This window comes from Cibotium barometz, chromosome 32 (genome assembly GCF_041138505.1).
Source record: "Cibotium barometz isolate CiBa-2024 chromosome 32, ASM4113850v1, whole genome shotgun sequence".
Lineage (NCBI taxonomy): Eukaryota > Viridiplantae > Streptophyta > Polypodiopsida > Cyatheales > Cibotiaceae > Cibotium > Cibotium barometz.
Genome location: NC_141077.1, coordinates 52,931,972 through 53,076,150, shown reverse-complemented (window position 1 = coordinate 53,076,150; position 144,179 = coordinate 52,931,972). Strand labels below are relative to the sequence as shown.

General features: G+C 38.5%; 9 protein-coding genes and 4 pseudogenes across 12 annotated transcripts; 6 read left to right on the top strand and 7 right to left on the bottom strand.

The window, feature by feature from the left end:
- Positions 1 to 27,073: 27,073 nt before the first annotated feature.
- Positions 27,074 to 30,312, top strand: LOC147620345 (putative alkaline/neutral invertase F). Its single transcript, XM_086772549.1, has 4 exons — positions 27,074 to 28,108; positions 28,223 to 28,657; positions 28,750 to 29,308; positions 29,748 to 30,312. The coding sequence occupies exons 1-4, from the start codon at positions 27,698 to 27,700 to the stop codon at positions 30,041 to 30,043; spliced, it is 1,701 nt and encodes a 566-aa protein (XP_086628675.1). The 5' UTR covers positions 27,074 to 27,697; the 3' UTR covers positions 30,044 to 30,312.
- Positions 30,313 to 42,957: 12,645 nt separating this feature from the next.
- LOC147620344 (7-deoxyloganetin glucosyltransferase-like) lies at positions 42,958 to 44,768 on the bottom strand. The gene is made up of 2 exons (XM_086772548.1): positions 44,181 to 44,768; positions 42,958 to 43,974 (listed from the first exon to the last, which is right to left on the bottom strand). The coding sequence occupies exons 1-2, from the start codon at positions 44,662 to 44,664 to the stop codon at positions 43,073 to 43,075; spliced, it is 1,386 nt and encodes a 461-aa protein (XP_086628674.1). The 5' UTR covers positions 44,665 to 44,768; the 3' UTR covers positions 42,958 to 43,072.
- A 1,548-nt stretch (positions 44,769 to 46,316) lies between these two features.
- On the top strand, positions 46,317 to 48,565 carry LOC147620343 (uncharacterized). The gene is made up of 2 exons (XM_086772747.1): positions 46,317 to 47,467; positions 48,122 to 48,565. The coding sequence occupies exons 1-2, from the start codon at positions 47,051 to 47,053 to the stop codon at positions 48,353 to 48,355; spliced, it is 651 nt and encodes a 216-aa protein (XP_086628873.1). The 5' UTR covers positions 46,317 to 47,050; the 3' UTR covers positions 48,356 to 48,565.
- Positions 48,566 to 63,120: 14,555 nt separating this feature from the next.
- LOC147620342 (short-chain type dehydrogenase/reductase-like) lies at positions 63,121 to 64,270 on the bottom strand (annotated as a pseudogene).
- On the bottom strand, positions 63,121 to 67,127 carry LOC147620341 (7-deoxyloganetin glucosyltransferase-like). 2 transcript variants are annotated; one of them, XM_086772546.1, is made up of 3 exons: positions 66,174 to 67,127; positions 63,997 to 65,967; positions 63,121 to 63,806 (listed from the first exon to the last, which is right to left on the bottom strand). In XM_086772546.1, the coding sequence occupies exons 1-2, from the start codon at positions 66,751 to 66,753 to the stop codon at positions 65,066 to 65,068; spliced, it is 1,482 nt and encodes a 493-aa protein (XP_086628672.1). In that variant the 5' UTR covers positions 66,754 to 67,127; the 3' UTR covers positions 63,121 to 63,806; positions 63,997 to 65,065. The 2 variants fall into 2 exon arrangements, with proteins under 2 accessions (XP_086628672.1, XP_086628673.1); XM_086772547.1 differs by having other exon boundaries at positions 64,035 to 65,967.
- Positions 67,128 to 68,661: 1,534 nt separating this feature from the next.
- Positions 68,662 to 70,915, top strand: LOC147620340 (uncharacterized). The gene is made up of 2 exons (XM_086772746.1): positions 68,662 to 69,833; positions 70,478 to 70,915. The coding sequence occupies exons 1-2, from the start codon at positions 69,417 to 69,419 to the stop codon at positions 70,709 to 70,711; spliced, it is 651 nt and encodes a 216-aa protein (XP_086628872.1). The 5' UTR covers positions 68,662 to 69,416; the 3' UTR covers positions 70,712 to 70,915.
- A 13,878-nt stretch (positions 70,916 to 84,793) lies between these two features.
- On the bottom strand, positions 84,794 to 86,126 carry LOC147620339 (short-chain type dehydrogenase/reductase-like; annotated as a pseudogene).
- Positions 86,127 to 87,959: 1,833 nt separating this feature from the next.
- Positions 87,960 to 90,182, top strand: LOC147620338 (uncharacterized). The gene is made up of 2 exons (XM_086772745.1): positions 87,960 to 89,084; positions 89,739 to 90,182. Exons 1-2 carry the CDS (start codon positions 88,668 to 88,670, stop codon positions 89,970 to 89,972), a joined length of 651 nt encoding a protein of 216 aa, XP_086628871.1. The 5' UTR covers positions 87,960 to 88,667; the 3' UTR covers positions 89,973 to 90,182.
- Positions 90,183 to 104,060: 13,878 nt separating this feature from the next.
- LOC147620337 (short-chain type dehydrogenase/reductase-like) lies at positions 104,061 to 105,393 on the bottom strand (annotated as a pseudogene).
- A 1,833-nt stretch (positions 105,394 to 107,226) lies between these two features.
- LOC147620336 (uncharacterized) lies at positions 107,227 to 109,453 on the top strand. Its single transcript, XM_086772744.1, has 2 exons — positions 107,227 to 108,351; positions 109,010 to 109,453. The coding sequence occupies exons 1-2, from the start codon at positions 107,935 to 107,937 to the stop codon at positions 109,241 to 109,243; spliced, it is 651 nt and encodes a 216-aa protein (XP_086628870.1). The 5' UTR covers positions 107,227 to 107,934; the 3' UTR covers positions 109,244 to 109,453.
- Positions 109,454 to 123,635: 14,182 nt separating this feature from the next.
- On the bottom strand, positions 123,636 to 127,648 carry LOC147620334 (7-deoxyloganetin glucosyltransferase-like). Of its 2 annotated transcripts, none has more exons than XM_086772545.1 (3): positions 127,061 to 127,648; positions 124,922 to 126,854; positions 123,636 to 124,693 (listed from the first exon to the last, which is right to left on the bottom strand). In XM_086772545.1, exons 1-2 carry the CDS (start codon positions 127,542 to 127,544, stop codon positions 125,953 to 125,955), a joined length of 1,386 nt encoding a protein of 461 aa, XP_086628671.1. In that variant the 5' UTR covers positions 127,545 to 127,648; the 3' UTR covers positions 123,636 to 124,693; positions 124,922 to 125,952. The 2 variants fall into 2 exon arrangements, with proteins under 2 accessions (XP_086628671.1, XP_086628670.1); XM_086772544.1 differs by having other exon boundaries at positions 124,008 to 124,693; positions 124,884 to 126,854.
- Positions 124,008 to 125,157, bottom strand: LOC147620335 (short-chain type dehydrogenase/reductase-like; annotated as a pseudogene). Its single transcript, XR_015261785.1, has 2 exons — positions 125,153 to 125,157; positions 124,008 to 124,894 (listed from the first exon to the last, which is right to left on the bottom strand). The product of XR_015261785.1 is annotated as a short-chain type dehydrogenase/reductase-like (transcript).
- Positions 127,649 to 129,563: 1,915 nt separating the features above from the next.
- Positions 129,564 to 131,451, top strand: LOC147620333 (uncharacterized). Its single transcript, XM_086772743.1, has 2 exons — positions 129,564 to 130,347; positions 131,008 to 131,451. The coding sequence occupies exons 1-2, from the start codon at positions 129,931 to 129,933 to the stop codon at positions 131,239 to 131,241; spliced, it is 651 nt and encodes a 216-aa protein (XP_086628869.1). The 5' UTR covers positions 129,564 to 129,930; the 3' UTR covers positions 131,242 to 131,451.
- The last annotated feature ends 12,728 nt before the right edge of the window (positions 131,452 to 144,179 follow it).

Here is a 144,179-nt window from a genome sequence, read left to right as displayed (position 1 = left end):
TGGTAGTGTTGCCATTCTCCCTTACCTTCTAGGAAGAATGGCAGTGGTGCCATTCTCAAGGCCTCCCGTCACTCACCTTTAAGGGAGAATGGCACCATTGCCATTCTTTATTGCATGCAAGGAAGAATGGCAGTGTTACTATTCTCAAGGCCTCCCATCACTCAACTTGAAGGGGAGAATAGCACCACTGCCATTCTTCCTTGAATGGAAGAAGGAATGGCAGTGGTGTAGTTCTCAATGCCTCACATCCCATCATCTTGAGGGGTAGAATGGCACCACTGGAATTCTTCCTTAAATGGAAGGAAAAATAGTAGAGTGGTGCCATTCTTAAGGCCTCACATCCCCCCGTCAGCTTTTGATGAAGGGGAGAATGGCACAACTTCCGTTCTCCCTTGCATTCAAGAAAGAATGGCAATGGTGCCATTGTCCCTTACATTCTAGGAAGAAAAGGAATAGTGCCAGTCTCAAGGCCTCTTTCACTTCATGGGGAGAATGGCACGAGTGCCATCCTCCCTTAGATTCAAGGAATGGTAGTCTCAAGGCCTCTTTCACTTTCAGTGAATAATGGCAGTGGCTTCTATTCTCAAGTCCTCCCATCACCTTGAAGGGGAGAATAGCAAGACATGCCATTCTCCCTTACATTCAAGGAAGGATGGAAATTGTGCTATTCTCCCTTACATTCTAGGAAGAATGGCAGTGGTGCCATTCTCAAGGCCTCCCATCACTTACCTTTAAGGGAGAATGGCACCATTGCTACTCTTCCTTGAATGCGACGAGGAAGAATGGCAGTGGTGCCTATCACTTCATGGGGAGAATGGCACCAGTGACATTCTCCCTGACATTCAAGGAATGGCAGTGGTGGTGCCATTCTCAAGGCCTCCTATCACCTTTCATTTATCAAGGAATGGCAATGGTGCCATTCCCCCTTACATTCTAGGAAGAATCGCAGTGGTGCCATTCTTAAGGCCTCCTATCACTTCATGGGGAGGAGAATGGCACCACTGCCATTCTCCCCTTTCATTCAAAGAAGAATGGCACTAGTGCCATTCTCAAGGCATCCCATCACCTTGAAGGGGGAAATGGAAGCACTACTATTCCCCCTTACATTCAAGGCTATTCGGTAGAGGTGACATTCCCCCTTATATTCAAGGAAGAATGGGAGTGATGCCATCCTCAAATCCTCCCATCAACTTGATTTGAGGAGATAATGGCACGACTGCCATTCTCAAGGCGGCCTTCCATTACATAAAAGGGGAGAATGTCACCATTGCCCCGATCCACATCACATCACATCACATCCATTCACGTCACATCTTATCCATTCACCTCTATATTCCGATTCACATCACATCAGATTACATCCATCCACATCACATCTTATCTATTCACATCTGTCCCGATTCACATCACATCTCATCACATCCATTCTCATCACATCTCATCTATGCACATCTATCTTAACTCACATCACATCACATCACATCTATTCACATCACATCTCATCCATTCACATCTATCTCGATTCACGTCACATCACATCCATTCACATCGCATCTCATCCATTCACATCTATCCCGATTCACATCGCATCTCATCCATTCACATCGCATCTCATCCATTCACATCTATCCCGATTCACATCACATCACATCCATTCACATCTATTTACATCACGTCACATTCACATCCATTCATATCTCATTGCATCTATTCACATCCATCACATCCATCACATTCCCATCCCATCACATACATTCTATCCACATTACACCACATCCATATCCATCCATACATTCACATTCACATCCATTCACATCCCATCACATACATTCTATCCACATTACACCACATCTATATCCATCCATACATTCACATTCACATCCACATATATTCACATCACATCACATCTCATCACATTCACATCCACATCCCTTTACATCACATCTCATTTCATCCACATCTCATCACATTCACATCCACATCCCTTTACATCACATCACATCCTTTGACATTCACATCCACATCCATTTAAATCACATTACATCCATTTACATCACATTACATCCATTCACATCACATCTCATCCTATCACATCCACATCCACATTCATTTACATTACATCACATCTTATCACATCCACATCCACATTCATTTACATCCCATCACATCTTATCACATCCACCTCCATTTACATCACATCACATCTTTTCACATATCCTAAAAGAATTCATGGGATTTACAAAAATCAATTCTACCCATATTTCTCAATAATGCTCAAAATTCTTCTTTTAATAAATACTCGTAATTTGAATTATTCTAAAAATTTCTCTTTTTCCATTTAATTTCTTGGATCTCAATTATCATGGGAATTCCTCTTTTTGTATTTAAATGATTACATTCAAATTTCATGAGAACTCCTCTTTTATCATAAAATAAATTTATCTAAAATTTCTCTTTTCTTTAATAAAATATCCATTATTCAAATATGCCAAGAATTCCACTTTTTCCATTTAAATGATTGAATTTCAATTTTCATGGGAATTCTTCTTTTATCATTTAACTTTTCTCATGCATAAAATAAATTTATCTAAAATTCTTCTTTGAATTTTAATAAAAATATCCATTAATTCAATTATGCTAAGAATTCCACTTTTACCATTTAAATGATTGAATTCCAAATATCATGGAAATTCCTCTTTTATCATTTTAAAAAAATACCAAAATTTTCTCTTTTCTTAATTATTTAAGTATGTATAAACCTTAAAAATTACTTTACCATGAATTTGATGAAAATCATTCTTTTAGCCTAGGACATTCAATCCTAGAATATGGTAGGAAGACCTCTTTTCATATTATGCATAGAAATGAGTTATGTATCAATTTCTTAAAAATTTTACCATAGCTTCGTTGCTATTACTGATAATTTTTAATACTGTTGAAAAGAATAAGACTTTGTGGTACCATTATGATAGAATAACTATCATTAGACCTAAATCCAATTTATGGATTTAAATCATAAGTTTACTATAATTTTATTAACATATAAGCATTAAAAAGCCATTTCTTTGACCTCTAGCTTATCTAGCATAGAGTTTGATTTTTGAATTGAGAATTTATCAATGAGAAGCATCATTTGAATAGAGAATTGGTCATAGGAATGACCATTCTTTTGGGGAGAGAGAGATATACATAAAAAACATCCTGAATTAAGTATAAAGATAAACTTTTCTTAATTATTTATTACAACTCTTAAGTAAAGCTTGATTTGCATTATAAACACTTAATTAGAAACTTCTCAAGCTTGAGAGGGGTTGAGAAGTGAAAACATTGAGAATATTAGAGAAAAACCATAAAATTACATCTTACCTCTTGATTTTACTTGCTTCTCTATCTTAGAAGAATCCCCCAACTAATCAATTGGTTAGTGTGTTGAGAGGAAAGCTCCAAGGATGGTTCAAGAGAGAGAGAAGCTCCACTCTCTCCAAAAGTAGAGGATTTTTAAGGGATAATAGAAAATATGAGTATTTTAATGTAATACAGGCATGGTATAACTCAAAGATGAGAATACAAAAGAATGAGGGTCTATTTATAGGTGAGGAAGGCCACTAACTGAGTCCAACTAAGTTCTAGAATTTTCCAACTTCAGTTTGGCTGAATTTGGACAAGATTTGGATCAGTTTGGCTCCCTTTTTGATTTGGTTTGATCCAGGAGAGAGGAGAGATAAAAATATCACAATTTTTTTGAATTAAAAACTCATCAACATGTGTGAAATAGGCACCTACCTCAAAGTCTCCCCCCTCCTTACCAAGGTGTCAAAAATGTATCCTTATTTCAAAATATCTCATTTTTTTAGTAATATCTCATAGTTTTTAATAACTAATAAGCCTTGTACTCAATCAACTCTTCATCTTATGTGAGCATTTACTCATTTTTGGGTATTTTCTTTTATTCTTTGGATTTATCTCATCCCAACACTGGGATTAATCTTATTGGTCCATAGGAACCTTAATTGGACCATAATCTAGAAATTTGTGAAAATTTTGACCCTTAAGCTAAGGTCCGTTATACATATTTTCAATTAATTCCAAATGCACATTGAAAAGTTCTTTTTGAATTTCTGTTTCAAGGGAAACCATTTTAGACACTAGGAGAATTTTTATATCAAAAAATATCTCAATTTTGGATTACCTCTCTCTAGACATTTTCTCTCTCTAGGCCAAACAGGGTAAAACAAGATCTTTCTTTTACTTCAGAGAGGGGAATAATTACAAGAATAGAAGAGGAGGTTCTTACATCTTTACACCTCAAAAGCTGGAGGGAGGAATCTTACATCCTACCCCACTTAAAAAACGTGAGATGTCCTCATCTCGCAGGTGGAGTATAATCTCTTTCATCTTCTTCTTCTTCAATTACTTCCAACGTTAATGCCTTGGAAGTGGATGACCGATTTACGAACATCTCTCTTTGACTTACCGTGTTCTGAGGCACAAGTCTCGCATTACATTGGATTGATACTGAGGGTTGGTTAGAGGGTCTACCTCTGGGATTTCCCTGATTTTGGCGGAAAGAAACCTGATTACTCTAGAAGGAAGGAACTAGAGTTTGGAATCTTGGTCCCTGATTTCCCCGCCCGGAAAACCTTGATCTAAAAGGAGTTGGGAAATCCATACTGCGATGTCTAAATCCTTGACAGCTATAGCATTTCACTTCCTTGTTCAAGGGTGGAACTTCTGAAGTTGAATTCCAGGGGATTGAGTTCCAGGAAAAGGACCTTTCTTCCATTCTAGAACTTTCCATATTCTGAGCTTGACCTTTTTATCTCTTATTAAGAGACTAAGCTCTTGTAAAAGGGGAGAAGAAGGGTGTGTGTGTGAATGGACTTATGGTCCACTAGCTCACCTATTTAAAGGGGAGAAGAAGGGTGTGTGAATGGACTTATGTTCCACTAGCTCACCTATTTAAAGGTGGAGCTAGAAGGCATTGTATTGAGCAAGAAGCCTAGTTGTATTTTGAGCAACTTAATAAGCAAGATATTTTCTTGTATTTTGTGAGTCTCTCTCCTCCACATCTTTGATCTAGCATGAGCACCATGAAATTCTAACATGGTATCTACAGCTTGGAAAGATTAGGTCATGTTTTGTGGTGTAGAATTTTATTCCTTTTTCTTTTGTGGAGCTAAACCTCCTGCCAGTGGAGCAGCTCCAGCAACTCGTGGAGGCGCAAGAACTTGTGGAGCTTTCAACTAGGAAAGTGAAAAAGATCTCTAGGCGCTTGAGCTCGTACAACCAATCGACAGACTCCTCTTCTCTTGGCCACGGCATTGCCGTCTAAGCAGACCGGCGCATGAAAACTGCGTAGCTGATGCCATAGAGAGCTTAGGGATTTTGAAGCCCAAGGTCCCAAGATCCTCTAGCTCAAATCTTAGCCCTAATGGCGGGCTGAATCAACTGTGAGAGTGAAAAAACCAGGCGCCTATTGGTTCTCTTCTCCATGAAAGCTTGCTCAAGCTTGTTAATAGTGTTCATAAACACTAATAGTGTTGATCAACACTAATGAGGCTACTAATCCAACAGAGGGGAGCCATTCCAAAGTGTTTCTAAACACTAAGAGTGTTCCTAAACACTAATGGTGAATCTAATCACCAATGCAAGTGTCATTAGATGCTAGAAATGTGCTCTTAAGCACTAATCGTGTTTCTAAATACTAATGGTGATCTTAATCACCAAAGAAAGTGTTCTTTGATACTAATGAAGCTCTCCCTATCAAAATTAGTGGTTGGGCACAAACCCTAAGTGCTAAACCATAAGCTTCACCATCTTAATCTCCTTTTTTATGCAACATCCTTGCCTTGATTAAGGGTTGTTGCACTCTCATAAGCCTTTCTCTTTCTACTTAGGCCAAAACATCACAAATTTCTAGTTTTTTTCTTCTTCATACATCAGCCCATTACTCTCTAGTAATCTCCTTCAATACCCAATGTCAAAGGACAACACCCCCACCCAAATTAAGAAGTTCTCATGAGAGGGCTTCCACACTTGGCAAGTCTTTGTCAAGTACAAGATGATGTCCAAAGGTTTTTGGCCATTCAGCTCCGGCACTAAGGTTATTGATCAAACTAAGGCTGAAGATATTGAAGATAATGAGAGGGCACAAGCCATCATCATGCTTCATCTTGATGAGGCTCTCATTCACCATATGGACCAACTTCCGACTGCAAAGGAGAAATGGGATGAGCTTGATAAGCTCTATGGAGCTCATGGTAAGAATTCCAAGATCTCACTCAAAATTGAATTTTTCAGCTTGGAACTCAAAGAGGGAGACGGAATTGGAGCCTTCATCTCTCACTTGAAGGGCCTTATGGCTCAACTTGCATCAGTGAATGCGAGAATGGATGAAGATGATGCACTGGCTGTTTTGCTAAAAGCAGTTAGTCAAGAAGGTGTACCCCACCTTAGTCACCACCCTGAAGAACATACCTAATCCCACCCTTGAAGGAGTCATTTAATCTTGTCTTGATGAAGAAAAGAGGCCAAAGGTGAAAAGATGCAGGGGAGAAGAGAGCTTGAGCTCTTGCAAGTACACACACACTTACAAAACGCTAATAGAGAACACACAAGGTGAGAGGCTGAAAATCTTCTTATTCTTCACTCAACACTCAACACACCATATACAAAGATAAGAGTACACACATATGAAGGGTACTCATCACGGGGTGATTGAAAACTATAAGTGCTTCGTGAGTCAATCAACACTTGAAATACGTCATTCGTAATCTTGATATGAATCTTAATAATTGAAGCTTGGTTTTTGCCTTACCTACTTGAATAGTGGTATTGACATGTGCATATTCTTCAATCTCCTCAACCATAATTTGTAGCAACTTTTTCTCTTTCTCCACGAGCATTGTCATTACTTGAAAATCCAGGTACATTCCCTTGCGTACTCTACCTTGGTTTTTGATTTCATGTGTTAATTCCTCACGCACCTCCCGTGATGTTGGCTTGTTTTTGCACTCATTAGTTTTATGAACCTTTTCTAAACGACAGAAACATAGATCTTTATGCCACACCTTTTCTACCACCTCTAGGGAGAAATATATGAAAGACTGGCTACCATTCTCCTTCTCACCCATCTGGATTCTCTTATTTTACAAGCAAAATTCCCTTCTCGTTGACCCTGTCTATCATCTAAATTTAGAGAATTTTGCATCTCTTCATCTTCTCGGCCACCCCCTTCTTCTTCATTCAAATCCATGCAAGCTTGAATGCACATGGTTCGCATTCTTTCCTCTAGATCTTGAATGCACATGGTTCGCATTCTTTCCTCTAGATCTTGATTCCTATCAATAAGTCTTATAACTTTCTCTAGAGTTACACCCACACACAATAATCCCTGTAAAAGGACCTCTTCTTTCTCTAGGTTGACTGTTAAATTTGTTTGATGTCTAGCCATCTTGTGACTGTACAACAAAATTACAAAAGATTTTAAAAAGAAAATAATATTCTCCTTGTATCACAGAAATAAAAAATAATATGAGTTACCCAAGACCTACAACATCCGCAAATAACTGTGCGGACTACCCAACCTATGCTGCTCTCACCAGCTGTGACGTAGTGAATCTAACTATATCTTAATCATACAACTTAATCAAAGAATACATTAAACTCACATAATCCTACTATTTCTACATTGCAATACAAACAAATCAACCTTCTCAAATAGCAAACAAGCATGCATGCGATATACAAGGTTCTTATCACATAAGCAAAGAATCATGTAATCTCAAATAAACATTCACATGATATAAATCTCTATCAATTACAGCACAGCATCTCAAGCGATCACAATGTATGTGTCTATCGATTCTATCATCATCACCATGCTCGACAACATGGTTAGTCATAATGACCAAAATCCAGCCAGGGCTTTCTCGGGTGCCCGTCCACCCAATCTTGTCCTCTTTGGGTTTTACCACATGGCTCCCAGAGGGCATAAATCTCGTTCTCTGTCCGGCATTCCTTGTCTAAGGATGGCGGGCTCGAATCTCAAAATCTCCTGTTGAGCCTTATCATACACATGCAATATTAATCAGTCATACGGGTGTATATCAATCATTCATCTCAAAACAAAGCAATCATAACTCATTGATATACAGGTGTATATCAATCATTCATCTCAAAACAAAGCAATCATACATATCATTTCACACTCATCTCTAGTCCATAATCTTTCAAGGCATGCATATTCAAATCAATCACAATCGATTTCAAGTATAAAAAAAGATTTTAATTTAAATAGTATTTAACTTCTCTTTATCTTTTAAGTCACATGGGAATCCTTGTTTTTAACATAATCAATTATCATGTTCTAACGAGCGAGGTCATCTCTAGTCACTATAGCTAAGTCTTAACTGTGCTTATGCGTTAGTCGATCTAGTATATATAGATAAGATAGTCAATCTTGATAGCAATTTCTAAGGCAAAGCCTAATAAATGGTCTCTTTGGGTGAGTAATACCTTTCAATTTATTTGGAATTAGAGAAAAGTCAAAACTACAGAGTTTTAGGACTTCTAATGCTCTATAAAGCACGTCTAAGTGATGGTTCTCTAAAAATGAGTTCTAAGGTGTCTTTGAGAGCATTCAAAACATCCAAAGTTGTGTTTTCAGCATGAAACTATAAAAAATAGCCAAGTGCCCCACTTTGCACTCAAATAACTCAAAAACGAAAGGAATTTTTGTTTTCTAGAGTGTCATACACTCTTATAGAGTTTCTTGCCATCTAAAACTTTTACATCAAAATCTGATTCTAAATGGTGGGAAAGATAAACTCTTTGCAAAGTAGCCCCTCATGAAGGTTTTACCTAGAATCTAGTCATAAACTAGTCAAATATTCTATTTTCTAATTCTTTTATCTCCAAAATTGTTTATTCTATGAGTCTTTAGACTTAGGTGATCATTTTTAATTAATAAATTCAATCGTTAAGTGTTCCATACCTCAACTTAGATTCTCTCATATACATGCTTATTGATTTATTTATTTAATCTCAAAAGAATTTAAAGCAAAATAATAAAAAGAGTGTTTGTGTACTTCCCCGATATATTTTCTGATGTCTTGATTGATTTGGGAATCCATGTCTACTCTCTAGAAGTTGTGGAAGAGCAAGTCTCTCAGATCTATTGTCAGGGATGTAATCTGCAACAAGTAGAACTTCGCGCATAGTTATCAGATTCTAGTCGTGTGGGTACTTAAAATTACTAGAACGCATGCAGTCTACAATCCAGTACGGGTGGAATTCCAATATCTCTTGTATCTAAAAGTCGACTCCAAAAATAGGTCATGTTTTACTTTTTTATTAAATTTCAATTTGCATGTCCATCTACACACTTAAAGGCTTCCTTTGAGTAGACTAACTAATTAAAAACTCAATCTTGAATTTTCACTTAATTTTAACACTTAAAATCTTTACTGCTGAAAAACCACTGAAAACCTACTGGAATTTATTTACTGAAATCTGTAGCATCCAAAAATTTGGATTATCTATAATCATAACTTGGTTAATCTCGGAGGTATGTTACATTCTCTCCCCATTAAGAAACCAGAATCTCCTCGATGTTAAAAATATCTAATCCTCAATCATAAGACCTTAAGAAAATGTTTTTCTTACTCAACTATTATACTTGATATAGTAATTGAGAAGCCATATGCTTCACTTTTAAGAAAAATATAAATATCTGTGTCTTCGTCTTTAGATTTCTTCAAGTAGCCTTAGAAAGAACGACTTGACGACTTGCTTGTCTAAGATCTTAACTTGATTCCTCATTTCTTACCTATCTCTTGGATAAAATCAACATACTCCGTAATTATTGTATCTATTAGAATATCAATACTGTAGCATTCTTTTCTCTAAGTATTGTGCTCTCTTCCATTCATATCTCCGATAGATCCTATCTTGGATAAATGATTTTATATGTTAATTTAGTTATTTATACTAGTTAAACTCTAGCATAAGAGCTTCTAGTCTTAATTCTATTAAATTTAACTCCAAATAAGAAACTAGATAGATCTTGAGGTATTACACAAGGTATCTTGATCTTGTAAATCTGTCAATATCCAAATCATAAACAAGCCTTCTTGGAATCATAACTTAATAAACAATAATAAATCTGATGAAAAACATTATCGTGGTATTGTCTTAAACTTCAATGTAATCAATCGATTTGCAAAATCTTATTTTCACTTTGCTTGCAGCTTTAGACTTAGTCAAATTTCTTCAACAGGAGAGCGATCCTCTATCCAATTAAGGAGCTTCTTTCATCATTTAAATTTATCTATACAAAAAGATAAATTTAACTAAATTTTCTCTTAAAATTTAAATAAAAATCTCCATTAATTCCTTTACACTAGGAATTACACTTTCCTCATTTAAATATTTGAATTCCAATATGGTGAGAATTCCTCTTTCATCATTTAAATTTATCTATACAATAAGATAAATTTAACTAAAATCTTTCTTCAATTTTAAATAAAATATATATTATTTTAGCATCACAATTTTTCTCTTACTTCATTGAAACACATGGATTTCCATTGTCATGGGCATTACTCTTTTAACATAAAAATGGATTACTAGAAATTTCTCTTTTTCCTACTTAACTATTTATGCATAAACATAAAAAATAATTTTTCATGATTATAATGATAATCATTCAATTAATCTAGGATAATTAATCCTAGAATATGGTAGGAAGTCCTCTTTTCATAATATAAATGAAAATGATTTATGTGTTTATTTTTCAGAAATTTTGCTATAGCTCCGCGCTCTACTATTACTGATAATTCTCAATAAATTTGAAAGAATAAATTTTAGTATTATTCATGTGATTAGAATAACCACTAATTGGATGATTATCCAATTATGGATTGATTCTTAATTTTACCATAAGTTAAATAGCATAAAAGTATTAAAAAGCCATTATTTTGGCCTCCAATTAGACAAGCATAGAAATTACTTTTAGATTAGAGAAATGATTCATGAGAAGCTTCATTTGAATTGAGAATAGGTCATAGGAATGACCATTCTTTGGGGGAGAGAGATAAATGCTAAAAAACCATTATAAATTAAGCATAAATGAAAATTTATGTGTTTCTTCATTACAATACATTAAAGAACTTCAATAGTATTCAAAAGCCATTCAAATTAATGCTTCTCAAGCTTGAGAAGGGTTGAGAAGAGAAACATTTTTAAATTTAAGAAAAAGAAGACAATAATCCACACTTTACTCCCTAAATTACTTGATTCTTTGATCACAGTAGACGCCCCCAACCAATCAATTGGTTTGGTATGTTGTTGGAGTCTCCAAGGAAGATTGGCTCCCCCTCTCTCTCTCTCTCTCTCTCTCTCTCTCTCTCTCTCTCTCTCTCTCTCTCACACACACACACACACACACACAGCAATTAGGCTCAATCTGAAACACTGAAACGTAAGTCTCTCTCTCTCTCTCTCTCTCTCTCACATACACACAAAGCAATTATGCCTAATCTTTGTCTTTCACTCTCTCTTCATCTTTCACACACATGCACATAAAGAAATTATGCCTAATCTCTGTATCTGCCTGATCTTATTTGAGGACCAATTGTTCTCTCTCTCTCTCTCTCTCTCTCTCTCTCTCTCTCATATGGAGAGTGTTGAAGTAATAAGGCTGGAGTAGATTGAAGTAGAACCGGTTTTAGATTTACAAATGCAAGGACAACCACACTCTCAATGGATTTTCACGTCTCCAAAAAGAAGAGCATAATTAGATCCTGGAAGGATTTTCAAAGAAGAGAGCAAAGAGCCACGACGACCAAACATAAGACCAAAGCGATAATGGTATCAGATGAAGATCGAAGGAACGTAGCAAAAGAAAGAATTTTTGTTAGCTTGGTTAAGAAATTGTCATCTTTTGGGAAGAAGATGGGCTCCAAAGTTATATGGATGAGGTCTTATAGGATGCACGTAAGGCAAAATACGTGAGGGGCATGCCAACTCAGATATGGTTCGTGCATTCAAAGAGTCAAGGTGATGAACTTCTCGTAAAGCGAGGTGCATTGACTTGTTTAACAAGTGCAATAAATTGTTATGAAGATATTACCATTACACGCGCTACAAAGCTACTAGATATACATCCTAGAAATTTATTTGAAGCCCAAAAGAGGCTTGGTGAAAGTTCATTACGACTAGATTTGTGTAAGCGCCAACGCCCTTAAAGCAAATTTGATGAGGTCAAAGATTTGGTTCGTGCCTTTTGGACCAAGAACACCCATGTTTCTCTAAACAAGAAGGATATCTGTCGTCGCCACAACGGATTAGAAGATGCACCTATGAAAAACATCCAATCCACTTTCTTGATGAGACACAGGTAAGTTGCCTATGCAAACTATATAGATGCAGAAATGTTTGTTTTTTAGTATCAATTTTTTCTTATGTGAATATTTTCAGCATTTGCATGAGTTATACTTCAATAGACCTGAAAATTTAGCATGACTTTGTGCTTATGCTGCTCTTGAAAGCATAGAAGTATGCTTATGTAAAGCAATGCACATTCAATTTGAAAGTGTTGTTAAACCACTACATAGGTGCTTTGAAGCATTGCACATGAGCTTGACTCAATCTGCATGGTGCTTTTGCAGTACTGTATATATGCTTGATTCAATGTGTGGTGCTTTGAAGCATAACATAGGAGATGAATGTTGTGCTTGACTCAATCTACAGGGTGCATTGCAACATTGCACATATGGTTGATTCATTCTGAATGGTGCTTTGAAGCACTGCTTATATGCTTTAAAGGACTACACATATGCTTCATTCATTCTGAATGGTGCTTTGAAGCACTGCACATGTTCTTGATTCATTCTGAATGGTGCTTTGAAGCTTTGCATGTGTGGTTGGTTCATTCTGAATGTGCATACATATTTCTTGCTTTTTTTATTATGATGCATTTCATAAAAGTAATAAATTTTCTACTTCTTATGTATGCAAACAAATTTTGTTTTTGACATTCAAAGCTGCAAACCCACAATTGGTTATTGGTCAGTGTAGTTTTCAAAAGTTCAAGCCATTCTTTGTGTGCACAAGCTAAAAGACAGAAACACTTGTTGTTGCATCAAGCATATGCAGATGATATATCTCAAGGAGGTAGCCAATCGCATTCGGACATCCTCGTATGGACACCATGGACCATTGTGGATGCAATTGTAGAATTTGCTTTAAAGTTGACATGGTTGGGAAGTTGTTGCCAATGAGCATGTGTTTAGTGGGGTCACACAGATTTGGGAATCTTCTGTGTGTCCCAAACCCTCTGATTTTGCATTTCACAAGCTAGGATGCCTAATGGGCGAGTGCAAATTGTGTGGACCAGAAAGGAAGCTAGATATTTGTCCAACCGAGCAAGAAAGTTCCATGAAAGTATGCAATGTAAAAATCTTTGAGGACATTATTGTGGGTGCTGACAATGAGGGTAAAGCAAAAGTAAGAAAGGTCCTCTCTCAAAAGGACATGCTTGTTGATAATGTATGGAAGATGTTGTAAGGTCACACTACACAATTCATTGCACACAATTTTGTGTACAGGTGGCAAGGTGAGCAATTTCGACAGTGCATAAAGAACTTTCCACAAGACGTAATTTTGTCAGCTGTGGATTTTGTAGAGAATTACTCGTTTAAGGAGAAAAATGAGATACAGTCCATGCATTGGCACATCGATCAAGTCACGCTATCTGTACACATAACCTATCATCGACAAGGTTGAAGATGACACAGTGATCAAAGAGGTGCACTTTTATGTCTTAGATGATAAAGCTCATGATACACTCTTTGTGCAACATTCCTTCTTGATGCATTCATAGTGGTTACAGAAAGAAGGCTTGGAATTTAAGAAGCATTGGGTATGGTCTGACGGATGTGCTGCTCAATTCAAGGCTAAACGTCCATTTTATTTTGTGAGCAGGTACTATGCCATTACCAATATGGAGATGACATGGAACGTTTTTTAGTCTAGCCATGGTAAAGGTTAGCAAGATGGAGCATGTGCAGTAGTCAAAAAGGCACTTACTCTCATAAGCAACTCAAGACAGATGGTGCGGATTTGAAGTGTGTGGCTGATGTGGTGGCATTCTTAAAAGACACCATGAGCACTGCAGCAAGTACTAGCTATATTAAGGAGAGTCTTGTGATGTGGATTCTCCTCTCCCTCTACCTATTTTTCATCATTCACTTCTCAACCCCTCTCAAGCTTGAGAAGTTTCTATCTAGTTATTTTTAATGCAAATCAAGCTTTCTCTAAGAGTTTTAATAATTAATCACAAAAAAGTTAATCTTTATGCTTAATTAGGATGCTTTTTATGTATATCTCTCTCTCCCAAAAGAATAGTTATTCCTATGACTAATTCTTTAGCAAATGAACGCTTCTCATTGATAAATTCTTAATTCAAAATCAATCTCTAAGCTTGTTAAGCTAGAGGTTAAGAAAATAGCTTTTTATGCTTTTATGCTAATAACATTATGGTAAACTTATGATTTAATTCCATAAATTGGATTTAAGTCTAAGGATAATATTCTATCATAATTGTATTACAAAGTCTTATTCTTTTTAGAAATATTAAAAATTATCAGTAATAGCCAGCGAAGCTATGGCAAAATTTTCAGAAATTAATACATAGCTCATTTTTATGCATATTGTGAAAAGAGGACCTCCTACCATATTCTAGGATTGAATATCATATGCAAAAAGAATGATTTTCATCATATTCATGGAAAACTAGTTTTTAGTGTTTATGCATAAATAATTAATTAAAGAAAAGAGGATTTTTAGATAAATTGATTTTATGTATGAGAAAATTTAAATGATAAAAGAGGAATTTCCATGACATTTGGAATTCAATCATTTAAATTGTAAAAGTGGAATTATTGGCATATTTGAATTAATGGATATTTTTATTTGAATTTAAAGAGAAATTTTAGATAAATTTATTTTATGCATGAGAAATTTTTAAATGATAAAAGAGGAATTCCCATGACATTTGGAATTCAAGACCATGAAAAAATCATTTGATACAATTGCCAACACTCCATGAAAAACTCCAAGGCAACATTAAAGGACATCAGTGCTAATACAAATCAAGAAACTCGTTATGTGGCATGGCTACAAAATGTGCTTGTATGCCATGGGAAACAACAAGACAGTGCACCATAAGTGGCATCCACAAACTATCATGGATGAGGATGGAAATAGCTCCCATAGACCTGAATATATTACTGGGAATCAACCTTAAAAGGATTAAGGGAAAAAAGTTAAATTTGCACAAGAGTAGCAAACAAATGGAGATGTGCAAATAGAGGAGAAAGAGGAGGGAGTGCAAAGAGTATGGGAATCAGACATTCATGATACAATGTGGGTAATTTGTCATACAAAAATTAACAACAAAGTCACTTGTCAAGCATGGGTAGGTGGCCAAGCAAGGAAATGTAGAAAACAAATCAAGCAAGTCAGGAAGAGGGGTCTCGATGCCAAGTTAGCATGAGAGGGAGAGGGACAAACTGAGGTGGAGACAGCATGAGGGTGCATGTTGAAGGACAAAGAGAAATGGAGAGAGAGGTAGAGAGAGAGTGTGTGTAGTGGGAGAGAGTGTGTGTAGAGGGAGAGTGAGAGAGGGAGAGAGGGAAGGAGGGCCTAGAGAGAGAGAGAGGGAAAGGGCTAGACAGGGGGAGAGAGCGTACGGTGGTAATGAGAGAGAGAGAGAGAGAGAGAGAGAGAGAGAGAGAGAGGGGGGGGGAGGGAGAGGGAGAGGGAGAGGGATAGACAGAGGTGGAGAGAGCATGAGGGTGCATGTTGAGGATGAAGAGAAAGAGAGGGAGAGAGACAGAGTGTGTAAAGGGAGAAAGAGAGAGAGGGATAGGGATAGATAGAGGTGGAGAGAGCATGAGGGTGCATGTTGAAGGAGGATGCGAAAGAGAGAGAGAGATTACGTAGAGGGAGAAAGAGAGGGAGGGAGGGAGGGCATGTAAAGAGAGAGGGGGAGAGGGCTAGAAAGGGGGAGAAAGCGTACAGTGGCAATGAAAGAGAGAGGAAGAGGGATAGATAGAGGTGGAGAGAGCATGAGGGCACATGTTGAAGGAGAAAGAGAAAGAGAGGGAGAGCGATAGAGCGTGTTGGTTTTAATGGATTGGAGGGGGAGAGAGAGCATGAGGGTGCATGTTGAAGGAGGAAGAGAAAGAGAGGGCGAGAGATAGAGATAGAGATAGAGATAGAGTGTGTAGATGTAATGAGGGGGATTAGAATTAGACTCAAAGAGAGCCCATGGGCATAGGTATGGCCAGGCAAGTATGGAGGCCCAACATTAATGAGTGTGAAATGGTGGGCAAGTATATAAGTGAATATTGTAACTATGGTCATAACATAATTTTACCAACATACTTTTATCAATGAAATCATACTTCTTGGAGCTTCATGCTTCTTGGCTATGGTGGTACTCCCTTGAGTGCATGTGGTACTCCATCTTGAGTGCATGTGGTACTCCATTATGAGTGCAATCTTCTCTCTTTCTTTTCCCCATCATTACATTTGTAATGAAGGGGGCTTGGAATTAGACTCAAAGAGAGCCCATGGGCATAGGTATGGCCGGGCAAGTATGGAGGCCCAACATTAATGAGTGTGAAATGGTGGGCAGAAGTGAATATTGTAACTATGGTCATAACATAATTTTACCAACATACTTTTATCAATGAAATCATACTTCTTGGAGCTTCATGCTTCTTGGCTATGGTGGTACTCCCTTGAGTGCATGTGGTACTCCATTTTAAGTGCATGTGGTACTCCATTATGAGTGCAATCTTCTCTCTTTCTTTTTCCCATCATTACAGTGGTATCAGAGCCTTGTCTTTGATCCAAGATTTCTTAAAATTTTAAAAATTTCTTGATTTTCTTAGAGTTTCTTGGGAATTTTCTTGATTTTGATTGAATTCTTGATCAAGAAATGGGGCGGCATGGGGTGTGTGGAATGCTGGGATTATCTTGAATTTTTTATTTGGGTAAAGTTTTGGGGTCATGGGTTGGCTAAGGATAAATTTCTGAGGCAGCCGCTCCAAAATTTGAAAAAAGGGAAAATCAAAATTGGGGGAAATTAGTTGCTAATCTTGATTAAATTTGTTTTTTATTTCCCTTCATCTCTACATGCTCGATTTCTGAGGGTAATAAGGCTTCCTTTGTTTGCCATTGATCAACATGTTTCTAGGGTTTTGACGAAGCCTTTCAAGAGCTTTCAAATGAGCCTAGTAATGTGTGATTGGATCGTAGAGATTTATGGACTAAATCATGCAGTTTCAAGCGGCTATTTTGCTGCGATTTTACTTCCACTTAGCTTGGCTAATCTTAGCCTAATCTTAGCTTAGTATCAAAACTTACAAGGAGGCAAGATGAGCCACAAATTTTTAGCGCAACATGAAGCGAAGAACGTTGGCTACTGCAGTTTTCTACAACCATCGTGGGGGTGATTCCGTGGATCTAATGCCTATCAAGATTTTCCACTGATGTCTTGCAAATATTGGAGTCTTTTGGAGGTGCATGAAGGTTATGGAGCATGGAGAAAAAGGTGCATGAAGGGTATGGAGCATGGAGAAGAAGGTGGAAAAAAATCCGTAAATTGATCTTTAACAATGTGGGCAAAACTTGAAGATTTTCTACCATTGGTGAGTGGCTATTACCATTAATGCAAGAATTGATGCATTTCTTGAAGGTTTGGGGTAAGAATTAGGGTTTATTACTTGGAAACCCTAATCAGTTATCATTGGCTAATCCCTCATGAAATTAGTATTGCTTAATCATCATTAGAATCATTAATGATGCTATTATGCAAACTAATGATCCATATAAGCCATTGAGAAAACCCTAACTTTCAATTGAGGAAATTTGGCCAAGTTTCAAGCAATGTTGATTACCATGGCTTCTCATAGGCTATTGGAAGGCCTACATGCTTGAAGATCATTTGCATTAGAGCCATATTGATGGTTGACTACTTTTGGGATGCTATGGGAATATGTGACATTCTATTGATGTGATTCAAGATTGCAATTAGCATTGTTATCATCACTTGGTGTTTTTGGATGTTGCCTTATGTTGATTGGATCATATGGGATGTGAAGAAGAACATAAAGCATGAGTACATGCTATTGTAATGATCATATGATAAGCATGAGTCATGCTTAAAAATAGTTATCATCCTTACATTTTGAATTGTACACCACTCTCACACACATTGTATTCACTTTGATTCATAGAATCTAGCATGTGTGTGAGGGTATCCTTTGTTGAAATATACAAGTGAATAGGGTGTGTGCGGGAACAAGCCCTTGGCAAGAGGCTGTAAAAGAGAATCTATAAATGTGAGAGAACCTGTGAAAAGGTGAGAAGAATCTACTGGGAGAGAATAAACGGTAGCATGAGAAGATTTAGGAAGTGTGGAGATATTCTGGGAAAAGTGAAGAGGTGGAGAGAATCAAGCAAAAGAGGTGGAGTGAATCAAGGAGAAATCAATGAGATTAGATGCTTGGATGTAAACACTATAAATTGAGGCATTGGCCTAATGAGAATTTGCTGGCTTTTTATTATCCATGCCTACATTAAGTTATTTGTTAATTACTCACTAATCACGTCTTAATTATTTGCTAATCACTTTGTTAATGATATTGATTCTAGCATTTGATCCACCATAGCTCATCACATTGCTATAATTTCAACATGGTATCAGAGCCGTGCCTAGAATCCATTAAGTTTATAAGCCCATTATCTAGTTAATTAAGATTAGTAGATAATTAGAAATTAATCAAATTTTTAGTTATTTTTCAACTCACCTCTATACCCCTAGCTGGTGGAGGAGCTCTAGCTCCTTGGACACTCAACATTAGGCCAAACCCTTCTAGCCACAAACAACCAACATCCTTGTGCTCCAGCTAGTCGAAATAACCCAGCAAACCGCCGCTGGGACGAAGGAGAAATCGCGATTTTAGCCAACGCAGTTTTTTCTGAGGAAATTGCAGATCTTGTCTTCATCCAATCAAATTGCTCTAATTCCTTATAGCTCCAGGGGTTTTCAAGCATGCTCTACAAGCTGGTGAAGTCAGAATTGAATTTGATCAAGTCTACAGTGAGATCCAAGCTCTTCATCAATCTAGACTCCCCGCATACTCTGTTTTCTGCACACAAAACAGTGGATTAATTTGCTAATCAGTGATTAATCAGTGCTAATCACTATTTTTGGTGCAATTGAGGGTTCAAATTAACCATTAGGTATCTGATACAGATCCCTATAACTTCAGATTGCAATTCAGAGTTGGTTTGATACTCCAACCATTCCGTACAAATTGGTTACCCTTGATTTAATATAATTTCTGGTAAAATTGTGCTGATAAAATTGTGGTAATCATCATTTTGCATTTAACCCTTGGTTAATGCCTGTAAATCTCACTCAAATTCAAGATTATTCACAGCCAGAGTTGCATTTGGGAATGTGCATAAGAATGAATGCTATATGCATTATGTATTGGGCACATTGCAAAAGTGTAAAAATGGGATCAGACACTACCCTTGTCCAGAATAAGGCAAGAGGTAAGACCTCCCGCATAGATTTGGGTTTGCATTGCATAATGACACAAGATAAACATCAAAAGCCCAAAAGAATTGTCAGCAAAACATTTAAACATGTTGCTCACATGGAGCAAGAAGACCTGACGGACAAGCTCATGGCCCCAGCCATGAAAGAAGAAGAACATCTCTTTCCAAGAAGAAGATCCACACCAAGAAGATCTAAAGGAAGCATTGAAGGAAGACATGGACACGAGAAGAGAAGCTGCCACAAGAAGACTGAAGGAAAAGGAAGACACGGACGCGTGAAGAGAAGCTACCCCGACAAAAAGACTGAAGACAAGAGAAGATGTGAGGCTCCAAAGAGTGAGGAGCCATGTGAAAATCTCTGAGAGAGAGAGAGAGAGAAACCCCACAACCCAATGTAACCTGCCCCAACAAAGTAAAACCACCTTTGAGCCACCGATGATGTAGGCCACGTGGGAGATGTATGTGTGAGCACTTTAGTCAAGGTCACGGGCACTTGTAGTAAGCCTTGGACACATAGAGAGAGAGTGTGTCAAGGACTATGAGTTTAGGGACTTGAGGCACTGGTCGCGGGCTATCAAGTAAGAGAGAAACTTGGTACAGGGTCCAGGTGTGCTAAGTTAACTTGAGGGGAGGTGTGCTAGACACTGGTCGCGGACTATCAAGTAAGAGGGAAACTTGGTATAGGGTCCAGGTGTGCTAGGAAGTATTCACTTGCTTGAGGGGAGGTGTTGAAATATACAAGTGAATAGGGTGTGGGCGGGAACAAGCCCTTGGTAAGAAGCTGTAAAAGAGAATCTGTAAATGTGAGAGAACCTGTGAAAAGGTGAGAAGAATCTACTGGGAACTCCAAATTTTTCGGAGATCATAGATTTAGATTCTATTCTTCAAGATCTTTCCAATGATATGTCACATGGGGGGGTTTTGACAAACTTTTGAGAACAAGTTCACCATGATCCCATTTTTCAAATGGGAATGAAAAATTTCCCAAATTATCTAATATGGTATTATAAGTGGATATTGGGCAATTGCTTTTACATTTTGATTGAGATTTGGGCCAAATTGTAGGGAAACTATGGCAAAAATTTTATGATTTTCTGCACTCTAGAGTGGGCAAAGAAGTGCAATTCAGTCCCAACTCGCTCAAGATCTCTCAAGGGCCTTTGCAAGTCTTAAAAGATTGTCTTAAGGCGGTCCTAACTAGCTATCAAGTGGTTGATTCGGACACCATCTCAGGGTACAAAGTGGACAGTTCTGTCAGGCTCTGAAAACCCTAATTCAATCAAAAATGGTGCGGACTGAATTGAAGGTGTTTACATAGCTTGAGAACACTACTAAAGAGCTTCCCAAAGAGCCAATAAGTTTCCAATTCCATGACCGTTTTGATGGTCAACCCCTCATAGTTGACTTTTAGCTAAAAGTCAAAACAGAGAGGTATAGGGGTGTCTGAAGCGGGGATCGAGGCTAAAAGTGTTGTTCTCATCGAGACGGACGTGGCAAGTCTTTGATCTTTCAATTCTGACATCGGTAGCACCAAAAAACCTCATTTGGTACTATGGGTGACCGTGAACAAGAGGGAGTGCCTTTACATAACATGAGTGATCACATGGTGAATGAGTGAAGTGCACAAGTTTTCTTTGAAGCACATTACGTTGGATATGCTAAAGGTTACTATCACCAAAGCTATGAAGGATGCACAAAGGGATATTTGCTTCCAAAACAGTGAGCTTTTGAGGCAAAATAGTGAGCATATGCGGCAAAGAAATGTTCTCATGGAGCAAATGTCCAATGCTATGAATGAGGGCTTCAAGAAGCTTGGAGGTGGGATAAATGAAGTGCAAAGGTGTGTGGAAAAGATTGACACTTCCCTTGATAGGGCAAGAGGCTGGTCACAACCACAAAGGTCATTTCCAAATCCATCATTATCTTGTGGGCTTAATCGGCATGGAAAGGTTGAAATTGAGGTGGAAACTTTTAGAGGGTACAATCAAAGTATGAAGACAACACTTCAAGAGAACACAAAAGATGTTTCTCATGTTGATTCACCATTGTCAAAGCCAAAGCTCTATGGAAAGGAAGAAAAGCATAGGCAAGATTTGATGGAGTCAAAACAAAAGGAAATAGCCATAATTTCCAATGAAGATAACAAAGATAGGTATGCACGGTCATATGATGAGGTCATACATTCCAAGTTACCAAAGTCCTTGACAAAGAATGAATTTGTGGATCATATGATTTCTACTTCTATTGAAAGCTTATGGTTCAAGCATGGTGAATCATTTGTAGAAGCTTTGCTCTCTTTTGTGATGGAGAAGGAGTCACTTGTATCCAGTTCAAGGAATTGATTAAGATTCCTCCCTCCAGCTTTTGAGGTGTAAAGGTGTAAGAACCTCCCCTTCTGTTCTTGTAATCATCTCCTCTCTAAAATAGAAGAAAGATCTTGTTTTACGTTGTTTTGGTCTAGAGAGAGAAAATGTCTAGAGAGAGGTAATTTAAAATTGAGATATCTTTGGATACAAAAATTCTCCTAGTGTCTAAAATGGATTCCCCTGAAACAGAAGTTCAAAATAAACTTTCCAATGTGCATTAGGAATTAATTGAAAATGGTATAAGGGACCCTAACCTAAGGGTCTACATTTTCAGAAATTTTTAGATTATGGTCCAATTAAGGTTCCAATGGACCAATTGGATTAATCCAAGTGTTGGAATGAGATAAATCCAAAGAATAAAAGAAAATATCCAAAAATGAGTAAATGCTCACATAAGATGAAGAGTTGACTAAGTACAAGGTTTATTAGTTAAAAATTAAGAGATATTACTAAAAAAAAGAGATATTTTGGAGTAATGATGCATTTTTGACACCTTGGTAAGGAAAGGGGGACCTTTGAGGTAGGGAAGGGTTTTTTAATTCAAAAAAATGTGATATTTTTATCTCTCCTCTCTCCTAGAACAAACTAGATAAAAAAGGGAGCCAAACTGGTCCAAATCTTGTCCAAATTGAGTCAAATTGAAGCTGAAAATTTCTAGAAACTAGTTGGACTTGGTTAGTGACCTCCCTCACCTATAAATAGACCCTCATTCCTTTGTATTTTCATATTGGAGCTATATCATGCTAGTATTATCTTAAAATAATCATATTTCTAATATCACTTAAATTTTCCTTTCTCTTGGGAGTTTGGAGATTCTCTCTCTCTCCAACAACTCTTGAAGTTGCTCTTCTCCTCTTGGTGGACCAATTGATTGGTTGGGGGTTTCACTGCTAATAAATAATCAAGCCAAACTTGGAGGTAAAATTGATTTATATGGTTTTTTTAAATTATCTCAATGACTTTCTTCTTCTCAACCCCTCTCAAGCTTGAGAAGCTTTCAAAGCAATAGGTTTTCTTCAAATCAAGCTTTCCCAAAGTCTCTTGATGTCTATTTAGATTAATGTTGAATTTTATGCTTAATTTTAATATTTTTCTTTAAGAAAATCTCTCTTGAAAAGATTAGTCATTCCTATGGCTAGATCTTAAGAAAAGGATGATTCTATTTCATAATCTCTTTATCTTAAGCTAATCTCTAAGCTTGTCAAGCTAGAGAAAGAGATTAGTTATTTTTCACGATTTTTAATCTAGAAAAAAGAAGGATTAATTCTCTTAATCTTGTTTATGGTAGGAAAAGTCCTATAAATTCATCCTAAATGGATAGGAGGTTATGTTGAAAGTTTCAAAAATAAGGAATGATTATTTTGGATTAATCTAGATAATTAATCATAATTATATATTAATTATGGTGATAATTATGCTATGAATGCATAAATCTAATTTCAAGTTTAAAAGAGAAGTTTCTATCATATTTTCATTACATGCTTTTATTCTTTTAGAAAAATTGAGAATTATCAGTCATAGTAGCGAAGCTATGGTAAATTTTTCAGAAAACAATACATATCTTATTTTTATGCATAATGCTAAAAGAGGACTTCCTACCATATTCTAGGATTAGACATCTTACGCAAAAAGAATGATTTTCATCATATTCATGGAAAATATTTTTTTTTGTATTTATGCATAAATATTTAATTAAGAGAAAAGATAAATTTTTGGTAATTTTATTTTTATGCAAAAAGAGGAATTCCCATGATATTCGAGATCCAAACAATTAAATGTTAAAAGATGAATTTTAGGAATAATTCAAATTATGAGTATTTATCAAAAGTGAAATTTTGAGTATTAGTTATTTTTCATGATTTTTAATCTAGAAAAAAGAAGGATTAATTCTCTTAATCTTGTTTATGGTATGAAAAATCCTATAAATTCATCCTAAATGGATAGGAGGTTATGCTGAAAGTTTTAAAAATGAGGAACGATTATTTTGGGTTAATCTAGATAATTAATCATAATTACGTATTAATTATGGTGATAATTATGCTATGAATGCATAAATCTAATTTCAAGTTTAAAAGAGAAGTTTCTATCATATTTTCATTACAAGCTTTTATTGTTTTAGAAAAATTAAAAATTATCAGTCATAGCAACGAAGCTATAGTAAATTTTTCAAAAAACAATACATATCTTATTTTTATGCATAATGCTAAAAGAGGACTTTCTAGCATATTCTAGGATTAGACATCCTATGCAAAAAGAATGATTTTCATCATATTCATGGGAAATATTTTTTTTGTATTTATGCATAAATATTTAATTAAGAGAAAAGATAAGTTTTTGGTAAATTTATTTTTATGCAAAAAGAGGAATTCCCATGATATTCGAGATCCAAACAATTAAATGTTAAAAGATGAATTTTTATGCAAAAAGAGGAATTCCCATGATATTCGAGATCCAAACAATTAAATGTTAAAAGATGAATTTTAGGCATAATTCAAATTATGAGTATTTATCAAAAGTGAAATTTTGAGTATTTTTATTTTTATTGAAAAATATGGGTAGAATTGATTTTTGTAAATCCTATGAATCTTTTATTCAAAAAGAAGAATATTGAATATATCTTAATTGAGAAATTTGAGAAAGAATGTGAAAATATCCACCGAGAAAACTTGGATAATTCTTATATGAGAGCCTCCAAATCACCCTTTCTTCTCTACTGAGAGGATCGAGGATCCAATGAGTAAACGGAAGTTTAGAATTAGTTCACATTAATGAAGCTTAAGGAATGAAAATACAATACATAAATACTCTTTCTGAGTTTTTACTATTCAATTCTGATAAGGTTTATTTTTCCTTTTTAAACCTTCAACAACACTCTGATACGTAGATTCAATGGGATCGAGAAAAAGTACCTTTATCTAGGCTAAGCAATTGGCAAAAACTTAGAAAAGTCCTATGAGTATCGAACGTAGAAAACGGTACTCAAAGTGGATGTGATAAGATGTGATGTGGATCTGAATGAATGTAAATGAATGTGATGGGATGTAAATGGATGTGATTAGATGAGATGTGAATGTGATAAGAGGAGATATAAATGTGATATGATAAGATGTGAATGTGATGTGATGTGATGAGATGTGGTGTGATGTAAATCGATGTAGATGTGAATGTGAGGAGATGTGGACGAGATGTGATAAGATGAGGTGTGGATCTGAATGAATGTAAATGAATGTGATGGGATGTAAATGGATGTGATTAGATGAGATGTGAATGTGATAAGAGAAGATGTGAATGTGATAAGAGGAGATGTAAATGTGATATGATAAGATGTAAATGGATGTGATTAGATGAGATGTGAATGTGATAAGAGGAGATGTAAATGTGATATGATAAGATGTAAATGAATGTGATGGGATGTAAATGGATGTGATTAGATGAGATGTGAATGTGATAAGAGGAGATATAAATGTGATATGATAAGATGTGAATGTGATGTGATGAGATGTGGTGTGATGTAAATCGATGTAGATGTGAATGTGATGTGGACGAGATGTGATAAGATGAGGATGGATGTGACGAGATGTGAATGAATATGGGATGTGAATGGGTGTGATGGGTGTGAATGGATGTGGTGGATGTGGTGAGATGTGAGTGGATGTGAGTGGATGTGGTGAGATGTGAGTGGATGTGGTGAGATGTGAATGTGATGATGTAATGAGATGTGAATGGATGTGATGTGATGTGGATCTAGTTAGATATAAATGGATGAGATATGATGTGGATAGATGAGATGTGATGTGATGTGGACTTGGGTAGATGTGAAGTGATGTAAATAGATGTGAACATGATGTGATGATATGTGGGTGTGATGTGGATCTGAATGAATGTAGATGGATGTGATGTGATATGAATGGATGAGATGTGATGTGGATTGTTGTGACGTGGATAGATGTGATGTAATGTGATGTGGACCTGGATAGATGTGAATGGATGAGATGTGATGTGGATGGATGTGACGTAATGTGATGAGGATAGATGTGGGCAGTAACCCGCAATTGCCCTGGCCTGAGGAGTGCTCTATTTGTGCAGATGAAGATGATCTTAAAAGTGGACAAAATTGTCTGCCGAGCCTAGAAGTCAAGGATAAATGTTGAAGAGGTACTTGCAGTCAATGAAACGCGGGAAGAATGTGAAGAAAAAATCAATGCTATCAAAGCTAATCGGGCTATCCAGGATAAGAGTGGAATGAAGCAGGCCACTAGTTCACTGCCGAGGAAGAAGAGTTAGCACAAGCAATTTTGGCTCTAACTGACGTAAAAAACTCTATACATGATCTGAGCTAAGCTTCTCTAAAAAGCTTGATGTTTAAGGCCTGATGGTTTTTGTTTTTTTCTCTCTGAATAATACTATAACCTCCATTCTCATTTTAAAAAAAATGAGGTTGTGGAATCACGTTTACACATATGAGAGGGAATTTTTCCCCCTAGAAAAACATGCGCGTCCAGTGTCCGGTCTATGAAGGCCGTAAATTTACGTAAATCCAAGGTATTTTCTAGGCAGTGTACAATACTACCTAGCTAAATTTGAGCGGATTCTGAAGAATCAAATCTTGCAGACCTTCGGCTGAGCTGGCTCAAAGCTGTTGACTTGGATCTTTGCTTGCACAATGATATTTATATTTTTGAGTTAAGACTCGCCAGCTAGGCTTGCTTTGCTGTGGCCGCAGCAGTAATGTGGTGACAGGTAGAGCGGGAGTCGTTGTTGGAGTGCGTTGGTGCCACGTCGGACATGCTCTCACGAGAATTTCAACACTGCTATTGTTGGTATGACAGCTTTTGAATAGTTAGAACTTAGAGGTAATATAAATAATTATTATTGATTCAACAAAAAGAATTTGAACATTGATAAAAAGATAGAAAGGGCGGCGGTGGCCCAAAGTCAAAGCATTTGTGCAAAATTTGGATTTTGCACATGCATTTTGCGCTTGAAAATCATAAGGCGTTCTTTGAGAATTTAAAAAAAAAACGAAACTTGATTAATTAAGGCCTTTGCTCTTCTTATCATCTTATATAAACTGGTCTCCCTCCCGACTCGTTAATACCTGTTTCGTCAATTCTCTCCGGCCATTGTTCTCGTTGTTTCGTCAATTCTCTCCGGCCATTGTTCTCGTCATTTTGTCCGGCAGCTGTCTGTTGCGTATCATCGTCTGCTCGCCGCCATATCCAGAACCTGGAAGATTTTGCCCTAGCCTATCCTACTGGTCTTGATTCTTCACACACTTTCGACTTTATCTTCTTCTTTTGCTCTTCTGCGCCAAAGTCTCATCACTTTTTGCGGCAATCAAAGTGGTCGATTTTGAGCCTAACTCTGTGCGTCTGTCCGCCATAGCCAGACCTGAAGCTTTAGACATACAGTCAGTCACATACTTTCAGGACCTCTAGTTACAGGATCTCGCCATATCCTAAAGCTTCACGTTCTGCATTTGGCCATAGCTGCGATGCCTTCACACCGCTGCCCTTCCTCGCCATAACCAAAAACTCCACGTTCTGCATTTTTCCATAGCTGCAAATTCTTCACTGATTTCTTCTGCAATCAGGCAAAGGGAAGAAATCGTTTGCGGCAGCGGGCGAAAGGTGCATTTTGCCATTAATAATCACTTTAGTTTAGGCATCACAAGCTGCAGACGATCAATGCCGCCTGCAAGTATGTTCACAGTGGCACCACTGTCGTTGGATTTGGTGAAGATGGAGGGGAAAGCAGAGGGCAAAGACAGGGCGGGTAGGGCGAGGTCAGCAAACACTGGAAGTGAAGAGCAGCAGCGAGGCGCAGTAGGCAGTGAGCAGCAGGCGCGGATGCAGCACAGCAGGACAGTGAGCTCGGATTGTCTGGAGGGCTTGCTCAACTCGCCGAGTATAAGATCTCTAGCTTCGATGACGGCCGATACTCCGCGCTCTGATATATCGATGCTACCTTTCGAGCCCCAACCGACCTTTGTGGACGCGTGGGATTGCCTTCGCAAGTCCATTGTGTACTTCCGAGGCAACCCCGTTGGCACCATAGCTGCCGTGGACCCCTCGGAAGAAGCCCTCAACTACAACCAGGTACTACGCCTTCCTTCCCTCCCCTCTCCTCCCGTGCACGCACGCACTCTCGCTCTCATTGTGATCACAGACTTCCCTCAGCTTTTTCCCTCTTCTTTTTTGGGCGCGTGACAGGTTTTTGTTCGAGATTTCGTGCCCAGTGCCCTGGCCTTTCTCATGAACAATGAGCCAGATATTGTCAAGAATTTCTTGCTGAAAGCCCTCCGCCTTCAGTCAAACTGGGAGAAAAGGATCGACAATTTTACCCTGGGTAAAGGGGCCATGCCAGCCAGTTTCAAGGTGCAGTACGATCCTGTGCGCAACAATGACACAATAATGGCCGACTTTGGGGAGAGTGCCATTGGGAGAGTTGCTCCTGTGGACTCAGGCTTCTGGTGGATAATCCTTCTTCGCGCTTACTCCAAGTCGACGGGTGACCATACCCTTGCGGAAAGGCCCGATTGCCAGCGCGGTATGGGGCTCATCTTGAACCTGTGCTTGTCAGAAGGCTTCGATACATTTCCAACCCTCTTATGTGCCGATGGTTGCTGCATGGTGGACCGAAGAATGGTGAGTATGATGTTGAGAATCTCTTTGCATTCAAACATCCATGTACACCTTGGTTGTTTACATCTCCAACACGCCAAAAACCGTCTCTGCAGGGTATCTATGGCTATCCCATCGAAATCCAAGCTCTTTTCTACATGGCACTTAGATGTGCAAGGATGATGCTTAAGCCAGATGGTGCTGGCAAGGAACTCATCGAGAGAATCGATAAACGCCTGCAAGCATTAAGCTTTCACATTCGATCATACTTCTGGCTTGATTTTGAGCAGCTGAACAATGTGTACCGTTACAAAACAGAAGAATACTCGCACACAGCTGTAAACAAGTTCAATGTCATTCCTGACTCCATTCCAGACTGGCTGTTTGACTTCATGCCTATGAATGGTGGCTATTTTATTGGGAATGTGAGCCCTGCAAGAATGGATTTCAGATGGTTTTGCTTAGGAAACTGTGTTGCAATTTTGTCATCTCTGGCCACTCCGGAGCAAGAGGCGGGGATCATGGATTTGTTTGAAGAGAGGTGGCAGGATCTCATAGGGGAGATGCCTCTGAAGGTATCATTTCCTGCATTGGAAAATCATGAATGGAGAATTGTAACTGGTTGTGACCCCAAGAACACTAGATGGAGTTATCATAATGGGGGCTCTTGGCCAGGTATGATGAACTTCAATTTCCTACTCAGTCAGCCCCTTGCTTTGTATAGATTGATGATTCCATGTCCTCATTTGTCTTGTTTAGATTAGCGGCTGGGTTCAAAAACACACCCATCTGGTTGTAGATGGGCTATGTATTGGTAGTACCATGGTTTTGTCTATATGGTTGTATGTGTAGACTTAAAATCCCTTACAAATACACCCGCATGCCATCTGATGATGGCAGGCAGAGCGGCGGGCTGCTCATGGACAGGCATAATTGCCTTTCCATAGCCTGCCGACCCGTGTGTTCGTAGAGATTGTATGATCTTTTAATGGTGTATCCAGTCGATCATCATGTACAGGCATTGTAGAGATTGATGTGTTCACGTTCTCGCTCTTATCAAATTTACTAGTTTCATGTTGCTGCTTTTTCTAAGTAGTTCTTTGTTCTTGTGCAGTGCTCATATGGTTATTTACAGCTGCTTGCATCAAAGCAGGAAGGCCTCACATAGCTGGGAGAGCCATTGAACTTTTGGAGGCTAGGCTTTCCCAGGATCATTGGCCTGAGTATTATGATGGGAAGTTGGGGCGGTACATTGGGAAGCAGGCTCGGAAATTTCAGACTTGGTCGATAGCCGGATACTTGGTAGCCAAGATGATGTTGGAAGACCCTTCTCATCTGGGCATGATTTCTCTTGAGGATGACAAGAAGATGAAGCCTTCCATGCTTAGATCAGCCTCTTGGACAGTCTGAGAGTACACACAGACCATTGACACACCCTTAGGGTCCCTTAACTTAGTTTTTACTTGCTTAATAATATTCCCCATTGAAAACATTTCGTTATGGCCTTTTAACTATTTGTTTTATGTTTTTTCTTTTTTAATCAAACTTATGCCATGTTACAAATATTTTGCATCAAAATTATAACTTGTATGGTGGAAAATCCAGAGGACACGCTTTGATATATGATCAAAAGAAGTTGGAAAGCAACGTTTGTAAAGAAGAGCAAAAAGTTGATGTTATCTTTCTTGTACTGCAGGAGATGGTACTCTGAATGTGTGTTTTTTTTTTTTTTTTGGGGTTGTATAGTTCACAGTCAGACCTTCAGATGAGTCATATTTGAGTCCTTGACATTTTGTGCGGAAGTGTGGGCGACACGCCTCACCCACTCCCCCCCCTTGGAAGCACTGTTGTGCGCCCATGCACTCTCCTGTTGCTGAGATGGGCTGTCTGAGGTCTCGTCTGTAGATAGTTTTAAAGTAATTGTTGCCAAACGTCTCTTCTTATCGTTGGGGGGGTGTCAAGTTTCAACACTTATCTGTACCGTACAGTTGACGATCTGGCGAAATTCGCCGAAGCCACATCAATGATCAACCAACGTGCTAAGGATCTTGCAACACTGAAGGGAATAATGGCACACAGTGGATAAGATGTTCTGACTCGTCTTTAAAATAAAAATAAAAATTTAAAGGCTTTATATTAAGAAGTTAAGGGAGATCACATTACGTGAAAGCCCATCTATCTAAAGCGACGTTCCATCGAGCGCCATGGATGATGGTAGGTACTATACTACTAGTTAACAAAAAGTTATTGCATTCGATATGTGGGCCCCTACATGCCTATTTAATGGTTTTGGAATTCTGCGTCTCCGGCTTAGGTGAAACTTCATATATCAATCAAGGGTGTTTAAGACTACCAGCCTTCCACTAAAAAGGTTGAGAGTTGTAGGTACCTTTGTGATAAACAATTGTTGGGCGACAATACCCTTTACAAATCGCGGGCATGCTCACGGAAAAGGTACCCCACAACTAAGAGCTGTGGGCAGGCTATTCCGCTCGAAACTGGAACGGTGGTTATTGGGCTCTAGTCAGCAAACACATCAGTGCTGAGAGTGCATGGGTGTGGTCATAATCTGCAAAGAGATGTCAGACGGGTGGGTCGTTGTGGTGATCTGATTGGTTGGGTAAAACTTTTTGGTGTGCTTCCACCCAAAGTGTGTAAACACCCTAATTAATCGAGTGCACTGGCCTAGTTATATATTTGGCGGGCACAAAAAAGGGGGGAGGAAATATTTGGCTCTAGGCTAAGGTTCATAAAAAGCTTTATAAGAAAAGAAACGTTTGACTATGGCACATGTCTTGCCAACTTGTCCCTTGTCGTATGCATCTTTCTCTCTGCGCAAGGTCACCCCCTCCCTCCCCCCGCTTGGAGCTGCCCCCCCCCCCCCCCCCCCCCCCGAGCTGTGACCTCCCTACCCATAGCCATGTTGTGAACCCCCCTCGCCGTTCCCTTCCTCTCTGTCAGGCCACAAAATTCCCTAGGCTCCTCTCTTTTATTCAAAGGCACTTCTCTACCAAGCAATCACAGTTGTTGCACTAGCTTTTAGGAGGAGGAGAGGGTATGAACGAGGAGGGATGAGAGGTGACATGGATGGAGAGGGGCGCTTTCTTTTCCAAATTCAAACTCAAGTTTGGAACTCCTTAGATTTAAACCCAAGGGCTCTGGCCCATGGATGCAAGGTGAGTAGCATGTTTGGAAGCCAATGTCTTATAAGAAATTGTTGCTTCTATCATACCAAACCCTTGGTGCTTGTTTCAATCCACAGAAATATTTTCTCAACTTTTACACGCTATTTGTCAACTCAAGATGTATGTATATACTTCCTTCACCATTTAAGAATTCATTCTGTACATCTAATGATGCAAACTTTAGTCTTTGTATGCAACCAAGGCGATAACTCTCGTGAGAATTTTCATCTTTGTAGTTGGATTGAAGGTCTCCTCATAATCTACGCCTCATTGTTCTGCGTACCCGTTGGCCACCAATGTGGCATTATGTATATGTTGATTGGTCCATTTGCAATTTATTACATGTTTATTATTTGGCCAATCAACCAAGGTCCATGTCAAGACACGGGTAGGACTAGGGGGAGCCCGGTGGTTCACGGAAGTCCGGACTAGTGTGGACGTCTAGGGCTATAGTTAGCTGGCTAGGGTCCCTATATTCGGCAGTTGGGTGGAGAGTTGCCCTATTCTCCTAACAGTCTATGTGTGGTTATCATCCAATGCACTCATTTTCCATCCATTACTAGATCCCATTCTTCATGGCATGCTTCTTGTTCAAATGTATTTGGCTCATGACAAAAAATCACTTTTGCTATGTAGGAACGATGCATTGCAATGAGTCCATCATAGGTCAACCCCAGTGTATGGGATATCTTATTCTACTAGACCCCTTCTAGGAAATGTATAAAAAAACTATCTACTATTTCAACCATTCTAGAGGTTTTCACGTTTCCAGAAATCCTTTAAAGGTTGTTCTCAAATGAATACACATGTAGAGCACTCATGCCATAATCAAAAACCATGTTTGGATCATCCCAGACACTATTGCTCCCACTTGTACCACCTCTTTTGGGGAGCCTAGACATCACATTTTGGGTTAAATTTTGACTTGCACGTTGTCCAACATGTGTATGAATTATTAATGTCATCACATTTCTAAAACAAAATTCTAGCTATCTTTCTAACCTCCTAAAGTTGGGGTTTTGTTCACTATAGACATGCCTTATATTTTATTTACTGCCAATTGTCCAACCTATTTCCATAGGTTGCACCTATTGATGCTTATGGTTTAGAAGTTTAACCTCAATCTTCTTGACTATGGTAAGGTGTCATCTAATATCATGCACCAGTTCTCCAGCTCCCAAATTGGTGTTATTTCTTGCATCTGCACTATAAGTCCAATGAGGTTTATTTCATTTTCTTGTCTAGTTTTTGCTCCATCATTAGGATAGACCCCATGTGATCCATATGAATGTTGCTGACTTCATCAATACAACATATGTTTTGGTATAAAATTCATGTTGGTTGGGTTATAGCATATGTATGCAACATTGCTTTAGACATATAGTATTCAATGAAGATGCACTTGTCTACTTTCTGTTACAATTTGGTCCTAGCACATGAACATAGAATATACATCCAAAAAATTTCAAACGAAATATGTTAGGCTTTACTCTAGTAAACGCCTCCTCTAGTGTCATATCATGCATAATTGTTGTTGTGGGGGGTCTTATTCATCAACTAGATTATTGTGGCTACCCTATAGTAAAGAGCATTCCCTTCTCGTTTCAACATGGCTCTACATATTTCAGCAGTACATCTACTCTTCCTTTCTACCACTCCATTTCTAGTATAGAATATATATATATATATATATGTAACTTGTTTGATAATGCCATGATTCTTGAGGTATACATCAAATTTTGATGAGAAGTACTCACCTCCACCATCACTTCTCAGAGTCTTCACATGCATCCTAGTTTGTTTGTCTCCCATAGCTTTGAAGTATGTAAGCTTTTCAAATACATCAAATTTTTCCTTCAGAACATATATCCATCATTTGTTTCTCTTTGATAGCTTCGAAGTCCTTTAGAACGTGTACCCATAGTTTGATTCTCTCCCATGGCTTTGAAGTCCTTCAACTTTTCAAATACATCAAATTTTGCCTTTGGAAAATATATCCATACCTTCTTGCTATAGTCATCTATGAATGTGACATAATAGTGGTTTGCCACCGCATGCTTGGTGGGACCCACACATCTTTGTGAACTAGCTCCAAAATTATCATGTGCCTATTATACGAACACAATGAGGCTAGCATTGAGGTCAACTAGACACAATTCATCATAGTGTGACTGAGTGGGTGAAATAAAAGTTGGGTTGGTGGCTCATTTATTATTAGAGTTTACGTGATTAGGCTTGACACCTTGGGATTGGGGCATCCCAAGGATGGATAGCCCAATATATTGTCACATAGTGAGGACCAAGACAACTGTGATGGCATTGTACAGGATGTGTACATTGTATGGATCCTGACGATGCCAGGTTCTATGTGACCTCTAGCTTGGAGAGGTGGCTTCTCACTATGTTTGGATTGGAGCCTATGATTGCATGACAAGTTCTAGGCTACCATTTTCATTGTCCTCTTCAATTTTTTGATGGTACTTGTATGACTATGGATTGCACGTATTCTGATTGCCTTGGTTATGTGAATCAGTCTTGGGCAAACACACAAGTGTAAGGGGTGTTACATTTGGTATCAGATCTTGTTTCATGTGTTAAAATTGGAGATTTATACCAAGCTTAATGACTTAAGTAATGTTGAAAGAGACTAGAGAGTTTTTGGCTATTATTTGGAGTACTTTTGTGCACCGAAGTTACATGGACATCCTTGGCTAAATCACCATTTGAGAGTCTTTTTATGTGGAGCTTATGTGGGAAATATAAGCCTTGATAGGTGTAGTTTTCATTGAGTCCAAGGTTTTGTAAGCCATAGTGTCATCAAGAGAGAAATCGATTGGGAAATGTTGATTATTTAATAAAAACAAAAGAAAATACCTTTCTTTAAAATAAAAAAAATCTATTCCCAGTTTGTGTGGTCACTCAAGATGTAATATTTCTACTGTGAGAGTCAAAATAATATGTGTTAACTACATTTGGTTTAACATTACTTCTGACGCACGATCGCCACTTCTATACCACATCATTTGTAACTGTGTCATGATGATTGACTATGGGATCTAGAATAGGCTACGCCATGTGTATTGATGGCCAAGATGGAATTTGTACCTAGGTATAAGCTTAACTAGATTTTAGGCCCCCGTACATATAATAATGAGAGGATTATCCCATTAATCCATAATTTGTTGAGAAATGTGGTGCCAAAGAGCACAAGGAAGAGATAGGGAGTGAGTTGAGTAAACCCAACAAGAGCAAAGTCTAGCATGAAAGCCACATGAGCAAAGGGAATTATCCCACATTGATGTATAAGCCCAAGGGGGTACCCCCTCATATAAAAGGTCCATTTCCAAGAAATGAATCATATCACTTACACTTATCTCAAGTCTCTTTATGTATCCAAGCTAATTCATCTTGGTGTCTAATTGTACTTAAGTGCATTAGCACACACTCACACGATGAGTTTTCTCATTTTTATCCACCTTAGATTAGTATTGTCATTAGTGTAGAATTATTTTATGATTAGGTAAATGTCTTATTGGGAGAGCTTGATCCATGATTCTTAACATGGTATTAGAGCTAGGGTGAGGCTCTCCATTAGCTTAGTTTTCATCTCAATATAGCAAGGTGATTTGAGTTACCTTCTTGAGTTCCTTAGTTTTTTTTCCTCCACATTTAGGGTTTGTTAGTGTGAGATAAAGAGAGAGAAGGACCACATAACACAATAGTTTTTAGTGCAAGTTTCATTTAGCATATTCCTTGTTCAACAACTCCATTGGTATGGTCTCCATAGATCTATAAGGGGTGCAAAGAAAGTAAAGACAGAAGATGTAGTCAAGAATAGTGTTCCTAGTAGAGCCTAGCAAAGGTAACTAAGGTTATTTGAAGCAAGGCAAACTGCCTACACCATTCAATAGGGTGAGCGTAGGGCATGAAATGCTTGTAAACAATAAAAAACACAGCAACCTTCTAACTCTACGTAACTCGAGGCCAACATAAAGCAACAGTAGCTATATAGGAGGCCCATCAAAGCTATGTGCAACAACAAAATAGTCGAGAGAGCAGTAGCACCGCCCATGAGCCTACATAGTTATGATAACAAATGATCACAAATAAAGAGAGAGAGAGAGAGAGCAGGCCATTGAACATGCAGGAGATCTGGAGACGCAATGTGCGGAGGTACTGTCAGTGGATCACGAAAGAACATGGTCATCAAAAGACATTGTGTGGATCACGGTCTTCGACATCGACACATGGGCACTAGCACCATCAGCATGTGTGTTAGCACAAGCATCAATAATGTAGCCTTCATCGAAAAAAATTGTTCATAAAAAATTTGTAACCCTTGTGTAAAAGCGGCCAAATGAGCACTCTAGCATGTGTTTGTGTAAAAATGAAGTGTACAACCTTTTGTAAAAATGCTACAACCAAATGAGTATGTGAGCATATATAAGCAACACTTCATCAAGCAAAATTAAGGATATCTCAAGCCAGCAAAGCAGTACCACTAAGTAACATCGAGCTACTAACGAAAATCATATGTTGTAAAAGCCACCAAATGAGTAGGAAAATTGATATGCAAATGTAAAACACTTGACCGCCAGAGAGTAGCCAAAGTAGCACCATGGGAGGTGAAAATCAACCTGACCATCTCTAAAAGTAACCTCTGAGCTAGAGTGTAACCCAGCCAAAGAGCTCTGAGTTACCTAGCCAAGTTAGAAATGAGGGGGACGGGGGGTGAAAATATAATATAAGACTCACAACTAACCAACCTTGAGTAGCCCAAAGATTTGGCACCAAGGGAGGGTGTTGAGAAATGTGGTGCTAAAGAGCACAAGGAAGAGATAGAGAGTGAGTTGAGTAAGCCAAAAAAGAGCAAAGTCTAGCATGAAACCACATGAGAAAAGGAAATTATCCCACTTTGATGTAATAGCCCAAGGGTGTACCTCCTCATATGAAAGGGAGCCATTTCATATCATTGCTAGAGAAGCCTGCTTTTATATAGAATTATAACCTAGCAACTTGGATGGTCCATAACCGACTAGTGCTACTTCGCTTTTTCCTCGCTAGAGAAGTCCGCTTTCGAGATATTGATAAGAAACTTCATCAATCACTCTGTTTTTTCTCTAAGCAACCTAATTTTTTCCAAAAACATGATGGCATATCCTTCTTATTTGATATAGCTCTAGCCACTTCACCAATCACTCTGTTCTTTCTCTTAGGAACTCCATTTTGGTGAGGGGCATGCTTGCATGTAAGCTACCTTCTAATACCATGTTCTCTCAGGACCTCTCATCAAATGCATAGCTGAGGTGTGTGCTAACCTCCACCATCTATCCTTAAGCAGTGTTAGCATAGCCTTGCTAATATGGGAAAAAACACATGCTCCTACACACATAGCCATGGTGTACATATGTACACATGAGCATGGTGTAAGAGTCACGGATCAAGAACAAGATAAAAGAAACAAGATAAAGATACAAGCAAAATATCATAGTGTATTCCATATCCATCATCTTGTGTATCCAATTTGCATACAAGAGGGGCTTTATGTAGCCATCCAACCATGTGACTCTTGGGATACCCATGTAACTATGGGCTACCATAGCCTCCATAAGATCCTAACTCCCCACTATACCTCTTGTAAACCACTTCTTGATAAACCACTTCTTGATATGACATCTTTTAATGACCAAATACCACAACTCATTAGCCTAAGCTAATGCTAGTAATGCTAGGGGGTGTTCACACCTAAGCTAATGCCAAAATGCTAGGAGGTGTTCACATCCGTTAGCCTCTCTTCCCCTTTGTTTGATTGGGAGTGTAGTATCTCCTATCAATGCCAAGTACATCATGAGAATATGTGAATAAGTGGCTGCTAGAAGGTATAATGCAATTCAAGTCATACAATATATCATGTAAAAGTAAATAAAACTGATGGTAGACCAAGGAGATGGTGGGAAGATGATTTCCACCAATCTAATGAAGAGTCCACAAGTATATGCTTATGAAGAATCTTATCTATGGATGCTCAAGTGTTCTGGGAAGTCAACTTTATCACCACAGCAAGTAACTATACTCTAGAAATCATTATATCATTTTCCTCTATAATTTTATTATGCTTTTAACATTTTCCTTTTAGTTTATATTCTATTTTTTCCTTTTCCTATAGGTAACTTGATAAGGACTTCAGTGAGTTTTTCCTCTGGACCTCATGCCTTCTCACTCGGTTTTAGAGCGTCTTGGGTAGGTATCTCACTGAGCTTTCTTCTCTGACATTTATGCCTCTTTATCCGAGACTTATAGGTGACCCAATAGGAATCTTCAAGTGGGCTTCCTCCGAACCTCATGCCTTCTCACTCGATCTTACAAACGTCTCAGTAATATCCTCTGTGAGACTCTTCCTTTGGCCCTCATGCCTCATTTCTTGACTTACAAGTGACGCGATTAGGACTTCGCATGAGCTTCCTCCAAACCTCATGCCTCCTCACTTGGTCTTATAAGCGTCTCAATAGTATCCTCAACAAGCATCTTCTCCGACCCTCTTATGCCTCATTCTTTCAATATTAATGTTGTTTTTACATTGACACTGTATTTTAAGATAATACTTCAATAATTAATATATTTGAATTAGCCAACTACTTACCATCTATGTTTATTAGATTGTCCACCCCAAGTTTTCCACGAAGGTAAAGGATACTTTTCATATATTCCATGCAATAGACAAAGATGAGTTGGATTATCAAAGCCAACATGTGACTTACCATATGTGTGCTTTAATGTGCTCATCAAATACTTTGAATTTTAAATTATTATCTTTATTATGTGATTTAGATTAATGCAAGGCATGCAAGATTCTAGTGAACTCATTCTTCAGCGATAGTGCTTACACAAATAGAATTAAAAAAATTTAGCATGGTCATTCTTGTCGTAATACAACTCACACTTTCTTTCCATTTTTAGTGTTTGATTTGATCAAAGCCTCGCAACTAATACACCACACTAACGCAAGACCAAGTGTTCTCCCAACAAGTAAAGCTTAGTGCAATATCAAGATTCTTGTTGTTCACACAAGGCTGCTTGATCTTAACTTCTAGTGTATTTAAAAAAAAACTCCGACACAATGGTAAATTTCTAAAGAGTGACCATGTTTCAGCATTGCAAATCTGCAAGGAATCTATCAATGTCAATTCAACTTTGACAAATTGAAATATGATATGATCTCAACCTTCAACGAATTACGCTTGATTGCTTCTCTTTTTTTAAAAATCAATGCTTTTTATAGAGCTATTCTGGATAAGGAGAGTGCACCTACTTAGTCAGCTAAGATGGACTATACACTTCAAATAATCACATTAAGAATTACAGCTCCTCTAGATGAGGAATGACAAGTAGAATGAGGCAAAAAAGATGAACCAAGGTTTGTGAACCAAGGTTTGACTGAAGAAAAAACCCCCCACCCATGAAAAGAGAAGACCTCACCCTCCCATCCTGGTTCCTTTGAATTTTGAGCAGCTTTAAGAGAGGATATTCTCATTTTGAGAAGCTTTGAGAAAAGGGTATGGAGAATACCTAATAAATTCAAATTCCAAAACATGTGCTTTGTGGACTCACATAAAGACATTAAGTGAAATATGAATTGCTTTAAGAAAAGGGTATGGAGAAGCAATTGTTGTGTGATTGAAACAATATCATGATTTCTCACATTAGGTGAAATATGGACTCATTTTTGTTCCTTAAGGATTTCCACACCTCCTCTCTCTAGAAAATTAAGCTTATGGTGAAATTCTTGCAACTTTTGAGTAGAGTTTGGACATTTAGAATCTACTCTTCGAGACCTTTCCAATGATATATAGCATGATAAGTAATTTTGAATATTCAAGAAATCTTCAAATTAGTGATGACGTAGCATGTTACAACTCAAAAGTGAGTGGAGCTTGAATATTTGGAATCTACTCTTCGAGACCTTTCTAATAATAAATAACATGATAAGCAAGTAGATTTCAAATATCCAAACTCCGCTCTCTCTTGAGTTGTAACATACTACATCATCACCAATTTGGAGATTTCTTGAATATTCAAAATTACTTATCATGCTATATATCATTGGAAAGGTCTCGAAGAATAGATTCTAAATGTCCAAACTCTACTCAAAAGTTGCAAAAAATTTCACCATGAGCTTAATTTTCTAGAGAGAGGAGGTGTGGAAATCCTTAAGGAACAAAAATGAGTCCATATTTCACCTAATGTGAGAAATCATGATATTGTTTCAATCACACTAATCCAAATTCATGTAAACAAGCATCCATACAATCAATCAAAACAGTAGTCAAATTCTTCTTACCCAACTTGAACACCAGAAAGATAGCATGCACACATAGACTTCAATGGACTTCACTATCATTAGAGAAAAAGATAGATAAATTTATAAAAAAAAGCTCAACTTGCTTTCCAAGCTTATCAAGACTCGTCTAGTATAATGGAAGTATACATGATCAAACAAGACAAACCTCATCTTGCAAGAAACAGGCCAATGAACTTCCACAACTCCCAAAAAAGTGAGTTAAATTACATACGAGTCCACTTCCCAACAGGAGACCCAACTTCATCATTTCTCATTCATGTAAGCAAAGCTTTGGAGCCTAAGAAAATTTATAAAGTAAGAAAACAATCTCTGGCATAATCCCATGACTACGCGAAAACGTGGCTTACTTCAATTCTAGAATAGCTGCATCCAAAGTAAGCATTCTTTCTTTCTTTTAACCCTTTGGAAAATGAGCTTACATCCATTTTTAAAGTCTTCCACAAAGCAACCATGTTCATGAGATCTCACTTGTAACCCTTACTCTACTATATGTCCAACTGCCAAATGCCAAATTTCTTAGTGTGATAGATGATACATACAACAATTTAGACTTGGTTTTCACTCTAACATCATTTCCTAACATGAGTAATAGAATGATGTGTGTATCATCTCCCTGTAATAACATAACCACGTATACCTTTCTTATATCCATATATTATAGTATTAAAACTTGTCATTTTTAGAAAATCAATAAGTCCAAGCTGATTATATTTGTTCTTTTTTTTAATTGATAAAATTGGATTTTTAATGTCCTTACAATATTTTTCATCTTAAAATTGTGCATTTTATGTATAGTTGTTTACTAAGGTGGCCTACTTTTAGTGCTATTATTAAAGCACAACTCACAGTGGTGCTATGAACACATTTTTCAAGCTATTTTTAAAGACGTACATGTATTTAATGCTAGTTACAGTACATCTATCCCTAAAGGACCTTTATTCACTTTCATTCATGCTCACTTGCTAATTAATAGCATTAAATAGCACATTGCGTAGGATATTATTGTTAGATCGTGCCTTACCATTCTACCTATGTAATAGTGTTAAAACTTGGCATAGAAAATCAATAAGTCCAAACTTGTTTAATTTGTTCTTTTCTTTAAGTTTATTTTATTGAGAAAAATATTTTATAAATAGCATAACTGTAGTCTTGACAATATTTTTCATCTTGAAATCATGTATTGTTTTAGTACTTTATTATAAATTATGCACACTTTTTTAGGTTTTGTAGATAAATTCTATCAGTTATAGTTTTAATTATATAATTATTCATGTAAATTAATATTATAAATAGCATAACTGTAGTCTTGACAATATTTTTCATCTTGAAATCATGTAAATTTTTAGTACTTTATTATAAATTATGCACACTTTTTTAGGTTTTGTAGATAAATTCTATCAGTTATAGTTTTAATTATATAATTATTCATGTAAATTAATATACCTGATTTTGATAAATTGTGGTTGAGTACAAAGATTTGGGCCATCCAAATGTTGTTGTTTTTTCTCTTTCATGGTTTATATCACATTTGATCTAGTTGTTCAAAGAGTTTACTATATAAGTATTAGCTTGAATTTAAGTATTAGTTTACTATATAAGTATTAGCTTGAATTTAAGGCTTAGTAGCATCTCAATTTCGAAAACGTTAAAGGATTACCTTGTTGAATTCATGTTATGATGGCTCAAAGGTCTGTCTTGATGAAGCATTGGTCATCCTAGAGGTTGAAGCTAAAGTTTGAAGGTCCAATCGAAACCTTCTAGACAAGGATGTAGGTGACATATTAGTTGTTTCAAAAAAAAATTATGCCACTCTTCTCGTAGAAGTTTGGGGCATGTTAGGGAATATAGCTAATGAATCTGGTGGTTGGTACATCCATTGCCTATATCCCTACATAAAATTCATGAAAATGTAATGCCAACCTTCTCAATGTTGGCTCTCCTTGGTTGAATTCCATTGCTCTTGATGCCGTAAGTTCCATAGAAATCATTTCCATGGTTAGTGGTCTTGTCACCACCACATGTGGCTCAATCTCTTGTGGAGTGGTTTCTTCCTCATATTAGCTAGTCATATCTTGTGGTTCTTGGAAACCAAATCTACCCATTATATTGGTGAATCTTTGGTATAGACTATTTGTTGTGCTGATGATGTTGGGGATTGTGATTGTCCATTGATTGCTGTGGATTTTGGAACAATGTTGATTCCCACTTCCTCAAGATTGTCCATGCTGCCATCAAGACTAAGAGAATCCTTGATCATGCTGTCATTGAGGTCTTTTCCAAAATGGCCCAAAAAATAGAAAAATCAACATCTTCCTACTAATAGTTTTCAAAAAGGAAAGCATTAGCTACATGGCTTCTTGGATACTTTCTGGTTTCCTAAGGTTGACATCAAGTCTATTCTTCCATATGGCTCTTAGTATTGATCACCCTTAATGGTTGTAGGAGATTATGATGCATATCATTGAACTTTCCTCTATCCGCTAAAATAGTGCTGTCTTCCAACTGATTGGTAATGGGATTTGAGCTACTTTCATCCATGCCATCATTCTCTTTCGGAGAAGTCTTATCTTTGGGCATGCCCATAGCACATGTGAATGTTCAAAGCGGAGCTAAAGAATTGCTCGTGGAAGGAATTTAATAATTTCTAAAATGCATCGAGCACAAATCTTTATTCGTTCAATAAAGCCCACAAGACGAGAGGGCATTACTATTATCATATATCTGAATAAGTAATTTTGAGCATACTAGTTTGGAAAGAATTACTCGCGGAGGGAATATAATAATTTCTAAAATGCATGGAGCACAAATTTTTATTTTTTGAATAAAGCTAACAAGACGGGACGGCAATACAACTATTATCATTATCATATATCTCAATGAGGGAGTTTGAGCATACTATTTTGGGAAGCAGCGGCGTTGAATATCTTCTACGAATGAAGTGAGGGCCACGTGGGAAGACCCATGTTGGGAAACGGAGTGCTGGACGAGGGCTTGGAGATGACAAGATCTCTCTCTAATTTTAGCGCCTTCTTGGCCAGACATCAATTCAACAACGACCTTCTCCACTTCTGCTCTGTCTACCAAACCATTCTCGGGCCTTCTTTTGCACCGCAGTCCAACTTTCCAATTCCTTATAACTAGCTGTGCATTAATCGGTTGGTCTGCAAATATCGGAATACACACCATCGGTACCCCCATGAATATACTTTCCACAGTTGAATTCCACCCACAATGCGTTAGAAAGCCTCCTACCGCCTTGTGCTCCAGTACCTTCAGCTGTGGTGCCCATGGAATTATCATCCCTCGATCCTTTACCCGATCCTCGAACCCTTCCGGAAAATCGCTGTTGCTGTGCCTGTCCGGCCTTGCAACCCAGAGAAATCTCTCATTGCTTGCTTCAATCCCTTTTGCGATCTCTTTGATCTGTGATGGTGGGAAGAAGGCCACACTTCCAAATGAAATGAAGAGCACCGACCCTTCATCTTGCTCGTCCAGCCACCGTAAACACTCGAGGTTTTCTTCGTATAGATCTGCCCGTAGGATCTCGTGATCGGTCACCCCCGGCTTGTCGGGTAGACAAGGGCCGACGTAGCTCACGTTTGGTAGCAGCATCGGGATAAAAGAAGCTTCCAGTTCTTGGCAAGAGTCCAGCAGGATGTGAGATGCTTCTTCCAAGCGATGGTATATCATCTTCAAGGAAGTTTTCATATCCTCCGGGTCTTCCATGTAGTATGATTGAAGGATTTCGCGTTTGCCTACCTGAAGGGCGCCTGATTCGAGCTCGTCTAGCTCAACAGCTGTATAAGAATTGGCCATGATGGAAATCATGCTATAAAAATCAGCAATCGAATGGAAATTCGTCGGTCGTTAGGAGCCATTTACACCCAGAAACAGAACCGTGAACAGCATAGCATGCACATAATCATAGATTCAGAGATAGAACGTTTCATAACACAGAGAAACGACTATTTTCTAAGCATACCCTTGGAACAAAATCTCTCACCTTCAGGATGCACCTTCCCGGCTACAGCGAGCATTCCCAGGTACAAACGAGTTGCATTAGAAGTCCAGAAAAGAACTCGTGGGATATGGAATTTGTTAGCCACGTCCTGAACCCATGGGAAGAAGAAATCACAAGCGATACACGAGATGGGTTTGTCAGTGGCCAAGGAAGCTTCAACCAGGCGTTCCAGAAGGCCTTGTTGTTGATGGATGCCATCCAGGATCTTGATGATGGTGCGGAGGCTCATATCTTGTCTATTATCAGCATCAAGGGGGAACCCATCAGGGATGGTAACAAAGCGGATATCGAGCGAGGTGTTGAAAGTCGAGGGGCGTGCCTTGAGCATGCTTTGGTGAGCTCGCTCTGTGTTGACGAAAGTGATGGAGCACCCTCTTAATAGGAGCTGAGAGGCAAAGTACAGGAAAGGATTGATGTGCCCTTGTGCAGGGAAGGGTAGGAGGAGAGCGTGCACCTTGGATCCCATCTTCTCCAAAACATGGATTTCCCAAACATGTATTTGAGACGAAGAATTCTAGGAATGGTGGTGTCAACGCTACCCTCATCTAAGCAACCTATGGTTATTGGCTCCTCGTGTATGTTGACCTATCATTAAGCACGCAGCCATGTGGGATGATGAGGTTCTTGTTTGTGGTTGAGCCATGTGCCCTTTTTCAAACTAAAATGCTTGGATGGTGAGATGTCAAATCTTATCAAGGCTAGACATGACTGGTATGTATTATGTTGGCTTTCTAAAATATGTATAGTATTTGTAGTGGGGTAAGCCATTGATCATACATATACAAAAAAATCATTCATTGGTATGGATCCCAAAATAAGAAAGCATTTCAAAAAATGCATTTTTGTGTAAACCTAGATGCATTCAATCACATTAGCTTTCTTGTCTTCAAGTGTAGGCCTGCTAGCTTTGAAAATCAAACAATCCATTAAGTAGGTATTAATATTGGATATATAAGCAACACACGAGACTGTATTCAAGAACGTCATGCCCATCTCTCTCTAGTTCTCAGGAATTTGGCCTTCTACCATGTGGCTTCACCTATGAGTGCCATAGGGCATCCTTGCCTTGAGGAAAATAAGATAAGATGTATGTAGTATTATTCTAGTATGCATTCTTTATCTATATGGTTCCATTTGTTCAAATTTTAACTTTGAAGTTGATTTCAAGGTTGATGAGCTAGTATATCGATGTCATTTTTTATGGTGGGTTTAAGCAATCCCTCTTGAGAGGTTTTCCTACTGTTTGGAATGTGATATTATAGCTTATGTGACCAAGTTTGGTTGTTTGCATTGTCATTTTTTTGGTTATTGCTATTTGTTGTCGTCATCATCCTCTAGATGTTTTTCCTTGTAAAAGATACTTGTGATAGAATCGAGGGGTATAATACACGTATCTATACTCAAACATTGTCTTCTATTTTTTACGGCATGGTTATTCTTAATCTTGTATGCAAGAATATTTGAAAGCTCAGTTGCCATGAATTTAACACTAGTTTGGTAGCAAAACAAGACATAAAGTGTATGAAGGCCATGCACCAAGTGATCTCGCAAGAAGCAAAACATATTTCTATGGCTCACTCAATCGAGTCAACATGGAAAGTTGGAACGTATTCCATATACCTTGCCCACTCAATCGAGTCAACATGGAAAGTTGGAACGTATTCCTTTGCCTACACTTGATAGTCTTGAGTGGCCATTGCTTGATACAGAAGTGAGAGAGTTATATAGGACCAAAATGTTTAATGGTATTAAATATGCTATGAAGCCTAGCACTAGTGCAAGAAATTTCCATTTAAGTTTGTTTGTTCCAATTGCATGCTTTGTTGATTTATTTTCTGATTGTAAACAATTGAGAAAAACTAGAACAACTTTTATATGCAAAGATATAGATGAAGCTTGGCTTGATCATTTGTTTGACAAAGGTTGGAGAGTGAAATCATTAAAGGGAGATGATTTGATTGAATGTTGATTGAACACCTCTGACATTGCATTTTGATGAGTGTTATAACATTCAAATATCTTTTTGTGGAACAGTTACAAACCTTGTTTGATTATACTTAGGAAATTATCCTAATGATATTTTGGAATCAGATACTATACTGCCAAGCAACATCTGTGCATGTCATTTACTTATAGAAAGTGGCAATTGATCAACAACTAGGAAAGCATGGACCAAGATATAAGAGACGGCAACCACTCTTGCTTGATAAATATAGTTATGATTCAACACGGTCACCCATCATTGACATTGGAAGTGAAAGAGAATTGGACTCTCGAATATGTTGGGAACGAATTAGAAGTAGCAATTTAGAATCCTCTATATCAATTTTGCTTCAAGCCCGATGGTTGGAAGGTAAGTAGAAAAAGAGAGCATCAGATCATTTGTAAAGATATTGCAGCCCCACATGAATTGGAGGCACTACAAGATATCTGATGTGACCATGTATCTGTATATGGTGACAATGTATTTTCCATATGCAATAAACTTATCTATTTAGAACATTGCTTTTGTAATGCTTTATTGTTTAAAACAATGTATTGAAGGCAAAAATCCTCCAATTGAATTTTTTTGTACTTGACCTTGAAATGATTAGAGTGATTTTCTTTACCTTTTGGTGCAAGTTGCAAGGGTTTGCCACGCATAGTTTAAGGTTTGGTGGGCTCTTTGAGAATTAGTGAAATATTGCTTACAAAAGCAAGACGACAAAATGCACGCCATGGGTAAAGTGCAAGTATATGTATGGCAATCTTTGAAAGGGAGCGCAAAACTGAAAAGACAAAAGGCGCTTAAACCCACAAGGTTGCAAGGTGGCGATGGTTTCTAAGGCAGCAGGCTGGAGGATGCGGCATGAATGAAGGTGTCAATTGCCGGCTTGATGTGGATAAAAGGCCGTTATCACAGCGGAGGAGGAGAAAGCGTAAGCAGCAACAACAGCAACATTAACATTAATATGGCGCACTATAGCGAGCCCTTGCTGTGGCGTGGCAGCTTGTGGTCATGGGAGGGGGTGGTGCTGCTGCTGCTGCTGGGTCTGTTGTGGTTGCAGCAGCTAATGGGCGCCCATGCATACTTAAGGGTGGTGGTGGTAGAATCGGAGACGGAGTTCGGCTTCTTCCTGCCCCCTCACCCTTTCCAAATAATTGGCGATCACGAGACAGATGGCATAGCCTTCTGCTCTGACCCATTTGCCTTTGGTGCTAGCTGCCAGCCCTTCCCACCGGCCTTCATCCAATCCGTCCATTTCAACTCCACCGACACTTACACCCAGGTTACTCCTTTGCCACCTCTCTCTCTCTCTCTCTCCTTAAAACACGTTGCCCTCTTAATCTTCATGGGCCTCTCACACACAAATAACGACCTAAAAATTACTAGATTAAGACTCCAGCATACTATAAAACCACCTCATGAAAGCTTTACATACCATTTGAGGGTACCTTTCTTGCAAGGACTGATAACACATGTTATCAGTCACCCAACCATCATACATGTACTACTAATACAAAACATCATGCCATTTCAAGGGCTAGAATTTTGTTAATTTATATATAGTTCGTTAATCACATCAACCATAAAATAAATAGAATGGTCAAGTTTCATTGAATAAATAACATTCTTAAACTAATTATTTTGTTTTAATTTAAAAATGCCAAGTGTATGCTCAAATTACCTGCCAACTAGGGTAGATTATCTTTTAGTCTACATTTTGACTTCATAGGCTAAAATTGATATCTACATGATGATATTACTTATGAAATAAGAATGGATTCTTTTTCATTATATTGATGTGTATGGGGGTGTGTGTGTGTGTGTGTGTGTGTGTGTGTGTGTGAGAGAGAGAGAGAGAGAGAGAGAGAGAGAGAAAGAACCATGAAGGATGAGGAAAGATTGCAATTTGATATTTTCTCATTAAATTTGTTGATAGGTGACTGGCCGTATAAATGGGAGTATTTACACCAACAATGAAGATGGGGGTGGGCAATACGACCATAACAACTCTCCTGTGGGCGGGAAATGCTACGGCTACCCTTTCTTCGTCAACTTGATTGAGCCTTCTGATGGCCTCTATTGCATTCGTTGTTGCATGTCCAAACATGATTGTCCCACCGGAAGGTCCACCAAAGGTTGCCATGCGGTCATCTCGGGTGATTACACCTAAACACCACTTGCTCTTTTGGATTAGTGAAACATTTGGAAGAAAATTTCTCACCTCATTCAGAACATCATTTCTGCAACATGACAATCTCTTTGTATTAATAAAGGTTAATCACCCACAAGTACCACAAAGGTTACACAACAAATCATTATTCTCAAAGCATTGATTTTATATACCTATTCAGAAAGTTATGTGTGTGAATGTTGTTGTGGGTCAAAGTATTGAGTTTATTTAAAATATATCCCATTCAAAAATGTGTGTGTGTGTGTGCGTGCACGCACGCGTGCATGCGTGCGTGTGTATGTGTGTTTTCTTTTTCACACACACACACACACACACAGGCCCATGATGTTGTGTCACTTTTTGCATCATGACACGTTAATGATGCAATTAAGAAAAAATCATATTCAATGCTCTTTGTATATTTCATGGAGATTAACCCACATTAGATAATTTTGCAAGCTATTGGTAAAGGTTTTTGATTACCCACAAGAGAAGTAAATTGCTCCATGAAAGGGTTACACACTTCAATATAGTAAAACCTCCTTAAGAAATAATAACACTCTTGTTTTGTAATCCTCATTCCATTTAAGTCATTGAATGAATCGTCTACCTATTTAAGCATTTGAAAGTATCTTTGTGTTGTATTGCTTCAATTTGTATGTACCTTTCTTGATGATATCAAATAGGTTCTTTGCTTATATGAGGGGTCATGTTATAGAGGTAATTGCTATATCTTTTGAAGAAACTCTTGGAGCCACCTTTTGTGTGCCCTTACCAATATATTCTCCTATAAGATCATTTTTTCGTTTCCTCTTAGTTTACCCTTATAACAACCTTTTGTTTCATCATGGACAGTGCTAAAAAGAACATTATATTTTCCTCTTAGTTTACCCTTATAACAACCTTTTATTTCATCATGTATAGTTCTAGAAAGAACATTTTTTTCAATCAATCAAAATAAAAAGTAACCAAATTTTAGCTTAAAATTTTAAAAAATGCCACACATATAACTAAAATTTTGTCCCTTGAAAATACAAACAGCATAAAAACGTTACAATCAACTCCAAGATGTGAATGGTTCCTATTTAAAGTAGCATTTTGTGTTGTTCAAAGTGACTAGTACCAATTACATCACATGAGATATACATATGGAAATGTTTCTTATTTGGGCTAATGTTTGAAAGTATGTGGATATCACTAATGCCTTGATGCTTGGGGAATACGCAGATATCACTAATGTTAAAAGACATGGTACTAATGTTAAAAGACGTGGTGTGCGCTTAGTTATTGAATGAATCAAGCAATGCACAAGATCATCACATAATCAATCTCACACCACTAAAGCAACACATGCCACCACTTAGGTGTAACCAATGAGCAATGGAGTATATCAAGGTTACCACAAATGCATCACATAGACATATACCAATGAAAAATGCAAAGAGAGAGTATTTCCACAAAGGAACACTTAGTATATTGATCACTAAGCAAGTACACAAAGTATGGGCACTATACTCTCCACTTAGTTCTCTCTAGCTCTCCAATGTGTGAGTAGTAGTCCTTGAATTTATAGACTCATGAGAGGGAGGCGCTTCTCTCCATCTCCCTATGATTTCTCACCACACTCACCTAAAAGGTGATGCCACAATCAAAGGAAGATAACTACCAAACCTACACCCAGTTACTCTAGTAATTGAGCCTTCTAGACTTAGAGCAAACCACTCTAAGAAGGTATCACTAAGGAAAACACACTAAGAATGGATGTTAGATCACATGTTCTCTAACACTCTCCCTTGGTCAAGCATACATACCACGTAGGGTGTTCTTGGATCAACTCTATCACCAAGATATCACTAAGATAACAAAGTTACCCCACAGGCTATAAGATGTCATACAAACTGCTAGAATAATTAGTTAGAGAAGATTGCCTCCTCCTTCTCTGGTTTCTTTGCCTTTCCCTTCTCTTTCTCGTCTTCATCCTTCTTCCTCTTGAAGCAATCCTTAATGATGTGGCCCTTCTTTTTGCAATAGTAGCAAGTTCGAGGCGCCTTGGTCTTCTTGTCCTTGATTGTAGAGCAGAGCAGGCATGCTCCACTGGAACTACTGTTGAAGGAGATGAATCTTTGGAACCTTCCATCATGCGAGTTTCCTCTAGGATGAGGGAAGAAGTCATTGAGGTTAGTGTATGATTGTTTTAATTGGCTGTCCACTAAGACACACGGCTCATAGCAAGGAGGCATGCTGTCCACTGAGACACACGGCTCATAGCAAGGAGGCATGCTAGAAAGCAACACATAGATGGCTTCCTCCTCATCAATAGTCACACCTGGCACCACTGAGTTGATCAATCATACAACGGATGTCATTTACATGAGAAGCAATATTGGTTTTATCATCCTTTTCCATCCTATAAATTTTCTTCCTTAAGAAGAATCTAGTAGCTTCATTAGTTTGCCCAAAGATAGACTTGAGTCTAAGCGATGCTTCATTTGAAGTCTTTGCAAAACTAACTTGATGAATTTGGCTATCACCTAGCCCACAAATGATGAGAGATAATGCCTTTGAGTCTAAAGTGATCCACTTAGAGATAAGATCTGGATCTCAACTTGGTATTTTCTCAATTACATTTACCACTGCCCACATGTCTTTCTCAATTAGACACATTTGCATTTTGTTGCACCAAGTATGGTACTTGGAGCCATCAAATTTTCAGTTTTGTGAAACATTTTCCCTACCATGGTTGCCATGGTACTCAACCTAGCACACACACATAGTGTTACACAAACAAGGAAGTCCTTTATAGCTCTAGGACTTTACAATGGAGCTTGGCTTTTCACCTAGAAATGCTTTTACTCAAGGATCCCTTCACCAAATAGATGAAGGTGTGTCCACATAAATTTTGACCACTCCTGATAGTGTGAATTGGCGTGGATTTTGGACTTGGGCTTAGATACTTCGGCTAGTGCAAGTTGGGCTTTAGTTTTAGTTTGTAAAAACCTTGACATTTGACTAGCACTTCTCACACTTGAACCCTTCAACGTCTTGTCACTAAGCAATGCAATATGACATGCAATGTGCTCTTTATAGTTGCTAGATCATGTTACAAAATGTTGATCACAAAGAAGTGTAATGTCCACTTAGATGTGTGTAGCTAGGCTAATGAGAGAGTCTTCACAAAGAGGCTATGTAAACATGCCTTCTTGTACACATTGGAAATTAGCAAATAATAATCACAAAGATAAACTTTTGAACTTTTCCCTCCTACAAACAAGGGAGAATTTTTCTGCAATCGTGGGAATTTGTTGCTAAATTGTTGTTGGAGGGGATTGCCCCTGTGTGCGCCAAAGGAGCCCCCACAATCTTCTCACCAACTGCAGCTTATCTAATGTTAATTAAGCTCCATTAACACTTACTTTCTTGTACAGGCTCTGCATAATGGCATGCACTGTATACGCTGATTTGACTAGTTCTTGGGCTCAACCACCGCTACGCCACATAATGGGCTACAAGACCCCCACAAGAGAGCTACTGAGATTCATGGAATGATGGCCTCCAATTAGCTTGTCTTCTCAGCTTCTAACAGACTCTGAGACACCCTCCTGTTAGAATGGTTGTAGGCGGCGTCTATTGCGTTGTTGCTATAGGCCCAAGGCCCTAATCCTAACGCCTTGTGATGGGCTACAGAAGCCCCAAATCAATGGAGGTGATGGGCAATCACCCAAGTGTGATTTTGACCCTCCAATTTGCACCTTTTTTTGCACACTGTTTTTGTCACTCAGAAAAAACAGCAAGTACCTTCATTAATGTTGTTACCCATTAAGTTTATTATTGAGAAAGGCCTTTGGATGGTCGATGATCACTTAAAGAAGAGATCTGAGCTCAGCTTCAATGCCATCAATGTTGATGCAATCAAACTCCCTTCACAATGCTCTCACCACCAATACTCACACAAAATTTCTCTCACACGTAGAGATTCCCTTCTTCTAATGCTCATTCACAACCACAATGGTGTGCCCCACTAAGTTGAAAAATCCCCCCCTTAATCTCTTATTGTGTCACTCATTAAGAGAATGAGAGAAATGGATAAGATGAAGTTTTCAAGATAAGACCCACAAAGGATGTTGTGCTGCTCACATAAAGACCTACACACACGTGTGAATAGTTTTAACTCCTTCTTCTTCACTCCAATGTGCCACTCAATGAAGTGACGAATCAGCCCAAATGCAACAAAGAGGTTCTCACAATGAATACCTTTCAATGATAGTATAAAATATTCATATCAACGCAATGAGAATCACTCATACACCCACAATCACTAAGATGTTTCTATCAACTCATGAAAGATTACACTCCCATGGAAAGGAGCTTTGATACCATGTTAAAAGACATGGTGTGAGCTTAGTTATTGAATGAATCAAGCAATGCACAAGATCATCACATAATCAATCTCACACCACTAAAGCAACCATGCCACCACTTAGGTGTTAATAATGAAATGTAACCAATGAGCAATGGATTATACTCAAGGTTACCACAAATGCATCACATAGACATAAGCCAATGTAAAATGCAAAGAGAGAGTATTTCCACAAAGGAACACTTGGTATATTGATCACTAAGCAAATACACAAAGTATGGGCACTATACTCTCACTTAGCTCTCCAATGTGTGAGTAGTAGTCCCTGAATTTATAGACTCATGAGAGGGAGGTGCCTAGGGCCCTTTATTCTCTCCACCTCCCTATGATTTCTCACCACACTCACCTAAAAGGTGATGCCCCAATCAAAGGAAGATAACTACTAGACCTACACCCAGTTACTCTAGTAATGGAGCCTTCTAGACTTAGAACAAACCACTCTAAGGTATCACTAAGGAAAACACAGTAAGAATGGATGCTAGATCACATGTTTTCTAACAACTAATTCATGTGTTGCTACTTATCTAGTAGCAAATGGTGCTTAGGTCTTTTCACCCACAAACTTTGCTATAATGAACACTTGGTGCAAAAAGAATAAAAATTTGTTCTAATATAATTATGCATTGATTATCAAATTAAGATAGTTTGTTCTTTTCAAACTTCCTATGATTTTACACTCCACATTTTCTTGTAGTCGCATTCTCTCTCAAGTAAAATTTTATGCCTCTTAACCTATAGCCCCCGGCCAAGTTTTCCAACATGGAGGAATTGCTTAGTTGATCCTATCCTCATTACATCAAAGTTTAATATGCACTCTCATGTAAAAAATTTAAGAAGTGTGCATCGGCATTTTCTAGACTTAATTTATTCTTAACTTCTTAAAAGAATGACAATATCTCGTTGATGAAGTCTAAGCACCCATCGCTCACATTTGAAGATAATGTCACTCTTTTAGGTAAGAAACTTATGGTATCTACATGTTTTACGCTGATTTTATTCTTGATTTCTTAAAAGAAAGGAAATCTCTCATTGGATGAAGCTAAACTATTTGGGCTTGGTTTTAGAGACCCTACATTAGTCATCATGTTTTTGGAACCACTCAAAGTTTCATTACCAATTAAATTTCTTCTTTAAATTATTCAAGAAAACTAAATGTTTTTGGCACTGCTCAAAGCTCCATTCATCTCTTAATATTCAAGAAAACTAAACATCCAAATTTCGTAACCTTATCATTTTGATTTTTCTAGTCATTCCACTCTCTCAAACTTCATTTTATAAATGAATAGATGTTAGCATTCTAACCAATTTAAGCATATGAATTCTTCCTTCCAATTTAATTGTATATTCTAGTTTCCTAGTAACCATTTTTCTTGATTGTAATGCCCTAATTTTTAATAATTCAATATTTTTTGTCCACATGGCGATCTATTTATAAAAGATAATCCACATGGTGATTCAAATTATATTTAGAAAAGATAATCCAAGCACCAACCCTCAAATTCATGATGTAAATTTTCAAAGAACCAAAGGTTTCATGCAAAAATGTCATACATCTAACGATGGTACTTCATCCTTTAATGACCAAAGTTATCAATTCTATGTACATGCTAGGTTTCTTCAGCTTTTGTTGGGTGTTTCGCAAGGTCAAAATAAAATCAAGGTGCCTAATGCATGTGTCTATGTAATATAGGCACAACTGTGGATGCAATTGAATCCATAAAGCATGCAGTGTAAGAACACTCATTGGGGATCTATTGGCTATTGATCATGATGTTTCTGTTGGAGCATGCACAAGCGGAAGCATAGACAAAAGAAATAGAGAGAGAATGAGTGATAGAGCAATTGTTGACAAGATCACCTTTATTGAGACAAGCAAGAGGTTACAATGGTAATAGCTAGCAACAACATGGCATTACAATATGTGCTTGTGAATTGGATAGTGAATAAGTGATGAGGGAGACCCTTTATATAGAGAGGCCAAAAGTTAGCTGATTTTGCCAACAAAAGCTATTGGTGGATAGCCCACAACTAGCGTAAATGTGAGAAAATACAAATGTATGCCAATAAAGGCCTAGTTCCACACCACAAAGATGCACAAAATTCTAACACCCCCTCTGCAGCTCATAGTGTGCAAAAAGTCTGAAGAAGATAAGCTGATGAAGATACAACCATGGACACTCCAGTATTACGCATTAACGGATACACCTTGGAAAGAGCACCTACCAACTTGACTCCTTGAAACAAAATGCCACCCTGAATAGCAAAGAATTCTTCTTGGATACATAGTCCCACACCAATGTGTAGTGAAATCCAAGTGTATAGAATGATGAGTTATCGGATAAATCATGCCCATGATCCCTCAAAGTGGACTATGAACACATCCTGTCCCAAAACCTCGAATAATGAACTCAGAACACACCGTGTCCATAGTCTCTGCTCTACATCAAAGCTGACCTTGTCCTAGCAGATTTTTAATGCTTGGGACTTCTACTGATGATTCCCATGCACCAAAAAATGGAGTTGCTAATAGCCCCCTCTTCCAACCATAAGCCTCCTCTAGCTGGAAGCACATGGGGGGAAACCATTTGTATAACTAGAGAAGACCATCATCGTGGTTCTCCCTAGCTGGAGGGAGCCCTAGAAGAGTCACTAGAAGTTTATGTACCACTTTTCATGTGTCGTGTGTTTTCCCTTCTTCTGGGATGAAGCCTTACTCTTGCCCTTGTCCTTCTTCATGGACAAACAATCCTTAGACAAATGTCCTTTCTTCCCACACGAGTAGCAACAACTACAACCTTTCTTCTACACTATAGAAAGCGCTTGATCATGATGGATCTTCACATGCATCCTAGTTTGTTTGTCTCCCATAGCTTTGAAGTATGTAAGCTTTTCAAATACAAATTTTTCCTTCAGAACATATATCCATCATTTGTTTCTCTTTGATAGCTTCGAAGTCCTTTAGAACGTGTACCCATAGTTTGATTCTCTCCCATGGCTTTGAAGTCCTTAAACTTTTCAAATACATCAAATTTTACCTTTGGAAAATATATCCATACCTTCTTGCTATAGTCATCTATGAATGTGACATAATAGTGGTTTGCCACCGCATGCTTGGTGGGACCCACACATATTTGTGAACTAGCTCCAAAATTATCATGTGCCTATTATACGAACACAATGAGGCTAGCATTGAGGTCAACTAGACACAATTCATCATAGTGTGACTGAGTGGGTGAAATAGAAGTTGGGTTGGTGGCTCATTTATTATTAGAGTTTACGTGATTAGGCTTGACACCTTGGGATTGGGGCATCCCAAGGATGGATAGCCCAATATATTGTCACATAGTGAGGACCAAGACAACTGTGATGGCATTGTACAGGATGTGTACATTGTATGGATCCTGACGATGCCAGGTTCTATGTGACCTCTAGCTTGGAGAGGTGGCTTCTCGCTATGTTTGGATTGGAGCCTATGATTGCATGACGAGTTCTAGGCTACCATTTTCATTGTCCTCTTCAATTTTTTGATGGTACTTGTATGACTATGGATTGCACGTATTCTGATTGCCTTGGTTATGTGAATCGGTCTTGGGCAAACACACAAGTGTAAGGGGTGTTACATTTGGTATCAGATCTTGTTTCATGTGTTCAAATTGGAGATTTATACCAAGCTTAATGACTTAAGTAATGTTGAAAGAGACTAGAGAGTTTTTGGCTATTATTTGGAGTACTTTTGTGCACCGAAGTTGCATGGACATCCTTGGCTAAATCACCATTTGAGAGTCTTTTTATGTGGAAATTATGTGGGAAATATAAGCCTTGATAGGTGTAGTTTTCATTGAGTCCAAGATTTTGTAAACCATAGTGTCATCAAGAGAGAAATGGATTGGGAAATGTTGATTATTTAATAAAAACAAAAGAAAATACCTTTCTTTAAAATAAAAAAAATCTATTCCCAGTTTGTGTGGTCACTCAGGATGTAATATTTCTACTGTGAGATTCAAAATAATATGTGTTAACTACATTTGGTTTAACATTACTTCTAACGCATGATCGCCACTTCTATACCACATCATTTGTAACTGTGTCCATGATGATTGACTATGGGATCTAGAATAGGCTACGCCATGTGTATTGATGGCCAAGATGGAATTTGTACCTAGGTATAAGCTTAACTAGATTTTAGGCCCCCGTACATACAATAATGAGAGGATTATCCCATTAATCCATAATTTGTTGAGAAATGTGGTGCCAAAGAGTACAAGGAAAAGATAGGGAGTGAGTTGAGTAAACCCAACAAGAGCAAAGTCTAGCATGAAGCCACATGAGCAAAGGGAATTATCCCACATTGATTTATAAGCCCAAGGGGGTACCCCCTCATATAAAAGGGGTCCATTTCCAAGAAATGAATCATATCACTTACACTTATCTCAAGTCTCTTTATGTATCCAAGCTAATTCATCTTGGTGTCTAATTGTACTTAAGTGCATTAGCACATACTCACACGATGAGTTTTCTCATTTTTATCCACCTTAGATTAGTATTGTCAATAGTGTAGAATTATTTTATGATTAGGTAAATGTCTTATCATTGGGAGAGCTTGATCCATGATTCTTAACATGGTATTAGAGCTAGGGTGAGGCTCTCCATTAGCTTAGTTTTCATCTCAATATAGCAAGGTGATTCGAGTTACCTTCTTGAGTTCCTTAGTTTTTTTTCTCCACATTTAGGGTTTGTTAGTGTGAGATAAAGAGAGAGAAGGACCACATAACACAATAGTTTTTAGTGCAAGTTTCATTTAGCATATTCCTTGTTCAACAACTCCATTGGTATGGTCTCCATAGATCTATAAGGGGTGCAAAGAAAGTAAAGACAGAAGGTGTAGTCAAGAATAGTGTTCCTAGTAGAGCCTAGCAAAGGTAACTAAGGTTATTTGAAGCAAGGCAAACTGCCTACACCATTCAATAGGGTGAGCGTATGGCATGAAATGCTTGTAAACAATAAAAAACATAGCAACCTTCTAACTCTACGTAACTCGAGGCCAACATAAAGAAACAGTAGCTATATAGAAGGCCCATCAAAGCTATGTGCAACAACAAAATAGTCAAGAGCAGTAGCACCGCCCATGAGCCTACATAGTTATGATAACAAATGATCACAAATAAAGAGAGAGAGAGAGCAGGCCATTGAACATGCAGGAGATCTGGAGACGCAGTGTGCGGAGTGGATCACGAAAGAACATGGTCATCAAAAGACATCGTGTGGATCACGGTCTTCGACATCGACACATGGGCACTAGCACCATCAGCATGTGTGTTAGCACAAGCATCAATACAGCCTTCATCGAAAAAAATTGTTCATAAAAAATTTGTAACCCTTGTAAAAGCGGCCAAATGAGCACTCTACCATGTGTTTGTGTAAAAATGAAGTGTACAACCTTTTGTAAAAATGCTATAACCAAATGAGTATGTGAGCATATAGAAGCAACACTTCATCAAGCAAAATTAAGGATATCTCAAGCCAGCAAAGCAGTACCACTAAGTAACATCGAGCTACTAACGAAAATCATATATTGTAAAAGCCACCAAATGAGTAGGAAAATTGATATGCAAATGTAAAACACTTGACCGCCAGAGAGTAGCCAAAGTAGCACCATGGGGGGTGAAAATCAACCTGAACATCTCTAAAAGTAACCTCTGAGCTAGAGTGTAACCCAGCCAAAGAGCTCTGAGTTACCTAGCCAAGTTAGAAATGAGGGGGGCGGGGGGTGAAAATATGATATAAGACTCGCAACTAACCAACCTTGAGTAGCCCAAAGATTTGGCACCAAGGGAGTGTGTTGAGAAATGTGGTGCTAAAGAGCACAAGGAAGAGATAGGGAGTGAGTTGAGTAAGCCAAAAAAGAGCAAAGTCTAGCATGAAACCGCATGAGAAAAGAAAATTATCCCACTTTAATGTAAAAGCCTAAGGGTGTACCTCCTCATATGAAAGGGAGCCATTTCATATCATTGCTATAGAAGCCTGCTTTTCTATAGAATTATAACGTAGCAACTTGGATGGTCCATAACCGACTAGTGCTACTTCGCTTTTTCCTCGCTAGAGAAGTCCGCTTTCGAGATATTGATAAGAAACTTCACCAATCACTCTGTTTTTTCTCTAAGCAACCTAATTTTTTCCAAAAACATGATGGCATATCCTCCTTATTTGATATAGCTCTAGCCACTTCACCAATCACTCTGTTCTTTCTCTTAGGAACTCCATTTTGGTGAGGGGCATGCTTGCATGTAAGCTACCTTCTAATACCATGTTCTCTCAGGAACTCTCATCAAATGCATAGCTGAGGTGTGTACTAACCTCCACCATCTATCCTTAAGCAGTGTTAGCATGGCCTTGCTAATATGGGGGAAAACACATGCTCTTACACACATAGCCATGGTGTACATATGTACAGATGAGCATGGTGTAAGAGTCATGGATCAAGAACAAGATAAAAGAAACAAGATAAAGATACAAGCAAAATATCATAGTGTATTCCATATCCATCATCTTGTGTATCCAATTTGTATACAAGAGGGGCTTTATGTAGCCATCCAACCATGTGACTCTTGGGATACCCATGTAACTATGGACTGCCATAGCCTCCACAAGATCCTAACTCCCCACTATACCTCTTGTAAACCACTTCTTGATATGACATCTTTTAATGACCAAATACCACAACTCATTAGCCTAAGCTAATGCTAGTAATGCTAGGGGGTGTTCACACCCAAGCTAATGCCAAAATGCTAGGAGGTGTTCACATCCGTCAGCCTCTCTTCCCCTTTGTTTGATTGGGAGTGTAGTATCTCCTATCAATGCCAAGTACATCATGAGAATATGTGAATAAGTGGCTGCTAGAAGGTATAATGCAATTCAAGTCATACAATATATCATGTAAAAGTAAATAAAACTGATGGTAGACCAAGGAGATGGTGGGAAGATAATTTCCACCAATCTAATGAAGAGTCCACAAGTATATGCTTATGAAGAATCTTATCTATGGATGCTCAAGTGTTCTGGGAAGTCAACTTTATCACCACAGCAAGTAACTGTACTCTAGAAATCATTATATCATTTTCGTCTATAATTTTATTATGCTTTTAACATTTTCCTTTTGGTTTATATTCTATTTTTTCCTTTTACTATAGGTAACTTGATAAGGACTTCAGTGAGTTTTTCCTCTTGACCTCATGCCTTCTCACTCGGTTTTAGAGTGTCTTGGGCAGGTATCTCACTGAGCTTTCTCCTCTGACATTTATGCCTCTTTATCCGGGACTTATAGGTGACCCAATAGGAATCTTCAACTGGACTTCCTCCGAACCTCATGCCTTCTCACTTGATCTTACAAACGTCTCAGTAATATCCTCTGTGAGACTCTTCCGTTGGCCCTCATGCCTCATTTCTTGACTTACAAGTGACGCGATTAGGACTTCGCATGAGCTTCCTCTAAACCTCATGCCTCCTCACTTGGTCTTATAAGCGTCTCATTAGTATCCTCAACAAGCATCTCCTCCGACCCTCTTATGCCTCATTCTTTCAATATTAATGTTGTTTTTACATTGACACTGTATTTTAAGATAATACTTCAATAATTAATATATTTGAATTAGCCAACTACTTACCATCTATGTTTATTAAATTGTCCACCCCAAGTTTTCCACGAAGATAAAGGATACTTTTCATGTATTCCATGCAATAGACAAAGATGAGTTGGATTATCAAAGCCAACAAGTGACTTACCATATGTGTGCTTTAATGTGCTCATCAAATACCATATGTGTGCTTTAATGTGCTCATCAAATACTTTGAATTTTAAATTATTATCTTTATTATGTGATTTAGATTAATGCAAGGCATGCAAGATTCTAGTGAACTCATTCTTCAGCGATAGTGCTTACATAAATAGAATTTAAAAAATTTAGCATGGTCATTCTTGTCGTAATACAACTCACACTTTCTTTCCATTTTTAGTGTTTGATTTGATCAAAGCCTCGCAACTAATACACTACACTAACGCAAGACCAAGTGTTCTCCCAACAAGTAAAGCTTAGTGCAATATCAAGATTCTTCTTGTTCACACAAGACTGCTTGATCTTAACTTCTAGTGTATTTTAAAAAAAACTCCGACACAATGGTACATTTCTAAAGAGTAACCATGTTTCAACATTGCAAATCTGCAAGGAATCTATCAATGTCAATTCAACTTTGACAAATTGAAATATGATACGATCTCAACCTTCAACGAATTACGCTTGATTGCTTCTCTTTTTTTAAAAATCAATGCTTTTTATAGAGCTATTCTGGATAAGGAGAGTGCACCTACTTAGTCAGCTAAGATGGACTATACACTTCAAATAATCACATTAAGATTTACAGCTCCTCTAGATGATGAATGACAAGTAGAATGAGGTAAAAAAGATGAACCAAGGTTTGACTGAAGGAAAAATTCCCCACCCATGAAAAGAGGAGACCTCACCCTCCCATCCTGGTTCCTTTGAATTTTGAGCAGCTTTAAGAGAGAATATTCTCATTTTGAGAAGCTTTGAGAAAAGGGTATGGAGAATACCTAATAAATTCAAATTCCAAAACATGTGCTTTGTGGACTCACATAAAGACATTAAGTGAAATATGAATTGCTTTAAGAAAAGGGTATGGAGAAGCAATTATTGTGTGATTGAAACAATATCATGATTTCTCACATTAGATGAAATATGGACTCATTTTTGTTCCTCAAGGATTTCCACACCTCCTCTCTCTAGAAAATTAAGCTTACGGTGCAATTCTTGCAACTTTCGAGTAGAGTTTGGACATTTAGAATCTACTCTTCGAGACCTTTCCAATGATACATAGCATGATAAGTAATTTCGAATATTCAAGAAATCTTCAAATTAGTGATGACGTAGCATGTTACAACTCAAAAGTGAGCGGAGCTTGAATATTTGGAATCTATTCTTCGAGACCTTTCTAATAATAAATAACATGATAAGCAAGTAGATTTCAAATATCCAAACACCGCTCTCTCTTGAGTTGTAACATACTACATCATCACCAATTTGGAGATTTCTTGAATATTCAAAATTACTTATCATGCTATAAATCATTGGAAAGGTCTCGAAGAGTAGATTCTAAATATCCAAACTCTACTCAAAAGTTGCAAAAAATTTCACCATGAGCTTAATTTTCTAGAGAGAGGAGGTGTGGAAATCCTTAAGGAACAAAAATGAGTCCATATTTCACCTAATGTGAGAAATCATGATATTGTTTCAATCACACACCAATTCACACTAATCCAAATTCATGTAAACAAGCATCCATACAATCAATCAAAACAGTAGTCAAATTCTTCTTACCCAACTTGAACACTAGAAAGATAGCATGCACACATAGACTTCAATGGACTTCACTATCGTTAGAGCAAAAGATAGATAAATTTATAAAAAAAAGCTCAACTTGCTTTCCAAGCTTATCAAGACTCGTCTAGTATAATGGAAGTATACATGATCAAACAAGACAAACCTCATCTTGCAAGAAACAGGCCAATGAACTTCCACAACTCCCAAAAAAGTGAGTTAAATTACATACGAGTCCACTTCCCAACAGGAGACCCAACTTCATCATTTCTCATTCATGTAAGCAAAGCTTTGGAGCCTAAGAAAATTTATAAAGTAAGAAAACATGGTGTAGAGAAGAAAAGCCATATCATTCTATGTATACCCTTACATTTCGAGATACTTAACCAAATCACAAAACATTGATAGCCAAGCCAAAACACATGTAGCCATAATAGACTATAATTTATAAACCAAGAGCATGTAAAATATACTAATTTTCTCAAAACTCTAACTGCCTATACCAAAAAAGGTCTAAAAATAAGACTTGAAATCAAAAAGTTCTGTCACAAAATTTGTACAGATTTCAGAGCACCGCAACCCATTCTTCCGTCACAGTGAGAAATCAACAATTCCCAATCAAAAATTATAATGTCCACGAATTGTTGCATGATGATGCACAACATTCTCATTACAGAGATAGCAGGCTAGAAAGGATGACAGACATGAAAAGTCCTTAAGATATCACTCGATACATCATATGGCCATATAGAAGGAGGCAAAAGTTCTTGTCCATGAGAACCTATATATGAAGTTGATTCAAGAAACACGGAGGTATACAAGCATACCAATGATAAGTGAGGCAATATGTGTGCACTACCGATCAAGAAAAAACCAATAGCTACACCCATAAATGATGCAAACACCAACCATAAATGCACACTCAACACTCCAGCCACCAAAACATAACAGGTAGAAACAAGGGAAACTGGCCTTCATAGAAAAGCGACCACAAAATCATGTGTGAACTTTAAGGCGCGAATTTAACAAAAAGATAGAGATAATGCTACACACACAGAATTGGCATCTGAAAAAAGGAGGAGGATAAGGTTTAGAGCATAACCAACCTCATGCCCATCCTTACACCCAGTAGTAAGGTGATGACGGAGCCCAATATGTGCTCTTTGGAGCAGACTGTTGTGGGTAATTCTGGTAAGACATGATGTAATGTCCTTGACCTTGCATTGCGTGGCTCTTGGCGCTGAGGAAGGTGCAGACTGCCCTTTGTATGCTCCTTGGCCATCATCTTGGTTAGGGCTTCCACAGCAACATAGGCACCATAGCCGGGTTTTATCATATGCGCCATGGATGAGCCGGTCGGTGGTGATGATCCGCCCTTTACCGCCCGCAGTTACCCTCCTTGCAAATGAGGAATGTCCCTGTGGCATTCACGCCCAATCTTCCAAGGATGTGTTTTCGAGGATTGGGTAGGAGCTCAAAAGCAGGCCTGCAAGATGGATGCGGCCTTCACGCATCAGTGGTCGGAGTTGAAGATGGAGGAGACGTCGGCGGCCTTGCCAATGTCGCCCTGCACGGCGATGGCGGTGTCACCAGAGCCTTGTTGTTGGATGAGGGAGACCACCTCGAAGGCAGCTGCAGAGTTGCCCTGGTAGCACACAACCACAAAGGTGCGCGCCATGGCAGGCAAACCTCTTAGCCTATACCTCTTGATCTCTCCGTAACTATGGCGACCCTACCTGCCAGATCAAGCGCAGAGGAGGACGCCACAGAATAGCAAAGAGGAAAACAGCAGAGGGCGCACACTTCAGAAAACAACAAGTAAGTGGTAAAAATACCAAAGAGGAAACTAGCAACAAGTAAGTGGTAAAAATACCAAAGAGGAAACTAGCAACAAGTAAGTGGTTCGCCAGCCCTCATCCCGGCGGGGCTGCCTCCACCTCACGGAGGCTGGGTGTGTGTTTCTAAAAATTTCCTCCACCTTCCAAAAAAAAATATCAAAAACATGCTAAATAAAAATATCAAGAACATGCTAAATAAAAATATCAAGAACATCAAGAAACACGTTAATCTCCCTTGTCATGGGATTTTGAGAAAATCAACAAACATCATGGTTAATCTAGAATCAAGAAAGAATCATGCATGCTACTAATTTCTCTTCTTGCAAGAAATGTGTACGGATTAAGCATTTGACTTCTAGTCAAGAGCTTGTGCGCAAGGAGAAGATTAAAGCTTCTCGTCCCATCATAATGGCCGAGTGTTAGCATAGGCTTACTAACATGGAGGAAAACACATACTCCCACATACATAGCCATGGAGTACACATGTACACATGAGCATGGTATCAGAGACATGGATGAAGAACACGATAAAAGACACAAGATAAAGATACAAGCAAAACATCATAGTCCATATCCATTATCTTGTGTATCCAATTTACATACAAGAGGGACTTTATATAACCATCCAACCATGTGACTCTTGGCATAGCCATGTGACTACTGGGCTCCCATAACCTCCACAAGATCCTAACTCCCCACTAGCCCTCTTTCTTGATATGACATCTTTTAATGACCAAATCCCACAACTCATCATAGCACATGTGAATGTTCAAAGCGGAGCTAAAGAATTGCTCGTGGAAGGAATTTAATAATTTCTAAAATGCATCGAGCACAAATCTTTATTCGTTCAATAAAGCCCACAAGACGAGAGGGCATTACTATTATCATATATCTGAATAAGTAATTTTGAGCATACTAGTTTGGAAAGAATTACTCGCGGAGGGAATATAATAATTTCTAAAATGCATGGAGCACAAATTTTTATTTTTTGAATAAAGCTAACAAGACGGGACGGCAATACAACTATTATCATTATCATATATCTCAATGAGGGAGTTTGAGCATACTATTTTGGGAAGCAGCGGCGTTGAATATCTTCTACGAATGAAGTGAGGGCCACGTGGGAAGACCCATGTTGGGAAACGGAGTGCTGGACGAGGGCTTGGAGATGACAAGATCTCTCTCTAATTTTAGCGCCTTCTTGGCCAGACATCAATTCAACAACGACCTTCTCCACTTCTGCTCTGTCTACCAAACCATTCTCGGGCCTTCTTTTGCACCGCAGTCCAACTTTCCAATTCCTTATAACTAGCTGTGCATTAATCGGTTGGTCTGCAAATATCGGAATACACACCATCGGTACCCCCATGAATATACTTTCCACAGTTGAATTCCACCCACAATGCGTTAGAAAGCCTCCTACCGCCTTGTGCTCCAGTACCTTCAGCTGTGGTGCCCATGGAATTATCATCCCTCGATCCTTTACCCGATCCTCGAACCCTTCCGGAAAATCGCTGTTGCTGTGCCTGTCCGGCCTTGCAACCCAGAGAAATCTCTCATTGCTTGCTTCAATCCCTTTTGCGATCTCTTTGATCTGTGATGGTGGGAAGAAGGCCACACTTCCAAATGAAATGAAGAGCACCGACCCTTCATCTTGCTCGTCCAGCCACCGTAAACACTCGAGGTTTTCTTCGTATAGATCTGCCCGTAGGATCTCGTGATCGGTCACCCCCGGCTTGTCGGGTAGACAAGGGCCGACGTAGCTCACGTTTGGTAGCAGCATCGGGATAAAAGAAGCTTCCAGTTCTTGGCAAGAGTCCAGCAGGATGTGAGATGCTTCTTCCAAGCGATGGTATATCATCTTCAAGGAAGTTTTCATATCCTCCGGGTCTTCCATGTAGTATGATTGAAGGATTTCGCGTTTGCCTACCTGAAGGGCGCCTGATTCGAGCTCGTCTAGCTCAACAGCTGTATAAGAATTGGCCATGATGGAAATCATGCTATAAAAATCAGCAATCGAATGGAAATTCGTCGGTCGTTAGGAGCCATTTACACCCAGAAACAGAACCGTGAACAGCATAGCATGCACATAATCATAGATTCAGAGATAGAACGTTTCATAACACAGAGAAACGACTATTTTCTAAGCATACCCTTGGAACAAAATCTCTCACCTTCAGGATGCACCTTCCCGGCTACAGCGAGCATTCCCAGGTACAAACGAGTTGCATTAGAAGTCCAGAAAAGAACTCGTGGGATATGGAATTTGTTAGCCACGTCCTGAACCCATGGGAAGAAGAAATCACAAGCGATACACGAGATGGGTTTGTCAGTGGCCAAGGAAGCTTCAACCAGGCGTTCCAGAAGGCCTTGTTGTTGATGGATGCCATCCAGGATCTTGATGATGGTGCGGAGGCTCATATCTTGTCTATTATCAGCATCAAGGGGGAACCCATCAGGGATGGTAACAAAGCGGATATCGAGCGAGGTGTTGAAAGTCGAGGGGCGTGCCTTGAGCATGCTTTGGTGAGCTCGCTCTGTGTTGACGAAAGTGATGGAGCACCCTCTTAATAGGAGCTGAGAGGCAAAGTACAGGAAAGGATTGATGTGCCCTTGTGCAGGGAAGGGTAGGAGGAGAGCGTGCACCTTGGATCCCATCTTCTCCAAAACATGGATTTCCCAAACATGTTTTGTCAGTGGCCAAGGAAGCTTCAACCAGGCGTTCCAGAAGGCCTTGTTGTTGATGGATGCCATCCAGGATCTTGATGATGGTGCGGAGGCTCATATCTTGTCTATTATCAGCATCAAGGGGGAACCCATCAGGGATGGTAACAAAGCGGATATCGAGCGAGGTGTTGAAAGTCGAGGGGCGTGCCTTGAGCATGCTTTGGTGAGCTCGCTCTGTGTTGACGAAAGTGATGGAGCACCCTCTTAATAGGAGCTGAGAGGCAAAGTACAGGAAAGGATTGATGTGCCCTTGTGCAGGGAAGGGTAGGAGGAGAGCGTGCACCTTGGATCCCATCTTCTCCAAAACATGGATTTCCCAAACATGTATTTGAGACGAAGAATTCTAGGAATGGTGGTGTCAACGCTACCCTCATCTAAGCAACCTATGGTTATTGGCTCCTCGTGTATGTTGACCTATCATTAAGCACGCAGCCATGTGGGATGATGAGGTTCTTGTTTGTGGTTGAGCCATGTGCCCTTTTTCAAACTAAAATGCTTGGATGGTGAGATGTCAAATCTTATCAAGGCTAGACATGACTGGTATGTATTATGTTGGCTTTCTAAAATATGTATAGTATTTGTAGTGGGGTAAGCCATTGATCATACATATACAAAAAAATCATTCATTGGTATGGATCCCAAAATAAGAAAGCATTTCAAAAAATGCATTTTTGTGTAAACCTAGATGCATTCAATCACATTAGCTTTCTTGTCTTCAAGTGTAGGCCTGCTAGCTTTGAAAATCAAACAATCCATTAAGTAGGTATTAATATTGGATATATAAGCAACACACGAGACTGTATTCAAGAACGTCATGCCCATCTCTCTCTAGTTCTCAGGAATTTGGCCTTCTACCATGTGGCTTCACCTATGAGTGCCATAGGGCATCCTTGCCTTGAGGAAAATAAGATAAGATGTATGTAGTATTATTCTAGTATGCATTCTTTATCTATATGGTTCCATTTGTTCAAATTTTAACTTTGAAGTTGATTTCAAGGTTGATGAGCTAGTATATCGATGTCATTTTTTATGGTGGGTTTAAGCAATCCCTCTTGAGAGGTTTTCCTACTGTTTGGAATGTGATATTATAGCTTATGTGACCAAGTTTGGTTGTTTGCATTGTCATTTTTTTGGTTATTGCTATTTGTTGTCGTCATCATCCTCTAGATGTTTTTCCTTGTAAAAGATACTTGTGATAGAATCGAGGGGTATAATACACGTATCTATACTCAAACATTGTCTTCTATTTTTTACGGCATGGTTATTCTTAATCTTGTATGCAAGAATATTTGAAAGCTCAGTTGCCATGAATTTAACACTAGTTTGGTAGCAAAACAAGACATAAAGTGTATGAAGGCCATGCACCAAGTGATCTCGCAAGAAGCAAAACATATTTCTATGGCTCACTCAATCGAGTCAACATGGAAAGTTGGAACGTATTCCATATACCTTGCCCACTCAATCGAGTCAACATGGAAAGTTGGAACGTATTCCTTTGCCTACACTTGATAGTCTTGAGTGGCCATTGCTTGATACAGAAGTGAGAGAGTTATATAGGACCAAAATGTTTAATGGTATTAAATATGCTATGAAGCCTAGCACTAGTGCAAGAAATTTCCATTTAAGTTTGTTTGTTCCAATTGCATGCTTTGTTGATTTATTTTCTGATTGTAAACAATTGAGAAAAACTAGAACAACTTTTATATGCAAAGATATAGATGAAGCTTGGCTTGATCATTTGTTTGACAAAGGTTGGAGAGTGAAATCATTAAAGGGAGATGATTTGATTGAATGTTGATTGAACACCTCTGACATTGCATTTTGATGAGTGTTATAACATTCAAATATCTTTTTGTGGAACAGTTACAAACCTTGTTTGATTATACTTAGGAAATTATCCTAATGATATTTTGGAATCAGATACTATACTGCCAAGCAACATCTGTGCATGTCATTTACTTATAGAAAGTGGCAATTGATCAACAACTAGGAAAGCATGGACCAAGATATAAGAGACGGCAACCACTCTTGCTTGATAAATATAGTTATGATTCAACACGGTCACCCATCATTGACATTGGAAGTGAAAGAGAATTGGACTCTCGAATATGTTGGGAACGAATTAGAAGTAGCAATTTAGAATCCTCTATATCAATTTTGCTTCAAGCCCGATGGTTGGAAGGTAAGTAGAAAAAGAGAGCATCAGATCATTTGTAAAGATATTGCAGCCCCACATGAATTGGAGGCACTACAAGATATCTGATGTGACCATGTATCTGTATATGGTGACAATGTATTTTCCATATGCAATAAACTTATCTATTTAGAACATTGCTTTTGTAATGCTTTATTGTTTAAAACAATGTATTGAAGGCAAAAATCCTCCAATTGAATTTTTTTGTACTTGACCTTGAAATGATTAGAGTGATTTTCTTTACCTTTTGGTGCAGGTTGCAAGGGTTTGCCACGCATAGTTTAAGGTTTGGTGGGCTCTTTGAGAATTAGTGAAATATTGCTTACAAAAGCAAGACGACAAAATGCACGCCATGGGTAAAGTGCAAGTATATGTATGGCAATCTTTGAAAGGGAGCGCAACACATACAAAGCTGAAAAGACAAAAGGCGCTTAAACCCACAAGGTTGCAAGGTGGCGATGGTTTCTAAGGCAGCAGGCTGGAGGATGCGGCATGAATGAAGGTGTCAATTGCCGGCTTGATGTGGATAAAAGGCCGTTATCACAGCGGAGGAGGAGAAAGCGTAAGCAGCAACAACAGCAACATTAACATTAATATGGCGCACTATAGCGAGCCCTTGCTGTGGCGTGGCAGCTTGTGGTCATGGGAGGGGGTGGTGCTGCTGCTGCTGCTGGGTCTGTTGTGGTTGCAGCAGCTAATGGGCGCCCATGCATACTTAAGGGTGGTGGTGGTAGAATCGGAGACGGAGTTCGGCTTCTTCCTGCCCCCTCACCCTTTCCAAATAATTGGCGATCACGAGACAGATGGCATAGCCTTCTGCTCTGACCCATTTGCCTTTGGTGCTAGCTGCCAGCCCTTCCCACCGGCCTTCATCCAATCCGTCCATTTCAACTCCACCGACACTTACACCCAGGTTACTCCTTTGCCACCTCTCTCTCTCTCTCTCTCCTTAAAACACGTTGCCCTCTTAATCTTCATGGGCCTCTCACACACAAATAACGACCTAAAAATTACTAGATTAAGACTCCAGCATACTATAAAACCACCTCATGAAAGCTTTACATACCATTTGAGGGTACCTTTCTTGCAAGGACTGATAACACATGTTATCAGTCACCCAACCATCATACATGTACTACTAATACAAAACATCATGCCATTTCAAGGGCTAGAATTTTGTTAATTTATATATAGTTCGTTAATCACATCAACCATAAAATAAATAGAATGGTCAAGTTTCATTGAATAAATAACATTCTTAAACTAATTATTTTGTTTTAATTTAAAAATGCCAAGTGTATGCTCAAATTACCTGCCAACTAGGGTAGATTATCTTTTAGTCTACATTTTGACTTCATAGGCTAAAATTGATATCTACATGATGATATTACTTATGAAATAAGAATGGATTCTTTTTCATTATATTGATGTGTATGGGGGGGGGGGTGTGTGTGTGTGTGTGAGAGAGAGAGAGAGAGAGAGAGAGAGTGAGAGAGAGAACCATGAAGGATGAGGAAAGATTGCAATTTGATATTTTCTCATTAAATTTGTTGATAGGTGACTGGCCGTTTAAATGGGAGTATTTACACCAACAATGAAGATGGGGGTGGGCAGTACGACCATAACAACTCTCCTGTGGGCGGGAAATGCTACGGCTACCCTTTCTTCGTCAACTTGATTGAGCCTTCTGATGGCCTCTATTGCATTCGTTGTTGCATGTCCAAACATGATTGTCCCACCGGAAGGTCCACCAAAGGTTGCCATGCGGTCATCTCGGGTGATTACACCTAAACACCACTTGCTCTTTTGGATTAGTGAAACATTTGGAAGAAAATTTCTCACCTCATTCAGAACATCATTTCTGCAACATGACAATCTCTTTGTATTAATAAAGGTTAATCACCCACAAGTACCACAAAGGTTACACAACAAATCATTATTCTCAAAGCATTGATTTTATATACCTATTCAGAAAGTTATGTGTGTGAATGTTGTTGTGGGTCAAAGTATTGAGTTTATTTAAAATATATCCTATTAAAAAATGTGTGTGTGTGTGTGCGTGCACGCACGCGTGCATGCGTGCGTGTGTATGTGTGTTTTCTTTTTCACACACACACACACACACACAGGCCCATGATGTTGTGTCACTTTTTGCATCATGACGCGTAAATGATACAATTAAGAAAAAATCATATTCAATGCTCTTTGTATATTTCATGGAGATTAACCCACATTAGATAATTTTGCAAGCTATTGGTAAAGGTTTTTGATTACCCACAAGAGAAGTAAATTGCTCCATGAAAGGGTTACACACTTCAATATAGTAAAACCTCCTTAAGAAATAATAACACTTTTGTTTTGTAATCCTCATTCCATTTAAGTCATTGAATGAATCGTCTACCTATTTAAGCATTTGAAAGTATCTTTGTGTTGTATTGCTTCAATTTGTATGTACCTTTCTTGATGATATCAAATAGGTTCTTTGCTTATATGAGGGGTCATGTTATAGAGGTAATTGCTATATCTTTTGAAGAAACTCTTGGAGCCACCTTTTGTGTGCCCTTACCAATATATTCTCCTATAAGATCATTTTTTCGTTTCCTCTTAGTTTACCCTTATAACAACCTTTTGTTTCATCATGGACAGTGCTAAAAAGAACATTATATTTTCCTCTTAGTTTACCCTTATAACAACCTTTTATTTCATCATGTATAGTTCTAGAAAGAACATTTTTTTCAATCCATCAAAATAAAAAGTAACCAAATTTTAGCTTAAAATTTTAAAAAGTGCCACACATATAACTAAAATTTTGTCCCTTGAAAATACAAACAGCATAAAAACGTTACAATCAACTCCAAGATGTGAATGGTTCCTATTTAAAGTAGCATTTTGTGTTGTTCAAAGTGACTAGTACCAATTACATCACATGAGATATACATATGGAAATGTTTCTTATTTGGGCTAATGTTTGAAAGTATGTGGATATCACTAATGCCTTGATGCTTGGGGAATACGCAGATATCACTAATGTTAAAAGACATGGTACTAATGTTAAAAGACGTGGTGTGCGCTTAGTTATTGAATGAATCAAGCAATGCACAAGATCATCACATAATCAATCTCACACCACTAAAGCAACACATGCCACCACTTAGGTGTAACCAATGAGCAATGGAGTATATCAAGGTTACCACAAATGCATCACATAGACATATACCAATGAAAAATGCAAAGAGAGAGTATTTCCACAAAGGAACACTTAGTATATTGATCACTAAGCAAGTACACAAAGTATGGGCACTATACTCTCCACTTAGTTCTCTCTAGCTCTCCAATGTGTGAGTAGTAGTCCTTGAATTTATAGACTCATGAGAGGGAGGCGCTTCTCTCCATCTCCCTATGATTTCTCACCACACTCACCTAAAAGGTGATGCCACAATCAAAGGAAGATAACTACCAAACCTACACCCAGTTACTCTAGTAATTGAGCCTTCTAGACTTAGAGCAAACCACTCTAAGAAGGTATCACTAAGGAAAACACACTAAGAATGGATGTTAGATCACATGTTCTCTAACACTCTCCCTTGATCAAGCATACATACCACGTAGGGTGTGCTTGGATCAACTCTATCACTAAGATATCACTAAGATAACAAAGTTACCCCACAGGCTATAAGATGTCATACAAACTGCTAGAATAATTAGTTAGAGAAGATTGCCTCCTCCTTCTCTGGTTTCTTTGCCTTTCCCTTCTCTTTCTCGTCTTCATCCTTCTTCCTCTTGAAGCAATCCTTAATGATGTGGCCCTTCTTTTTGCAATAGTAGCAAGTTCGAGGCGCCTTGGTCTTCTTGTCCTTGATTGTAGAGCAGAGCAGGCATGCTCCACTGGAACTACTGTTGAAGGAGATGAATCTTTGGAACCTTCCATCATGCGAGTTTCCTCTAGGATGAGGGAAGAAGTCATTGAGGTTAGTGTATGATTGTTTTAATTGGCTGTCCACTAAGACACACGGCTCATAGCAAGGAGGCATGCTGTCCACTGAGACACACGGCTCATAGCAAGGAGGCATGCTAGAAAGCAACACATAGATGGCTTCCTCCTCATCAATAGTCACACCTGGCACCACTGAGTTGATCAATCATACAATGGATGTCATTTACATGAGAAGCAATATTGGTTTTATCATCCTTTTCCATCCTATAAATTTTCTTCCTTAAGAAGAATCTAGCAGCTTCATTAGATAGACTTGAGTCTAAGCCATGCTTCATTTGAAGTCTTTGCAAAACTAACTTGATGAATTTGGCTATCACCTAGCCCACAAATGATGAGAGATAATGCCTTTGAGTCTAAAGTGATCCACTTAGAGATAAGATCTGGATCTCAACTTGGTATTTTCTCAATTACATTTACCACTGCCCACATGTCTTTCTCAATTAGACACATTTGCATTTTGTTGCACCAAGTATGGTACTTGGAGCCATCAAATTTTCAGTTTTGTCAAACATTTTCCCTACCATGGTTGCCATGGTACTCAACCTAGCACACACACATAGTGTTACACAAACAAGGAAGTCCTTTATAGCTCTAGGACTTTACAATGGAGCTTGGCTTTTCACCTAGAAATGCTTTTACTCAAGGATCCCTTCACCAAATAGATGAAGGTGTGTGCACATAAATTTTGACCACTCCTGATAGTGTGAATTGGCGTGGATTTTGGACTTGGGCTTAGATACTTCGGCTAGTGCAAGTTGGGCTTTAGTTTTAGTTTGTAAAAACCTTGACATTTGACTAGCACTTCTCACACTTGAACCCTTCAACGTCTTGTCACTAAGCAATGCAATATGACATGCAATGTGCTCTTTATAGTTGCTAGATCATGTTACAAAATGTTGATCACAAAGAAGTGTAATGTCCACTTAGATGTGTGTAGCTAGGCTAATGAGAGAGTCTTCACAAAGAGGCTATGTAAACATGCCTTCTTGTACACATTGGAAATTAGCAAATAATAATCACAAAGATAAACTTTTGAACTTTTCCCTCCTACAAACAAGGGAGAATTTTTCTGCAATCGTGGGAATTTGTTGCTAAATTGTTGTTGGAGGGGATTGCCCCTGTGTGCGCCAAAGGAGCCCCCACAATCTTCTCACCAACTGCAGCTTATCTAATGTTAATTAAGCTCCATTAACACTTACTTTCTTGTACAGGCTCTGCATAATGGCATGCACTGTATACGCTGATTTGACTAGTTCTTGGGCTCAACCACCGCTACGCCACATAATGGGCTACAAGACCCCCACAAGAGAGCTACTGATGTGTGGCTTGATTCATGGAATGATGGCCTCCAATTAGCTTGTCTTCTCAGCTTCTAACAGACTCTGAGACACCCTCCTGTTAGAATGGTTGTAGGCGGCGTCTATTGCGTTGTTGCTATAGGCCCAAGGCCCTAATCCTAACGCCTTGTGATGGGCTACAGAAGCCCCAAATCAATGGAGGTGATGGGCAATCACCCAAGTGTGATTTTGACCCTCCAATTTGCACCTTTTTTTGCACACTGTTTTTGTCACTCAGAAAAAACAGCAAGTACCTTCATTAATGTTGTTACCCATTAAGTTTATTATTGAGAAAGGCCTTTGGATGGTCGATGATCACTTAAAGAAGAGATCTGAGCTCAGCTTCAATGCCATCAATGTTGATGCAATCAAACTCCCTTCACAATGCTCTCACCACCAATACTCACACAAAATTTCTCTCACACGTAGAGATTCCCTTCTTCTAATGCTCATTCACAACCACAATGGTGTGCCCCACTAAGTTGAAAAATCCCCCCCTTAATCTCTTATTGTGTCACTCATTAAGAGAATGAGAGAAATGGATAAGATGAAGTTTTCAAGATAAGACCCACAAAGGATGTTGTGCTGCTCACATAAAGACCTACACACACGTGTGAATAGTTTTAACTCCTTCTTCTTCACTCCAATGTGCCACTCAATGAAGTGACGAATCAGCCCAAATGCAACAAAGAGGTTCTCACAATGAATACCTTTCAATGATAGTATAAAATATTCATATCAACGCAATGAGAATCACTCATACACCCACAATCACTAAGATGTTTCTATCAACTCATGAAAGATTACACTCCCATGGAAAGGAGCTTTGATACCATGTTAAAAGACATGGTGTGAGCTTAGTTATTGAATGAATCAAGCAATGCACAAGATCATCACATAATCAATCTCACACCACTAAAGCAACCATGCCACCACTTAGGTGTTAATAATGAAATGTAACCAATGAGCAATGGATTATACTCAAGGTTACCACAAATGCATCACATAGACATAAGCCAATGTAAAATGCAAAGAGAGAGTATTTCCACAAAGGAACACTTGGTATATTGATCACTAAGCAAATACACAAAGTATGGGCACTATACTCTCACTTAGCTCTCCAATGTGTGAGTAGTAGTCCCTGAATTTATAGACTCATGAGAGGGAGGTGCCTAGGGCCCTTTATTCTCTCCACCTCCCTATGATTTCTCACCACACTCACCTAAAAGGTGATGCCCCAATCAAAGGAAGATAACTACTAGACCTACACCCAGTTACTCTAGTAATTGAGCCTTCTAGACTTAGAACAAACCACTCTAAGGTATCACTAAGGAAAACACAGTAAGAATGGATGCTAGATCACATGTTTTCTAACAACTAATTCATGTGTTGCTACTTATCTAGTAGCAAATGGTGCTTAGGTCTTTTCACCCACAAACTTTGCTATAATGAACACTTGGTGCAAAAAGAATAAAAATTTGTTCTAATATAATTATGCATTGATTATCAAATTAAGATAGTTTGTTCTTTTCAAACTTCCTATGATTTTACACTCCACATTTTCTTGTAGTCGCATTCTCTCTCAAGTAAAATTTTATGCCTCTTAAGCTATAGCCCCCGGCCAAGTTTTCCAACATGGAGGAATTGCTTAGTTGATCCTATCCTCATTACATCAAAGTTTAATATGCACTCTCATGTAAAAAATTTAAGAAGTGTGCATCGGCATTTTCTAGACTTAATTTATTCTTAACTTCTTAAAAGAATGACAATATCTCGTTGATGAAGTCTAAGCACCCATCGCTCACATTTGAAGATAATGTCACTCTTTTAGGTAAGAAACTTATGGTATCTACATGTTTTAGGCTGATTTTATTCTTGATTTCTTAAAAGAATGGAAATCTCTCATTGGATGAAGCTAAACTATTTGGGCTTGGTTTTAGAGACCCTACATTAGTCATCATGTTTTTGGAACCACTCAAAGTTTCATTACCAATTAAATTTCTTCTTTAAATTATTCAAGAAAACTAAATGTTTTTGGCACTGCTCAAAGCTCCATTCATCTCTTAATATTCAAGAAAACTAAACATCCAAATTTCGTAACCTTATCATTTTGATTTTTCTAGTCATTCCACTCTCTCAAACTTCATTTTATAAATGAATAGATGTTAGCATTCTAACCAATTTAAGCATATGAATTCTTCCTTCCAATTTAATTGTATATTCTAGTTTCCTAGTAACCATTTTTCTTGATTGCAATGCCCTAATTTTTAATAATTCAATATTTTTTGTCCACATGGCAATCTATTTATAAAAGATAATCCACATGGTGATTCAAATTATATTTAGAAAAGATAATCCAAGCACCAACCCTCAAATTCATGATGTAAATTTTCAAAGAACCAAAGGTTTCATGCAAAAATGTCATACATCTAACGATGGTACTTCATCCTTTAATGACCAAATTTATCAATTCTATGTACATGCTAGGTTTCTTCAGCTTTTGTTGGGTGTTTCGCAAGGTCAAAATAAAATCAAGGTGCCTAATGCATGTGTCTATGTAATATAGGCACAACTGTGGATGCAATTGAATCCATAAAGCATGCAGTGTAAGAACACTCATTGGGGATCTATTGGCTATTGATCATGATGTTTCTGTTGGAGCATGCACAAGCGGAAGCATAGACAAAAGAAATAGAGAGAGAATGAGTGATAGAGCAATTGTTGACAAGATCACCTTTATTGAGACAAGCAAGAGGTTACAATGGTAATAGCTAGCAACAACATGGCATTACAATATGTGCTTGTGAATTGGATAGTGAATAAGTGATGAGGGAGACCCTTTATATAGAGAGGCCAAAAGTTAGCTGATTTTGCCAACAAAAGCTATTGGCGGATAGCCCACAACTAGCGTAAATGTGAGAAAATACAAATGTATGCCAATAAAGGCCTAGTTCCACACCACAAAGATGCACAAAATTCTAACACCCCCTCTGCAGCTCATAGTGTGCAAAAAGTCTGAAGAAGATAAGCTGATGAAGATACAACCATGGACACTCCAGTATTACGCATTAACGGATACACCTTGGAAAGAGCACCTACCAACTTGACTCCTTGAAACAAAATGCCACCCTGAATAGCAAAGAATTCTTCTTGGATACATAGTCCCACACCAATGTGTAGTGAAATCCAAGTGTATAGAATGATGAGTTATCGGATAAATCATGCCCATGATCCCTCAAAGTGGACTATGAACACATCCTGTCCCAAAACCTCGAATAATGAACTCAGAACACACCGTGTCCATAGTCTCTGCTCTACATCAAAGCTGACCTTGTCCTAGCAGATTTTTAATGCTTGGGACTTCTACTGATGATTCCCATGCACCAAAAAATGGAGTTGCTAATAGCCCCCTCTTCCAACCATAAGCCTCCTCTAGCTGGAAGCACATGGGGGGAAACCATTTGTATAACTAGAGAAGAGCATCATCGTGGTTCTCCCTAGCTGGAGGGAGCCCTAGAAGAGTCACTAGAAGTTTATGTACCACTTTTCATGTGTCGTGTGTTTTCCCTTCTTCTGGGATGAAGCCTTACTCTTGCCCTTGTCCTTCTTCATGGACAAACAATCCTTAGACAAATGTCCTTTCTTCCCACACGAGTAGCAACAACTACAACCTTTCTTCTACACTATAGAAAGCGCTTGATCATGATGGATCTTCACATGCATCCTAGTTTGTTTGTCTCCCATAGCTTTGAAGTATGTAAGCTTTTCAAATACAAATTTTTCCTTCAGAACATATATCCATCATTTGTTTCTCTTTGATAGCTTCGAAGTCCTTTAGAACGTGTACCCATAGTTTGATTCTCTCCCATGGCTTTGAAGTCCTTAAACTTTTCAAATACATCAAATTTTGCCTTTGGAAAATATATCCATACCTTCTTGCTATAGTCATCTATGAATGTGACATAATAGTGGTTTGCCACCGCATGCTTGGTGGGACCCACACATATTTGTGAACTAGCTCCAAAATTATCATGTGCCTATTATACGAACACAATGAGGCTAGCATTGAGGTCAACTAGACACAATTCATCATAGTGTGACTGAGTGGGTGAAATAAAAGTTGGGTTGGTGGCTCATTTATTATTGAAGTTTACGTGATTAGGCTTGACACCTTGGGATTGGGGGATCCCAAGGATGGATAGCCCAATATATTGTCACATAGTGAGGACCAAGACAACTGTGATGGCATTGTACAGGATGTGTACATTGTATGGATCCTGACGATGCCAGGTTCTATGTGACCTCTAGCTTGGAGAGGTGGCTTCTCGCTATGTTTGGATTGGAGCCTATGATTGCATGACAAGTTCTAGGCTACCATTTTCATTGTCCTCTTCAATTTTTTGATGGTACTTGTATGACTATGGATTGCACGTATTCTGATTGCCTTGGTTATGTGAATCGGTCTTGGGCAAACACACAAGTGTAAGGGGTGTTACATTTGGTATCAGATCTTGTTTCATGTGTTCAAATTGGAGATTTATACCAAGCTTAATGACTTAAGTAATGTTGAAAGAGACTAGAGAGTTTTTGGCTATTATTTGGAGTACTTTTGTGCACCGAAGTTGCATGGACATCCTTGGCTAAATCACCATTTGGGAGTCTTTTTATGTGGAAATTATGTGGGAAATATAAGCCTTGATAGGTGTAGTTTTCATTGAGTCCAAGGTTTTGTAAACCATAGTGTCATCAAGAGAGAAATGGATTGGGAAATGTTGATTATTTAATAAAAACAAAAGAAAATACCTTTCTTTAAAATAAAAAAAAATCTATTCCCAGTTTGTGTGGTCACTCAGGATGTAATATTTCTACTGTGAGATTCAAAATAATATGTGTTAACTACATTTGGTTTAACATTACTTCTAACGCACGATCGCCACTTCTATACCACATCATTTGTAACTGTGTCCATGATGATTGACTATGGGATCTAGAATAGGCTACGCCATGTGTATTGATGGCCAAGATGGAATTTGTACCTAGGTATAAGCTTAACTAGATTTTAGGCCCCCGTACATACAATAATGAGAGGATTATCCCATTAATCCATAATTTGTTGAGAAATGTGGTGCCAAAGAGCACAAGGAAGAGATAGGGAGTGAGTTGAGTAAACCCAACAAGAGCAAAGTCTAGCATGAAGCCACATGAGCAAAGGGAATTATCCCACATTGATTTATAAGCCCAAGGGGGTACCCCCTTATATAAAAGGGGTCCATTTCCAAGAAATGAATCATATCACTTACACTTATCTCAAGTCTCTTTATGTATCCAAGCTAATTCATCTTGGTGTCTAATTGTACTTAAGTGCATTAGCACATACTCACACGATGAGTTTTCTCATTTTTATCCACCTTAGATTAGTATTGTCATTAGTGTAGAATTATTTTATGATTAGGTAAATGTCTTATCATTGGGAGAGCTTGATCCATGATTCTTAACATGGTATTAGAGCTAGGGTGAGGCTCTCCATTAGCTTAGTTTTCATCTCAATATAGCAAGGTGATTCGAGTTACCTTCTTGAGTTCCTTAGTTTTTTTTTCTCCACATTTAGGGTTTGTTAGTGTGAGATAAAGAGAGAGAAGGACCACATAACACAATAGTTTTTAGTGCAAGTTTCATTTAGCATATTCCTTGTTCAACAACTCCATTGGTATGGTCTCCATAGATCTATAAGGGGTGCAAAGAAAGTAAAGACAGAAGGTGTAGTCAAGAATAGTGTTCCTAGTAGAGCCTAGCAAAGGTAACTAAGGTTATTTGAAGCAAGGCAAACTGCCTACACCATTCAATAGGGTGAGCGTATGGCATGAAATGCTTGTAAACAATAAAAAACATAGCAACCTTCTAACTCTACGTAACTCGAGGCCAACATAAAGAAACAGTAGCTATATAGGAGGCCCATCAAAGCTATGTGCAACAACAAAATAGTCAAGAGCAGTAGCACCGCCCATGAGCCTACATAGTTATGATAACAAATGATCACAAATAAAGAGAGAGAGAGAGCAGGCCATTGAACATGCAGGAGATCTGGAGACGCAGTGTGCGGAGTGGATCACGAAAGAACATGGTCATCAAAAGACATCGTGTGGATCACGGTCTTCGACATCGACACATGGGCACTAGCACCATCAGCATGTGTGTTAGCACAAGCATCAATAATGTAGCCTTCATCGAAAAAAATTGTTCATAAAAAATTTGTAACCCTTGTAAAAGCGGCCAAATGAGCACTCTACCATGTGTTTGTGTAAAAATGAAGTGTACAACCTTTTGTAAAAATGCTATAACCAAATGAGTATGTGAGCATATATAAGCAACACTTCATCAAGCAAAATTAAGGATATCTCAAGCCAGCAAAGCAGTACCACTAAGTAACATCGAGCTACTAACGAAAATCATATATTGTAAAAGCCACCAAATGAGTAGGAAAATTGATATGCAAATGTAAAACACTTGACCGCCAGAGAGTAGCCAAAGTAGCACCATGGGGGGTGAAAATCAACCTGAACATCTCTAAAAGTAACCTCTGAGCTAGAGTGTAACCCAGCCAAAGAGCTCTGAGTTACCTAGCCAAGTTAGAAATGAGGGGGGCGGGGGGTGAAAATATGATATAAGACTCGCAACTAACCAACCTTGAGTAGCCCAAAGATTTGGCACCAAGGGAGTGTGTTGAGAAATGTGGTGCTAAAGAGCACAAGGAAGAGATAGGGAGTGAGTTGAGTAAGCCAAAAAAGAGCAAAGTCTAGCATGAAACCACATGAGAAAAGAAAATTATCCCACTTTAATGTAAAAGCCTAAGGGTGTACCTCCTCATATGAAAGGGAGCCATTTCATATCATTGCTATAGAAGCCTGCTTTTATATAGAATTATAACGTAGCAACTTGGATGGTCCATAACCGACTAGTGCTACTTCGCTTTTTCCTCGCTAGAGAAGTCCGCTTTCGAGATATTGATAAGAAACTTCACCAATCACTCTGTTTTTTCTCTAAGCAACCTAATTTTTTCCAAAAACATGATGGCATATCCTCCTTATTTGATATAGCTCTAGCCACTTCACCAATCACTCTGTTCTTTCTCTTAGGAACTCCATTTTGGTGAGGGGCATGCTTGCATGTAAGCTACCTTCTAATACCATGTTCTCTCAGGAACTCTCATCAAATGCATAGCTGAGGTGTGTACTAACCTCCACCATCTATCCTTAAGCAGTGTTAGCATGGCCTTGCTAATATGGGGGAAAACACATGCTCCTACACACATAGCCATGGTGTACATATGTACAGATGAGCATGGTGTAAGAGTCATGGATCAAGAACAAGATAAAAGAAACAAGATAAAGATACAAGCAAAATATCATAGTGTATTCCATATCCATCATCTTGTGTATCCAATTTGTATACAAGAGGGGCTTTATGTAGCCATCCAACCATGTGACTCTTGGGATACCCATGTAACTATGGGCTACCATAGCCTCCACAAGATCCTAACTCCCCACTATACCTCTTGTAAACCACTTCTTGATATGACATCTTTTAATGACCAAATACCACAACTCATTAGCCTAAGCTAATGCTAGTAATGCTAGGGGGTGTTCACACCCAAGCTAATGCCAAAATGCTAGGAGGTGTTCACATCCGTCAGCCTCTCTTCCCCTTTGTTTGATTGGGAGTGTAGTATCTCCTATCAATGCCAAGTACATCATGAGAATATGTGAATAAGTGGCTGCTAGAAGGTATAATGCAATTCAAGTCATACAATATATCATGTAAAAGTAAATAAAACTGATGGTAGACCAAGGAGATGGTGGGAAGATAATTTCCACCAATCTAATGAAGAGTCCACAAGTATATGCTTATGAAGAATCTTATCTATGGATGCTCAAGTGTTCTGGGAAGTCAACTTTATCACCACAGCAAGTAACTGTACTCTAGAAATCATTATATCATTTTCGTCTATAATTTTATTATGCTTTTAACATTTTCCTTTTGGTTTATATTCTATTTTTTCCTTTTACTATAGGTAACTTGATAAGGACTTCAGTGAGTTTTTCCTCTTGACCTCATGCCTTCTCACTCGGTTTTAGAGTGTCTTGGGCAGGTATCTCACTGAGCTTTCTCCTCTGACATTTATGCCTCTTTATCCGGGACTTATAGGTGACCCAATAAGAATCTTCAACTGGACTTCCTCCGAACCTCATGCCTTCTCACTTGATCTTACAAACGTCTCAGTAATATCCTCTGTGAGACTCTTCCGTTGGCCCTCATGCCTCATTTCTTGACTTACAAGTGACGCGATTAGGACTTCGCATGAGCTTCCTCTAAACCTCATGCCTCCTCACTTGGTCTTATAAGCGTCTCAATAGTATCCTCAACAAGCATCTCCTCCGACCCTCTTATGCCTCATTCTTTCAATATTAATGTTGTTTTTACATTGACACTGTATTTTAAGATAATACTTCAATAATTAATATATTTGAATTAGCCAACTACTTACCATCTATGTTTATTAAATTGTCCACCCCAAGTTTTCCACGAAGATAAAGGATACTTTTCATGTATTCCATGCAATAGACAAAGATGAGTTGGATTATCAAAGCCAACAAGTGACTTACCATATGTGTGCTTTAATGTGCTCATCAAATACCATATGTGTGCTTTAATGTGCTCATCAAATACTTTGAATTTTAAATTATTATCTTTATTATGTGATTTAGATTAATGCAAGGCATGCAAGATTCTAGTGAACTCATTCTTCAGCGATAGTGCTTACACAAATAGAATTTAAAAAATTTAGCATGGTCATTCTTGTCGTAATACAACTCACACTTTCTTTCCATTTTTAGTGTTTGATTTGATCAAAGCCTCGCAACTAATACACTACACTAACGCAAGACCAAGTGTTCTCCCAACAAGTAAAGCTTAGTGCAATATCAAGATTCTTGTTGTTCACACAAGACTGCTTGATCTTAACTTCTAGTGTATTTTAAAAAAAACTCCGACACAATGGTACATTTCTAAAGAGCAACCATGTTTCAGCATTGCAAATCTGCAAGGAATCTATCAATGTCAATTCAACTTTGACAAATTGAAATATGATATGATCTCAACCTTCAACGAATTACGCTTGATTGCTTCTCTTTTTTTAAAAATCAATGCTTTTTATAGAGCTATTCTGGATAAGGAGAGTGCACCTACTTAGTCAGCTAAGATGGACTATACACTTCAATAATCACATTAAGATTTACAGCTCCTCTAGATGATGAATGACAAGTAGAATGAGGTAAAAAAGATGAACCAAGGTTTGACTGAAGGAAAAATTCCCCACCCATGAAAAGAGGAGACCTCACCCTCCCATCCTGGTTCCTTTGAATTTTGAGCAGCTTTAAGAGAGAATATTCTCATTTTGAGAAGCTTTGAGAAAAGGGTATGGAGAATACCTAATAAATTCAAATTCCAAAACATGTGCTTTGTGGACTCACATAAAGACATTAAGTGAAATATGAATTGCTTTAAGAAAAGGGTATGGAGAAGCAATTGTTGTGTGATTGAAACAATATCATGATTTCTCACATTAGATGAAATATGGACTCATTTTTGTTCCTCAAGGATTTCCACACCTCCTCTCTCTAGAAAATTAAGCTTACGGTGCAATTCTTGCAACTTTCGAGTAGAGTTTGGACATTTAGAATCTACTTTTCGAGACCTTTCCAATGATACATAGCATGATAAGTAATTTTGAATATTCAAGAAATCTCCAAATTGGTGATGACGTAGCATGTTACAACTCAAAAGTGAGCGGTTGAACATTTGGAATCTACTCTTCGAGACCTTTCTAATAATAAATAACATGATAAGCAAGTAGATTTCAAATATCCAAACTTCGCTCTCTCTTGAGTTGTAACATACTACATCATCACCAATTTGGAGATTTCTTGAATATTCAAAATTACTTATCATGCTATATATCATTGGAAAGGTCTCGAAGAGTAGATTCTAAATATCCAAACTCTACTCAAAAGTTGCAAAAAATTTCACCATGAGCTTAATTTTCTAGAGAGAGGAGGTGTGGAAATCCTTAAGGAACAAAAATGAGTCCATATTTCACCTAATGTGAGAAATCATGATATTGTTTCAATCACACACCAATTCACACTAATCCAAATTCATGTAAACAAGCATCCATACAATCAATCAAAACAGTAGTCAAATTCTTCTTACCCAACTTGAACACTAGAAAGATAGCATGCACACATAGACTTCAATGGACTTCACTATCGTTAGAGCAAAAGATAGATAAATTTATAAAAAAAAGCTCAACTTGCTTTCCAAGCTTATCAAGACTCGTCTAGTATAATGGAAGTATACATGATCAAACAAGACAAACCTCATCTTGCAAGAAACAGGCCAATGATGCAAACACCAACCATAAATGCACACTCAACACTCCAGCCACCAAAACATAACAGGTAGAAACAAGGGAAACTGGCCTTCATAGAAAAGCGACCACAAAATCATGTGTGAACTTTAAGGCGCGAATTTAACAAAAAGATAGAGATAATGCTACACACACAGAATTGGCATCTGAAAAAAGGAGGAGGATAAGGTTTAGAGCATAACCAACCTCATGCCCATCCTTACACCCAGTAGTAAGGTGATGACGGAGCCCAATATGTGCTCTTTGGAGCAGACTGTTGTGGGTAATTCTGGTAAGACATGATGTAATGTCCTTGACCTTGCATTGCGTGGCTCTTGGCGCTGAGGAAGGTGCAGACTGCCCTTTGTATGCTCCTTGGCCATCATCTTGGTTAGGGCTTCCACAGCAACATAGGCACCATAGCCGGGTTTTATCATATGCGCCATGGATGAGCCGGTCGGTGGTGATGATCCGCCCTTTACCGCCCGCAGTTACCCTCCTTGCAAATGAGGAATGTCCCTGTGGCATTCACGCCCAATCTTCCAAGGATGTGTTTTCGAGGATTGGGTAGGAGCTCAAAAGCAGGCCTGCAAGATGGATGCGGCCTTCACGCATCAGTGGTCGGAGTTGAAGATGGAGGAGACGTCGGCGGCCTTGCCAATGTCGCCCTGCACGGCGATGGCGGTGTCACCAGAGCCTTGTTGTTGGATGAGGGAGACCACCTCGAAGGCAGCTGCAGAGTTGCCCTGGTAGCACACAACCACAAAGGTGCGCGCCATGGCAGGCAAACCTCTTAGCCTATACCTCTTGATCTCTCCGTAACTATGGCGACCCTACCTGCCAGATCAAGCGCAGAGGAGGACGCCACAGAATAGCAAAGAGGAAAACAGCAGAGGGCGCACACTTCAGAAAACAACAAGTAAGTGGTAAAAATACCAAAGAGGAAACTAGCAACAAGTAAGTGGTAAAAATACCAAAGAGGAAACTAGCAACAAGTAAGTGGTTCGCCAGCCCTCATCCCGGCGGGGCTGCCTCCACCTCACGGAGGCTGGGTGTGTGTTTCTAAAAATTTCCTCCACCTTCCAAAAAAAAATATCAAAAACATGCTAAATAAAAATATCAAGAACATGCTAAATAAAAATATCAAGAACATCAAGAAACACGTTAATCTCCCTTGTCATGGGATTTTGAGAAAATCAACAAACATCATGGTTAATCTAGAATCAAGAAAGAATCATGCATGCTACTAATTTCTCTTCTTGCAAGAAATGTGTACGGATTAAGCATTTGACTTCTAGTCAAGAGCTTGTGCGCAAGGAGAAGATTAAAGCTTCTCGTCCCATCATAATGGCCGAGTGTTAGCATAGGCTTACTAACATGGAGGAAAACACATACTCCCACATACATAGCCATGGAGTACACATGTACACATGAGCATGGTATCAGAGACATGGATGAAGAACACGATAAAAGACACAAGATAAAGATACAAGCAAAACATCATAGTCCATATCCATTATCTTGTGTATCCAATTTACATACAAGAGGGACTTTATATAACCATCCAACCATGTGACTCTTGGCATAGCCATGTGACTACTGGGCTCCCATAACCTCCACAAGATCCTAACTCCCCACTAGCCCTCTTTCTTGATATGACATCTTCTAATGACCAAATCCCACAACTCATTAGCCTAATCTAATGCTAGTGATGCTAGCTAAGGGGTGTTCACACCTAAGCTAATGCCAAAATACTGAGGTGTTCACACCTATCAACAAGCACTTAATCCAATGACCATATTACTTCTCCACAAGAGCTTTAAACTCTTTGAACTTCCCCAAAGCTTCACTCTTCTCTTTCAAGAAGTAGATCCATATCATCTTGCTAAAGTTATCAATAAATATGATGTAGTACATGTTTCCGTTAATGGATTGGATCTATGTAAGACCCCAAATAGCACTATGCACAATCTCCAAAGGTCTTCTACTCATTTGACCTTCCTTGGGAAATGGCGATCTTGCTTGCTTCCCAAACTTACATGTATCACACAAACATGTGAACACACATCATATTTGAACCTTAGCAAACCACAAGGCATGTCTTTTGTTTGCATAACTTTTAGGTTTTGAATGTTCACATGCCCAATTCTCTTATGCTACATATTAATCTCTGGCATAATCCCATGACTACGCGAAAACGTGGCTTACTTCAATTCTAGAATAGCTGCATCCAAAGTAAGCATTCTTTCTTTCTTTTAACCCTTTGGAAAATGAGCTTACATCCATTTTTAAAGTCTTCCACAAAGCAACCATGTTCATGAGATCTCACTTGTAACCCTTACTCTACTATATGTCCAACTGCCAAATGCCAAATTTCTTAGTGTGATAGATGATACATACAACAATTTAGACTTGGTTTTCACTCTAACATCATTTCCTAACATGAGTAATAGAATGATGTGTGTATCATCTCCCTGTAATAAACGAGAGGGCATTACTATTATCATATATCTGAATAAGTAATTTTGAGCATACTAGTTTGGAAAGAATTACTCGTGGAGGGAATATAATAATTTCTAAAATGCATGGAGCACAAATTTTTATTTTTTGAATAAAGCTAACAAGACGGGACGGCAATACAACTATTATCATTATCATATATCTCAATGAGGGAGTTTGAGCATACTATTTTGGGAAGCAGCGGCGTTGAATGTCTTCTACGAATGAAGTGAGGGCCACGTGGGAAGACCCATGTTGGGAAACGGAGTATGTTTATGGGGTTGTGGGGACCTGACAGATAGTTATGGATGTACTGGCTCTTGATCAAAATGTTTAATGGTATTAAATATGCTATGAAGCCTAGCACTAGTGCAAGAAATTTCCATTTAAGTTTGTTTGTTCCAATTGCATGCTTTGTTGATTTATTTTCTGATTGTAAACAATTGAGAAAAACTAGAACAACTTTTATATGCAAAGATATAGATGAAGCTTGGCTTGATCATTTGTTTGACAAAGGTTGGAGAGTGAAATCATTAAAGGGAGATGATTTGATTGAATGTTGATTGAACACCTCTGACATTGCATTTTGATGAGTGTTATAACATTCAAATATCTTTTTGTGGAACAGTTACAAACCTTGTTTGATTATACTTAGAAAATTATCCTAATGATATTTTGGAATCAGATACTATACTGCCAAGCAACATCTGTGCATGTCATTTACTTATAGAAAGTGGCAATTGATCAACAACTAGGAAAGCATGGACCAAGATATAAGAGATGGCAGCCTCTCTTGCTTGATAAATATAGTTATGATTCAACACGGTCACCCATCATTGACATTGGAAGTGGAAGAGAATTGGACTCTCGAATATGTTGGGAACGAATTAGAAGTAGCAATTTAGAATCCTCTATATCAATTTTGCTTCAAGCCCGATGGTTGGAAGGTAAGTAGAAAAAGAGAGCATCAGATCATTTGTAAAGATATTGCAGCCCCACATGAATTGGAGGCACTACAAGATATCTGATGTGACCATGTATCTGTATATGGTGACAATGTATTTTCCATATGCAATAAACTTATCTATTTAGAACATTGCTTTTGTAATGCTTTATTGTTTAAAACAATGTATTGAAGGCAAAAATCCTCCAATTGAATTTTTTTGTACTTGACCTTGAAATGATTAGAGTGATTTTCTTTACCTTTTGGTGCAGGTTGCAAGGGTTTGCCACGCATAGTTTAAGGTTTGGTGGGCTCTTTGAGAATTAGTGAAATATTGCTTACAAAAGCAAGACGACAAAATGCACGCCATGGGTAAAGTGCAAGTATATGTATGGCAATCTTTGAAAGGGAGCGCAACACATACAAAGCTGAAAAGACAAAAGGCGCTTAAACCCACAAGGTTGCAAGGTGGCGATGGTTTCTAAGGCAGCAGGCTGGAGGATGCGGCATGAATGAAGGTGTCAATTGCCGGCTTGATGTGGATAAAAGGCCGTTATCACAGCGGAGGAGGAGAAAGCGTAAGCAGCAACAACAGCAACATTAACATTAATATGGCGCACTATAGCGAGCCCTTGCTGTGGCGTGGCAGCTTGTGGTCATGGGAGGGGGTGGTGCTGCTGCTGCTGCTGGGTCTGTTGTGGTTGCAGCAGCTAATGGGCGCCCATGCATACTTAAGGGTGGTGGTGGTAGAATCGGAGACGGAGTTCGGCTTCTTCCTGCCCCCTCACCCTTTCCAAATAATTGGCGATCACGAGACAGATGGCATAGCCTTCTGCTCTGACCCATTTGCCTTTGGTGCTAGCTGCCAGCCCTTCCCACCGGCCTTCATCCAATCCGTCCATTTCAACTCCACCGACACTTACACCCAGGTTACTCCTTTGCCACCTCTCTCTCTCTCTCTCTCCTTAAAACACGTTGCCCTCTTAATCTTCATGGGCCTCTCACACACAAATAACGACCTAAAAATTACTAGATTAAGACTCCAGCATACTATAAAACCACCTCATGAAAGCTTTACATACCATTTGAGGGTACCTTTCTTGCAAGGACTCATAACACATGTTATCAGTCACCCAACCATCATACATGTACTACTAATACAAAACATCATGCCATTTCAAGGGCTAGAATTTTGTTAATTTATATATAGTTCGTTAATCACATCAACCATAAAATAAATAGAATGGTCAAGTTTCATTGAATAAATAACATTCTTAAACTAATTATTTTGTTTTAATTTAAAAATGCCAAGTGTATGCTCAAATTACCTGCCAACTAGGGTAGATTATCTTTTAGTCTACATTTTGACTTCATAGGCTAAAATTGATATCTACATGATGATATTACTTATGAAATAAGAATGGATTCTTTTTCATTATATTGATGTGTATGGGTGTGTGTGTGTGTGTGTGTGTGTGTGTGTGTGTGTGTGTGAGAGAGAGAGAGAGAGAGAGAGAGAGAAAGAACCATGAAGGATGAGGAAAGATTGCAATTTGATATTTTCTCATTAAATTTGTTGATAGGTGACTGGCCGTATAAATGGGAGTATTTACACTAACAATGAAGATGGGGGTGGGCAGTACGACCATAACAACTCTCCTGTGGGCGGGAAATGCTACGGCTACCCTTTCTTCGTCAACTTGATTGAGCCTTCTGATGGCCTCTATTGCATTCGTTGTTGCATGTCCAAACATGATTGTCCCACCGGAAGGTCCACCAAAGGTTGCCATGCGGTCATCTCGGGTGATTACACCTAAACACCACTTGCTCTTTTGGATTAGTGAAACATTTGGAAGAAAATTTCTCACCTCATTCAGAACATCATTTCTGCAACATGACAATCTCTTTGTATTAATAAAGGTTAATCACCCACAAGTACCACAAAGGTTACACAACAAATCATTATTCTCAAAGCATTGATTTTATATACCTATTCAGAAAGTTATGTGTGTGAATGTTGTTGTGGGTCAAAGTATTGAGTTTATTTAAAATATATCCCATTCAAAAATGTGTGTGTGTGTGTGCGTGCACGCACGCGTGCATGCGTGCGTGTGTATGTGTGTTTTCTTTTTCACACACACACACACACACAGGCCCATGATGTTGTGTCACTTTTTGCATCATGACACGTTAATGATGCAATTAAGAAAAAATCATATTCAATGCTCTTTGTATATTTCATGGAGATTAACCCACATTAGATAATTTTGCAAGCTATTGGTAAAGGTTTTTGATTACCCACAAGAGAAGTAAATTGCTCCATGAAAGGGTTACACACTTCAATATAGTAAAACCTCCTTAAGAAATAATAACACTCTTGTTTTGTAATCCTCATTCCATTTAAGTCATTGAATGAATCGTCTACCTATTTAAGCATTTGAAAGTATCTTTGTGTTGTATTGCTTCAATTTGTATGTACCTTTCTTGATGATATCAAATAGGTTCTTTGCTTATATGAGGGGTCATGTTATAGAGGTAATTGCTATATCTTTTGAAGAAACTCTTGGAGCCACCTTTTGTGTGCCCTTACCAATATATTCTCCTATAAGATCATTTTTTCGTTTCCTCTTAGTTTACCCTTATAACAACCTTTTGTTTCATCATGGACAGTGCTAAAAAGAACATTATATTTTCCTCTTAGTTTACCCTTATAACAACCTTTTATTTCATCATGTATAGTTCTAGAAAGAACATTTTTTTCAATCAATCAAAATAAAAAGTAACCAAATTTTAGCTTAAAATTTTAAAAAATGCCACACATATAACTAAAATTTTGTCCCTTGAAAATACAAACAGCATAAAAACGTTACAATCAACTCCAAGATGTGAATGGTTCCTATTTAAAGTAGCATTTTGTGTTGTTCAAAGTGACTAGTACCAATTACATCACATGAGATATACATATGGAAATGTTTCTTATTTGGGCTAATGTTTGAAAGTATGTGGATATCACTAATGCCTTGATGCTTGGGGAATACGCAGATATCACTAATGTTAAAAGACATGGTACTAATGTTAAAAGACGTGGTGTGCGCTTAGTTATTGAATGAATCAAGCAATGCACAAGATCATCACATAATCAATCTCACACCACTAAAGCAACACATGCCACCACTTAGGTGTAACCAATGAGCAATGGAGTATATCAAGGTTACCACAAATGCATCACATAGACATATACCAATGAAAAATGCAAAGAGAGAGTATTTCCACAAAGGAACACTTAGTATATTGATCACTAAGCAAGTACACAAAGTATGGGCACTATACTCTCCACTTAGTTCTCTCTAGCTCTCCAATGTGTGAGTAGTAGTCCTTGAATTTATAGACTCATGAGAGGGAGGCGCTTCTCTCCATCTCCCTATGATTTCTCACCACACTCACCTAAAAGGTGATGCCACAATCAAAGGAAGATAACTACCAAACCTACACCCAGTTACTCTAGTAATTGAGCCTTCTAGACTTAGAGCAAACCACTCTAAGAAGGTATCACTAAGGAAAACACACTAAGAATGGATGTTAGATCACATGTTCTCTAACACTCTCCCTTGATCAAGCATACATACCACGTAGGGTGTGCTTGGATCAACTCTATCACTAAGATATCACTAAGATAACAAAGTTACCCCACAGGCTATAAGATGTCATACAAACTGCTAGAATAATTAGTTAGAGAAGATTGCCTCCTCCTTCTCTGGTTTCTTTGCCTTTCCCTTCTCTTTCTCGTCTTCATCCTTCTTCCTCTTGAAGCAATCCTTAATGATGTGGCCCTTCTTTTTGCAATAGTAGCAAGTTCGAGGCGCCTTGGTCTTCTTGTCCTTGATTGTAGAGCAGAGCAGGCATGCTCCACTGGAACTACTGTTGAAGGAGATGAATCTTTGGAACCTTCCATCATGCGAGTTTCCTCTAGGATGAGGGAAGAAGTCATTGAGGTTAGTGTATGATTGTTTTAATTGGCTGTCCACTAAGACACACGGCTCATAGCAAGGAGGCATGCTGTCCACTGAGACACACGGCTCATAGCAAGGAGGCATGCTAGAAAGCAACACATAGATGGCTTCCTCCTCATCAATAGTCACACCTGGCACCACTGAGTTGATCAATCATACAACGGATGTCATTTACATGAGAAGCAATATTGGTTTTATCATCCTTTTCCATCCTATAAATTTTCTTCCTTAAGAAGAATCTAGTAGCTTCATTAGTTTGCCCAAAGATAGACTTGAGTCTAAGCCATGCTTCATTTGAAGTCTTTGCAAAACTAACTTGATGAATTTGGCTATCACCTAGCCCACAAATGATGAGAGATAATGCCTTTGAGTCTAAAGTGATCCACTTAGAGATAAGATCTGGATCTCAACTTGGTATTTTCTCAATTACATTTACCACTGCCCACATGTCTTTCTCAATTAGACACATTTGCATTTTGTTGCACCAAGTATGGTACTTGGAGCCATCAAATTTTCAGTTTTGTCAAACATTTTCCCTACCATGGTTGCCATGGTACTCAACCTAGCACACACACATAGTGTTACACAAACAAGGAAGTCCTTTATAGCTCTAGGACTTTACAATGGAGCTTGGCTTTTCACCTAGAAATGCTTTTACTCAAGGATCCCTTCACCAAATAGATGAAGGTGTGTGCACATAAATTTTGACCACTCCTGATAGTGTGAATTGGCGTGGATTTTGGACTTGGGCTTAGATACTTCGGCTAGTGCAAGTTGGGCTTTAGTTTTAGTTTGTAAAAACCTTGACATTTGACTAGCACTTCTCACACTTGAACCCTTCAACGTCTTGTCACTAAGCAATGCAATATGACATGCAATGTGCTCTTTATAGTTGCTAGATCATGTTACAAAATGTTGATCACAAAGAAGTGTAATGTCCACTTAGATGTGTGTAGCTAGGCTAATGAGAGAGTCTTCACAAAGAGGCTATGTAAACATGCCTTCTTGTACACATTGGAAATTAGCAAATAATAATCACAAAGATAAACTTTTGAACTTTTCCCTCCTACAAACAAGGGAGAATTTTTCTGCAATCGTGGGAATTTGTTGCTAAATTGTTGTTGGAGGGGATTGCCCCTGTGTGCGCCAAAGGAGCCCCCACAATCTTCTCACCAACTGCAGCTTATCTAATGTTAATTAAGCTCCATTAACACTTACTTTCTTGTACAGGCTCTGCATAATGGCATGCACTGTATACGCTGATTTGACTAGTTCTTGGGCTCAACCACCGCTACGCCACATAATGGGCTACAAGACCCCCACAAGAGAGCTACTGATGTGTGGCTTGATTCATGGAATGATGGCCTCCAATTAGCTTGTCTTCTCAGCTTCTAACAGACTCTGAGACACCCTCCTGTTAGAATGGTTGTAGGCGGCGTCTATTGCGTTGTTGCTATAGGCCCAAGGCCCTAATCCTAACGCCTTGTGATGGGCTACAGAAGCCCCAAATCAATGGAGGTGATGGGCAATCACCCAAGTGTGATTTTGACCCTCCAATTTGCACCTTTTTTTGCACACTGTTTTTGTCACTCAGAAAAAACAGCAAGTACCTTCATTAATGTTGTTACCCATTAAGTTTATTATTGAGAAAGGCCTTTGGATGGTCGATGATCACTTAAAGAAGAGATCTGAGCTCAGCTTCAATGCCATCAATGTTGATGCAATCAAACTCCCTTCACAATGCTCTCACCACCAATACTCACACAAAATTTCTCTCACACGTAGAGATTCCCTTCTTCTAATGCTCATTCACAACCACAATGGTGTGCCCCACTAAGTTGAAAAATCCCCCCCTTAATCTCTTATTGTGTCACTCATTAAGAGAATGAGAGAAATGGATAAGATGAAGTTTTCAAGATAAGACCCACAAAGGATGTTGTGCTGCTCACATAAAGACCTACACACACGTGTGAATAGTTTTAACTCCTTCTTCACTCCAATGTGCCACTCAATGAAGTGACGAATCAGCCCAAATGCAACAAAGAGGTTCTCACAATGAATACCTTTCAATGATAGTATAAAATATTCATATCAACGCAATGAGAATCACTCATACACCCACAATCACTAAGATGTTTCTATCAACTCATGAAAGATTACACTCCCATGGAAAGGAGCTTTGATACCATGTTAAAAGACATGGTGTGAGCTTAGTTATTGAATGAATCAAGCAATGCACAAGATCATCACATAATCAATCTCACACCACTAAAGCAACCATGCCACCACTTAGGTGTTAATAATGAAATGTAACCAATGAGCAATGGATTATACTCAAGGTTACCACAAATGCATCACATAGACATAAGCCAATGTAAAATGCAAAGAGAGAGTATTTCCACAAAGGAACACTTGGTATATTGATCACTAAGCAAATACACAAAGTATGGGCACTATACTCTCACTTAGCTCTCCAATGTGTGAGTAGTAGTCCCTGAATTTATAGACTCATGAGAGGGAGGTGCCTAGGGCCCTTTATTCTCTCCACCTCCCTATGATTTCTCACCACACTCACCTAAAAGGTGATGCCCCAATCAAAGGAAGATAACTACTAGACCTACACCCAGTTACTCTAGTAATTGAGCCTTCTAGACTTAGAACAAACCACTCTAAGGTATCACTAAGGAAAACACAGTAAGAATGGATGCTAGATCACATGTTTTCTAACAACTAATTCATGTGTTGCTACTTATCTAGTAGCAAATGGTGCTTAGGTCTTTTCACCCACAAACTTTGCTATAATGAACACTTGGTGCAAAAAGAATAAAAATTTGTTCTAATATAATTATGCATTGATTATCAAATTAAGATAGTTTGTTCTTTTCAAACTTCCTATGATTTTACACTCCACATTTTCTTGTAGTCGCATTCTCTCTCAAGTAAAATTTTATGCCTCTTAAGCTATAGCCCCCGGCCAAGTTTTCCAACATGGAGGAATTGCTTAGTTGATCCTATCCTCATTACATCAAAGTTTAATATGCACTCTCATGTAAAAAATTTAAGAAGTGTGCATCGGCATTTTCTAGACTTAATTTATTCTTAACTTCTTAAAAGAATGACAATATCTCGTTGATGAAGTCTAAGCACCCATCGCTCACATTTGAAGATAATGTCACTCTTTTAGGTAAGAAACTTATGGTATCTACATGTTTTAGGCTGATTTTATTCTTGATTTCTTAAAAGAATGGAAATCTCTCATTGGATGAAGCTAAACTATTTGGGCTTGGTTTTAGAGACCCTACATTAGTCATCATGTTTTTGGAACCACTCAAAGTTTCATTACCAATTAAATTTCTTCTTTAAATTATTCAAGAAAACTAAATGTTTTTGGCACTGCTCAAAGCTCCATTCATCTCTTAATATTCAAGAAAACTAAACATCCAAATTTCGTAACCTTATCATTTTGATTTTTCTAGTCATTCCACTCTCTCAAACTTCATTTTATAAATGAATAGATGTTAGCATTCTAACCAATTTAAGCATATGAATTCTTCCTTCCAATTTAATTGTATATTCTAGTTTCCTAGTAACCATTTTTCTTGATTGCAATGCCCTAATTTTTAATAATTCAATATTTTTTGTCCACATGGCAATCTATTTATAAAAGATAATCCACATGGTGATTCAAATTATATTTAGAAAAGATAATCCAAGCACCAACCCTCAAATTCATGATGTAAATTTTCAAAGAACCAAAGGTTTCATGCAAAAATGTCATACATCTAACGATGGTACTTCATCCTTTAATGACCAAATTTATCAATTCTATGTACATGCTAGGTTTCTTCAGCTTTTGTTGGGTGTTTCGCAAGGTCAAAATAAAATCAAGGTGCCTAATGCATGTGTCTATGTAATATAGGCACAACTGTGGATGCAATTGAATCCATAAAGCATGCAGTGTAAGAACACTCATTGGGGATCTATTGGCTATTGATCATGATGTTTCTGTTGGAGCATGCACAAGCGGAAGCATAGACAAAAGAAATAGAGAGAGAATGAGTGATAGAGCAATTGTTGACAAGATCACCTTTATTGAGACAAGCAAGAGGTTACAATGGTAATAGCTAGCAACAACATGGCATTACAATATGTGCTTGTGAATTGGATAGTGAATAAGTGATGAGGGAGACCCTTTATATAGAGAGGCCAAAAGTTAGCTGATTTTGCCAACAAAAGCTATTGGCGGATAGCCCACAACTAGCGTAAATGTGAGAAAATACAAATGTATGCCAATAAAGGCCTAGTTCCACACCACAAAGATGCACAAAATTCTAACACCCCCTCTGCAGCTCATAGTGTGCAAAAAGTCTGAAGAAGATAAGCTGATGAAGATACAACCATGGACACTCCAGTATTACGCATTAACGGATACACCTTGGAAAGAGCACCTACCAACTTGACTCCTTGAAACAAAATGCCACCCTGAATAGCAAAGAATTCTTCTTGGATACATAGTCCCACACCAATGTGTAGTGAAATCCAAGTGTATAGAATGATGAGTTATCGGATAAATCATGCCCATGATCCCTCAAAGTGGACTATGAACACATCCTGTCCCAAAACCTCGAATAATGAACTCAGAACACACCGTGTCCATAGTCTCTGCTCTACATCAAAGCTGACCTTGTCCTAGCAGATTTTTAATGCTTGGGACTTCTACTGATGATTCCCATGCACCAAAAAATGGAGTTGCTAATAGCCCCCTCTTCCAACCATAAGCCTCCTCTAGCTGGAAGCACATGGGGGGAAACCATTTGTATAACTAGAGAAGAGCATCATCGTGGTTCTCCCTAGCTGGAGGGAGCCCTAGAAGAGTCACTAGAAGTTTATGTACCACTTTTCATGTGTCGTGTGTTTTCCCTTCTTCTGGGATGAAGCCTTACTCTTGCCCTTGTCCTTCTTCATGGACAAACAATCCTTAGACAAATGTCCTTTCTTCCCACACGAGTAGCAACAACTACAACCTTTCTTCTACACTATAGAAAGCGCTTGATCATGATGGATCTTCACATGCATCCTAGTTTGTTTGTCTCCCATAGCTTTGAAGTATGTAAGCTTTTCAAATACAAATTTTTCCTTCAGAACATATATCCATCATTTGTTTCTCTTTGATAGCTTCGAAGTCCTTTAGAACGTGTACCCATAGTTTGATTCTCTCCCATGGCTTTGAAGTCCTTAAACTTTTCAAATACACCAAATTTTGCCTTTGGAAAATATATCCATACCTTCTTGCTATAGTCATCTATGAATGTGACATAATAGTGGTTTGCCACCGCATGCTTGGTGGGACCCACACATATTTGTGAACTAGCTCCAAAATTATCATGTGCCTATTATACGAACACAATGAGGCTAGCATTGAGGTCAACTAGACACAATTCATCATAGTGTGACTGAGTGGGTGAAATAAAAGTTGGGTTGGTGGCTCATTTATTATTGAAGTTTACGTGATTAGGCTTGACACCTTGGGATTGGGGGATCCCAAGGATGGATAGCCCAATATATTGTCACATAGTGAGGACCAAGACAACTGTGATGGCATTGTACAGGATGTGTACATTGTATGGATCCTGACGATGCCAGGTTCTATGTGACCTCTAGCTTGGAGAGGTGGCTTCTCGCTATGTTTGGATTGGAGCCTATGATTGCATGACAAGTTCTAGGCTACCATTTTCATTGTCCTCTTCAATTTTTTGATGGTACTTGTATGACTATGGATTGCACGTATTCTGATTGCCTTGGTTATGTGAATCGGTCTTGGGCAAACACACAAGTGTAAGGGGTGTTACATTTGGTATCAGATCTTGTTTCATGTGTTCAAATTGGAGATTTATACCAAGCTTAATGACTTAAGTAATGTTGAAAGAGACTAGAGAGTTTTTGGCTATTATTTGGAGTACTTTTGTGCACCGAAGTTGCATGGACATCCTTGGCTAAATCACCATTTGGGAGTCTTTTTATGTGGAAATTATGTGGGAAATATAAGCCTTGATAGGTGTAGTTTTCATTGAGTCCAAGGTTTTGTAAACCATAGTGTCATCAAGAGAGAAATGGATTGGGAAATGTTGATTATTTAATAAAAACAAAAGAAAATACCTTTCTTTAAAATAAAAAAAAATCTATTCCCAGTTTGTGTGGTCACTCAGGATGTAATATTTCTACTGTGAGATTCAAAATAATATGTGTTAACTACATTTGGTTTAACATTACTTCTAACGCACGATCGCCACTTCTATACCACATCATTTGTAACTGTGTCCATGATGATTGACTATGGGATCTAGAATAGGCTACGCCATGTGTATTGATGGCCAAGATGGAATTTGTACCTAGGTATAAGCTTAACTAGATTTTAGGCCCCCGTACATACAATAATGAGAGGATTATCCCATTAATCCATAATTTGTTGAGAAATGTGGTGCCAAAGAGCACAAGGAAGAGATAGGGAGTGAGTTGAGTAAACCCAACAAGAGCAAAGTCTAGCATGAAGCCACATGAGCAAAGGGAATTATCCCACATTGATTTATAAGCCCAAGGGGGTACCCCCTTATATAAAAGGGGTCCATTTCCAAGAAATGAATCATATCACTTACACTTATCTCAAGTCTCTTTATGTATCCAAGCTAATTCATCTTGGTGTCTAATTGTACTTAAGTGCATTAGCACATACTCACACGATGAGTTTTCTCATTTTTATCCACCTTAGATTAGTATTGTCATTAGTGTAGAATTATTTTATGATTAGGTAAATGTCTTATCATTGGGAGAGCTTGATCCATGATTCTTAACATGGTATTAGAGCTAGGGTGAGGCTCTCCATTAGCTTAGTTTTCATCTCAATATAGCAAGGTGATTCGAGTTACCTTCTTGAGTTCCTTAGTTTTTTTTTCTCCACATTTAGGGTTTGTTAGTGTGAGATAAAGAGAGAGAAGGACCACATAACACAATAGTTTTTAGTGCAAGTTTCATTTAGCATATTCCTTGTTCAACAACTCCATTGGTATGGTCTCCATAGATCTATAAGGGGTGCAAAGAAAGTAAAGACAGAAGGTGTAGTCAAGAATAGTGTTCCTAGTAGAGCCTAGCAAAGGTAACTAAGGTTATTTGAAGCAAGGCAAACTGCCTACACCATTCAATAGGGTGAGCGTATGGCATGAAATGCTTGTAAACAATAAAAAACATAGCAACCTTCTAACTCTACGTAACTCGAGGCCAACATAAAGAAACAGTAGCTATATAGGAGGCCCATCAAAGCTATGTGCAACAACAAAATAGTCAAGAGCAGTAGCACCGCCCATGAGCCTACATAGTTATGATAACAAATGATCACAAATAAAGAGAGAGAGAGAGCAGGCCATTGAACATGCAGGAGATCTGGAGACGCAGTGTGCGGAGTGGATCACGAAAGAACATGGTCATCAAAAGACATCGTGTGGATCACGGTCTTCGACATCGACACATGGGCACTAGCACCATCAGCATGTGTGTTAGCACAAGCATCAATAATGTAGCCTTCATCGAAAAAAATTGTTCATAAAAAATTTGTAACCCTTGTAAAAGCGGCCAAATGAGCACTCTACCATGTGTTTGTGTAAAAATGAAGTGTACAACCTTTTGTAAAAATGCTATAACCAAATGAGTATGTGAGCATATATAAGCAACACTTCATCAAGCAAAATTAAGGATATCTCAAGCCAGCAAAGCAGTACCACTAAGTAACATCGAGCTACTAACGAAAATCATATATTGTAAAAGCCACCAAATGAGTAGGAAAATTGATATGCAAATGTAAAACACTTGACCGCCAGAGAGTAGCCAAAGTAGCACCATGGGGGGTGAAAATCAACCTGAACATCTCTAAAAGTAACCTCTGAGCTAGAGTGTAACCCAGCCAAAGAGCTCTGAGTTACCTAGCCAAGTTAGAAATGAGGGGGGCGGGGGGTGAAAATATGATATAAGACTCGCAACTAACCAACCTTGAGTAGCCCAAAGATTTGGCACCAAGGGAGTGTGTTGAGAAATGTGGTGCTAAAGAGCACAAGGAAGAGATAGGGAGTGAGTTGAGTAAGCCAAAAAAGAGCAAAGTCTAGCATGAAACCACATGAGAAAAGAAAATTATCCCACTTTAATGTAAAAGCCTAAGGGTGTACCTCCTCATATGAAAGGGAGCCATTTCATATCATTGCTATAGAAGCCTGCTTTTATATAGAATTATAACGTAGCAACTTGGATGGTCCATAACCGACTAGTGCTACTTCGCTTTTTCCTCGCTAGAGAAGTCCGCTTTCGAGATATTGATAAGAAACTTCACCAATCACTCTGTTTTTTCTCTAAGCAACCTAATTTTTTCCAAAAACATGATGGCATATCCTCCTTATTTGATATAGCTCTAGCCACTTCACCAATCACTCTGTTCTTTCTCTTAGGAACTCCATTTTGGTGAGGGGCATGCTTGCATGTAAGCTACCTTCTAATACCATGTTCTCTCAGGAACTCTCATCAAATGCATAGCTGAGGTGTGTACTAACCTCCACCATCTATCCTTAAGCAGTGTTAGCATGGCCTTGCTAATATGGGGGAAAACACATGCTCCTACACACATAGCCATGGTGTACATATGTACAGATGAGCATGGTGTAAGAGTCATGGATCAAGAACAAGATAAAAGAAACAAGATAAAGATACAAGCAAAATATCATAGTGTATTCCATATCCATCATCTTGTGTATCCAATTTGTATACAAGAGGGGCTTTATGTAGCCATCCAACCATGTGACTCTTGGGATACCCATGTAACTATGGGCTACCATAGCCTCCACAAGATCCTAACTCCCCACTATACCTCTTGTAAACCACTTCTTGATATGACATCTTTTAATGACCAAATACCACAACTCATTAGCCTAAGCTAATGCTAGTAATGCTAGGGGGTGTTCACACCCAAGCTAATGCCAAAATGCTAGGAGGTGTTCACATCCGTCAGCCTCTCTTCCCCTTTGTTTGATTGGGAGTGTAGTATCTCCTATCAATGCCAAGTACATCATGAGAATATGTGAATAAGTGGCTGCTAGAAGGTATAATGCAATTCAAGTCATACAATATATCATGTAAAAGTAAATAAAACTGATGGTAGACCAAGGAGATGGTGGGAAGATAATTTCCACCAATCTAATGAAGAGTCCACAAGTATATGCTTATGAAGAATCTTATCTATGGATGCTCAAGTGTTCTGGGAAGTCAACTTTATCACCACAGCAAGTAACTGTACTCTAGAAATCATTATATCATTTTCGTCTATAATTTTATTATGCTTTTAACATTTTCCTTTTGGTTTATATTCTATTTTTTCCTTTTACTATAGGTAACTTGATAAGGACTTCAGTGAGTTTTTCCTCTTGACCTCATGCCTTCTCACTCGGTTTTAGAGTGTCTTGGGCAGGTATCTCACTGAGCTTTCTCCTCTGACATTTATGCCTCTTTATCCGGGACTTATAGGTGACCCAATAAGAATCTTCAACTGGACTTCCTCCGAACCTCATGCCTTCTCACTTGATCTTACAAACGTCTCAGTAATATCCTCTGTGAGACTCTTCCGTTGGCCCTCATGCCTCATTTCTTGACTTACAAGTGACGCGATTAGGACTTCGCATGAGCTTCCTCTAAACCTCATGCCTCCTCACTTGGTCTTATAAGCGTCTCAATAGTATCCTCAACAAGCATCTCCTCCGACCCTCTTATGCCTCATTCTTTCAATATTAATGTTGTTTTTACATTGACACTGTATTTTAAGATAATACTTCAATAATTAATATATTTGAATTAGCCAACTACTTACCATCTATGTTTATTAAATTGTCCACCCCAAGTTTTCCACGAAGATAAAGGATACTTTTCATGTATTCCATGCAATAGACAAAGATGAGTTGGATTATCAAAGCCAACAAGTGACTTACCATATGTGTGCTTTAATGTGCTCATCAAATACCATATGTGTGCTTTAATGTGCTCATCAAATACTTTGAATTTTAAATTATTATCTTTATTATGTGATTTAGATTAATGCAAGGCATGCAAGATTCTAGTGAACTCATTCTTCAGCGATAGTGCTTACACAAATAGAATTTAAAAAATTTAGCATGGTCATTCTTGTCGTAATACAACTCACACTTTCTTTCCATTTTTAGTGTTTGATTTGATCAAAGCCTCGCAACTAATACACTACACTAACGCAAGACCAAGTGTTCTCCCAACAAGTAAAGCTTAGTGCAATATCAAGATTCTTGTTGTTCACACAAGACTGCTTGATCTTAACTTCTAGTGTATTTTAAAAAAAACTCCGACACAATGGTACATTTCTAAAGAGCAACCATGTTTCAGCATTGCAAATCTGCAAGGAATCTATCAATGTCAATTCAACTTTGACAAATTGAAATATGATATGATCTCAACCTTCAACGAATTACGCTTGATTGCTTCTCTTTTTTTAAAAATCAATGCTTTTTATAGAGCTATTCTGGATAAGGAGAGTGCACCTACTTAGTCAGCTAAGATGGACTATACACTTCAATAATCACATTAAGATTTACAGCTCCTCTAGATGATGAATGACAAGTAGAAAGAGGTAAAAAAGATGAACCAAGGTTTGACTGAAGGAAAAATTCCCCACCCATGAAAAGAGGAGACCTCACCCTCCCATCCTGGTTCCTTTGAATTTTGAGCAGCTTTAAGAGAGAATATTCTCATTTTGAGAAGCTTTGAGAAAAGGGTATGGAGAATACCTAATAAATTCAAATTCCAAAACATGTGCTTTGTGGACTCACATAAAGACATTAAGTGAAATATGAATTGCTTTAAGAAAAGGGTATGGAGAAGCAATTGTTGTGTGATTGAAACAATATCATGATTTCTCACATTAGATGAAATATGGACTCATTTTTGTTCCTCAAGGATTTCCACACCTCCTCTCTCTAGAAAATTAAGCTTACGGTGCAATTCTTGCAACTTTCGAGTAGAGTTTGGACATTTAGAATCTACTTTTCGAGACCTTTCCAATGATACATAGCATGATAAGTAATTTTGAATATTCAAGAAATCTCCAAATTGGTGATGACGTAGCATGTTACAACTCAAAAGTGAGCGGTTGAACATTTGGAATCTACTCTTCGAGACCTTTCTAATAATAAATAACATGATAAGCAAGTAGATTTCAAATATCCAAACTTCGCTCTCTCTTGAGTTGTAACATACTACATCATCACCAATTTGGAGATTTCTTGAATATTCAAAATTACTTATCATGCTATATATCATTGGAAAGGTCTCGAAGAGTAGATTCTAAATATCCAAACTCTACTCAAAAGTTGCAAAAAATTTCACCATGAGCTTAATTTTCTAGAGAGAGGAGGTGTGGAAATCCTTAAGGAACAAAAATGAGTCCATATTTCACCTAATGTGAGAAATCATGATATTGTTTCAATCACACACCAATTCACACTAATCCAAATTCATGTAAACAAGCATCCATACAATCAATCAAAACAGTAGTCAAATTCTTCTTACCCAACTTGAACACTAGAAAGATAGCATGCACACATAGACTTCAATGGACTTCACTATCGTTAGAGCAAAAGATAGATAAATTTATAAAAAAAAGCTCAACTTGCTTTCCAAGCTTATCAAGACTCGTCTAGTATAATGGAAGTATACATGATCAAACAAGACAAACCTCATCTTGCAAGAAACAGGCCAATGATGCAAACACCAACCATAAATGCACACTCAACACTCCAGCCACCAAAACATAACAGGTAGAAACAAGGGAAACTGGCCTTCATAGAAAAGCGACCACAAAATCATGTGTGAACTTTAAGGCGCGAATTTAACAAAAAGATAGAGATAATGCTACACACACAGAATTGGCATCTGAAAAAAGGAGGAGGATAAGGTTTAGAGCATAACCAACCTCATGCCCATCCTTACACCCAGTAGTAAGGTGATGACGGAGCCCAATATGTGCTCTTTGGAGCAGACTGTTGTGGGTAATTCTGGTAAGACATGATGTAATGTCCTTGACCTTGCATTGCGTGGCTCTTGGCGCTGAGGAAGGTGCAGACTGCCCTTTGTATGCTCCTTGGCCATCATCTTGGTTAGGGCTTCCACAGCAACATAGGCACCATAGCCGGGTTTTATCATATGCGCCATGGATGAGCCGGTCGGTGGTGATGATCCGCCCTTTACCGCCCGCAGTTACCCTCCTTGCAAATGAGGAATGTCCCTGTGGCATTCACGCCCAATCTTCCAAGGATGTGTTTTCGAGGATTGGGTAGGAGCTCAAAAGCAGGCCTGCAAGATGGATGCGGCCTTCACGCATCAGTGGTCGGAGTTGAAGATGGAGGAGACGTCGGCGGCCTTGCCAATGTCGCCCTGCACGGCGATGGCGGTGTCACCAGAGCCTTGTTGTTGGATGAGGGAGACCACCTCGAAGGCAGCTGCAGAGTTGCCCTGGTAGCACACAACCACAAAGGTGCGCGCCATGGCAGGCAAACCTCTTAGCCTATACCTCTTGATCTCTCCGTAACTATGGCGACCCTACCTGCCAGATCAAGCGCAGAGGAGGACGCCACAGAATAGCAAAGAGGAAAACAGCAGAGGGCGCACACTTCAGAAAACAACAAGTAAGTGGTAAAAATACCAAAGAGGAAACTAGCAACAAGTAAGTGGTAAAAATACCAAAGAGGAAACTAGCAACAAGTAAGTGGTTCGCCAGCCCTCATCCCGGCGGGGCTGCCTCCACCTCACGGAGGCTGGGTGTGTGTTTCTAAAAATTTCCTCCACCTTCCAAAAAAAAATATCAAAAACATGCTAAATAAAAATATCAAGAACATGCTAAATAAAAATATCAAGAACATCAAGAAACACGTTAATCTCCCTTGTCATGGGATTTTGAGAAAATCAACAAACATCATGGTTAATCTAGAATCAAGAAAGAATCATGCATGCTACTAATTTCTCTTCTTGCAAGAAATGTGTACGGATTAAGCATTTGACTTCTAGTCAAGAGCTTGTGCGCAAGGAGAAGATTAAAGCTTCTCGTCCCATCATAATGGCCGAGTGTTAGCATAGGCTTACTAACATGGAGGAAAACACATACTCCCACATACATAGCCATGGAGTACACATGTACACATGAGCATGGTATCAAAGACATGGATCAAGAACACGATAAAAGACACAAGATAAAGATACAAGCAAAACATCATAGTCCATATCCATTATCTTGTGTATCCAATTTACATACAAGAGGGACTTTATATAACCATCCAACCATGTGACTCTTGGCATAGCCATGTGACTACTGGGCTCCCATAACCTCCACAAGATCCTAACTCCCCACTAGCCCTCTTTCTTGATATGACATCTTCTAATGACCAAATCCCACAACTCATTAGCCTAATCTAATGCTAGTGATGCTAGCTAAGGGGTGTTCACACCTAAGCTAATGCCAAAATACTGAGGTGTTCACACCTATCAACAAGCACTTAATCCAATGACCATATTACTTCTCCACAAGAGCTTTAAACTCTTTGAACTTCCCCAAAGCTTCACTCTTCTCTTTCAAGAAGTAGATCCATATCATCTTGCTAAAGTTATCAATAAATATGATGTAGTACATGTTTCCGTTAATGGATTGGATCTATGTAAGACCCCAAATAGCACTATGCACAATCTCCAAAGGTCTTCTACTCATTTGACCTTCCTTGGGAAATGGCGATCTTGCTTGCTTCCCAAACTTACATGTATCACACAAACATGTGAACACACATCATATTTGAACCTTAGCAAACCACAAGGCATGTCTTTTGTTTGCATAACTTTTAGGTTTTGAATGTTCACATGCCCAATTCTCTTATGCTACATATTAATCTCTGGCATAATCCCATGACTACGCGAAAACGTGGCTTACTTCAATTCTAGAATAGCTGCATCCAAAGTAAGCATTCTTTCTTTCTTTTAACCCTTTGGAAAATGAGCTTACATCCATTTTTAAAGTCTTCCACAAAGCAACCATGTTCATGAGATCTCACTTGTAACCCTTACTCTACTATATGTCCAACTGCCAAATGCCAAATTTCTTAGTGTGATAGATGATACATACAACAATTTAGACTTGGTTTTCACTCTAACATCATTTCCTAACATGAGTAATAGAATGATGTGTGTATCATCTCCCTGTAATAAACGAGAGGGCATTACTATTATCATATATCTGAATAAGTAATTTTGAGCATACTAGTTTGGAAAGAATTACTCGTGGAGGGAATATAATAATTTCTAAAATGCATGGAGCACAAATTTTTATTTTTTGAATAAAGCTAACAAGACGGGACGGCAATACAACTATTATCATTATCATATATCTCAATGAGGGAGTTTGAGCATACTATTTTGGGAAGCAGCGGCGTTGAATGTCTTCTACGAATGAAGTGAGGGCCACGTGGGAAGACCCATGTTGGGAAACGGAGTATGTTTATGGGGTTGTGGGGACCTGACAGATAGTTATGGATGTACTGGCTCTTGATCAAAATGTTTAATGGTATTAAATATGCTATGAAGCCTAGCACTAGTGCAAGAAATTTCCATTTAAGTTTGTTTGTTCCAATTGCATGCTTTGTTGATTTATTTTCTGATTGTAAACAATTGAGAAAAACTAGAACAACTTTTATATGCAAAGATATAGATGAAGCTTGGCTTGATCATTTGTTTGACAAAGGTTGGAGAGTGAAATCATTAAAGGGAGATGATTTGATTGAATGTTGATTGAACACCTCTGACATTGCATTTTGATGAGTGTTATAACATTCAAATATCTTTTTGTGGAACAGTTACAAACCTTGTTTGATTATACTTAGAAAATTATCCTAATGATATTTTGGAATCAGATACTATACTGCCAAGCAACATCTGTGCATGTCATTTACTTATAGAAAGTGGCAATTGATCAACAACTAGGAAAGCATGGACCAAGATATAAGAGATGGCAGCCTCTCTTGCTTGATAAATATAGTTATGATTCAACACGGTCACCCATCATTGACATTGGAAGTGGAAGAGAATTGGACTCTCGAATATGTTGGGAACGAATTAGAAGTAGCAATTTAGAATCCTCTATATCAATTTTGCTTCAAGCCCGATGGTTGGAAGGTAAGTAGAAAAAGAGAGCATCAGATCATTTGTAAAGATATTGCAGCCCCACATGAATTGGAGGCACTACAAGATATCTGATGTGACCATGTATCTGTATATGGTGACAATGTATTTTCCATATGCAATAAACTTATCTATTTAGAACATTGCTTTTGTAATGCTTTATTGTTTAAAACAATGTATTGAAGGCAAAAATCCTCCAATTGAATTTTTTTGTACTTGACCTTGAAATGATTAGAGTGATTTTCTTTACCTTTTGGTGCAGGTTGCAAGGGTTTGCCACGCATAGTTTAAGGTTTGGTGGGCTCTTTGAGAATTAGTGAAATATTGCTTACAAAAGCAAGACGACAAAATGCACGCCATGGGTAAAGTGCAAGTATATGTATGGCAATCTTTGAAAGGGAGCGCAACACATACAAAGCTGAAAAGACAAAAGGCGCTTAAACCCACAAGGTTGCAAGGTGGCGATGGTTTCTAAGGCAGCAGGCTGGAGGATGCGGCATGAATGAAGGTGTCAATTGCCGGCTTGATGTGGATAAAAGGCCGTTATCACAGCGGAGGAGGAGAAAGCGTAAGCAGCAACAACAGCAACATTAACATTAATATGGCGCACTATAGCGAGCCCTTGCTGTGGCGTGGCAGCTTGTGGTCATGGGAGGGGGTGGTGCTGCTGCTGCTGCTGGGTCTGTTGTGGTTGCAGCAGCTAATGGGCGCCCATGCATACTTAAGGGTGGTGGTGGTAGAATCGGAGACGGAGTTCGGCTTCTTCCTGCCCCCTCACCCTTTCCAAATAATTGGCGATCACGAGACAGATGGCATAGCCTTCTGCTCTGACCCATTTGCCTTTGGTGCTAGCTGCCAGCCCTTCCCACCGGCCTTCATCCAATCCGTCCATTTCAACTCCACCGACACTTACACCCAGGTTACTCCTTTGCCACCTCTCTCTCTCTCTCTCTCCTTAAAACACGTTGCCCTCTTAATCTTCATGGGCCTCTCACACACAAATAACGACCTAAAAATTACTAGATTAAGACTCCAGCATACTATAAAACCACCTCATGAAAGCTTTACATACCATTTGAGGGTACCTTTCTTGCAAGGACTCATAACACATGTTATCAGTCACCCAACCATCATACATGTACTACTAATACAAAACATCATGCCATTTCAAGGGCTAGAATTTTGTTAATTTATATATAGTTCGTTAATCACATCAACCATAAAATAAATAGAATGGTCAAGTTTCATTGAATAAATAACATTCTTAAACTAATTATTTTGTTTTAATTTAAAAATGCCAAGTGTATGCTCAAATTACCTGCCAACTAGGGTAGATTATCTTTTAGTCTACATTTTGACTTCATAGGCTAAAATTGATATCTACATGATGATATTACTTATGAAATAAGAATGGATTCTTTTTCATTATATTGATGTGTATGGGTGTGTGTGTGTGTGTGTGTGTGTGTGTGTGTGTGTGTGTGTGTGAGAGAGAGAGAGAGAGAGAGAGAGAGAAAGAACCATGAAGGATGAGGAAAGATTGCAATTTGATATTTTCTCATTAAATTTGTTGATAGGTGACTGGCCGTATAAATGGGAGTATTTACACTAACAATGAAGATGGGGGTGGGCAGTACGACCATAACAACTCTCCTGTGGGCGGGAAATGCTACGGCTACCCTTTCTTCGTCAACTTGATTGAGCCTTCTGATGGCCTCTATTGCATTCGTTGTTGCATGTCCAAACATGATTGTCCCACCGGAAGGTCCACCAAAGGTTGCCATGCGGTCATCTCGGGTGATTACACCTAAACACCACTTGCTCTTTTGGATTAGTGAAACATTTGGAAGAAAATTTCTCACCTCATTCAGAACATCATTTCTGCAACATGACAATCTCTTTGTATTAATAAAGGTTAATCACCCACAAGTACCACAAAGGTTACACAACAAATCATTATTCTCAAAGCATTGATTTTATATACCTATTCAGAAAGTTATGTGTGTGAATGTTGTTGTGGGTCAAAGTATTGAGTTTATTTAAAATATATCCCATTCAAAAATGTGTGTGTGTGTGTGCGTGCACGCACGCGTGCATGCGTGCGTGTGTATGTGTGTTTTCTTTTTCACACACACACACACACACAGGCCCATGATGTTGTGTCACTTTTTGCATCATGACACGTTAATGATGCAATTAAGAAAAAATCATATTCAATGCTCTTTGTATATTTCATGGAGATTAACCCACATTAGATAATTTTGCAAGCTATTGGTAAAGGTTTTTGATTACCCACAAGAGAAGTAAATTGCTCCATGAAAGGGTTACACACTTCAATATAGTAAAACCTCCTTAAGAAATAATAACACTCTTGTTTTGTAATCCTCATTCCATTTAAGTCATTGAATGAATCGTCTACCTATTTAAGCATTTGAAAGTATCTTTGTGTTGTATTGCTTCAATTTGTATGTACCTTTCTTGATGATATCAAATAGGTTCTTTGCTTATATGAGGGGTCATGTTATAGAGGTAATTGCTATATCTTTTGAAGAAACTCTTGGAGCCACCTTTTGTGTGCCCTTACCAATATATTCTCCTATAAGATCATTTTTTCGTTTCCTCTTAGTTTACCCTTATAACAACCTTTTGTTTCATCATGGACAGTGCTAAAAAGAACATTATATTTTCCTCTTAGTTTACCCTTATAACAACCTTTTATTTCATCATGTATAGTTCTAGAAAGAACATTTTTTTCAATCAATCAAAATAAAAAGTAACCAAATTTTAGCTTAAAATTTTAAAAAATGCCACACATATAACTAAAATTTTGTCCCTTGAAAATACAAACAGCATAAAAACGTTACAATCAACTCCAAGATGTGAATGGTTCCTATTTAAAGTAGCATTTTGTGTTGTTCAAAGTGACTAGTACCAATTACATCACATGAGATATACATATGGAAATGTTTCTTATTTGGGCTAATGTTTGAAAGTATGTGGATATCACTAATGCCTTGATGCTTGGGGAATACGCAGATATCACTAATGTTAAAAGACATGGTACTAATGTTAAAAGATGTGGTGTGCGCTTAGTTATTGAATGAATCAAGCAATGCACAAGATCATCACATAATCAATCTCACACCACTAAAGCAACACATGCCACCACTTAGGTGTAACCAATGAGCAATGGAGTATATCAAGGTTACCACAAATGCATCACATAGACATATACCAATGAAAAATGCAAAGAGAGAGTATTTCCACAAAGGAACACTTAGTATATTGATCACTAAGCAAGTACACAAAGTATGGGCACTATACTCTCCACTTAGTTCTCTCTAGCTCTCCAATGTGTGAGTAGTAGTCCTTGAATTTATAGACTCATGAGAGGGAGGCGCTTCTCTCCATCTCCCTATGATTTCTCACCACACTCACCTAAAAGGTGATGCCACAATCAAAGGAAGATAACTACCAAACCTACACCCAGTTACTCTAGTAATTGAGCCTTCTAGACTTAGAGCAAACCACTCTAAGAAGGTATCACTAAGGAAAACACACTAAGAATGGATGTTAGATCACATGTTCTCTAACACTCTCCCTTGATCAAGCATACATACCACGTAGGGTGTGCTTGGATCAACTCTATCACTAAGATATCACTAAGATAACAAAGTTACCCCACAGGCTATAAGATGTCATACAAACTGCTAGAATAATTAGTTAGAGAAGATTGCCTCCTCCTTCTCTGGTTTCTTTGCCTTTCCCTTCTCTTTCTCGTCTTCATCCTTCTTCCTCTTGAAGCAATCCTTAATGATGTGGCCCTTCTTTTTGCAATAGTAGCAAGTTCGAGGCGCCTTGGTCTTCTTGTCCTTGATTGTAGAGCAGAGCAGGCATGCTCCACTGGAACTACTGTTGAAGGAGATGAATCTTTGGAACCTTCCATCATGCGAGTTTCCTCTAGGATGAGGGAAGAAGTCATTGAGGTTAGTGTATGATTGTTTTAATTGGCTGTCCACTAAGACACACGGCTCATAGCAAGGAGGCATGCTGTCCACTGAGACACACGGCTCATAGCAAGGAGGCATGCTAGAAAGCAACACATAGATGGCTTCCTCCTCATCAATAGTCACACCTGGCACCACTGAGTTGATCAATCATACAACGGATGTCATTTACATGAGAAGCAATATTGGTTTTATCATCCTTTTCCATCCTATAAATTTTCTTCCTTAAGAAGAATCTAGTAGCTTCATTAGTTTGCCCAAAGATAGACTTGAGTCTAAGCCATGCTTCATTTGAAGTCTTTGCAAAACTAACTTGATGAATTTGGCTATCACCTAGCCCACAAATGATGAGAGATAATGCCTTTGAGTCTAAAGTGATCCACTTAGAGATAAGATCTGGATCTCAACTTGGTATTTTCTCAATTACATTTACCACTGCCCACATGTCTTTCTCAATTAGACACATTTGCATTTTGTTGCACCAAGTATGGTACTTGGAGCCATCAAATTTTCAGTTTTGTCAAACATTTTCCCTACCATGGTTGCCATGGTACTCAACCTAGCACACACACATAGTGTTACACAAACAAGGAAGTCCTTTATAGCTCTAGGACTTTACAATGGAGCTTGGCTTTTCACCTAGAAATGCTTTTACTCAAGGATCCCTTCACCAAATAGATGAAGGTGTGTGCACATAAATTTTGACCACTCCTGATAGTGTGAATTGGCGTGGATTTTGGACTTGGGCTTAGATACTTCGGCTAGTGCAAGTTGGGCTTTAGTTTTAGTTTGTAAAAACCTTGACATTTGACTAGCACTTCTCACACTTGAACCCTTCAACGTCTTGTCACTAAGCAATGCAATATGACATGCAATGTGCTCTTTATAGTTGCTAGATCATGTTACAAAATGTTGATCACAAAGAAGTGTAATGTCCACTTAGATGTGTGTAGCTAGGCTAATGAGAGAGTCTTCACAAAGAGGCTATGTAAACATGCCTTCTTGTACACATTGGAAATTAGCAAATAATAATCACAAAGATAAACTTTTGAACTTTTCCCTCCTACAAACAAGGGAGAATTTTTCTGCAATCGTGGGAATTTGTTGCTAAATTGTTGTTGGAGGGGATTGCCCCTGTGTGCGCCAAAGGAGCCCCCACAATCTTCTCACCAACTGCAGCTTATCTAATGTTAATTAAGCTCCATTAACACTTACTTTCTTGTACAGGCTCTGCATAATGGCATGCACTGTATACGCTGATTTGACTAGTTCTTGGGCTCAACCACCGCTACGCCACATAATGGGCTACAAGACCCCCACAAGAGAGCTACTGATGTGTGGCTTGATTCATGGAATGATGGCCTCCAATTAGCTTGTCTTCTCAGCTTCTAACAGACTCTGAGACACCCTCCTGTTAGAATGGTTGTAGGCGGCGTCTATTGCGTTGTTGCTATAGGCCCAAGGCCCTAATCCTAACGCCTTGTGATGGGCTACAGAAGCCCCAAATCAATGGAGGTGATGGGCAATCACCCAAGTGTGATTTTGACCCTCCAATTTGCACCTTTTTTTGCACACTGTTTTTGTCACTCAGAAAAAACAGCAAGTACCTTCATTAATGTTGTTACCCATTAAGTTTATTATTGAGAAAGGCCTTTGGATGGTCGATGATCACTTAAAGAAGAGATCTGAGCTCAGCTTCAATGCCATCAATGTTGATGCAATCAAACTCCCTTCACAATGCTCTCACCACCAATACTCACACAAAATTTCTCTCACACGTAGAGATTCCCTTCTTCTAATGCTCATTCACAACCACAATGGTGTGCCCCACTAAGTTGAAAAATCCCCCCCTTAATCTCTTATTGTGTCACTCATTAAGAGAATGAGAGAAATGGATAAGATGAAGTTTTCAAGATAAGACCCACAAAGGATGTTGTGCTGCTCACATAAAGACCTACACACACGTGTGAATAGTTTTAACTCCTTCTTCTTCACTCCAATGTGCCACTCAATGAAGTGACGAATCAGCCCAAATGCAACAAAGAGGTTCTCACAATGAATACCTTTCAATGATAGTATAAAATATTCATATCAACGCAATGAGAATCACTCATACACCCACAATCACTAAGATGTTTCTATCAACTCATGAAAGATTACACTCCCATGGAAAGGAGCTTTGATACCATGTTAAAAGACATGGTGTGAGCTTAGTTATTGAATGAATCAAGCAATGCACAAGATCATCACATAATCAATCTCACACCACTAAAGCAACCATGCCACCACTTAGGTGTTAATAATGAAATGTAACCAATGAGCAATGGATTATACTCAAGGTTACCACAAATGCATCACATAGACATAAGCCAATGTAAAATGCAAAGAGAGAGTATTTCCACAAAGGAACACTTGGTATATTGATCACTAAGCAAATACACAAAGTATGGGCACTATACTCTCACTTAGCTCTCCAATGTGTGAGTAGTAGTCCCTGAATTTATAGACTCATGAGAGGGAGGTGCCTAGGGCCCTTTATTCTCTCCACCTCCCTATGATTTCTCACCACACTCACCTAAAAGGTGATGCCCCAATCAAAGGAAGATAACTACTAGACCTACACCCAGTTACTCTAGTAATTGAGCCTTCTAGACTTAGAACAAACCACTCTAAGGTATCACTAAGGAAAACACAGTAAGAATGGATGCTAGATCACATGTTTTCTAACAACTAATTCATGTGTTGCTACTTATCTAGTAGCAAATGGTGCTTAGGTCTTTTCACCCACAAACTTTGCTATAATGAACACTTGGTGCAAAAAGAATAAAAATTTGTTCTAATATAATTATGCATTGATTATCAAATTAAGATAGTTTGTTCTTTTCAAACTTCCTATGATTTTACACTCCACATTTTCTTGTAGTCGCATTCTCTCTCAAGTAAAATTTTATGCCTCTTAAGCTATAGCCCCCGGCCAAGTTTTCCAACATGGAGGAATTGCTTAGTTGATCCTATCCTCATTACATCAAAGTTTAATATGCACTCTCATGTAAAAAATTTAAGAAGTGTGCATCGGCATTTTCTAGACTTAATTTATTCTTAACTTCTTAAAAGAATGACAATATCTCGTTGATGAAGTCTAAGCACCCATCGCTCACATTTGAAGATAATGTCACTCTTTTAGGTAAGAAACTTATGGTATCTACATGTTTTAGGCTGATTTTATTCTTGATTTCTTAAAAGAATGGAAATCTCTCATTGGATGAAGCTAAACTATTTGGGCTTGGTTTTAGAGACCCTACATTAGTCATCATGTTTTTGGAACCACTCAAAGTTTCATTACCAATTAAATTTCTTCTTTAAATTATTCAAGAAAACTAAATGTTTTTGGCACTGCTCAAAGCTCCATTCATCTCTTAATATTCAAGAAAACTAAACATCCAAATTTCGTAACCTTATCATTTTGATTTTTCTAGTCATTCCACTCTCTCAAACTTCATTTTATAAATGAATAGATGTTAGCATTCTAACCAATTTAAGCATATGAATTCTTCCTTCCAATTTAATTGTATATTCTAGTTTCCTAGTAACCATTTTTCTTGATTGCAATGCCCTAATTTTTAATAATTCAATATTTTTTGTCCACATGGCGATCTATTTATAAAAGATAATCCACATGGTGATTCAAATTATATTTAGAAAAGATAATCCAAGCACCAACCCTCAAATTCATGATGTAAATTTTCAAAGAACCAAAGGTTTCATGCAAAAATGTCATACATCTAACGATGGTACTTCATCCTTTAATGACCAAAGTTATCAATTCTATGTACATGCTAGGTTTCTTCAGCTTTTGTTGGGTGTTTCGCAAGGTCAAAATAAAATCAAGGTGCCTAATGCATGTGTCTATGTAATATAGGCACAACTGTGGATGCAATTGAATCCATAAAGCATGCAGTGTAAGAACACGATATTGGCTATTGATCATGATGTTTCTGTTGGAGCATGCACAAGCGGAAGCATAGACAAAAGAAATAGAGAGAGAATGAGTGATAGAGCAATTGTTGACAAGATCACCTTTATTGAGACAAGCAAGAGGTTACAATGGTAATAGCTAGCAACAACATGGCATTACAATATGTGCTTGTGAATTGGATAGTGAATAAGTGATGAGGGAGACCCTTTATATAGAGAGGCCAAAAGTTAGCTGATTTTGCCAACAAAAGCTATTGGCGGATAGCCCACAACTAGCGTAAATGTGAGAAAATACAAATGTATGCCAATAAAGGCCTAGTTCCACACCACAAAGATGCACAAAATTCTAACACCCCCTCTGCAGCTCATAGTGTGCAAAAAGTCTGAAGAAGATAAGCTGATGAAGATACAACCATGGACACTCCAGTATTACGCATTAACGGATACACCTTGGAAAGAGCACCTACCAACTTGACTCCTTGAAACAAAATGCCACCCTGAATAGCAAAGAATTCTTCTTGGATACATAGTCCCACACCAATGTGTAGTGAAATCCAAGTGTATAGAATGATGAGTTATCGGATAAATCATGCCCATGATCCCTCAAAGTGGACTATGAACACATCCTGTCCCAAAACCTCGAATAATGAACTCAGAACACACCGTGTCCATAGTCTCTGCTCTACATCAAAGCTGACCTTGTCCTAGCAGATTTTTAATGCTTGGGACTTCTACTGATGATTCCCATGCACCAAAAAATGGAGTTGCTAATAGCCCCCTCTTCCAACCATAAGCCTCCTCTAGCTGGAAGCATATGGGGGGAAACCATTTGTATAACTAGAGAAGAGCATCATCGTGGTTCTCCCTAGCTGGAGGGAGCCCTAGAAGAGTCACTAGAAGTTTATGTACCACTTTTCATGTGTCGTGTGTTTTCCCTTCTTCTGGGATGAAGCCTTACTCTTGCCCTTGTCCTTCTTCATGGACAAACAATCCTTAGACAAATGTCCTTTCTTCCCACACGAGTAGCAACAACTACAACCTTTCTTCTACACTATAGAAAGCGCTTGATCATGATGGATCTTCACATGCATCCTAGTTTGTTTGTCTCCCATAGCTTTGAAGTATGTAAGCTTTTCAAATACAAATTTTTCCTTCAGAACATATATCCATCATTTGTTTCTCTTTGATAGCTTCGAAGTCCTTTAGAACGTGTACCCATAGTTTGATTCTCTCCCATGGCTTTGAAGTCCTTAAACTTTTCAAATACATCAAATTTTACCTTTGGAAAATATATCCATACCTTCTTGCTATAGTCATCTATGAATGTGACATAATAGTGGTTTGCCACCGCATGCTTGGTGGGACCCACACATATTTGTGAACTAGCTCCAAAATTATCATGTGCCTATTATACGAACACAATGAGGCTAGCATTGAGGTCAACTAGACACAATTCATCATAGTGTGACTGAGTGGGTGAAATAAAAGTTGGGTTGGTGGCTCATTTATTATTAGAGTTTACGTGATTAGGCTTGACACCTTGGGATTGGGGCATCCCAAGGATGGATAGCCCAATATATTGTCACATAGTGAGGACCAAGACAACTGTGATGGCATTGTACAGGATGTGTACATTGTATGGATCCTGACGATGCCAGGTTCTATGTGAACTCTAGCTTGGAGAGGTGGCTTCTCGCTATGTTTGGATTGGAGCCTATGATTGCATGACAAGTTCTAGGCTACCATTTTCATTGTCCTCTTCAATTTTTTGATGGTACTTGTATGACTATGGATTGCACGTATTCTGATTGCCTTGGTTATGTGAATCGGTCTTGGGCAAACACACAAGTGTAAGGGGTGTTACATTTGGTATCAGATCTTGTTTCATGTGTTCAAATTGGAGATTTATACCAAGCTTAATGACTTAAGTAATGTTGAAAGAGACTAGAGAGTTTTTGGCTATTATTTGGAGTACTTTTGTGCACCGAAGTTGCATGGACATCCTTGGCTAAATCACCATTTGAGAGTCTTTTTATGTGGAAATTATGTGGGAAATATAAGCCTTGATAGGTGTAGTTTTCATTGAGTCCAAGATTTTGTAAACCATAGTGTCATCAAGAGAGAAATGGATTGGGAAATGTTGATTATTTAATAAAAACAAAAGAAAATACCTTTCTTTAAAATAAAAAAAATCTATTCCCAGTTTGTGTGGTCACTCAGGATGTAATATTTCTACTGTGAGATTCAAAATAATATGTGTTAACTACATTTGGTTTAACATTACTTCTAACGCATGATCGCCACTTCTATACCACATCATTTGTAACTGTGTCCATGATGATTGACTATGGGATCTAGAATAGGCTACGCCATGTGTATTGATGGCCAAGATGGAATTTGTACCTAGGTATAAGCTTAACTAGATTTTAGGCCCCCGTACATACAATAATGAGAGGATTATCCCATTAATCCATAATTTGTTGAGAAATGTGGTGCCAAAGAGTACAAGGAAGAGATAGGGAGTGAGTTGAGTAAACCCAACAAGAGCAAAGTCTAGCATGAAGCCACATGAGCAAAGGGAATTATCCCACATTGATTTATAAGCCCAAGGGGGTACCCCCTCATATAAAAGGGGTCCATTTCCAAGAAATGAATCATATCACTTACACTTATCTCAAGTCTCTTTATGTATCCAAGCTAATTCATCTTGGTGTCTAATTGTACTTAAGTGCATTAGCACATACTCACACGATGAGTTTTCTCATTTTTATCCACCTTAGATTAGTATTGTCAATAGTGTAGAATTATTTTATGATTAGGTAAATGTCTTATCATTGGGAGAGCTTGATCCATGATTCTTAACATGGTATTAGAGCTAGGGTGAGGCTCTCCATTAGCTTAGTTTTCATCTCAATATAGCAAGGTGATTCGAGTTACCTTCTTGAGTTCCTTAGTTTTTTTTTCTCCACATTTAGGGTTTGTTAGTGTGAGATAAAGAGAGAGAAGGACCACATAACACAATAGTTTTTAGTGCAAGTTTCATTTAGCATATTCCTTGTTCAACAACTCCATTGGTATGGTCTCCATAGATCTATAAGGGGTGCAAAGAAAGTAAAGACAGAAGGTGTAGTCAAGAATAGTGTTCCTAGTAGAGCCTAGCAAAGGTAACTAAGGTTATTTGAAGCAAGGCAAACTGCCTACACCATTCAATAGGGTGAGCGTATGGCATGAAATGCTTGTAAACAATAAAAAACATAGCAATCTTCTAACTCTACGTAACTCGAGGCCAACATAAAGAAACAGTAGCTATATAGAAGGCCCATCAAAGCTATGTGCAACAACAAAATAGTCAAGAGCAGTAGCACCGCCCATGAGCCTACATAGTTATGATAACAAATGATCACAAATAAAGAGAGAGAGAGAGCAGGCCATTGAACATGCAGGAGATCTGGAGACGCAGTGTGCGGAGTGGATCACGAAAGAACATGGTCATCAAAAGACATCGTGTGGATCACGGTCTTCGACATCGACACATGGGCACTAGCACCATCAGCATGTGTGTTAGCACAAGCATCAATAATGTAGCCTTCATCGAAAAGAATTGTTCATAAAAAATTTGTAACCCTTGTAAAAGCGGCCAAATGAGCACTCTACCATGTGTTTGTGTAAAAATGAAGTGTACAACCTTTTGTAAAAATGCTATAACCAAATGAGTATGTGAGCATATATAAGCAACACTTCATCAAGCAAAATTAAGGATATCTCAAGCCAGCAAAGCAGTACCACTAAGTAACATCGAGCTACTAACGAAAATCATATATTGTAAAAGCCACCAAATGAGTAGGAAAATTGATATGCAAATGTAAAACACTTGACCGCCAGAGAGTAGCCAAAGTAGCACCATGGGGGGTGAAAATCAACCTGAACATCTCTAAAAGTAACCTCTGAGCTAGAGTGTAACCCAGCCAAAGAGCTCTGAGTTACCTAGCCAAGTTAGAAATGAGGGGGGCGGGGGGTGAAAATATGATATAAGACTCGCAACTAACCAACCTTGAGTAGCCCAAAGATTTGGCACCAAGGGAGTGTGTTGAGAAATGTGGTGCTAAAGAGCACAAGGAAGAGATAGGGAGTGAGTTGAGTAAGCCAAAAAAGAGCAAAGTCTAGCATGAAACCACATGAGAAAAGAAAATTATCCCACTTTAATGTAAAAGCCTAAGGGTGTACCTCCTCATATGAAAGGGAGCCATTTCATATCATTGCTATAGAAGCCTGCTTTTCTATAGAATTATAACGTAGCAACTTGGATGGTCCATAACCGACTAGTGCTACTTCGCTTTTTCCTCGCTAGAGAAGTCCGCTTTCGAGATATTGATAAGAAACTTCACCAATCACTCTGTTTTTTCTCTAAGCAACCTAATTTTTTCCAAAAACATGATGGCATATCCTCCTTATTTGATATAGCTCTAGCCACTTCACCAATCACTCTGTTCTTTCTCTTAGGAACTCCATTTTGGTGAGGGGCATGCTTGCATGTAAGCTACCTTCTAATACCATGTTCTCTCAGGAACTCTCATCAAATGCATAGCTGAGGTGTGTACTAACCTCCACCATCTATCCTTAAGCAGTGTTAGCATGGCCTTGCTAATATGGGGGAAAACACATGCTCTTACACACAGCCATGGTGTACATATGTACAGATGAGCATGGTGTAAGAGTCATGGATCAAGAACAAGATAAAAGAAACAAGATAAAGATACAAGCAAAATATCATAGTGTATTCCATATCCATCATCTTGTGTATCCAATTTGTATACAAGAGGGGCTTTATGTAGCCATCCAACCATGTGACTCTTGGGATACCCATATAACTATGGGCTGCCATAGCCTCCACAAGATCCTAACTCCCCACTATACCTCTTGTAAACCACTTCTTGATATGACATCTTTTAATGACCAAATACCACAACTCATTAGCCTAAGCTAATGCTAGTAATGCTAGGGGGTGTTCACACCCAAGCTAATGCAAAAATGCTAGGAGGTGTTCACATCCGTCAGCCTCTCTTCCCCTTTGTTTGATTGGGAGTGTAGTATCTCCTATCAATGCCAAGTACATCATGAGAATATGTGAATAAGTGGCTGCTAGAAGGTATAATGCAATTCAAGTCATACAATATATCATGTAAAAGTAAATAAAACTGATGGTAGACCAAGGAGATGGTGGGAAGATAATTTCCACCAATCTAATGAAGAGTCCACAAGTATATGCTTATGAAGAATCTTATCTATGGATGCTCAAGTGTTCTGGGAAGTCAACTTTATCACCACAGCAAGTAACTGTACTCTAGAAATCATTATATCATTTTCGTCTATAATTTTATTATGCTTTTAACATTTTCCTTTTGGTTTATATTCTATTTTTTCCTTTTACTATAGGTAACTTGATAAGGACTTCAGTGAGTTTTTCCTCTTGACCTCATGCCTTCTCACTCGGTTTTAGAGTGTCTTGGGCAGGTATCTCACTGAGCTTTCTCCTCTGACATTTATGCCTCTTTATCCGGGACTTATAGGTGACCCAATAGGAATCTTCAACTGGACTTCCTCCGAACCTCATGCCTTCTCACTTGATCTTACAAACGTCTCAGTAATATCCTCTGTGAGACTCTTCCGTTGGCCCTCATGCCTCATTTCTTGACTTACAAGTGACGCGATTAGGACTTCGCATGAGCTTCCTCTAAACCTCATGCCTCCTCACTTGGTCTTATAAGCATCTCATTAGTATCCTCAACAAGCATCTCCTCCGACCCTCTTATGCCTCATTCTTTCAATATTAATGTTGTTTTTACATTGACACTGTATTTTAAGATAATACTTCAATAATTAATATATTTGAATTAGCCAACTACTTCCATCTATGTTTATTAAATTGTCCACCCCAAGTTTTCCACGAAGATAAAGGATACTTTTCATGTATTCCATGCAATAGACAAAGATGAGTTGGATTATCAAAGCCAACAAGTGACTTACCATATGTGTGCTTTAATGTGCTCATCAAATACCATATGTGTGCTTTAATGTGCTCATCAAATACTTTGAATTTTAAATTATTATCTTTATTATGTGATTTAGATTAATGCAAGGCATGCAAGATTCTAGTGAACTCATTCTTCAGCGATAGTGCTTACACAAATAGAATTTAAAAAATTTAGCATGGTCATTCTTGTCGTAATACAACTCACACTTTCTTTCCATTTTTAGTGTTTGATTTGATCAAAGCCTCGCAACTAATACACCACACTAACGCAAGACCAAGTGTTCTCCCAACAAGTAAAGCTTAGTGCAATATCAAGATTCTTGTTGTTCACACAAGGCTGCTTGATCTTAACTTCTAGTGTATTTTAAAAAAAACTCTGACACAATGGTACATTTCTAAAGAGTAACCATGTTTCAACATTGCAAATCTGCAAGGAATCTATCAATGTCAATTCAACTTTGACAAATTGAAATATGATACGATCTCAACCTTCAACGAATTACGCTTGATTGCTTCTCTTTTTTTAAAAATCAATGCTTTTTATAGAGCTATTCTGGATAAGGAGAGTGCACCTACTTAGTCAGCTAAGATGGACTATACACTTCAAATAATCACATTAAGAATTACAGCTCCTCTAGATGATGAATGACAAGTAGAATGAGGCAAAAAAGATGAACCAAGGTTTGACTGAAGGAAAAATTCCCCACCCATGAAAAGAGGAGACCTCACCCTCCCATCCTGGTTCCTTTGAATTTTGAGCAGCTTTAAGAGAGAATATTCTCATTTTGAGAAGCTTTGAGAAAAGGGTATGGAGAATACCTAATAAATTCAAATTCCAAAACATGTGCTTTGTGGACTCACATAAAGACATTAAGTGAAATATGAATTGCTTTAAGAAAAGGGTATGGAGAAGCAATTGTTGTGTGATTGAAACAATATCATGATTTCTCACATTAGATGAAATATGGACTCATTTTTGTTCCTCAAGGATTTCCACACCTCCTCTCTCTAGAAAATTAAGCTTACGGTGCAATTCTTGCAACTTTCGAGTAGAGTTTGGACATTTAGAATCTACTCTTCGAGACCTTTCCAATGATATATAGCATGATAAGTAATTTCGAATATTCAAGAAATCTTCAAATTAGTGATGACGTAGCATGTTACAACTCAAAAGTGAGCGGAGCTTGAATATTTGGAATCTATTTTTCGAGACCTTTCTAATAATAAATAACATGATAAGCAAGTAGATTTCAAATATCCAAACACCGCTCTCTCTTGAGTTGTAACATACTACATCATCACCAATTTGGAGATTTCTTGAATATTCAAAATTACTTATCATGCTATATATCATTGGAAAGGTCTCGAAGAGTAGATTCTAAATATCCAAACTCTACTCAAAAGTTGCAAAAAATTTCACCATGAGCTTAATTTTCTAGAGAGAGGAGGTGTGGAAATCCTTAAGGAACAAAAATGAGTCCATATTTCACCTAATGTGAGAAATCATGATATTGTTTCAATCACACACCAATTCACACTAATCCAAATTCATGTAAACAAGCATCCATACAATCAATCAAAACAGTAGTCAAATTCTTCTTACCCAACTTGAACACCAGAAAGATAGCATGCACACATAGACTTCAATGGACTTCACTATCGTTAGAGCAAAAGATAGATAAATTTATAAAAAAAAGCTCAACTTGCTTTCCAAGCTTATCAAGACTCGTCTAGTATAATGGAAGTATACATGATCAAACAAGACAAACCTCATCTTGCAAGAAACAGGCCAATGAACTTCCACAACTCCCAAAAAAGTGAGTTAAATTACATACGAGTCCACTTCCCAACAGGAGACCCAACTTCATCATTTCTCATTCATGTAAGCAAAGCTTTGGAGCCTAAGAAAATTTATAAAGTAAGAAAACATGGTGTAGAGAAGAAAAGCCATATCATTCTATGTATACCCTTACATTTCGAGATACTTAACCAAATCACAAAAAATTGATAGCCAAGCCAAAACACATGTAGCCATAATAGACTATAATTTATAAACCAAGAGCATGTAAAATATACTAATTTTCTCAAAACTCTAACTGCCTATACCAAAAAAGGTCTAAAAATAAGACTTGAAATCAAAAAGTTCTGTCACAAAATTTGTACAGATTTCAGAGCACCGCAACCCATTCTTCCGTCACAGTGAGAAATCAACAATTCCCAATCAAAAATTATAATGTCCACGAATTGTTGCATGATGATGCACAACATTCTCATTACAGAGATAGCAGGCTAGAAAGGATGACAGACATGAAAAGTCCTTAAGATATCACTCGATACATCATATGGCCATATAGAAGGAGGCAAAAGTTCTTGTCCATGAGAACCTATATATGAAGTTGATTCAAGAAACACGGAGGTATACAAGCATACCAATGATAAGTGAGGCAATATGTGTGCACTACCGATCAAGAAAAAACCAATAGCTACACCCATAAATGATGCAAACACCAACCATAAATGCACACTCAACACTCCAGCCACCAAAACATAACAGGTAGAAACAAGGGAAACTGGCCTTCATAGAAAAGCGACCACAAAATCATGTGTGAACTTTAAGGCGCGAATTTAACAAAAAGATAGAGATAATGCTACACACACAGAATTGGCATCTGAAAAAAGGAGGAGGATAAGGTTTAGAGCATAACCAACCTCATGCCCATCCTTACACCCAGTAGTAAGGTGATGACGGAGCCCAATATGTGCTCTTTGGAGCAGACTGTTGTGGGTAATTCTGGTAAGACATGATGTAATGTCCTTGACCTTGCATTGCGTGGCTCTTGGCGCTGAGGAAGGTGCAGACTGCCCTTTGTATGCTCCTTGGCCATCATCTTGGTTAGGGCTTCCACAGCAACATAGGCACCATAGCCGGGTTTTATCATATGCGCCATGGATGAGCCGGTCGGTGGTGATGATCCGCCCTTTACCGCCCGCAGTTACCCTCCTTGCAAATGAGGAATGTCCCTGTGGCATTCACGCCCAATCTTCCAAGGATGTGTTTTCGAGGATTGGGTAGGAGCTCAAAAGCAGGCCTGCAAGATGGATGCGGCCTTCACGCATCAGTGGTCGGAGTTGAAGATGGAGGAGACGTCGGCGGCCTTGCCAATGTCGCCCTGCACGGCGATGGCGGTGTCACCAGAGCCTTGTTGTTGGATGAGGGAGACCACCTCGAAGGCAGCTGCAGAGTTGCCCTGGTAGCACACAACCACAAAGGTGCGCGCCATGGCAGGCAAACCTCTTAGCCTATACCTCTTGATCTCTCCGTAACTATGGCGACCCTACCTGCCAGATCAAGCGCAGAGGAGGACGCCACAGAATAGCAAAGAGGAAAACAGCAGAGGGCGCACACTTCAGAAAACAACAAGTAAGTGGTAAAAATACCAAAGAGGAAACTAGCAACAAGTAAGTGGTAAAAATACCAAAGAGGAAACTAGCAACAAGTAAGTGGTTCGCCAGCCCTCATCCCGGCGGGGCTGCCTCCACCTCACGGAGGCTGGGTGTGTGTTTCTAAAAATTTCCTCCACCTTCCAAAAAAAAATATCAAAAACATGCTAAATAAAAATATCAAGAACATGCTAAATAAAAATATCAAGAACATCAAGAAACACGTTAATCTCCCTTGTCATGGGATTTTGAGAAAATCAACAAACATCATGGTTAATCTAGAATCAAGAAAGAATCATGCATGCTACTAATTTCTCTTCTTGCAAGAAATGTGTACGGATTAAGCATTTGACTTCTAGTCAAGAGCTTGTGCGCAAGGAGAAGATTAAAGCTTCTCGTCCCATCATAATGGCCGAGTGTTAGCATAGGCTTACTAACATGGAGGAAAACACATACTCCCACATACATAGCCATGGAGTACACATGTACACATGAGCATGGTATCAGAGACATGGATGAAGAACACGATAAAAGACACAAGATAAAGATACAAGCAAAACATCATAGTCCATATCCATTATCTTGTGTATCCAATTTACATACAAGAGGGACTTTATATAACCATCCAACCATGTGACTCTTGGCATAGCCATGTGACTACTGGGCTCCCATAACCTCCACAAGATCCTAACTCCCCACTAGCCCTCTTTCTTGATATGACATCTTTTAATGACCAAATCCCACAACTCATCATAGCACATGTGAATGTTCAAAGCGGAGCTAAAGAATTGCTCGTGGAAGGAATTTAATAATTTCTAAAATGCATCGAGCACAAATCTTTATTCGTTCAATAAAGCCCACAAGACGAGAGGGCATTACTATTATCATATATCTGAATAAGTAATTTTGAGCATACTAGTTTGGAAAGAATTACTCGCGGAGGGAATATAATAATTTCTAAAATGCATGGAGCACAAATTTTTATTTTTTGAATAAAGCTAACAAGACGGGACGGCAATACAACTATTATCATTATCATATATCTCAATGAGGGAGTTTGAGCATACTATTTTGGGAAGCAGCGGCGTTGAATATCTTCTACGAATGAAGTGAGGGCCACGTGGGAAGACCCATGTTGGGAAACGGAGTGCTGGACGAGGGCTTGGAGATGACAAGATCTCTCTCTAATTTTAGCGCCTTCTTGGCCAGACATCAATTCAACAACGACCTTCTCCACTTCTGCTCTGTCTACCAAACCATTCTCGGGCCTTCTTTTGCACCGCAGTCCAACTTTCCAATTCCTTATAACTAGCTGTGCATTAATCGGTTGGTCTGCAAATATCGGAATACACACCATCGGTACCCCCATGAATATACTTTCCACAGTTGAATTCCACCCACAATGCGTTAGAAAGCCTCCTACCGCCTTGTGCTCCAGTACCTTCAGCTGTGGTGCCCATGGAATTATCATCCCTCGATCCTTTACCCGATCCTCGAACCCTTCCGGAAAATCGCTGTTGCTGTGCCTGTCCGGCCTTGCAACCCAGAGAAATCTCTCATTGCTTGCTTCAATCCCTTTTGCGATCTCTTTGATCTGTGATGGTGGGAAGAAGGCCACACTTCCAAATGAAATGAAGAGCACCGACCCTTCATCTTGCTCGTCCAGCCACCGTAAACACTCGAGGTTTTCTTCGTATAGATCTGCCCGTAGGATCTCGTGATCGGTCACCCCCGGCTTGTCGGGTAGACAAGGGCCGACGTAGCTCACGTTTGGTAGCAGCATCGGGATAAAAGAAGCTTCCAGTTCTTGGCAAGAGTCCAGCAGGATGTGAGATGCTTCTTCCAAGCGATGGTATATCATCTTCAAGGAAGTTTTCATATCCTCCGGGTCTTCCATGTAGTATGATTGAAGGATTTCGCGTTTGCCTACCTGAAGGGCGCCTGATTCGAGCTCGTCTAGCTCAACAGCTGTATAAGAATTGGCCATGATGGAAATCATGCTATAAAAATCAGCAATCGAATGGAAATTCGTCGGTCGTTAGGAGCCATTTACACCCAGAAACAGAACCGTGAACAGCATAGCATGCACATAATCATAGATTCAGAGATAGAACGTTTCATAACACAGAGAAACGACTATTTTCTAAGCATACCCTTGGAACAAAATCTCTCACCTTCAGGATGCACCTTCCCGGCTACAGCGAGCATTCCCAGGTACAAACGAGTTGCATTAGAAGTCCAGAAAAGAACTCGTGGGATATGGAATTTGTTAGCCACGTCCTGAACCCATGGGAAGAAGAAATCACAAGCGATACACGAGATGGGTTTGTCAGTGGCCAAGGAAGCTTCAACCAGGCGTTCCAGAAGGCCTTGTTGTTGATGGATGCCATCCAGGATCTTGATGATGGTGCGGAGGCTCATATCTTGTCTATTATCAGCATCAAGGGGGAACCCATCAGGGATGGTAACAAAGCGGATATCGAGCGAGGTGTTGAAAGTCGAGGGGCGTGCCTTGAGCATGCTTTGGTGAGCTCGCTCTGTGTTGACGAAAGTGATGGAGCACCCTCTTAATAGGAGCTGAGAGGCAAAGTACAGGAAAGGATTGATGTGCCCTTGTGCAGGGAAGGGTAGGAGGAGAGCGTGCACCTTGGATCCCATCTTCTCCAAAACATGGATTTCCCAAACATGTATTTGAGACGAAGAATTCTAGGAATGGTGGTGTCAACGCTACCCTCATCTAAGCAACCTATGGTTATTGGCTCCTCGTGTATGTTGACCTATCATTAAGCACGCAGCCATGTGGGATGATGAGGTTCTTGTTTGTGGTTGAGCCATGTGCCCTTTTTCAAACTAAAATGCTTGGATGGTGAGATGTCAAATCTTATCAAGGCTAGACATGACTGGTATGTATTATGTTGGCTTTCTAAAATATGTATAGTATTTGTAGTGGGGTAAGCCATTGATCATACATATACAAAAAAATCATTCATTGGTATGGATCCCAAAATAAGAAAGCATTTCAAAAAATGCATTTTTGTGTAAACCTAGATGCATTCAATCACATTAGCTTTCTTGTCTTCAAGTGTAGGCCTGCTAGCTTTGAAAATCAAACAATCCATTAAGTAGGTATTAATATTGGATATATAAGCAACACACGAGACTGTATTCAAGAACGTCATGCCCATCTCTCTCTAGTTCTCAGGAATTTGGCCTTCTACCATGTGGCTTCACCTATGAGTGCCATAGGGCATCCTTGCCTTGAGGAAAATAAGATAAGATGTATGTAGTATTATTCTAGTATGCATTCTTTATCTATATGGTTCCATTTGTTCAAATTTTAACTTTGAAGTTGATTTCAAGGTTGATGAGCTAGTATATCGATGTCATTTTTTATGGTGGGTTTAAGCAATCCCTCTTGAGAGGTTTTCCTACTGTTTGGAATGTGATATTATAGCTTATGTGACCAAGTTTGGTTGTTTGCATTGTCATTTTTTTGGTTATTGCTATTTGTTGTCGTCATCATCCTCTAGATGTTTTTCCTTGTAAAAGATACTTGTGATAGAATCGAGGGGTATAATACACGTATCTATACTCAAACATTGTCTTCTATTTTCTACGGCATGGTTATTCTTAATCTTGTATGCAAGAATATTTGAAAGCTCAGTTGCCATGAATTTAACACTAGTTTGGTAGCAAAACAAGACATAAAGTGTATGAAGGCCATGCACCAAGTGATCTCGCAAGAAGCAAAACATATTTCTATGGCTCACTCAATCGAGTCAACATGGAAAGTTGGAACGTATTCCATATACCTTGCCCACTCAATCGAGTCAACATGGAAAGTTGGAACGTATTCCTTTGCCTACACTTGATAGTCTTGAGTGGCCATTGCTTGATACAGAAGTGAGAGAGTTATATAGGACCAAAATGTTTAATGGTATTAAATATGCTATGAAGCCTAGCACTAGTGCAAGAAATTTCCATTTAAGTTTGTTTGTTCCAATTGCATGCTTTGTTGATTTATTTTCTGATTGTAAACAATTGAGAAAAACTAGAACAACTTTTATATGCAAAGATATAGATGAAGCTTGGCTTGATCATTTGTTTGACAAAGGTTGGAGAGTGAAATCATTAAAGGGAGATGATTTGATTGAATGTTGATTGAACACCTCTGACATTGCATTTTGATGAGTGTTATAACATTCAAATATCTTTTTGTGGAACAGTTACAAACCTTGTTTGATTATACTTAGGAAATTATCCTAATGATATTTTGGAATCAGATACTATACTGCCAAGCAACATCTGTGCATGTCATTTACTTATAGAAAGTGGCAATTGATCAACAACTAGGAAAGCATGGACCAAGATATAAGAGACGGCAACCACTCTTGCTTGATAAATATAGTTATGATTCAACACGGTCACCCATCATTGACATTGGAAGTGAAAGAGAATTGGACTCTCGAATATGTTGGGAACGAATTAGAAGTAGCAATTTAGAATCCTCTATATCAATTTTGCTTCAAGCCCGATGGTTGGAAGGTAAGTAGAAAAAGAGAGTATCAGATCATTTGTAAAGATATTGCAGCCCCACATGAATTGGAGGCACTACAAGATATCTGATGTGACCATGTATCTGTATATGGTGACAATGTATTTTCCATATGCAATAAACTTATCTATTTAGAACATTGCTTTTGTAATGCTTTATTGTTTAAAACAATGTATTGAAGGCAAAAATTTCCCAATTGAATTTTTTTGTACTTGACCTTGAAATGATTAGAGTGATTTTCTTTACCTTTTGGTGCAAGTTGCAAGGGTTTGCCACGCATAGTTTAAGGTTTGGTGGGCTCTTTGAGAATTAGTGAAATATTGCTTACAAAAGCAAGACGACAAAATGCACGCCATGGGTAAAGTGCAAGTATATGTATGGCAATCTTTGAAAGGGAGCGCAAAACTGAAAAGACAAAAGGCGCTTAAACCCACAAGGTTGCAAGGTGGCGATGGTTTCTAAGGCAGCAGGCTGGAGGATGCGGCATGAATGAAGGTGTCAATTGCCGGCTTGATGTGGATAAAAGGCCGTTATCACAGCGGAGGAGGAGAAAGCGTAAGCAGCAACAACAGCAACATTAACATTAATATGGCGCACTATAGCGAGCCCTTGCTGTGGCGTGGCAGCTTGTGGTCATGGGAGGGGGTGGTGCTGCTGCTGCTGCTGGGTCTGTTGTGGTTGCAGCAGCTAATGGGCGCCCATGCATACTTAAGGGTGGTGGTGGTAGAATCGGAGACGGAGTTCGGCTTCTTCCTGCCCCCTCACCCTTTCCAAATAATTGGCGATCACGAGACAGATGGCATAGCCTTCTGCTCTGACCCATTTGCCTTTGGTGCTAGCTGCCAGCCCTTCCCACCGGCCTTCATCCAATCCGTCCATTTCAACTCCACCGACACTTACACCCAGGTTACTCCTTTGCCACCTCTCTCTCTCTCTCTCTCCTTAAAACACGTTGCCCTCTTAATCTTCATGGGCCTCTCACACACAAATAACGACCTAAAAATTACTAGATTAAGACTCCAGCATACTATAAAACCACCTCATGAAAGCTTTACATACCATTTGAGGGTACCTTTCTTGCAAGGACTCATAACACATGTTATCAGTCACCCAACCATCATACATGTACTACTAATACAAAACATCATGCCATTTCAAGGGCTAGAATTTTGTTAATTTATATATAGTTCGTTAATCACATCAACCATAAAATAAATAGAATGGTCAAGTTTCATTGAATAAATAACATTCTTAAACTAATTATTTTGTTTTAATTTAAAAATGCCAAGTGTATGCTCAAATTACCTGCCAACTAGGGTAGATTATCTTTTAGTCTACATTTTGACTTCATAGGCTAAAATTGATATCTACATGATGATATTACTTATGAAATAAGAATGGATTCTTTTTCATTATATTGATGTGTATGGGGGTGTGTGTGTGTGTGTGTGTGTGTGTGTGTGTGTGTGTGAGAGAGAGAGAGAGAGAGAGAGAGAGAGAGAGAAAGAACCATGAAGGATGAGGAAAGATTGCAATTTGATATTTTCTCATTAAATTTGTTGATAGGTGACTGGCCGTATAAATGGGAGTATTTACACCAACAATGAAGATGGGGGTGGGCAATACGACCATAACAACTCTCCTGTGGGCGGGAAATGCTACGGCTACCCTTTCTTCGTCAACTTGATTGAGCCTTCTGATGGCCTCTATTGCATTCGTTGTTGCATGTCCAAACATGATTGTCCCACCGGAAGGTCCACCAAAGGTTGCCATGCGGTCATCTCGGGTGATTACACCTAAACACCACTTGCTCTTTTGGATTAGTGAAACATTTGGAAGAAAATTTCTCACCTCATTCAGAACATCATTTCTGCAACATGACAATCTCTTTGTATTAATAAAGGTTAATCACCCACAAGTACCACAAAGGTTACACAACAAATCATTATTCTCAAAGCATTGATTTTATATACCTATTCAGAAAGTTATGTGTGTGAATGTTGTTGTGGGTCAAAGTATTGAGTTTATTTAAAATATATCCCATTCAAAAATGTGTGTGTGTGTGTGCGTGCACGCACGCGTGCATGCGTGCGTGTGTATGTGTGTTTTCTTTTTCACACACACACACACACACACAGGCCCATGATGTTGTGTCACTTTTTGCATCATGACACGTTAATGATGCAATTAAGAAAAAATCATATTCAATGCTCTTTGTATATTTCATGGAGATTAACCCACATTAGATAATTTTGCAAGCTATTGGTAAAGGTTTTTGATTACCCACAAGAGAAGTAAATTGCTCCATGAAAGGGTTACACACTTCAATATAGTAAAACCTCCTTAAGAAATAATAACACTCTTGTTTTGTAATCCTCATTCCATTTAAGTCATTGAATGAATCGTCTACCTATTTAAGCATTTGAAAGTATCTTTGTGTTGTATTGCTTCAATTTGTATGTACCTTTCTTGATGATATCAAATAGGTTCTTTGCTTATATGAGGGGTCATGTTATAGAGGTAATTGCTATATCTTTTGAAGAAACTCTTGGAGCCACCTTTTGTGTGCCCTTACCAATATATTCTCCTATAAGATCATTTTTTCGTTTCCTCTTAGTTTACCCTTATAACAACCTTTTGTTTCATCATGGACAGTGCTAAAAAGAACATTATATTTTCCTCTTAGTTTACCCTTATAACAACCTTTTATTTCATCATGTATAGTTCTAGAAAGAACATTTTTTTCAATCAATCAAAATAAAAAGTAACCAAATTTTAGCTTAAAATTTTAAAAAATGCCACACATATAACTAAAATTTTGTCCCTTGAAAATACAAACAGCATAAAAACGTTACAATCAACTCCAAGATGTGAATGGTTCCTATTTAAAGTAGCATTTTGTGTTGTTCAAAGTGACTAGTACCAATTACATCACATGAGATATACATATGGAAATGTTTCTTATTTGGGCTAATGTTTGAAAGTATGTGGATATCACTAATGCCTTGATGCTTGGGGAATACGCAGATATCACTAATGTTAAAAGACATGGTACTAATGTTAAAAGACGTGGTGTGCGCTTAGTTATTGAATGAATCAAGCAATGCACAAGATCATCACATAATCAATCTCACACCACTAAAGCAACACATGCCACCACTTAGGTGTAACCAATGAGCAATGGAGTATATCAAGGTTACCACAAATGCATCACATAGACATATACCAATGAAAAATGCAAAGGGAGAGTATTTCCACAAAGGAACACTTAGTATATTGATCACTAAGCAAGTACACAAAGTATGGGCACTATACTCTCCACTTAGTTCTCTCTAGCTCTCCAATGTGTGAGTAGTAGTCCTTGAATTTATAGACTCATGAGAGGGAGGCGCTTCTCTCCATCTCCCTATGATTTCTCACCACACTCACCTAAAAGGTGATGCCACAATCAAAGGAAGATAACTACCAAACCTACACCCAGTTACTCTAGTAATTGAGCCTTCTAGACTTAGAGCAAACCACTCTAAGAAGGTATCACTAAGGAAAACACACTAAGAATGGATGTTAGATCACATGTTCTCTAACACTCTCCCTTGATCAAGCATACATACCACGTAGGGTGTGCTTGGATCAACTCTATCACTAAGATATCACTAAGATAACAAAGTTACCCCACAGGCTATAAGATGTCATACAAACTGCTAGAATAATTAGTTAGAGAAGATTGCCTCCTCCTTCTCTGGTTTCTTTGCCTTTCCCTTCTCTTTCTCGTCTTCATCCTTCTTCCTCTTGAAGCAATCCTTAATGATGTGGCCCTTCTTTTTGCAATAGTAGCAAGTTCGAGGCGCCTTGGTCTTCTTGTCCTTGATTGTAGAGTAGAGCAAGCATGCTCCACTGGAACTACTGTTGAAGGAGATGAATCTTTGGAACCTTCCATCATGCGAGTTTCCTCTAGGATGAGGGAAGAAGTCATTGAGGTTAGTGTATAATTGTTTTAATTGGCTGTCCACTAAGACACACGGCTCATAGCAAGGAGGCATGCTGTCCACTAAGACACACGGCTCATAGCAAGGAGGCATGCTAGAAAGCAACACATAGATGGCTTCCTCCTCATCAATAGTCACACCTGGCACCACTGAGTTGATCAATCATACAACGGATGTCATTTACATGAGAAGCAATATTGGTTTTATCATCCTTTTCCATCCTATAAATTTTCTTCCTTAAGAAGAATCTAGTAGCTTCATTAGTTTGCCCAAAGATAGACTTGAGTCTAAGCCATGCTTCATTTGAAGTCTTTGCAAAACTAACTTGATGAATTTGGCTATCACCTAGCCCACAAATGATGAGAGATAATGCCTTTGACTCTAAAGTGATCCACTTAGAGATAAGATCTGGATCTCAACTTGGTATTTTCTCAATTACATTTACCACTGCCCACATGTCTTTCTCAATTAGACACATTTGCATTTTGTTGCACCAAGTATGGTACTTGGAGCCATCAAATTTTCAGTTTTGTCAAACATTTTCCCTACCATGGTTGCCATGGTACTCAACCTAGCACACACACATAGTGTTACACAAACAAGGAAGTCCTTTATAGCTCTAGGACTTTACAATGGAGCTTGGCTTTTCACCTAGAAATGCTTTTACTCAAGGATCCCTTCACCAAATAGATGAAGGTGTGTGCACATAAATTTTGACCACTCTTGATAGTGTGAATTGGCGTGGATTTTGGACTTGGGCTTAGATACTTCGGCTAGTGCAAGTTGGGCTTTAGTTTTAGTTTGTAAAAACCTTGACATTTGACTAGCACTTCTCACACTTGAACCCTTCAACGTCTTGTCACTAAGCAATGCAATATGACATGCAATGTGCTCTTTATAGTTGCTAGATCATGTTACAAAATGTTGATCACAAAGAAGTGTAATGTCCACTTAGATGTGTGTAGCTAGGCTAATGAGAGAGTCTTCACAAAGAGGCTATGTAAACATGCCTTCTTGTACACATTGGAAATTAGCAAATAATAATCACAAAGATAAACTTTTGAACTTTTCCCTCCTACAAACAAGGGAGAATTTTTCTGCAATCGTGGGAATTTGTTGCTAAATTGTTGTTGGAGGGGATTGCCCCTGTGTGCGCCAAAGGAGCCCCCACAATCTTCTCACCAACTGCAGCTTATCTAATGTTAATTAAGCTCCATTAACACTTACTTTCTTGTACAGGCTCTGCATAATGGCATGCACTGTATACGCTGATTTGACTAGTTCTTGGGCTCAACCACCGCTACGCCACATAATGGGCTACAAGACCCCCACAAGAGAGCTACTGATGTGTGGCTTGATTCATGGAATGATGGCCTCCAATTAGCTTGTCTTCTCAGCTTCTAACAGACTCTGAGACACCCTCCTGTTAGAATGGTTGTAGGCGGCGTCTATTGCGTTGTTGCTATAGGCCCAAGGCCCTAATCCTAACGCCTTGTGATGGGCTACAGAAGCCCCAAATCAATGGAGGTGATGGGCAATCACCCAAGTGTGATTTTGACCCTCCAATTTGCACCTTTTTTTGCACACTGTTTTTGTCACTCAGAAAAAACAGCAAGTACCTTCATTAATGTTGTTACCCATTAAGTTTATTATTGAGAAAGGCCTTTGGATGGTCGATGATCACTTAAAGAAGAGATCTGAGCTCAGCTTCAATGCCATCAATGTTGATGCAATCAAACTCCCTTCACAATGCTCTCACCACCAATACTCACACAAAATTTCTCTCACACGTAGAGATTCCCTTCTTCTAATGCTCATTCACAACCACAATGGTGTGCCCCACTAAGTTGAAAAATCCCCCCCTTAATCTCTTATTGTGTCACTCATTAAGAGAATGAGAGAAATGGATAAGATGAAGTTTTCAAGATAAGACCCACAAAGGATGTTGTGCTGCTCACATAAAGACCTACACACACGTGTGAATAGTTTTAACTCCTTCTTCTTCACTCCAATGTGCCACTCAATGAAGTGACGAATCAGCCCAAATGCAACAAAGAGGTTCTCACAATGAATACCTTTCAATGATAGTATAAAATATTCATATCAACGCAATGAGAATCACTCATACACCCACAATCACTAAGATGTTTCTATCAACTCATGAAAGATTACACTCCCATGGAAAGGAGCTTTGATACCATGTTAAAAGACATGGTGTGAGCTTAGTTATTGAATGAATCAAGCAATGCACAAGATCATCACATAATCAATCTCACACCACTAAAGCAACCATGCCACCACTTAGGTGTTAATAATGAAATGTAACCAATGAGCAATGGATTATACTCAAGGTTACCACAAATGCATCACATAGACATAAGCCAATGTAAAATGCAAAGAGAGAGTATTTCCACAAAGGAACACTTGGTATATTGATCACTAAGCAACTACACAAAGTATGGGCACTATACTCTCACTTAGCTCTCCAATGTGTGAGTAGTAGTCCCTGAGTTTATAGACTCGTGAGAGGGAGGTGCCTAGGGCCCTTTATTCTCTCCACCTCCCTATGATTTCTCACCACACTCACCTAAAAGGTGATGCCCCAATCAAAGGAAGATAACTACTAGACCTACACCCAGTTACTCTAGTAATTGAGCCTTCTAGACTTAGAACAAACCACTCTAAGGTATCACTAAGGAAAACACAGTAAGAATGGATGCTAGATCACATGTTTTCTAACAACTAATTCATGTGTTGCTACTTATCTAGTAGCAAATGGTGCTTAGGTCTTTTCACCCACAAACTTTGCTATAATGAACACTTGGTGCAAAAAGAATAAAAATTTGTTCTAATATAATTATGCATTGATTATCAAATTAAGATAGTTTGTTCTTTTCAAACTTCCTATGATTTTACACTCCACATTTTCTTGTAGTCGCATTCTCTCTCAAGTAAAATTTTATGCCTCTTAAGCTATAGCCCCCGGCCAAGTTTTCCAACATGGAGGAATTGCTTAGTTGATCCTATCCTCATTACATCAAAGTTTAATATGCACTCTCATGTAAAAAATTTAAGAAGTGTGCATCGGCATTTTCTAGACTTAATTTATTCTTAACTTCTTAAAAGAATGACAATATCTCGTTGATGAAGTCTAAGCACCCATCGCTCACATTTGAAGATAATGTCACTCTTTTAGGTAAGAAACTTATGGTATCTACATGTTTTAGGCTGATTTTATTCTTGATTTCTTAAAAGAATGGAAATCTCTCATTGGATGAAGCTAAACTATTTGGGCTTGGTTTTAGAGACCCTACATTAGTCATCATGTTTTTGGAACCACTCAAAGTTTCATTACCAATTAAATTTCTTCTTTAAATTATTCAAGAAAACTAAATGTTTTTGGCACTGCTCAAAGCTCCATTCATCTCTTAATATTCAAGAAAACTAAACATCCAAATTTCGTAACCTTATCATTTTGATTTTTCTAGTCATTCCACTCTCTCAAACTTCATTTTATAAATGAATAGATGTTAGCATTCTAACCAATTTAAGCATATGAATTCTTCCTTCCAATTTAATTGTATATTCTAGTTTCCTAGTAACCATTTTTCTTGATTGCAATGCCCTAATTTTTAATAATTCAATATTTTTGTCCACATGGCGATCTATTTATAAAAGATAATCCACATGGTGATTCAAATTATATTTAGAAAAGATAATCCAAGCACCAACCCTCAAATTCATGATGTAAATTTTCAAAGAACCAAAGGTTTCATGCAAAAATGTCATACATCTAACGATGGTACTTCATCCTTTAATGACCAAATTTATCAATTCTATGTACATGCTAGGTTTCTTCAGCTTTTGTTGGGTGTTTCGCAAGGTCAAAATAAAATCAAGGTGCCTAATGCATGTGTCTATGTAATATAGGCACAACTGTGGATGCAATTGAATCCATAAAGCATGCAGTGTAAGAACACGATATTGGCTATTGATCATGATGTTTCTGTTGGAGCATGCACAAACGGAAGCATAGACAAAAGAAATAGAGAGAGAATGAGTGATAGAGCAATTGTTGACAAGATCACCTTTATTGAGACAAGCAAGAGGTTACAATGGTAATAGCTAGCAACAACATGGCATTACAATATGTGCTTGTGAATTGGATAGTGAATAAGAGAGGCCAAAAGTTAGCTGATTTTGCCAACAAAAGCTATTGGCGGATAGCCCACAACTAGCGTAAATGTGAGAAAATACAAATGTATGCCAATAAAGGCCTAGTTCCACACCACAAAGATGCACAAAATTCTAACACCCCCTCTGCAGCTCATAGTGTGCAAAAAAGTCTGAAGAAGATAAGCTGATGAAGATACAACCATGGACACTCCAGTATTACGCATTAACGGATACACCTTGGAAAGAGCACCTACCAACTTGACTCCTTGAAACAAAATGCCACCCTGAATAGCAAAGAATTCTTCTTGGATACATAGTCCCACACCAATGTGTAGTGAAATCCAAGTGTATAGAATGATGAGTTATCGGATAAATCATGCCCATGATCCCTCAAAGTGGACTATGAACACATCCTGTCCCAAAACCTCGAATAATGAACTCAGAACACACCGTGTCCATAGTCTCTGCTCTACATCAAAGCTGACCTTGTCCTAGCAGATTTTTAATGCTTGGGACTTCTACTGATGATTCCCATGCACCAAAAAATGGAGTTGCTAATAGCCCCCTCTTCCAACCATAAGCCTCCTCTAGCTGGAAGCACATGGGGGGAAACCATTTGTATAACTAGAGAAGAGCATCATCGTGGTTCTCCCTAGCTGGAGGGAGCCCTAGAAGAGTCACTAGAAGTTTATGTACCACTTTTCATGTGTCGTGTGTTTTCCCTTCTTCTGGGATGAAGCCTTACTCTTGCCCTTGTCCTTCTTCATGGACAAACAATCCTTAGACAAATGTCCTTTCTTCCCACACGAGTAGCAACAACTACAACCTTTCTTCTACACTATAGAAAGCGCTTGATCATGACCATTAAGAGACACCTTGGACTCTTCTTCCAAGAGAAGGGGGCTAAGATCATCAAAATCTAGTTGGATTATTATGAATTGGCACCTCAAAGCCTAAGAAACCACATCATACTCTAGAGGAAGCTTTAGAGGATTAGTGCAACCAATTAAGTAGAGGATAAGGCAACACCCATTGCCAGTAAACTATCCAAGGATAACCTTGGCCTTCATGATAAGGAACATATGCATAGAACTACTAGCAAGAAATACTAGTGTAGAGTTGCCCCTTACAAAGCAACTACCCTCATTGAGGAATCTCGAGCATAGAGATCCTCCAACTTGTGCATTGGCAAGAGTTTGCACAGCCTATGAGACCTTTGTAATGGTCCACACAAGCATGAAGTGCACTTTGAATAACAATCCTCCCAGCCTTATAATTCATCCTTCTGAACCTGGGTCCAATTCTCAAGTTTTGAGGACACTCGGGCTTCTTCTCACTACCTTGAACAATCTCCCATAGACCCTTATATGAATAAACCAGATCCGCATAATCAACTTCTAATGAGCATAGTTGGTTCCATATAACTTTTCCTCCTTGTTTGTACAAGGGGGAGCCATATCCAAAGCAACAACATATGCCACAAAAATGCAAATCTCAACACCCAACCTAGGGAGGGGAAGCTAGGAAGAAGTAGGGCTATCAAGCCGCGTGTCGGGCTGCACCACACGCAAAGAAAGCACCCTTCACTGCTACTGGAACAGAAAAAAACAACCACCAAACACCAACAATAGACTACCAAATTGCTCCAAGAAGCAAAACGTAGCACCTTTAAGGATGCCCCTTGGAACCAAGAAAAAATTCAAGGGGCAAGACCACAAGAAGAGGGAGATTGATGATGAAGTAAAGGCACAAAAGAAGAAAAAATAGTAGCTCCTCTTTGAAGAAAATGCAACACTTCAATGGAGAAACATAACGCCTTCAAAACGCAGGAGAAGAGGGATGCAAAAAATACAAAAAGGGTAGCCGAGATCCACACGTCTGATACCATGTTGGAGTATGCACAAGCGAAAGCATAGATAAAGGAAAGAGAGAGAGAGAGAGAGAGAGAGAGAGAGAGAGAGAGAGAGATTGTTGACAAGATCACCTTTATTGATAAGCAAAAGGTTACAATGGTGATAGCCAACAATAGGGCATTATAATATGTGCTTGTGAATTGGATAGTGAACAAGTGATGAGGGAGACCCTTTATATAGGGAGACCAAAAGCTAGCTGACTACCACTAGAAGCTAGCTAACAACCCAAAAGATGGTTGACAACCCATGATGCATAAATGTGATAAAATATGTCAAGTGTGTGCCAATAAAAGGTCCAGTTCCACACCACAGAGATGTGCTCTAACAGGTTTTACTTTGGAGATTTTGTCATTAGTAGGAGATAGGATTTTGTCATGGAATTCTCAAGTGATGGCTCATACACTATGCCAAGGAGAGGAAGGTTTCCCTTCCATTCTCTCGCTAGAACCCCCATCCAAAAATGTACTTGAGAGGCTCTCAGAGTTAATATTTTACTTAATTGTAATCTGTTAATGCATGAGTGGGGACTTACTCCTTCACTCTGCTAAACTTTACTCAGACTTGACCATTATGCCTATTGTATCCCACAATAGGTGACTTGACTATAAAATATTTGTTGTCCATTATGCCTATTGTATCAATCCTGAAATAGTTTACACTACGACCTTTGTGGGCTCAAGGATTGGTTTTCCTAAGATCCATGCCTGAGAGGAAATTAGGTTTCTTCTTGCGTAAATCTCTAGTAGAGCAAGCTTGGCTATACCTTTGTGGTGGTAGGGAAGTCCAAGAAAATCGTTTGTCGACTCAAGTATTAGTTTACCTAACAAGATCGATGTCTTAGAGGACATTAGGTTTCTTCCTTCTCCAATGTCTAGTAGAGCAAGCTTGGTTATACCTTTTGTGGTGGGGAAGTCCAAGAAAATCCTTACGCTCTTCAGTGGCCTCTTCTTCTCCATCATCAGTGTTTACATTAGCCATGTGGATAGACAGGATACCTCTCTGGTTGTTTAGCTTTCTCTTTGCAAGCCTTGGCTTCTTGTCGAGCCTATTGTTTCCTTTTTTATTTCCTTGTCTTTTGTTTCCTCAGCTAGGTGGTGGATGAGATCTGTAGAATTTTTTTATGTTTAGTCTCGTTTAGGAATCCTTCCTTTTGGACCCCATCTAATGTTTCCAAGCAAGGAGCTCCTTCCAAAGTCAGTTCATAGATCCTAAAAGGACGCATCCTCTAAGCATACTAAGCTTAAGATTTTATTTATATTTCTTGAAGTTATAAAGAAAGACCAAATCCCTCACCTTGAATCTATTGGTCTTTATGTTCTAATTGAACCATCTTTTTCTTCCCTTCTTTTCAGTATACATGCCTACTACTGGGGTATATCTTTTTGGCGAGCATTTTTGAGCGAGCACTTTTTGGTGTTTAGGCGAGCGGTTTCTCTCTCTACACTTCCTTCCCTCTATTAGCCCTCTATGGTCTCGCACATTACGACTCATGGTGAGAGTAGAGGAGAGAAGTGGTTGGATACAAGAGCACTATTGTGAGATCCCTGTTCCCCACCGATCAACGGATTCGGGGTACTAGCAGCGGAAGTAGCACATCATGCGTGGGTAGGGGTCTCACACTCGGGGCCTCGCCCACGGATATCCGGACAAGAGACTAATCCGTCGGTTTGTCCAAAACCGAAACTGGAAAAACTTCCTTTACTCGGAAAGCATGGGCGATTCCACCAGGATAACTCTTTACTCTAACGTAGTCAAGATCATTACGGATCAACTGATCTGACTGCACCTTTAACGGTACTTGGTCAATTCAAGGTAGAAACTTGCACTTGGATCATTGGGATCAACGCTTTTTTCCCCATCAAGAGGCACAGCCGTTGATTCCTATCCATAGAACAATTTCTATCCGGGATTTACTTTATCTATCGTAAAAACAAAGTTGAGTCTCGATTTATGGATCCATCAGTCCAGCCTAACCCCATCCGATCCCATGGGTTAGCCAACCGCCCAACCACTGTAGTGATGGGATCCAATTTGGAATTTGGTTAGGTTTTGTCCCGGGTACCAAGGAAAAGAGTTCCAAGGCCCCCTAGCCGGAAGTTCATGCAAACATAAAACTAGTCATACCACTTACACACCCAATATGAAATTTGCCTTTTTCTTAGCATCAGCTAACTTTAAAACAATCCTTTAATGAAACCATAGTACCACTGATCACAATCTCCCAATTTATCCAGTTGATTCATAATTTCCCATCATTCCTTCATCAGAGTATCTATGGCAACATTGGCAACTAGAACGCTCACCACCTGTCCACACAGAGGCCGTTTCCATAGTTCCTAGCCCATAATACTCGGCAATATAATCACTTATCAAGATGGACTCTCGTTGAAGATCAGCAAGATCAACCAACAGATCCATATAAAAGAGCCATGGACTCATCCGTTGAGGACCAGCAAGGTCAGTCAACCAGATCCATGCCCGGTTTCACAAAACAACTCTTACTCCTTGTTCCAATATCTTCCTCGACGCACGCGTGGGTATCCTAGGCGACCCAGAGCCCGAGCACCGTATGGTCAGCACCCTCTAGGATCCTTCGCAGGTGACCTAGCGCTTCACTCATAGGCCGCTTCCTTGGTCCCTCATCCACCGTACCGGAAGCTCACCATTTTAATCGAACCGAGGCTGGTCAAGACCTCGGTCGACCTTGCTACGCGAGACGTCCTCCATTGACTCTCCGTCAGCAGTTGCAACTTTATCAGTTAGGTCTCCACGACCTTAATCACAAGACGGTCAAAATGCTTCCCCAGCATTCTTGACATAAAACAGCCATTTACAAACAGCATTTACAAACAGTTTACAAATACAGTTTCTATATTAACTCTCATTTTTCCACATTATCCCACATTACTTATTCCACATTCCATGTATATGTGTACTCATCCAATCACCTCCTTTTCCATCTCTTCACTTCAGATTCCTTCACATCACATATCATATATTCACATCCATATCCACATCCAATCACCTCCTTTTCCATCTCTTCACTTCAGATTCCTTCACATCACATATCATATATTCACATCCATATCCACATCCATACATCCACATCTACATCCACATTCACATCCATACATCCACATCTACATGCTTATCTCCATTTTCACATCCTCATTTATACATCCACATCCCATATCCACATTCATACATACACATCCATACATCCACATCTACATCCACATACATACATACATCCACATCCACATTCCACATTCACATCTATACATCCACATCTACATTCACATTCACATACATCCACATCCACATTCCCATACATCCACATCTATACATCCACATTCCACATTCACATCTACATTCACATTCACATACATCCACATCCACATTCCCATTCACATCTATACATCCACATCCATTCACATCTATACATCCACATCTACATCCACATTTACATCTATGCATATACATCTTCATGCATATATCCATTTTCATGTTCATACATCCACACTCCCATCTTCATATCCACACATCCACATACCTACATCCATTTTCACATTCCCATTTATATAACCCCATATACTTTCACATCTAATCTTTTACATCACATCCATTCTCGCCCTATCACAACCCATATACATCTTATCCTATCACATACACTTCTTACCTCATCCCCCCATACACATCTTAATTCATCTTATCACATCCTAACTTATTTCATAAGCATCTTATCACCTCTTATCACATCCTATCACTTTCCATACGCATCTTATCAATTCTTATCACATCTCATACACCTCTTATCACATCTTATCACATTTCATATCTTTTTTTAAAAAAAAAAGAGAATTCTTTTATTTGATATAAGATTTCTCTACACATTTATTTATACATAAATTCCATTTAAGGAGACTAACACTTTCGAAATTAAAATCAATCTTTTATGCATCTTCTTATGCATGATTTCAATTTGGTAGGGAATTATACTTTTAGAATAAAAGAATTTCTCTTATGCATCTAAGTTAAGCATAAAATCCATTTATGAGGAAAATCATACTTTTAGTGTAAAAAGAATATCTTTTATGCATACCTATATGCATGAAATCCAATATGATAAAAGTAACACTTTTGATATAAAATTTTTTTCCTTTATGCATACTTCTATGCATGAAAATTAAAAATGATAAAAGTAACACTTTTGATATAAAAATTTTCTTTTATGCATACTTTTATGTATGAAATAAAAATGATAAAAGTAACACTTTTGATATAAAAATTTATCCATTATGCATACTTCTATGCATGAAAATAAAAATGGTAAAAATAACACTTTTGATATAAAAATTTATCCTTTATGCATACTTCTATGCATGAAAGTAAAAATGATAAAAGTAACACTTTTGATATAAAAATTTATCCATTATGCATACTTCTATGCATGAAAATAAAAATGGTAAAAATAACACTTTTGATATAAAAATTTATCCTTTATGCATAATATTAAAATTCAATTTCTCCATGATTATAATGAAATTCTTTCAATTAATCTAGGATAATGATTCCTAGAATATGGTAGGAAGTCCTCTTTTTATGCTTTGAATGAAAATTTTTTATGCATAATTTTTATAAAAATTTTGCCATAGCTCCGCTG

Excerpts from the sequence above, each read along its gene's own strand:
- LOC147620345 (XM_086772549.1), top strand. The coding sequence starts at position 27,698 with ATGCCGCCTGCAAGTATGTTCACAGTGGCACCACTGTCGTTGGATTTG. Across the intron at positions 28,109-28,222 it reads AAGCCCTCAACTACAACCAG|GTTTTTGTTCGAGATTTCGT; the intron begins GTACTACGCCTT and ends GGCGCGTGACAG. Across the intron at positions 28,658-28,749 it reads GCATGGTGGACCGAAGAATG|GGTATCTATGGCTATCCCAT; the intron begins GTGAGTATGATG and ends CCGTCTCTGCAG.
- LOC147620344 (XM_086772548.1), bottom strand. The coding sequence starts at position 44,664 with ATGGGATCCAAGGTGCACGCTCTCCTCCTACCCTTCCCTGCACAAGGG. Across the intron at positions 43,975-44,180 it reads CGGGAAGGTGCATCCTGAAG|CTGTTGAGCTAGACGAGCTC; the intron begins GTGAGAGATTTT and ends ATTCTTATACAG.
- LOC147620343 (XM_086772747.1), top strand. The coding sequence starts at position 47,051 with ATGAAGGTGTCAATTGCCGGCTTGATGTGGATAAAAGGCCGTTATCAC. Across the intron at positions 47,468-48,121 it reads CCACCGACACTTACACCCAG|GTGACTGGCCGTATAAATGG; the intron begins GTTACTCCTTTG and ends ATTTGTTGATAG.
- LOC147620341 (XM_086772546.1), bottom strand. The coding sequence starts at position 66,753 with ATGGCATCCATCAACAACAAGGCCTTCTGGAACGCCTGGTTGAAGCTT. Across the intron at positions 65,968-66,173 it reads CGGGAAGGTGCATCCTGAAG|CTGTTGAGCTAGACGAGCTC; the intron begins GTGAGAGATTTT and ends ATTCTTATACAG.
- LOC147620340 (XM_086772746.1), top strand. The coding sequence starts at position 69,417 with ATGAAGGTGTCAATTGCCGGCTTGATGTGGATAAAAGGCCGTTATCAC. Across the intron at positions 69,834-70,477 it reads CCACCGACACTTACACCCAG|GTGACTGGCCGTTTAAATGG; the intron begins GTTACTCCTTTG and ends ATTTGTTGATAG.
- LOC147620338 (XM_086772745.1), top strand. The coding sequence starts at position 88,668 with ATGAAGGTGTCAATTGCCGGCTTGATGTGGATAAAAGGCCGTTATCAC. Across the intron at positions 89,085-89,738 it reads CCACCGACACTTACACCCAG|GTGACTGGCCGTATAAATGG; the intron begins GTTACTCCTTTG and ends ATTTGTTGATAG.
- LOC147620336 (XM_086772744.1), top strand. The coding sequence starts at position 107,935 with ATGAAGGTGTCAATTGCCGGCTTGATGTGGATAAAAGGCCGTTATCAC. Across the intron at positions 108,352-109,009 it reads CCACCGACACTTACACCCAG|GTGACTGGCCGTATAAATGG; the intron begins GTTACTCCTTTG and ends ATTTGTTGATAG.
- LOC147620334 (XM_086772545.1), bottom strand. The coding sequence starts at position 127,544 with ATGGGATCCAAGGTGCACGCTCTCCTCCTACCCTTCCCTGCACAAGGG. Across the intron at positions 126,855-127,060 it reads CGGGAAGGTGCATCCTGAAG|CTGTTGAGCTAGACGAGCTC; the intron begins GTGAGAGATTTT and ends ATTCTTATACAG.
- LOC147620333 (XM_086772743.1), top strand. The coding sequence starts at position 129,931 with ATGAAGGTGTCAATTGCCGGCTTGATGTGGATAAAAGGCCGTTATCAC. Across the intron at positions 130,348-131,007 it reads CCACCGACACTTACACCCAG|GTGACTGGCCGTATAAATGG; the intron begins GTTACTCCTTTG and ends ATTTGTTGATAG.